The following is a 144,179-nucleotide window of genomic DNA, read 5'->3' on the forward strand; positions in this document are numbered from 1 at the left end:
GATATGGAGGCTGAATCTTCGTGAGAAGCAGAAGATGAAAGGAGTGGGAAAGAAAAAAGATGTAAAATGAAAACAAGTTTGTTGCCTGAGCTTGCTCAGGCATGTAGTCCATCCCTTAGTACACAGTAAGTGCTTAATTAGTGCTTGCTGTATGACTAAATAAATGCTTGTGGTTAAGGTTTCTTGGAGGATCCTTTCTATCTCGGGGATAATGAACCACGGGAAGGAGGGAGAGGTAGCTTGGCGTGGCCGTAGTCAGGGAAACACTTCCCGGCTCAGGTCTTCCCTCCTCCTCGAGGGTGCCAGGGAGGCTGCGCGGGAGTCGGGGGGGGGGCGGGCCTCCGGCAATACGGCGTACGAATCCCTCCCCTATCCCCGCCCATCAGATTATCTAAACTCCCATTGGCCGCGGTGGGGGGCGGGGCTTCCTGCGCTTCTCCTAGGCTTGCGGCTGGCGCCTGGCCCCTCCCAGATCGGCCCCCTGCCCAACCATGGAGCTCACCCTGAACCGCTCCGACTATTTACAGGTGAGAGAAGCGGCCCGGACAGCCTCACCTCCCCGGGGCGCCGCGTCGGGGCACCCTCTCCCCGCCCCTAGCGCCCGCGGGTCTGCACGGACAGTGACGCTGGTTACGGCCGCCCTCGAGGCTCCCCCTGCCCTCGCCCGCTCGTCCTGGCCCGGGAGGCGGGTCCTGTGGGGCTGCGACCGACGGGGGGGATCCGCAGGCCTTTCCTCTCTCCTCCTCCCCCATCCAACCCCGATCTTCCTCCATCCTTCCCCTCCCTCGGTCGCCGCTCCATCCCGCTTCTTCTACGTACCCCTTTCCCCTCCCTCCATTTCCCTCCTCTCGCTCCGCAGCCTCTTCATCCCTCTATCTCCATCTCTTCTATTTTCCCTTTCTCTCTATCCTCCGTCTCTTTAGATACCCCCATCTGTCTGCCTTCCCCATCTCTTTACTCCTCCCATCTCTCTCCTTCCCTCCAATATTTATCTCCCCAGTCTCTTCATTTCTTACCTTCCCAAGATCCCATAGCTAGGCCTGGAAGGAGCTCACTCATTTCATAACGGGGAAACTGAGGCACAAAGGAAGGAAGGGATTTAGACTCCTACAGATTTAGAGCTGGAAGAGACCTCAGAGGCCTTTTAGTCCAACTCTCATCTTACAGATAAGGAAACTGAGACACTGCCTGTATGAGTGTCTTTCCCAAAGTCCCCCAGGTAGTAAGTGGGGTTTGAATCTAGATCTCCTAACTCCAGAGCAGTTCCAAGCTGCTTCCATACCAGAGGTAGTTTGCCTCTGTGTCTTCAGCAGCAGCACCTATGAGCAAGAGCTTAACAAATACTTGTTGAATTGAAGACAGAAATGATTTATTTATTTATTTATTGGTTGAAACCTATGGTTTCTTCAATGGAAGGAAGTCCCCACAAGGACACTTCTTTTATTAGTGCAAATCAACATATGCTCTGAATCTTAGAGTTTTTGCCTAGAGCAGAGGTATTAGACAGTAACCTCCCACCTCCCCTAATAAATATACAGCAGGACATGGATAATGTAAATATGTGGTTTTCTAGGTCCATATGTAGCCTTTGAGGATCTTTATATATGGCTTAGTAGCTCCTATTTTTATTTTTATTTTGCTACCAGCTTAGTGACAGAGGGGATAAAATCTTGGACTTGGGATCAGGAAGGTCACCTTCTCAGATCAACCCTGGTGTCAGATACTTAATAATTGTGCACAAATCATTTTACCCTGTTTGCCTTAGTTTTCTCATCTGTAAAATGAGCTAGAGAAGGAAATGGGAAACTACTCCCAGGATCTTTGTCAAGAGTACTCCAAATGGGGTCATGAAGAGTGAAACATGACTGAAACAATTCAACAATAACAATAACACAAGTGGTCTAGAGAACTGAAAGGTTCAGTCACCTGCCCTGAATCACATAGAGCTTATGTGAATGAATGAATGAATGAATGAATGAAGCATTTATTAAGCTGTATATGGAAAGCACTTAGCTAAGAATTGGGGATAGGTATAGAAAAGTAAGACAGTCTCTGCTGTGATGAAGGTAGAAATGAATCTGACTTGAACTTGCCACTACATACTTTGTGGCCCTAAGTATCTTATTTTAACCTTCTATTCCTCCAATTAACTAGAAAATTGGAAAGTGTGTGCTAATCTGAATTAATGGTGGGGATGTCCTCATAGAGATCTTCCTATACCAACTACCCTCAAATTGTGCCAGTCACTAAATGAAACAGTTTCTGCCTTCAGAAAAAAAAAAAAGTCAGGCTACTAATATAATCTACAGATTCTTCCTTAATAAAGTAATTTTTCTCAAATCTTTGCAAATATGTAAATATAATGCAATAGTTAATAGGGGGTCATATTGATAATATTTGCTAAAGATCACAAGGAAAGATGATGATGATAACTACCAATTCAACTTATTGAATCCTATTAGTTGGGGAAAATGAGTACATAGAAAATTGTGCCATATATATCCAGTGCATGCATTTGTGGGTAGCATTCTAGTAACTGGGGAATTAGTTAGCAAGCATTATTAAGTGTCTTGGAGCCCATGGTCCAACATTTTGATTATGTACAGTCAGTTGGGGACAATCAACAGAGGGAAGGCACTAAAGGGGTCTTGGAAAAGGATTTCTGTAAAAAGTGAGATTTTTGCTGGGAATTAAAGGGAAACAAGAGGGAGAAATGAGGAAGGAGGGCATTCTAGGCATAGGCACCAACTTTGAAGAAAACTTGGGATTTTAAGGGTGGATGAGAGCATGCTTTGTAGGCATGAAAGTTTGTGAAGGCATGGAAATAGGGGATACATGTTGTAAATGGGGAACATTAAAGCTAGTGTGGTGTAATATAAAGTCGCGAAGGAAAGTTAATGTGTACTGAATTTGGAAACATAGCCTGGAGACTGTGAAGGGATTGCATTTCATTCCAGAGTCCAGTGGGAGCCACTGGAGTTTCTTGAACAGGGTGCAAATCTAGAAGATTAAAAAGCCATTGTGGTAGCAAATGAGAGATAACTAGGACCTGAATTAGGGTGGTGTCTATGTTAGAGAACAGGAACAGTGATGTATGAGATAGTGTAGTAATTGATAAAATCTGAGAACTGATTGGATACAAAGGGTAACAGAGAAGAGCTGTTGATGAGTCTGAGGTTACAAATCTGGATGACTGGAGGGAAGGAGGTATTTTCAATAGAAATAGAGAAGTTAGGGAGAAGGCAAAGTTTGGGAGCAAAGATAATGAGTTCAAACGTGTTCAATTGAGATGCCTACAAGAGGTGTCCAAACGTGTCCAATAGGCAATGGGTGATGAGTACCTGGAGCTGGGAGAGAGACAAGAGCTGGGTATATAGTTCTGGAGTCATCTGCATAGAGCTGATCAAGATTACACAGAGAAAAAGTGAAAGAGAAAAAAGAGGACAAAGTAATACTTGTGCTTCCCTACTATACAGAGTTAAAGTGAGGCTCCAATAGGAGAATGACTTTGAATACTGAAGAACATCATATGTTGTTTGAACCAAGAGCTTTATAAGTTGAATTGGTAGTTATCATCATCATCTTTCCTTGTGATCTTTAGCAAATATTACCAATATGACCCCCTATTAACTATTGCATTATATTTACATATTTGCAAAGATTTGAGAAAAATTACTTTATTAAGGAAGACTCTGTAGATTATATTAGTAGCCTGACTTTTTTTTTTTTTTAAACAGAAACCTTTTAGAAGTATTCTTGCTTGGTACCTCTTACTACAAAATCATGAGCAAGTGATTAATGTCATTTACTTTGTAATTTAAAATATAATGTTTCTTATTTTTGGTTGAAGTTAACTTTAGAAAATTTTAGCATGCCTCAATGAGTACTCAGATTATAATTTTTTCCTTAATTATATTTATAAGAATTGCATTGTTTTTTTTAAATAATAGTCTTTTATTTTTTCAAATACATGCAAAGATAGTTTTCAACATTCACCTTTACAAATTCTTGTGTTCCAAGTTTTCTCCCTTCCTCTCTCACCTCCCTCTCCTAAACAGCAAGCAATATAAATATGTGTGATTCTTCTAATTTATTTCCGTATTTGTCATGCTGTGCAAGAAAAATCAGATCAAAAGATTAAAAAAAAAAGCAAATAAGGAACAACAGCAACAAGAGGTGAAAGTACTATGCTTTGATCCACATTCAGTCTCCATAGTTCTAGCTCTAGATTCAGATGGCTCTTTCCATCACAAGTCTATTGGAATTGCCTTGAATCACCTCATTGTTGAAAAGAGTCATGTCTGTCACAGTTGATCATCACATAATCTTCTTGTTGCTGTATACAATGTTTTCTTGGTTCTAATAAGGATTTCATTGTAAACTATAATCATAGCTGAAATTTGCTTACTGTGATCATAACTTGCTAATTAAAAATACTTTGCTTATGTTTTCCTAGGTAGGGGTAACCTCTCAGAAGACCATGAAACTGCTCCCAGCATCAGGACGCAGAGCAACACAGAAGGTGCTAATTCTTTTCCATACATGACTAAGCAGCCTTTGCTCATGTGCTCTCTCTTGAATTTGACTTAAGTGTGAGGAATTGAATGGGGAAGGAAATTCAATTTTTGGAAAATTGTGTTTTTAAAATGTTTTCTTTCCCTTATTAATAGGTTAGTATTTTTAAAAGTGTTTTAAAATTGAGCATTATTTTTTGAATTCATTTTCCTCTTGCTCAGAATGCCAAGGGATATATGTAAGGAAAGAAATGCTTTCTTATATACAACATTTAAATAAATATTCTTGTTTGGGATAATACAAAGACTTTAATACTTAAGTATATTTGTGATCTCATTAATGTAGACATTTCATCCATAATTAGAGATCTTAACCTCTTTCATGCTTCTAATCTCTGGTGATTCTTATCCATGTTCTTCTGCACATTCTGCCACAAGGATCTACCCACTTTTCTAGATTCTGTTCTCTAGATACTGCCATACTTAATATATGTACCAGAATAGCTCATAAAAATTCCTTCTTCTTCACAACAAAATTATTTTCAGCAATTGTCATGAAATAACAAAAAGAAATGCAGACAGTGAGCATTGTCTTTTGTTGAACTTTATATATAATCATGCAGTAAAAGTGTTTTTAATTAAAAATGAATATTACACTATTAAAAAGGAAAAAAGGGTGAAAACTTTTTAATTGCATTATTTTTTAAAAAGAAAACACATATACATATTGGTTTGTCACAGTAATGAATATTAACATTACAGTTTGCTTTTGAGCCTTGATTTCTGTGGATTTGTCAATGAGTTTCTCAAATTTATCTTTGCATGTTCATTTTCGATAAATAGAAGATCTAGAACTTGATTTGATCTTCTGCTTATTCATGGTTGATCAAAGAATAAATTTTACTAACTTAAATTTCAAAATGTTTCTTTCATATCAAGCAACAGATGTACAAATAGTTTTAAAACGTCTTAAACAGAAGGATGTTTGTAAAGCGATTTGTAAAAGTCCTATTTGATAAGTAAATTTAATAAAGCTTAAATGTCTATAAAAGATAAAAATTTAGGTGACTACTAAATTGTACAACCAATATAATTTTATTTTCTTGATTTGTTCTCTGTTTTAAAATACCAACAAATAAAAATAAGGACAAATTTCAGTTTTAGAGGTATCATGCAAATTTAGTGAAGCATTTCATATATAGAATTTACATGTACTAAACAAAAATATTATGCCTTGTAGTTCATACATTGTGGCACTGTTTCAAATACAATGACAAAAAGAAGTAACTCAGGTTCTTGCTCTGTGTCTTTATAATCACTGTGCTATCATTGCTTATTTCAAATCTACTATTTAGATGCAAGAATATAGAACCATAGAATTTGGTGATTGTACCATTCTGAACTGTTACAAACTGAAGTCCTTATGTATTGGGGGCTGATTGTATACCTAGTAGTTTTCCAAATTAACTTCCTTGTTAATTATATTCTTCCTTATGGAATATAATATTTATTATTTAAAATTCTCTACAGGTAGTGCAGCCCCTTATTGCTTGCATCCCAGGATGACTACTAACACTTCTTCACCTTTGTTACTTCAGAGACTATAGGTCTTCTTACATTTTGTGCATCCAAGCGGGACACTCTGGTTGATCGTGACTCATTTCTTGTTTTGTTTTTGCCCCATGATGGGCCCACCTCCTAATCTGAGTGTACATTCTTATTGATATCCTTGCCACCACTTTTTGGGTGTTGGCTGTAATTAGATAGAGCTGGTTCTCTTTTATTGAGCTTTGACTCACTTGTAATGTCTTCAGAGATTATGTGTCACAATATTCACAACCATACAGCATCACCAGGAGTCTATTCATCTTAGAAAGATGATTTTTACATAAAGAAGTAGAGAAACTAATAATTTCCAAAATCCCATGTAGCTTACTTTCTTCTGCCAGTTAAATTCTGGAGCCAGTTCGTTGTCTATTTACCCTACTTGAAATCAGTCAAGCAACAAGCATACATGGTATCAGGTACTATCCTTAGCAGTTGAAAATACAAGTACTGAGAATGAAGCAGTCCTACTCTCAAGGAACTTGCATTCTAACAGAAAACATGTACATATAGAAAAGGAGACCACTGGCAACTGGAGAAATGAGGAAAGGCTTCATATAACTACCGAGAGACTAACTCAGTCGACTGGACGTTTAATTGTATGTCATAGTGTGGGAATATAAATATACATTTGAAATTCAACAATTCAAATTCAAACAGTGTACAGGTTCAGAGCCTTGTATTTTATATTTCATTTAGCCTTGTCTTTGGGAGTACACAAAGAAAACAAAAATACATAATATGGTATAAAGAGAATGCCTCCTTTAATTATTGATCGTGTTTTCAATAACAGTATACCAAGATCGTTTTGATGTGATCTTTGTATTTGATGAACAAGATGGATTGTTTTTATGTAAACATGAATTCAGTGATTTTTATGGGGTGACTTCATTTGTATAGGAGCAGGATTTCTAAGCAAATGCAAAATGATGATAATATACTGTGCCAACAGAATTTACATAGAAAGAAATCAACAGGCATTTTAGTGTAGAGGTATTCTTTTTAGCCCCCGTAGGAAAGAATGTTGAGTTTAATGAGACAATCTGAGCTCAAATCTTGTCTCTGTGCTTTGTACAAATTGGTTTACCTGAGAGGTTTTCTCATCTGTAAAATGAAGGGATTAGACCAAAATAATTAAGAGGTCAGTTTTCTCTATAAATCTGTGATGCTATAATATCACTTGGTGAATCAAATTTAACAACAGCCAAAATGTCGTACTTCATCAGGGACAAAATCTCTTAGCATTACATATTGTAATTTTTTTGGATAAATTTATTGTTTATTGTTTAAACTGTTACAGATATATAGGTGCCTCATAGGTAATTAAAGAATCTCAGGAGAATATGTACCACAGCCATCTGGGGTAATCCTTTCTGAGGGATAATCTCTGGAAATTCTTATGGGTGTTTGGATGTTTAATCTGCCCTGCTGCAATTTAAGACTCTTGTTTTGTTCTCACTTGGAAACTACATAGTCACAATTTCCTTATAATACATGTCCATAAGGACATGTGTCCTTATTTTTCCTCCAATGTCCAATTTTATAATCCTTTGGATTTTTGTGTTTGACTTTTTCTGAATTCTTCAATCTATACAAATTCAAAATAATAATTTATGTACTGAGTGTAGTACCTTGCACAGAATAGATACCAAGTAAATAATTTTTGAATAATAAAATACAGTAATGTTTTTAATGCATGAGTAATGAAATGTAAAAATAGTGACTTTATACTGTTCAATTTGTCAAAGGTGGTTGTTGGAGATCAAGATGGGGTGGCTACATGTTTTGGCATAAAAAAAGGAGAAGCTGTGGTAAGTAGAACATTTTGGAATGTGCTTTAGAGAGAGATATGTTCTTCTTACATTTTCTTACACTTAAGTTTTAAAAATTCTAAAATGCATATCTTATCAATAGAGACAATGTTTAAAAAAATTAAAAAGAAAATTTATTTCAGACACAAATATACCATATAAGGTAGCAGCAGATAGCTTGGGATTCATTTGCTTGATAAATACCTGAGGAAAAGTCATTGCCACTCATAGTTGGGAATAAAATGTATATTTTCTTTGTTCTGTAGACCTAAATTTAGATATACCTTTAAGTAGCATTAGAGATATTTTGAATTGGAGAAAAATAACAATGGGAGCTTAGTTGTAGGACAACATGAAAAATTAAATTAATGGATATTTTTAAATGCCCCCTATCTACCTACTACTGTATTAAATATTGTGGTGGATTCAAAAGAAAGAATAGAAGACATAATTCCAGGAAATTATATTCTGGTTCTATATATGTGGGGGAAAAAATCTGAAAACAACATAAGACAATATACATTTGAATGTTATATATAAAGTTCTAGAGATTCATCAAACAGTTCATTTGTTTCTTGGTCTTATGTGCCTAATCTATTCTATTTACTAACTTTTCTCTCTCTCTCTTCTTTTTATAAACAAATATCAAATAGTTTTTATAGTTACTACTTTGTAGTATGATTTACTACTGCCAGGCTCCCTTTCTTTCTATTTTTTTCTCCATTATTTCCTATGAGGTACTTTACTTTTCATTCCTCCAGTTGAATTTTGTGGTTATTTTTTTGTAGAGCTACAAAATAATTTTGATAATTTAATTAATGTGGCACTGGATCAATAAACTAATTTAAGAAGTTGTGTCATTTTTATTATCCTGGCATTACACAACCTGTCTTTTTATTTTTATCTTTTCTGATATCAAGATGTCCATTTCTGCTTTTTTTGAATTCATTAGAAGCAAAATAAATTTTGTTCTGATCCCTTCTTTTAAATCTGTAGGGTTTTTGTTTTTAAAGTGTGCTTTGTATAAATAACATATTGTTGGTCTTTACTTTCTAATTTCTAATTATTTTTCTATCTTATATATATGGATAAGTTTATATTCACTGTTATGATTGCCAATTATATTTGTCCCTCCATTATATCCTCTTATACTCCCCATTCCTATTTTCATTTATATGAAAAGATGGTAAAATAAGAGAAATATGCTCAACATTAGTTATTAGTAATCAAAATGGCCTGATTCCTTTCCTCTTTACCAGTTATCTTCATCAAGTCCAGAATTCTGTTTACTTATTTTTATATTTTCCTTCCCTTCTTTTGATCCTTACCTTTGATCTATTGTCCAAGTTTAAATATATTTTGCTCATGAATATTTCTTCCTTGACTCTGCCTCCTCTCTTTTCTTCTTGTTCCCATCTGTCTTCTTGTTGAATTTACTATGTTTCTTTACCAAATTGTGTGTGTGTGTGTGTGTGTGTGTGTGTGTGTGTGTGTGTGTGTGTTCAACCTACCTTTGTCGGGCTCAGATATGAGTAAAAATTCCTGGGATACCTTTCCCATATACCCCTTTTCCTGTGTTTGTGTATTCTTCTTATATGGAACATTTAGGAGGAATCATAAGTTCTTCTTCCTCCTTTCTTATTTTTTCTAATATATATTCCATCTTCCCCCTCCCTTTTCTTTACTGTTTTCCTTTATAATGTATAATAATAACAGTTCCTCAGATCTTTGACTTTGCCTTTCTTTTCTGTCTTATCTTTTTCTTTTCTATTTTATCTTATCTTTCTATTTTAAAGAGGCAATTGTCTCTCATTCCCTTATTAGAGTAAACTTTTATGCATCATTTAGCTTTTTCCTGTTCAGATATATTTATCTTTCTGGAGTTCTCACTTCTGTTTCTTTGCCTGTCAAGATTCTATATTCTATGTAATTTCTGTCTTTTCATCAGGAATGCTTGAAATTCCTCTATTCTATTAAAGTCTATTTTCCACTGTAGGATTAAACCTGTTTTTCGGGAAGAGAAAGGCAAAGGAATAAGCATTTCTATAGTTCTTGTTATGTGCCAGGCACTATGCTAAGTGCTTTTTAAAAACATCTCACTTGACCTTTGCATTAACTCTGTAAATTAGGTGCTAATAATGAACTGATTTGCCCAAGAATGATACTAGTAATTCTGACATTTCCTCAGGCTCTCATCCTATTTCTCCTCCCTTTCTCAGACATACTCCTAGAAGAAGCTGTGTTCATATTCAGTTTCTACTTTTCATTATCCTTACTTCTCAACTCTTTGCTGTCTGGCCTCATCATTCAACTAAATTGGCTTTCTCCAAAAGTGGGTGAGCTTTTCCTCTCCAAATCTAATGGCCTTTTCTCACTCTTCATTCTTTGTAACTTCTTTGCTGAATTTGATGCAATCTCTCTCTAGGTTTCTGAACCTTTTATCTCTAGTTTTGTGTAGATATCTGACTGCTTCTTCTTGTCTTCCTTTGCTGGTTCATTGTTCCTATTATGCCCCTAACTGTGAGTGTAACCTCCCCAGCTCCTCTGCTGCTCTTTCAGTTGATTACCGCATTAGCTCCCATGAATTGAACATACAGAAGACAACTCAATCTATTTATCAGACCCTAATCATTCTCTTGAGTTCTGATCATGCCTTTCATTGGAAAGCCTTTGTAGGCTTAGATGCTTTGGGGACATTTGCGGGGAAATCCAATCAAAGGCTATTGGATATCCCAAAGGCATCTCAAATTAAGCATGTTTCAAACTAAATTCATCATCTTTCCTTCCAAAAGGGAGGAAGAAGCCTCCATTCTGTACTTTTTCTATTACTATCCAAAGTGTTTTTATAGTGACCAAGATAGCTTGCTATCATTCTTGACACCACCTCACTCTCTCACTCCATATATCCATTCAGTTGCCAAATCTTGTCAGGTCTACTTTGGTAGTGTCTTACCCCTACTCTTTATTCACTGAGCTACTGCCCTTATTTAGGCCGTCATCACCTCATATCTAGACAGGAACTTCCTTATTGATCTCTCTGTCTTCAGCCTGTCTCCTCTACAGTTCATTCTTTGAAGAACTGCCAAAGTGATCTTTCTGAAGTGTAGATGTGACTATTACTCTCTACTCACTAAAGTCCAATAGCTAGCTCCCTCTTATCTGTAGCATCAAATATGCGCTGCTCTGTTTAGCTTTTCAGGCTTTTCACTTCCCTTTCTAACCCTACCATACCTACTATACTTTACTTCTGAAACACATCTTTGCTTTTCCCAAGAACTGATACTCCATCGCCCGTCTCTTCTTTGTACTGGTGTCTCCCATGTCCGAAATTTTAGCTTTATCTCTTAGAATCCCTTGTCCCTTTCATAATTCTGTAATGTGATTCCTTCTTTAAGAGCCCTTTCTTTGTACACACGTCTCCCTGCAACTCTTATTCCCTCTTCCTCAATTTATTTTGTATTTACTTTTTATATATTGTAGACATATTTATACACATACATATTGTGTCTTCCATAAAATAATATAAACTCTCTGAGGACAAGAAGTGTATCTGTCTTTGCATCCTCTTGATGCCAGAGGTCTACCTTATGTCCTGTTGTTTTGTTTGCTCAAGTCTAATTTTCAAGGAATCTGTTATTTGAGTAAAATTTTGTACCTCCTGTTTGAAGCTTTTTTATTCTTTTTCCAAGTTTTTTTTCCCCCCTAGAGTTCTTACTTTTATTTTCTTTCCTTTAGAGCTCTCATTTGATAATTTTTAATTTTTTCTCTTAATTCATTTTCCCCCTGAACTCCAGGATCTGAGGCACATCTATAATTTTATTTGTGGCTTTGTTTATAAATGATTTGGAGTTATTCTCTTTTTTTTCTGGGTCTGTATCTTAAGCATGGCTAGTTCTGTGCCTCTTTACTATCAGTGTTTTCTTGTATTTATTCATTTTCCTTGTGATACTTTATGAATTGAGACTGTTTGGGGTCTAGGCTTTATACAATTCTGGAAGGAATGGTGGAATCTTTTTTTGTTATTGATCTCTGGTTTATGAGGTCTGGATAATAAGTGATGTCTTCTTCAAGGATCTTAGGAATGAACAGACAACTTGGGGCAGTATATGCAGTATATTCTGTGCCAGGGCTGTTGTACTCACTGTCTGAGCCTCTCAGGTTTTTGAGTCTACCTTGTAGTCAGAGTTCATGCAGCTCTAGTGTCCTTGGCTAAGACCTGGGCCACACTGTCTTCCTACCATGCTTATCTGGAGGGACTGTTTCCTTAGTGTCCATAGACTCCCAGTTGTCTCTCTTTGTGGAGATGCATTGGCAAAATGCATTTAGTAGTTTCTCCTCTATCATGTCTTGGTGTTTTAAGACGTATCTTTGTTGGAATAGTTTGTAAAGATCTGAAACTCTGAAAAGGTGCACTGGAATCAGACAACCGAGCATTTAAGGCTACTTACCTATTGGACAATAATCTATTAGCATATGTTTGGAAAAATGGCCCTTCTCACTATTCCGTGCTGGTTCAATCTTTTGGTGTATACAGATAATCGAAGGAGGGATTAGAGGGTGGAATGAGACAGCCAGATTCACTTTGCAGAAGGACGAGGAGAAGGAAGGTTGGTGGAGAGCTTGTGGCAGTTTCGTCCATCTCCTTTACTTTTCCCTCTAAAGACCAAGGATTTTTTGCTTATCCTGACTCTGGCTGACCCTAGAGGGCCAGAGAGGCCCTCCAGAGAGCTAGCTCAACATTACATTTAGTTGTGGGAGAACTGGGATGCTTTCACTCATTGACAGCTAGAGGAGAAAAATTTTTTTTAACGTAAAACTATACAATTACTTTTTCATTATTTTCTATGAAAAAAAAATATATATAGATATATAGATATATAGATATATGCAGTGAGGCATGATTCATAGAGCCTTGGCCTTGGAGTCAGGAACACTTGGATTCAAGTCTTGCCCCTGACATATGTCATACCAATTGTATGACCAGGGCAGATTGCTTAAAACTCTTATTGCCCTTGACAACTCTGTAAGATTCAAGGCTGCAGAATGAGCATTGGCTGAGAGGGAGGTTCTTCCTGGGAATTTCTTACACTGATAAAATCATAGCTCTGCCCCTGTCATTTCTCCCTCTCTTTTACACACACACACACACACACACACACACACACACACAATTCAATATACATATACCACACATATACAAAATACACATAGGCATATATATATGTATATATACATAAAATGAGGCAGATATGCATATCTATGCCATATATTTGTATATTACACGTGGCTATAATAATGTCCATGTATGTGTATATGTGTGTATATATACATATATACACACATACATAGATATACGCACACATATGTGTGGGGGGGGATACTTGAGCTCTTTCTGGTGCTTGTAAAGTGTGTGTGTGTGTGTGTGTGTGTGTGTGTGTGTGTTTGTGTTCCCATATATATTTTACCTAGAAACTTACTGGAAGCATGTTTTTGCTTATGATGTGCATGCACACATGTAGAAAGAACTATGAATTGGTAACTCATCACAAAAAAGCAGCTTTACTATGCCCAGAGAAAGAACTCTGGGAGATGACTAAAAACCATTACATTGAATTCCCAGTCCCCATATTTATGCCCACCTGCATTTTTGATTTCCTTCACAAGCTAATTGTACAATATTTCAGACTCTGATTCTTTTTATACAGCAAAATAATGTTTTGGTCATGTATACTTATTGTGTATCTAATTTATATTTTAATGTATTTAACATCTACTGGTCATCCTGCCATCTAGGGGAGGGGGTGGGGGGTAAGAGGTGAAAAATTGGAACAAGAGGTTTGGCAATTGTTAACGCTGTAAAGTTACCCATGCATATAACCTGTAAATAAAAGGCTATTAAATAATAAAAAAAAAAAAGCAGCTTTAGATCAGGCCTAAAAATTCACTAAATTGTTTATATGCCTTTTGACCCTATTTATATGTCCTTTGGGATAAACCTGTACCCCAAAGAGAACAAAAAAAGGAAAAGGACTTACATATAGAAAACTGTTTGTAACTTCTCTTTTTTTATGGCAAAAAATTGGGAACTAAGGGTATGGGATGCCTTCTAATTAGAAAATGACTGAATAAATTATGGAATAATGAAAAGGATTGTTTCAGAGAACTCTGGGAAGACTTCTCTGCCCTGATGCAAAGTGAAGGGGGTAAAACCAGGAGAACAACACTGGAGAGACAAACAACTTTGAAAGATGGAGAATTCTGGTCACTGTAGTGTCCAAAAATATGCTGCCTACCTGGAGAGGTGATAGATTCAAGATACAAAATGTGATACACATTTTTGGAATATGGCCAGTGTGGGAATTTGGTTTGCTTGACTGTACATGGGTGTTAAAAAAGTTTTTTTTTCTTTTTTAAAAGCCAGAGAAGGGGAAATTGGTAGTGAAAGAAATATTTGTGAATTAAAAAAAATTTTTTTAAAAAAAAGATAAACCGATGAGAATATTATTAGCAGAGAAGTATGAGTAAAACCATGGGTTTTGTTTATAATTCTGCTCTGAAGAATAATTCTGTGTTAGCAAAAGTAAAGTAAAATTTTATGCTATTAGTATAGGTATCGGGGGATTTAAATTCATATGCTTCAGCTGAAATGTCAGGCAGCAATGATTGTGAAGGATTAAGGAAGTATTAGTTCAAATAAACAGCTTATTCAAATGGATATTTTTGAGGTATAGACAAGACCCTTGTGAATTTATTAGTTGACATTTCCTGCTCTATATTAACAGTTCTTGGTGTTTAGCTTTGTGAAAATATACATGTATAAATAAGCATACTTATTTATATAATTAAATATTTAAGGAACATTTAACAGAAAAGAATGCTAAAAATAGAAATTTTATCTCATTGTACTTATTAATATTGTGGCACTTTATATGTGAAACTAATATTCTTTAATGACAAAAAGGAAGCTTTTTTAAAAAAGGCTTATTAATTATTTCATTTTACAGCCGGTGTTCAAGACTTTGCCAGGGCTGAAAATTGCACGGCTGGAATTAGGAGGAGCACTTAACACACCACAGGAGAAGATTTTTGTGGCTACGGGCTCTGAAATCAGAGGTTTCACGAAGAGGGGAAAGCAGTTTCTTTCATTTGAAACTAATCTCACTGAAAGCATCAAAGCTATGTATGTTGATAATTTCATTTCCCCCCTATATATTAGATCTTGAAGGCTGAGGAGTTTTTGACAGAGACCTGTATTTTAATATATTATGGTATGTGGGAACAATTTCAAGGCCTGCCTTCATTGACCCTGGAGGCACAGATGTAGCCCATATATGCTACTTGAAAGATCTGATTCTCAATTTTATGTTTTTGATAATTTTGCCTTTCTCATATGTTTTTCTGTCTTTGTAAAAGCTGTGTAGACTTTTTTTTAAAAAACAAAGAAATAGAGTTAGATTCAAAGAAAACTCCTGATTCTGAGCATTTACACTGATTTACTGTCACTTTGTTCTATATTAACCTTTTGTTACCAATAGGAGTTGGTGACCTTATGACTTGGTGACCATCCAGTTGATACCATTTCATGGAAGTCAGAGAGGATCTCTTTCATGTTGCATCTTACCAAGGCCTGGGGCCTCAGATTTATTCTCTTTAAAGTATTCATATTGAGCTAGCTGGGGTGGCACACTGAACTTTTAAAAGTGAAAATTAGTCAAATTCTTTCAAAAATTAGGATTAGTGTTAGGGTGTAGATGCATGGAAAAGGAAAAGGCATTGGGTCCCTGAGGGAGATGGTAGGGTGTATCACAGAGATAATGAAGCTGGAAACCCTTCAGCCACATTCTTATTGCTTAAACATTAGATGATGCTGAGTACCATGGTTATACCTCACAATTCTGCTTTAGTGGATTAAAAGCTTTAGTTTCCTTGCCAGATTAAGCTTTGGAGGTGGTTCTTCTGCTTCTTAGAGAAAGACTGAACCAAAAAAAAAAAAAAAAAAAGCTTGCTTAATCCATAGGACAGTAACCTGAGTAGATATTACTTTCACCACAGTGAACAATTATATTTTTAAAATAATTTTTAAAACTCAGAGTTTATTACTTGAACTGTTAGGAGTTTTTTCCTAGTGTGCTGTAAAATTTTAGGAGAAACAAATTATTCTTAAGATAATGATCTTTAATCAGTCTCTTGTTTCCAGTAATACACAATTACATTTATAGTGTCTCTGCTTTCATTTTCTCCAATTTCAATATTTCCAGGAGAATGCTGAAATGTCTCTTCTTCAAGATTATCATAAAAATTATAGTAACATAAAACTGAAATTGTAAAAATTGGAGGGAAGTGAAGAAAGGAAATTTACCTTCAAGGTAAATAGAGGAATTTTAGCATTTGGTAGAAGGGAACTTGACTTTCACATTAGTCTCACAAGAAAATTGATTCATCAGTTTGCTGTTTCAAGAAGTGACTTTTTTTAAAGAAGCGGTCAGGGTTAAGTGACTTGTAAGTTTCATGAGCCTGAGGCTGAATTTGAACTTAGATCATCCTGAATCTAAGGACAGGGCTCAATGAGAAATGACTTTTTAATTGCCATGTTGTCTCTCATTCCCAGGCACATCTCTGGCTCAGATCTCTTCCTCTGTGCCAGTTACATCTATAACCATTACTGTGACTGCAAAGACCAACATTACTACTTGTCGGGGGACAAAATCAATGATGTGATCTGTCTCCCAGTTGAAAAATTGCCTTGTATTATACCTATCCTGGCCTGTCAGGACAGAGTGCTTCGAGTTTTACAGGTAGGTGACTATTGTTAGCTTCCTTCTTTTGCATATATAAGCCATATTCAGTTCAAAAGGAATTTATTATAAAGCTAGGAATACAAAGGCAAGTTCCTGTTCTTTGGATTAGGGGAATTAAACAAATAAGTAACAAATTCTGTACTAACTTATACAAAACAATTTCATAGAGAAAAGGCAATGAGGAAAGGCCTTAAATAAGATAATGCTATCTGAGCTGCCCTTCAAAAGATCCTCAGAATTCTAAAAGGGGAAACTGAGGACATGGGGGACACCAGGGAATGGGAGCAAGCTAGCAGTCCATTTTGACTCTATACATATATCCACATGCATACATGTACACATGCGTGTGCACACACATACATACACATGCCCCTATCTCTTAATTTAAAATAATAATAATAATTACTAAAGAAATTTATCCAAGGATACATCTATAGAGAATCACATTCTCTTGGTCACTATTTTTGGTAATTTAAGTGTTACATTGGATTTCTATTTTGAACTGTCTTGTTAGTTTGAGCAAAATGTACACAGTTTTTTGGCAATTGTCAGGGAGACAGAGTTTAAGGTTCTGCACCCAATTTTGTTGTTTGGAGACTATTCTGACCCAAATTTCTGGCTATATCAAGGTATGTTTACTATCCAAGAACTTCTGTGCTCCTCTTCTTTTTTAAAAAAAAATTTGTCATATTTATTTTTCCTACCATTTGTATTTTATTTTTTCCAATTACATGTAAAGATAGTTTTCAAAATTCATTTTTTACAAGATTTTGAGTTTCAGATTTTTCCCTCCCTCCTTCTTCTCCCTCCTCAAGATAGCAAGCAATGTGATATAGATTATGTATATATAATCATGTTAATCATTTCCACCTAAGTAATGTGAAAGAAGAATTAGAATAAAAAGGTTTAAAAAAAAGAGAAAGAAAAGACAAAACAACATAAAAAAGTGCTTTAATTTGTGTTCAGATTCCATACTTCTTTCTATGGATGTAGACGGCATCATGAGTCTTTTGGAATTGTCTTGGACAATTGTTGAGAAGAGCTAAGTCTCTCATGGTTGATCATTGAACAATGTTGTTGTTATTGTATACAATGTTTTCCTGGTTCTGCTCACTTTACTTTGCATCAGTTCATATAAGTCTTCTCAAGTTTTTCTGAAATCAGCCTGTTCATCATTTCTTATAGTACAATAGTATTTCATTACATTCTTATACCACAACTTGTTTAACCATGTCCCAATTGATGAATATCCCCTTAATTTCAAGTTTTTTGCCACCACAAAAAGCTGTGCTATACATTTCTATTTCTTCCTGAAGACCAAGGAAGAAGACACATGAGAAGAATCAATATATGTGATTTGGGTGGATACAGGGAAAATCGTGATTGTTATGTGGTATAGTGGATAGAATATTGGGCTTGGAATCAGAAAGACTTATCCAAAAGACAAATCCAAATCTTGCCTTCAACACTTTCTTGCTCCAAATTCAACAACAACAAATGAAGAGTTGGCCTTTGATATAAGATCAGAGATTTAGAGTTTGGGATGATCCTTAGATGTCTTCTCATCCCACTATGCATTTAAGTGTAGCTAGGAAGTACAGTGGATAGAGTATTAGGCCTAGAGTCAGGAAATCTCGTTTTCCTAAATTGAAATCTAGGTTCAGACACTTATTAGCTGTATGAGTCTGGGAAAATCACTTAATCTAGTTTGCCTCAATTTCCTCATCAGCAAAATGAGCTAGAGAAGGAAATGGCAGAAGTCTCGTTTTCCTAAATTGAAATCCAGGTTCAGACACTTATTAGCTGTATGACTCTGGGCAAATCACTTAATCTAGTTTGCCTCAGTTTCCTCATCAGCAAAATGAGCTAGAGAAGGAAATGGCAAACCACTCCAGTGTCTTTGTTAAGAAAATTCCATATGGGGTCACAAAGAGTCAGGCATGATTGAAATGACTGAATAACAACAATAAAGGGAGAATCATGTCCTTAGCTTAGCCCACCATTAAGTCCAAACCAGTGATTTATGTCAGTGATAACTTTATAATTAAACAAATTTAAAAAAAAATAAAGCCAAAAAAAATCAGTCAACATTATTTTAAACATTAATTTGGCCATTTTCTAAATAAGCCCCTTGAAGACAAGACCATGTTTGACTTGAGTTTTGTTGCTCCCCCTTCCCCAACTGAGCCCAGGCTCTGCTCACAAGTGAGGATTTGCAGGTTTCTCCTTTCCCTGACCTCTTTTCCTCTCTCCTTTCCATCCCCCCCCTTTTTTTCATTTTTTGCAGAACTAGGGGTGTTTTGGAGCCAGCTTGTCAATGAAAGCCAATTGTTAAATTTTCATTGTGAGCAATTAAACCTTGAAAACTGATAAGTACTACAAATCAGTACTTGATTTATTGTTTTGTTTATTGTCTAGACTTAAGAAAGTTATGAAGAAAATTTTAATAATGCAGATTAAGTTTATAAATGTGTCTGTCATAGGTACATTTCCTAATACCTTTTCAAAGCCAGTCATTTACTAGCATACCTCCTCCCCACCTCAGTAAAACTCATGCAGAATATTATATTTGAATATTCATAATCATAGGAATGCTTGTTGTTACTTAAAGGATATGATTTTGAATTCCATTATTTTAATGTTTTCATGTCATGTTTTTCCTCAGGGGTCTGATATGATGTATGAAGTGGAAGTTCCTGGTCCCCCCACAGTCCTTGCCTTACACAATGGGAATGGTGGTAAATAGATGGCATTTTCATACTGAAGTAGAACAACACATTAAGTTATTTATATCTGAAGCTAAAGGTTCTTATCAATACTATATAACCTTTAGTTATATGTTTATAATATTCTTTTATAGTGTTTTATTTTTAAAGTTAAATAATGAATTTATAATATATTTTGAACGAGAAGCAGTCTGTACATTATAGAAATTTGTAGTTTCATTTATTATCCTTTTCTGTTGTTCCATGTATGTGCAAATGACCATTTTTATTTGATATTTGTAAATTTAAAAAGAAAAAACTCTTAACAATGTAAGGAATCAGGAAAACCATTAGCACCTCTAATAAACACCACACAGAAACAGCTCAAACATCCGTCACAGTATGTTTTAAAGAAATAAATGAACATTGTGGTACAAAAGAAGGTCCTTACTACTCTCAGAATCCTGGGTTCTAGTATTCTGCCCACTGACCACTATTCTGCCACAAAATAATTGCATTATCTCTCATCTCTTGAAATGAAGGAATTGAAATACTCTCTTCTAAAGAGAAAAGTCTCTTTATCACTCTAAAATCCAATTATTTTTGAACACCTTTATAAAACATGTTCATGTTAACTTTTTTCTTTAATATATATTTTGTAGTTTCAGTGAATGGTGTGTATATATAGTTGCTGGAAGCCTAACCTTTGGATTTACAAAGGACAGTTCTATAAGTTTTTTTTTTTTTAAATTGAAAGAACTGATAAAATCAAATCCTAGGTGGCACAGTGGATAGAGCATCAGTTCTGAAGTCAGGAGGACTTGAGTTCAAATGTAACCTCAGCCACTTAATACTTCCTAGCCGTGTGACCCTGGGCAAGTCACTTAACCCCAATTGCCTCAGCAAAAAAAAAAAAAAAAATTCAAATCCTATTATAATATCATTTATATTACATAGGTCAAATTATGTACCTTAAACTATTCCTATTCATTCAGTCAACATTAATTATCTACCATATGCAGAGAAGTATACATACAAGTGTGGGCAGAGAGACAAAGCTTAGAAAAGATGTCACTGCTTTCATGAGCATATGAGGGGAAGGTAAAATGCAAGCACAAATAAGTGTAATATCCTATTTCCCACAGACGTTTTAGAGAGTGATACAACAGCCTATACAAAGACATGAGATGGAATGTCAAGTGCAGGAAACAGCAAGTAGCCCTGTTTGACTGGATCATAAAGATCATTCATGAAATATTAAGTCTGGAAAGGAAGGCTTCAGCCAGATTGTGGAAGACTTTAAAATCCAGGCAAAATAGTTTATCTATCCTGTAAGCCATGTGGAACCTTTTTGGAATTGTGAAGAGGCAGCGAAATGGCCAGACTATGCTTTAGGTATGAACTGTGGGTTGGAAAAGGAAGAGACTGGAGACAAGGAGGTCAATTAGAAGGCAATTGCCATAGTTGAGGTAAAAAGCAATGTGGATCTGAATTAGGGAAGTAACCAGTACAAGAGGTTGTAAACATCTTGGAAATAGGAGTCATATTTTCTGTATCCATAGGACTCTACATAGTGCCTAGGTTAGATAGTAAGTCATAGTTTAAGTCATGCTACTTGCCAGGGTTAGCCAGAATAGTGAGTGTTTGACCATTTCTCCCAAAACTAGTCCAGTGTAGTCAAATTTTATTTTGTTCTTTTCTGTCCTCTTAGAGAAAATGTCATTTATAGTTTAGATAGTTTTAAATGCTTAATAATTTCTATGATATTTGGAGGATTTAGGGATTTATGTAGTTTTTTCTGTTTATCAGGATAAGCATTTTAAGGAAAATCAGAGCCCATTATAATATAACTGTAGCAAGACAATGATCTGCTGATAAAGAAATTGGTGGGCTTATTTGTTATTTTATCATTTTTATCTTCTCTTGTTTATTGACCCAAATTTCATAATTTCTAACATAATGGTGTTTAAAAACCAAAAAGTCTTACTTCCTGGTTGGGTATCTTACAATGCAGACTAATTAAGATTTAAGAAGATATTCTGTACAACCACTGTAAACATGAGGAGATTTATGGGAACAAAAGGCCATAGTTATCATAAAGTACCATATAGCTTTAAATATGATGTCCTTTTAAAATTTATGTTCTCTTTTTATAATCAAATTTTTTGCTCAGATAAATATGATAGTTGGTGTGTTCTGTCTTTAACTGGTCAAAAATGAATCTACAAAGTTATCAACCAGATTATATATCTCTTATGGTTAGAGATGTAGAGTGAGCTTTTGTCAGTGGAGGGAGTTCTCATACTGATACAGTTATCATTCTTTGAAGTATTGGCATAAATATAGGGTGCCCTAAAAGTCCATTGTCTGTCTTAACCAATTAGAGCTTCAATATTAAACTAATATCAATTCATTATTAATGACATTAATGCTGCATTATTTAATCAATCAAAATTTAAATAAATTATCAAAGCTTTGCTGTTAATAAGTAAATAAATTTCATATTAAAGCTTTAATAGTTTAAATCTGCATTAAGGTTTTGGGGGCATCCCATCTAGTAGTTAAAAGAATCAAGGAAGAGCTGGAGTTTGGGGATGAGGAGATTTGGATTTTAGTGCCAGCAGTGCTACTAATTAGCCATTTGCAAGTTCATATTATCCCTTAAGACAATGGGACTAGACCTGATTAGAAGTCTTTTCTAACTCTTGGATTCTATGAACATGTACACAAAAACTAATTCAAATTATTTTCCATTGCATGGAATTAAAAATTTTCCCCATAAAACTGTTAGGAAAATAAGTTTTTCTTAAAGGTTCAATTGTAAATGGGAGAAACATTCATTTCTCAATTTTCTAGGTGAATCTGGAGAGGATCTTCTGTTTGGAACCTCAGATGGAAAACTTGGGATTATTCAGATCACTTCCTCCAATCCAGTACATAAATGGGAAATGAGAAATGAGAAAAAGAGAGGAGGTATGTCATTTGTTAACATTTGGGGAATCTAAACTTCACTAGTCTTTATTTTAACTCTGTGGCTCAGAATTTAATGGGTATAATAATTCTTGCCTTACTACCCACAGGGTGGTTGTAAAGGTCAAAAGCAAATGAATACAAAATGCTCTGTATCTGAATGTAATGTGTTATAGGTGAGTTGTTCGTATTACTTAATTCATTCACTTTTCAAGGATTAAAAGTATCCTCATTTCCTTTTCTCTGATGCCTCATTGAATTGAGACTAAGAATTTTAAATATTGTGTATAAGAGTATTTTTCAGAAGCAAATCATTCCATCTTAAAGTCGACTTTCTTTTTTGTTTCAGTCCTCTGATATCTTTCTTTATACTTCTTTAGTTTTAAGATCTCATATTTACCATTTATTACAAGCTGTCAAAAAGAAATATTTGTTTTACCTTTCTAGATAAAATAAATTAATTTTTGTTTAAAATATGATACCTCTTTAATCAGTTTGAGTCCTAGATTTAGTTCTGTGTTCTATGTGAATAAATTGGTCATAAACATTTTTACAACCAATGCCCTTTTAATTGGTCCCCTCCTTAGAGTCTTCACCCCACTCTACTCTTTCACCCCACTTCCAAAATGATTTTCCTTAGGCACAGCTCTGAAGCATGTCACTCCCTTCCTTAGTCAACACTGTCTTTCTGTTGCTTTGAGAATCAAATATAAGCTCTTCATTAGTTTTTAAAGCCCATTATATTCCAGTTCTATCTTTCCAATCTCTTTGGGCAGCCTTCTTTCCTCTAACCTACCTCATACTTTGCAGTTCAGCCAAACTAGCCTTTTTTCTTTTCCCACACAAAACATTTAATTTCTCATTTCTCTCCTTTTACACTGGTTCTTCTGGCTGTGTCTCATGACTGGAACATACTCCCTCCTTAACCTCTGCTGCACAGAGTAGTTCAAGAAGTAGTTCAGGCCCCGTTTTCTACATGAAGCCTTCATGATCCTTCCAACTGCTAGTGCCCTTATCAGACAGGAAGAACTTTGTATTTTGTATTTATTTTCCTTATAGCAAGCATTTATATCATACTTTGAGATTTGCAAAGTGATTTGCAAATATTATCTAATCTTTATATTAACCCTGAGAGATGCGTATGATCATTATCCCCATCTTTATATTTATTCTGTCTAGACTTATATAGATTCTTTTTCTCTTCCTTATTAGAATGTACATTTCTTTCAAATAGAGGTTGTTTTATTTGTATCCCCAATTCCTAGCAATTCCTGTCATGTAAATGTTTATTGATTAATTGGTCAACAATTTAAAAGACCAGAAGTTGACTGGTCTTAACTTATCTTTGGAGTATAAAAAAATAAATCTCAACTTGTGAGAAGATGGAAGAATGAAAGGATCCAAGAAAGCTTCTCTCCATAATCCCTCCAAACAACAATAGAAACATAAGAAAAGGAGCACAATGACTAAAAATTCCCAAAAAGAAAAATTAAAAGCCATAATAATGAGAAAACCAACAAACAGTTACAACATGATGAAATAATACAAGAATCTTTCTAAGACTAGAGGCAAAAATCCCACAAGAAATAATTTAAGAAAGAATTAAGAAAAAAGTTTAAGAAAAATGCCCTGCTACCACACCTAGGATGGCATTAGAAACCTGGCTAGAATTTGGAATTATACAAATAAAATAACTGAAATGTCCATAGTCAGATATACACTTCTAGGTATATATGCAAGTTAATAACCTTTCCTCCCTCAAAGTTCTCACAGACATGTAAATATTTATAGCAGCTTTTTTTTTTTTTGGAAGACCTGGAAACAAGGTAGATATCCATTGATTAGGGTGTAGCTTAACAAATTGTCATGCATAAATGTAATGGAATATTACTGTACTACAGGAAACAATAAATATAATGATTCAGAAAAGGATAGAAAGGCTGACAGTAATGACAGAGTGAAGTCAGCAAAGTTAAGAATAAGGTGTTGGCATGGGCAGCACCAAAATGGCAAAGCAAAACCTACACTCTCCCAAATTCCTCTCCAAACAACTTTAAAATAAAACCTCAAATCATATTCTGTATCAGCAGAACCAACAAAAAATCTGGGTGAAATAATTTTCCAGCCTAAGACAACCTAGGAGATTGGTGGGAAAGGTCTGTCTTACTGAGGTGGTGGTTGGGCCCGGAGCAGACTGTACCCCAAAAATTCAGTAGCAGGTCTTGGAGGCAGGTGCATGATTGGTGGCAGCAGCTTCAGGAGCTCTTAGCCCACAGACACTAAGGAGGTCATACAACTTGTCAGAAGGAGATAATAGGGAATCCTTTGCTAGCACTGGGTGTAGGATTGCAAATATGTGATTGTGGGTTGCAGTCTCAGGGCATGGAGGATTATTTGTATACTTATACTTGTGGCTGCAGGAGAGCAGAGACTCTAGTCACAGTTTCAGGATGGGGAAGAATGCTTGTGGCTGCTCACAGGAGAGCTTCAGATCAAAGGCACAAAGAATTACTGATACTTATAACCTTAGGAGAGCAGGAGCCTGAGTCACAATTCCAGAATCATAAGGAATGAAAGCATTTATGGCTATAGGGGAGCAGAGACTCTGCATTACAGTTCCAGGATAGAGAAGAATGCTTGTGGTAGTTCACAGAGAAGAACACAGACTTGAAGAACACACTTCTTCTTAGGTCATTCCACCTTGGAAAAATAAAAGTTTATAGACCACCAACCTACACTCTGCCCAGTACTACCTCTGTGAAACAGCAGCATGAAAAACCTGAAGCTTGAGACAGTGCCCTGTCCACTCTGGGAGCAGAGCTCAACGTTAACATAAAATTAAAAATCAAGAAACAGACTGTAAAAATGAATAAATAACAAAAAGAAAACTGACCATAAAACCACAGTGACAAGGGTATTAAGACACAAACTCAGAAAACAACAGTCAAAATTATGCTGTTTGAGTGGTCTAGATTCCTAGTGGTCTAGAGGTTAGTGAGTTATTAAGAATCTCCATTGCCAGCCACAGGAGTGAAAGAATTCACTCATTCCTGAATATTAGTTGCAAAATAAAAGTTTGTTGTTAGAAATCAGTTTAATCAAAGACTGATTCTGTGTGGCAGATCTATGGAAAATGGAGTTTTGCACTGAGAATGCAGTTCTCAATGGATAGAAGGTCCTAGCAGAAAAGGGAGATGCCAAGGTCCATCTGCAAAGACTTTAGTTGATGGAAGCTTATTATATTGGGTGTCTTGGTGAGGGTTGGGAAGCCTGAGCAGATCAGAACCAGTCGAGGCTGGGAGAGCCCAAGTTGGCTCAGATCTAGTAGGAACAGAGACTAGCCCTTTGGAATTCAAAGGGATGCTTTTTGACCAGGATTTGTAATTGAATCAAAGACTCGCATCCAGAGAGACAACTTGTCTGGGGAGGATATGCCTCAACCAGGAGGGGCTGGGAATCTGAAAGGAATCAGATCAGTAGGAAATATAATTTCTTAAAGGGACCCCAACCTGCTTCAAAAAAAGCTATATGTAAAACTTAAAAAAAAAAAAAACTGAATTGGTTCTAGGCCCAAAAAAGAATTCCTTGAAGAATTCTTTTTTTTTTTTTAATAATAGCCTTTTATTTACAGGTTATGTGCATGGGTAACTTTACAGCATTAACTATTGCCAAACCTCTTGTTCCAATTTTTCACCTCTTACCCCCCCCCACCCCCTCCCCTAGATGGCAGGATGACCAGTAGATGTTAAATATATTAAAATATAAATTAGATACACAATAAGTATACATGACCAAACCGTTATTTTGCTGTACAAAAAGAATCAGACTGAAATATTGTACAATTAGCTTGTGAAGGAAATCAAAAATGCAGGTTGGCATAGATATAGGGATTGGGAATTCCATGTAATGGTTTTTAGTCATCTCCCAGAGTTCTTTCTCTGGGCGTAGCTGGTTCAGTTCATTACTGCTCCATTGGAAATGATTTGGTTGATCTCGTTGCTGAGGATGGCCAGGTCCATCAGAACTGGTCATCATATAGTATTGTTGTTGAAGTATATAATGATCTCCTGGTCCTGCTCATTTCACTCAGCATCAGTTCGTGTAAGTCTCTCCAGGCCTTTCTGAAATCATCCTGTTGGTCATTTCTTACAGAACAGTAATATTCCATAATTTTCATATACCACAATTTATTCAGCCATTCTCCAACTGATGGACATCCATTCAGTTTCCAGTTTCTAGCCACTACAAAAAGGGCTGCCACAAACATTCGTGCACATACAGGTCCCTTTCCCTTCTTTATAATCTCTTTGGGATATAATCCCAGTAGTAACACTGCTGGATCAAAGGGTATGCACAGTTTGATAACTTTTTGAGCATAGTTCCAAACTACTCTCCAAAATGGTTGGATTCGTTCACAACTCCACCAACAATGCATCAATGTCCCAGTTTTCCCACATCCCCTCCAACAATCATCATTATTTTTTCCTGTCATCTTAGCCAATCTGACAGGTGTGTAGTGGTATCTTAGAGTTGTCTTAATTTGCATTTCTTTGATTAATAATGACTTGGAGCATCTTTTCATATGACTAGAAATAGTTTCAATTTCTTCATCTGAGAATTGTCTGTTCATATCCTTTGACCATTTTTCAATTGGAGAATGGCTTGATTTTTTATTCTCTATATATTTTGGAAATGAGGCCTTTATCAGAACCTTTGATTGTAAAAATATTTTCCCAGTTTATTGCTTCCCTTCTAATCTTGTCTGCATTAGTTTTGTTTGTACAAAAACTTTTCAGTTTGGTATAATCGAAATTTTCTATTTTGTGATCAGTAATGATCTCTAGTTCTGCTTTGGTCATAAAGTCCTTCCCCTTCCACAGGTCTGAGAGGTAAACTATCCTGTGTTCCTCTAATTTATTAATAATTTCATTCTTTATGCCTAGGTCATGAACCCATTTTGACCTTATCTTGGTGTACGGTGTTAAGTGTGGATCAATGCCTAGTTTCTGCCATATTAGTTTCCTTGAAGAATTCTAAAAAGGATTTTAAAAATCGAATAAGAGGTAGAGAAAATTTGGTAAAAGAAATGAAAGAAAATTATGAAAAAGTCAGCAGCTCAGTAGATGAAACATCAAAATACTGAAAAAAAGCAAACACCTTAAAAAACAGAATTAGCCAAATGAAAAAAGAATTGCAAAAAATTACAGAAGAAAACTGCTTAAAAAGCAGAATTGCCTTATGTAAAAAGAGGCACAAAAGCTCACAGAAGAAGTCTTTAAAATTTAGAAGTGGAAAATTAATAATCGTCTTGAGACATGAGAAAAGCATAAAACAGAATCAAAAGAATTAAAAAATAGGAAAGAAGGTGAAATATCTCATTGGAAAAAAACCATCTAACTTAAGAAAAGAGATTGAAGATAAATTAAGAATTGTTGAGGTGAAGTTAGGTGGTGGAGTGGATAGAGTATCAGCCTTGGCATCAGAAGTCAAATGCAGCCTCAGGCACTTGACACCACTTGTATGACCCTGGGCAAGTCACTTAATCTCAGTTGCCTTCCTTCCTCCTTGAGGAGGGATTGCCTAAAAAGCCATGATCAAAACAAAACAAAACAAAACTAAAACTAAAACCTAGGCATCATGTTTCAAGAAATTATCAAGGAAAATTGTCCTGATATCCTAGAACCAGAGGGTAAAGTAAAAATGGAGAATCTACTGCTCAACTCTTGAAAGAAATCCTAAAATAAAAACCAGAAATATTATAGCCAAATTGCAGAGTTAAGAAGAAAATATTGCAAGCAGTCAGAAAGAGACAATTCAAATATTGTGGAGCTACATTCAGGATCGCACAAGATTTAAAAACTTCTGTATGAAAGGATTAGATTGTTTGGAATGTAATATTCTGTAGGGCAAAGGAGCAAAACTGAATATAATCCTGCTGGAGGGAAATGGGTATTTAATAAAATAGAGGATGTGCAGGCATTCCTGATGAAAAGAACAAAGCTGAACAGAAAATGTGATTTTTCAAAGACAGGTCTCAAGAGAAACATAAAAAGATATCATAAAGGATTTAATAAGGTTAAACTATTTATGTTTTTACAAGAGAGGATATCCTGATAGATACTTGTAACTCCAAAGAGTTTTGTCTTTATTAGGGCAGTCAGGAGTGTACATAGAGAGCACAGGTGTGAGTTGATTATGATAGAATGATTTTTAGAAAATAAAATTAAAGAGTGAGAAAGAGGGATGCACTGTAAAAGGAGGAAGGAGAAGGCAAAGTGAGGTAAATTATCTCCTAAAAATGTTATGAATGGAGAAGCGCTTTTACTGTGGGGTTGGAGGGAGTGGACAATATTTGAATCTTATTCTCATTGGAATTGGCTCAAAGAGGAAATAACATATTCAGTTAGTTCGGGACAGAAAGCTATCTTGTCCTACAGAGAAGAGGGGAGGGGAAGTAAGAGAAAGGTGTGTGTGTGTGTGAGTGTGTGTGTGTGTGTGTGTGTGTGTGTGTGTCCATCTCCATCCTATAAAAAGGAGGGCAGATGAGAGGAGGTAGTGGTGAGACACAAAACAGACTTGAAGAGGAAGAGAGAAACACACACACACACACACACACACACACACACACAGAGAAAGAGAATACAAGTGAGCGCAGAGGATAAATGGGAAAAGTAGAATGGAGGGAAATATATAGTAATCATACATATGTATGTGAGTGGGCTGAATTTACCTATAAAATGAAAGTAGTTAGCAGAGTACATTAAAAACTAGAATGACGGTATGTTGTTTGCAAAAAACACACATAAGCAAAGACACATAGAGTAAAAGTAAGGGGCTGGAGCAGAATCTCTTATTTAGTTGATATTTAAAAGAAAAAAGCAGGAATAGCAATCATGATCTCAGACCCAAAATAAAAGCAAAAATCTAATTAAAAAGGGATAAGCAGAGAAACTACATCTTACTAAAAGGTACCATAGACAATCAGCACTAAACATATATGCACCAAATGGTATAGCATTCAGCTTCTTAAAGGAAAAGTTAAATAAGTTACAGGAGAAATAGACAATAAAACTATGCTAGTAGGAGTCCTCAGCTTCTCTCTTTCAGAACTATTTTTTTTCAATTTTAATAAATTTTATCTTAATACACATTTCTTTATGAATCATGTTGTGAGAGAAAAATCAAAACAAAAGATAAAATCTGTGGGAGAAAAAAATAAAACAAAAAAGAAGTGAACATAGCCTTATTGATTTATAGTCAATCTCTATAAGTTCTTTTTTTCTGGATGCAGATGGCATTTTTCTATCCAAAGTTTATTGGGATTGCCTTGGATCTCTGAACCACTAAGAAGAATCAAGTATTTCATAGATGATCATCACACATTCTTGCTGTTATTGTGTACAATGCATTCCTGGTTCTGCTTGGTTTGCCCAGCATCAGTTCATGTAAATTTTTCAAAGCCTTTCTAAAATCAGCTTGTTTGTCATTTTTTATAGAACAATAATATTTCATTACCTTTATATACCACAACTTGTTTAGCCATTCCCCAGTTGGTGGGCATCTGCTTATTTTCCTGTTCTTTGCTACTACAAAAAGAGCTGCTACAAAAATTTTTGCATGCGTGGGTCCTTTTCCTTCCTTTATGATTTCCTTGGAATACAGACCCAGTGATGGCACTGCTGGGTCAAAAGATATGCACAATTTGATAGCCCTTTGGGCATAGTTCCAGATTGCTCTCTAAAATGGTTGGATCGTTTCATAACTCCACCAACAATGCATTAGTGTCCCAGTTTTCCCACATTCCCTCCAACATTTATTGTTATCTTTTCCTGTTGTTTTAGTCAATCTGGAAGGTGTGAGGTGGTACCTCAGAATTGTTTTAATTTGTATTTAATCAGTAGTGATTTAGAGAATTTTTTCATATGACTAAAGATGGCTTTAATTTTGTTATCTGAAAATTGTTTATATCCTTTGACTATTTATCAATCAGGGAATGACTTTGTATTCTTATAAATTTGAGTTCTTTATATATTTTAAAAATGAGACCTTTATCAGAAACACTGGCTGTAAATTTTTTCCCCTAGTTTTGTACTTCCCGTTTAATCTTGTTTGTGTTGGTTTTGTTTGTGCAAAAACTTTTTTTTTTATTTTATGTAATCAAAGTTGTCCATTTTGCATTTCATAATGTTCTCTAATTCTTTGGTCATAAATTCCTCCCTTCTCCAAAAATCTGATAGGTAAATTTGCCTATAGTATCACCCTTTATGCCCAAATCATGTACTTATTTTGACTTTATTTTGTTATAGGGTGTGAGAGAGTTAGGTCTATGCTGAGTTTCTGACATTATTTTCCAATTTTTCCAGCAATTTTTGTCAAATAGTGAGTTCTTATCCCAGAAACTGGAGTTTGGATATTTATCAAAATAGATTACTATAGTCATTGATTATTGTGTTGTGTGTATCTAACCCATTCCACTGATACATCATTCTGTTTCTTAGCCAGTACCAAAATCATCAAATGGTTTTGACGACTGCTGTTTTATAATATAGTTTTACTAAGCCAGTATCCTTGATATTTTTCCCCATTGATTCCTTTAATATTCTTGATTTTTTGTTCTTCCAGATGAATTTTGTTCTTATTTTTACTAGCTCTATAAAATAATTTTTTGACAGTTTGATTGGTATGGCACTGAACAAATAGACCAATTTAGGCAGAATTGTCATTTTTCATTATATTTGCTTGACTTACTCATCAGAACTAAATCTAAGCAAAAAATAAAAGAGGCATTAAGGATATGAAGAGAATTTTAGAAAAGCTATATATAATAGATTTCCAGAGAAAAATTGAATGGGAACAGAAAGGAATAAACCTTTTTTTCGGAGGTACATGGCATCTATCTAAAAATTGACCATGTATTAAGGCATTAAAAAACCTCATAACCAAATGCTGAAAAACAGAAATATTAAATGCATATTTTTTCAGATCCTTATGCAATAAAAATTGTATTCAATACAGGGTTGTAGAAATAGATTAAAATTCGTTAGAAACTGAATAATCCTTAAAAATGAATAGATCAAAGAATAAACCATAGAAGCAATTAATAATTTCATTAAAGAGAATGATAAGATAAAGCAGCATATAAAGATTTATGGAATACAGCCAAAGCAGCGCACTTAGGGGAAAATGTGTATCTTTAAATGCTTATACTAATAAAATAGAGAAAAAAACAGATCAGTGAATTGGATATGCAACTAAAAAAAATTGAGAAACAAATTAAAAATCTCCAGTTAAATACCAAATTGGAAATCCTAAAAATCAAAAGAAATTAATAAAATTATAAGTAAGAAAACCAACAAAATCATAAATAAAACTTGGAGTTAGTTTTATTTAAAACCCCCCAATAAAACAGATAAACCATTGGTTAATTTGTTTAAAAAAAAAAAGAAAATCAAATGACCAATATCAAAAATGAAAAGGGTGAATTTACCACCAATGAAAATAAAACAATTATTATTAGGAGCTATTTTGTCCAATTAAATATACCAATAAATCTGACTAAGTGAAATGGGTTAATATTTATAAAATATAAATTGCCCAGAGTTAGAGAAAACAATAAGTAACCCTATCTTAGAAAAAGAAACTGAACAAGTCATCAGTGAACTCCTCAAGAAAAAAGTCCCTGGGACTAGATACATTCATCAGTGAATCTATCAAACATGTAGAGAACAATTAATTCCAATATTACATAAACTATGTAGAAAAAAGAGTCCTATGAAATTCCTTTTACAAAACCAGTATGATGTTGATGCTCAAATAAGGAAGAGCACAAACAGAAAGAAAACTATAAACCAATTTCCCTAAGGAATATTGATACAAAAATTTTTATTAGCAATATTACAGCAATATATCACGAAGATCATACACTATGAATAGATGGGATTTATATCCCAAATGTAAGGACAGTTCAGCATTAAGAAAAATGTCAGCATAATTGATCATGTCGGTAACAAAACCAAGAGATATCATATGATTATCGCAATATAGGTAAAAATTTTTTTTTGCAAAAATAGAATATTCGTTCCTTTAAAAAAATAATAGAAAGCATAGGAATATATGGAGCTTATTTTAAAATAACAATATCTAAAATCATCATCAAACCTTATCTATAAGATGGATAAGCTAGAAGCATTCCCTGAACATCAGAAGTGAAATAAAGATGCCCATTGTTACTAGTATTATTTAATATTGTACTAGAAATGCTAGTGATAGCAAAACAAGAAGAAAAAGAAATTGAAGGAAATTGAAGGGAAGTCAGGAACTATTATTCTTTGCAGAGAATCTAGAGACTCAACTAAAAAACTAATTTTAATACTTAACATCTTCAGCAAAGTTTCAGGATATAAAATAAACCCATATAAATCATCAGTGTTTCCTTATATATATTTAAAAAAAAGGCCAGCAGCAAGAAATAGAAATTCCACTTAAAATAACTGTGTACAATATAAAATACTTGGGAATCTACTGGCCAAAAATAAACCCAGGAATTATATGAACAGAGTTACAAAACAATTTTCACACAGTCAGATTTAAATTGTTGGGGAAAATATTGCTTATAGGTAGGTTGAGCCAATATAAAAATGACAATTCTACTTTTTTCAAGGGTGAGTGTTAAAATTATCTTTCCATGTATTTTGAAAATAAAAAGCTAGTATTTTAAAAAAGAGAAAATGTCATAAGTTGAAATATAAAAATAATTGAATGTAACTAATCTCAAAATTATGAGGAAACTCAGTGACTCAGAAATATACTTGGAGAATATAAGCAAAATCATAGATGCAGTGAAAAATATATTTTATGGGAAGTCAGGATGTTGGAAGTAAAAGTAAAAAAAAAATTCTTAGAAAATTGTTCAGCTGGCAAAATATTTAGAATCTATGCCATCAAAAGTGGTAGATTTGAAGGAGAGATCCATGGGGAGACATTTCAGCATTATTGAATTTCCTAGAAACTGAAGAAGAAAGAAATCTGACCACTATATCTTCCAAAAAGTGTTAAGAAAAAATCTCAGAAATAGTGAGAATGATATCAGATTCCTGGTTGAATTCATAGCACACCTACAGGGGCATACCCATACTTTAATTCATTCAGAATATATTACCATCAAGTTTCAAGATTTCTTTGCAAGGAACTGTTCCTCTAACAGTAGTCAAGAAGAAAGATACCACATATCCAAAAGTACCCATTTGGATTTTATAAAGGCTATAACAATTAAGAAATTACATTGTTATATTATGATATAATGAAAATTAGAAAATATGGAATTTGGTTCCCCCAATCCTAACAAAGTGAAACATCATTTTAGAAAGCAAACAAACAAACAAACAAACAAATAAATAAAGCAATTAATGGGAGAAAAGAAATCTTGGAAAATATAATAAAGTGAAGATAATAATAGTACTTAATAATAATTTACTTAAGTTAAAAATAATAATAGTAAAAGTAGGTACTATTACCTATTTTCCAAAGTAATTATAAGGATCAAATGAGATATTTGTAAGTGCTTAGGACAGTGCCTGGGATATAAATAGTTCTTAATAAATGCCTATTTCCTTCCTTCTTCCCATCTTGCTACTCTTCTTTGTCCATCAGATGCATTAATATTGCTCTGTATTTTAGCACTTTACTTATTCTTACTTCACTTGAAATTACTTAAATCCAATTCACATGCAAGTGAAGAATCACCCATGATGTCATTTGTTCTCTTTGTAGATGAAGCTTGAATAACAAATCACTTTATATACTCATGATATATTTTCATTTCTTCCTCTAATCATTTCAGTGTGCTGATTATCCATTTTCCTCTTCAAATAATTTTAGTTGTTTAATAGATTTTATTAATATATTTTGTATTTATATTGCTTAGATTTCCTCATAAATTCCTTTTCCTTCCTCCTTCTTTTTGAACCCAGATCTTTATCATTTTTATGACATAATATTCCAGTGTAGTTTTTTTTCCCAATTGATGGGTGCTCACTTTATTTCTAATTTTTTGCTACAACACAAAAATGCTGCTATAAATATTTTATATAGGTCCTTCCTCTATCTTAAACTTTTAGGGGCTTGTGCCTAGTAATGGTATTATTGATTAAAAGATTATAGCTTAGTCATTCACAGCTCTGCCAATAATGCATCAGTGTTCTTGTGCTCCCACAAACTCTCCAATAATTACCATTTTCATTTTTTATCTTCTCCATAGTCTGCTGAGCTTAAAGTGGAATCTCAGAGGTTTTTCATGTACATCCAATAATATCTCCTAAGATTCCTTCTATCTTTTATATAGATAATAATGTTTCTCCTATCTAATTATAAAATTTATCTTTTCTGATCTTTTTATCATGTGATCTATATGTGTGAGATACTTCCTATGATTATCCTGTGAGATCTCCTTTGTGTCTAATGTCCAACAGACTCCTTTTTAGCTTTCTCAGCAAGCTCTCACCTCTGATTTTCTGGGGGAGAATGCTTAAAGATGAGATCTGTCTCCCAGCATTTGTCACTGCAGTCCATTTCCCAGAGCTGACTCTTTTTTTATGCTGTTTTGGTCTGTTCTTCCTTGACCATGGCTCTTTTGGAGGCCCTTTTCACGTTTGCAGGGGTTTATTTAGGAGAGTTGTGCTCCTTTGGGACCATTTACCCCATTGCCTATCAATGGAATATCTGGGCCAGAGGACATGGACCTCTTAGCCACTGAAAGTGCACATATTACCTTGTATTGTTTTGTCTTTATTTTTCTGGGTGTCATTTCTTTCATTTAATATGGGTTTCTTGAGGGCAGGACTTGTTTCATTTTTATCTTTAGACCTTTATCACTTTGCTACATAAATTATAAATGAATGAATAAATAAAGTAAATGCTTTAATAAATGTTTGGTGGATTTAAGAGAACACTGGTGATGATAGCAGCAACTAGTGGTTCCATCATGCTTTGAAATTTATGTGTTTTATTTTTCTCATTTGATTTTCACAATAATCTTGTGAAGTAGTTACTTGAGATAATATTAGTACCATTGGAGAGATGAAGAAACTGAGATAGTTTAGAGATGTTAAATTATCTGGATGGGAAGTGTCATTGCTGGGATTTAAACCAAGATCTTTCCTGGCTTCAAGTCCATTTTTTTTTTCTTTATTTTCCCCCATTATTCCATATTGCTTCCTAATAAAATCATGAATAGATTAGTTCAAAATTGCCAGCAATGAAGTTATTATTTAATCTCAAGTTGAAAAAAAGTAAGGTTTAAATGTTAAACATTTGTGATATAAATCACAGTTTTATTTCCTTTGTTATATTTTGGGAATCATTAACTTACATTTTGTCTATTTCCTTATTCTAAGGCTGTGGGTTGTATTGAAATCCAAACAGTTCTTGTTATTGAAAAGGTCCCAATTTACACATTGAAATAAAAGTTAATTAATAAGTCAAATGTCAACATTTTTTTCATGGAAACAAAATAAATAATAGTTTCTGAAGTTAGTCTTATTTGGTTTCAAGAATAATTGAAGTCACAGAGAGTCCTTGAGATGAGGGATATATTTAATGAGATTAGAGTACTACCATTTTAGTTACTTTATGGTTTAAATGATATTTACAGGCTAATCCTTCTTCATAACATTGTTTCAAGGAGGGAAAAATGTGTTCTGCAAAGCATGGAAGATTTGAAGTGAGATATATGCATGAAGAACTCTTGTGTTGGCCAACTATTTAAGTGCATGAAGACCTCTCAATACTTTGGTTTCCTTCAGGGAACTAATCCTTGAAATATACACTGTTGAACTCAGAAATCTTTATCTCTTTTAATTCTTATTTAGAGTACTAAGTGCTGCCTTGAATTCAAACTTCATTTAAAACTTTCATCTGCAGTTCATGTTGTATATACTTTTCTTTTTTTAAAATAAAGGCATTCTGTGTGTTGACTATTTTGACATTGTGGGAGATGGTGTTAAAGATCTACTTGTTGGTCGAGATGATGGAATGGTGGAAGTATATAGTTTTGATGCTGCTGATGAGCCTGTTCTTCGATTTGACCAGGTAAATTATACAGTTGATAGCACTTTATTTCTGCCTCAAAGAAGTGAAATAATAATATTAGCTAACATTTGTATAGCAGTTTAAGATTTGCTTGCAAAGTGTTTAACATGTTATTTCATTTGATTCTCACAGCCTAGATGACATTATTATACCATTTTTATTTTACAGATGGGGAAACTTACACAGACATCAATTAAGTAACTAACCCAGGATTGCCCATATAGCAAATTATCTGAGGCAAGACTTGTGGTCTTGGTACCTAGAGGAGTCAGAAAGACTCATCTTTATGAAATTGGATCTGGTCTCAGACACTTAATTAGCTGTGTGACCTGGAGCAGACTTAACTCTGACTCAGTTTCCTCATCTGTAAAATAAACTGGGGAAAGAAATAGCAAACCACTCCAGAATCTTTGCCAAGAAACCCTATAAAGAGTTGCACATGATTGAAACTGCTGAACAATAACAGTTTCAACAACTTCCTCCCTTTGAGTTTGGCTCTTGAGCCAGTTCATCAACTAAAAGTCTAGGAATATAATTCACAGGCTTCATTTGATTCAAAAACTTTTGTCTGAGTGCATTGTTTTACATAATTTATATAATTCATATATATATATATATATATATATATATACATTTACTGTGTAGCCCTAAGTAAGTCACTTAACTCTTTTTGTATCAGTTTCCTTATTTGTAAAAATAAGCTGGAGAAGTAATGGGTAAATGAGATGTTCATGAATCAGTCAACATTGAATAATAAGGGATTTACTTAGCCATAAAATAAAAGAATTACATTTGGTAAGGAAAAACATGAGTTTTTTCAGCTGAGCAAAGCTTCCTTGCCTGAGCTATCTTTTACTCACTGTGATCCACCAGCACTCATAGAAGATATGCCGTTTTGTATTCAGATAATGAGGAAGGCATATCAGGAGGCAGAGCCTTTAGACCCCCTGAGCCAACAACAAAGTCTTGAGAATGGTCTGATTATATATTAAAGAAAAAAGTAGCCTAACTTGCATGGAAAGAAGAGTTAGGATATTATTCCCATCACTTGGTCCTTCTCATAAAAATTTTGTAAACTACCACAAGTCCAGAGCCAACATTATATGTAATATGAAGCTATTAGAATCAGTCTCATGAAAAGCAGATATAAAATAAGGGTACAGTTTCTTTTGACATGGTATTAAAATGCTACTAAAACTAGAGTAATTAATATAAAAATGAAAAAAGTCAAAACATGATTTGCAAATAACATGATGGGTAGATTAGAAACTCAGTCTCAATAAATGAGTACATGATACAAGAAAAACCCACAAGACTCAATTTGCATTCTTTTATCAGTTGACAAAGAAGAAGCAGATATGGAAAAAAGATCTTACTTTAATTACAATTACAATATTTATCTGGGATTAAATTAGCCAGACATTGGTCATCTAACTATGGAGAATTATCAGCTATAACAACAAATGAAGGAAGAGCAAAAAACCTCAAAGTGCTATATAAATGCTATTATCATCGACTAGACCAGAAACATAAAGAAAATATATACAGAAAGATTCATATTTGACAAATCTATAGACAAAAATTGGAAAAAAGATTCATAAATTAATATTGGGGAAAATGGCTAACATTTGATAAAATATATTTATGATCCCATTTTATACTATATATATGAAATAAATTCCAGCTGGGTCATAGAACTAAATATAAAATGAATTATAAAAACCATTAGGAGAAAATAGAATATTATGTTCATCCCTACTATGGAAGGCTGAGGCATTTAAAATTATTATATAACAGAACAAATAACAGGTGATAAGTTAAGTGGTATTTTGATCACATAAAAATGAAAAAAATTATATTCAAGAAAAAATAATTAAGATATAAAAAAATTTCTTATAGCAAATTTAATGGACAAAATCATAAAATTTATGAGAAATTGATATAAATATGCAAGGGCCACACCAGATCATCTTTATATAAATGCTGAAAGGATATAGTTGATTAATAAAAATGTATATACAAAATCCACATATGCACTTGAAAATATGTTGATCAGTAAGGAAATGAACTATTCTGTTTCTAGAATAGTCTATAAAATGGACTATTGTAGATTGAAATCCATTTTAAAGTATGAATAATTATATATGTTTATTTTGTTTTAGTATTTAAAATTAAATGTGTAATAGTTTTTACTTTATTAATACTAGTATCTGTCTTATCATCTGAATCTGAAAATTTACTGTTTTCAAAGGAAAACAATTTTTTTTTCTAATTGAGATTTTTTAAAGCTTTTATATTTATCTAAGGTCAGCTAGGTGGCAGAGTGGATGGAGTGCAGGACCTGGAGTTGAGTAGATTCATCATCCTGGGCTCAGACAAATTTACTAGCTGTGCAATCCTGGATTCAGTTAACCCTATTTGCCTCTTTTTCTTATGTGTAATATGAATTAGAGAAGCAAATAGCAAACCATTCAGTTCTTTGTAAAGAAAACCCCAGTGGGGTTATGAAGAGTTGGACAAAACTGAAACATTGTATTTATATGTGTGTGTATGTATATATATAATAAATATTATCACGTGTATATATGCATGAATACTATATGTTTATATGTAAATAGCAAACCTTTTTCTGAACTCTTATTAGCCTAGGGTTTTTTTTTTAATCACTATGCAAATAGGCTAAGCGGTCCTATTGCTTATTGTTAACCAGAAATATATATATATATTTTAAATGAATGACGTCTTGCTTCATATATTTCTCATAGGCATTGTCTGAAAGTGTCACATCCATCCAGGGTGGCTGTGTGGGGAAAGATGGTTATGATGAAATTGTGCTAACGACATATTCAGGTAGAGTAGATGTTTCCAGGAATTTTAGAGAACTGAGTGATTTTTTTAAACTTTTGCCTGTGTTTTTATTAGTACTACCTTATTTCCAATCATTTTGTCCCTTAGCTTTGAAAACCACTGGGTGGAGCCACTCTGGGCCATAGCAGCTCTTCAAGGCCATGCACTGAGTTATAAAGGGATTGGTTTGGGAGCATCCATACCATTATACTCATAGACTGAAGTACATTGCTCTCATTCCCTATCCAGTAATCTGGGCTTCTCATATTAAGAAAGAAAGGCAAATTGGTCTAAAAAAATTTCCTCTTGTCTTGTTAATTTGGCATGTGTTTAAAGATTTGCCAAACCCAAGGTTGAGTTTTATACTTGGGGGTGGGCAGTGGGGGAAGTGGAATGGTATGTGGTGGAAGAGTCTGGACACCTCTTCATTCATCCCTCTTGATGTCCTTGAAGCAGCAGGTTTGTTTTTTGTTTTTGGTGTGTAATCAGGGTTCTTTCCTGTAGGCTGGATCACAGGTCTGACCACAGAGCCTGTCCACAAGGAGAGCGGACCTGGTGAAGAATTGAAAATAAACCAGGAGATGCAGAACAAGATTGCATCTTTGCGGTAAAATCTTTGTTGGATTTCTTCTAGAGTGGTTCACTTGGTTTGTTCACTTTAAAATGCAGAACTGTTTGAAAGGAACTGTCTGATTTATATCTTAAAAATATATTGATTCATTTAGGGGAATGAAAAATTAACATATCATAATTGTCTTTGGTCTTTAAAGTTTAGTGTGAAGAAAAAATCTTATCCTATACTGTTTCCCCTCCCCCCCAAGTTAAAAATGCCATTTTCCCAAGTGTTTAATTATGAAGAATCTCTTCCTAGTCATTGGAAAGGACCAAGAGAGACATTTAAACAGGGAACATTTTATACAAGTTTTCTGGCATCTGTGGGCCATGAGTCCTTTGCTTTTGTAGGTCATTCAGTCAGACAACAAAATTGTCTGGTATTGTGCCAGGTATTGTGTTAAGTGCTGATTCTATACAAAAATGCAAAGATTGGATTCCTATCTAAGCTCCAGAGCTTTCATTGTAATGGGGAAGACCACATAGAAGTTTCTTATTGTGTGGTGTAGTAGAAAAGATCATTAGGCTTAGAGTCTGAAGACTTAAGATTGAGTCCCTGCTTTTGAGGTCTGTGAAGTTAGACAGGTTTTTGTTGTTGTTGTTGTTGTTTTTATTTATTTATTTATTTTAAGGGAAGGAAGTTGGATTGTGCAGTGGTTAGAGCACTGGGCCCAGAATCAGCAAGATCTGAGTTCAAATCCAGTCTCAGACACTTACTAATTGTTTGACTGGGCAAGTCACTTAGCTTCTGTCTGTATCAATTTTGTATCTGTAAAATGAGGAGGAAAGAGATAATAATAGAACCTGCCTTTTAAGGTTATCATTAGAATCAAATGAAAAAATATTTGTAAGATGCCCCACAAACTTTAGAGTACTCATAAATGCTAGGTATTTTTAACTATACAGAAAGTCAGTTTCCCCATCTGTAAAATTTGGATAACATTTGTACTGCCTGCCCCAGAGACTTGTTATGACTAAGCATTTTGTAAGCCTTGATACACAAATTATAGCTGAAATTATTTTTGCTCAAGTTCTGATTTTATCTGGGTAAGGAACTCCATGTGTTTCAATGTAGCTCAATTACATATTTTACCATAAACCCATAAACCTACCTGCAGCACTAAGTAGTGAATTCAAATCAAGAAGCATTTATAAAGCGTGTGCTATGTTCTGTTCTGAGTGATTTGCCTGTAGTCGCATAACCAGCTAGTAGTATCAACTCCCCTAGCAATCTCTAAAGCCTCTTTATTTAGTACTCCTGGCTCTCTTTTATTATTACCATGACTACAGAGACTAGAAAATAGGATCTCCTTTTGTCTCTGGTTCTCCTTGAATAGCTTGTCTGATGATCACAGGGATTGCAGCTACTTTGGGGAAAACTATCCCTTCCTTTTAGAGAGGTATCAACTATGATAAGGAAGCAGGAACTAGGAGAGCTGACAAAAGTTTACTTAGAGCCTATTCTTTCTATCACAAGTGGATAGCAAAAGATCTTCAAGCTGACTTGCTCCAATTGTCTGTAGCTACATCGTCCAGATTCTCCAGTAGCCTTCAAGCCCCTCTCTGGTAGTGACTTCTTGGTTACTATTGCTATTTAAATGGGGGAGGAAAAATTGATTTCTTGTGTGCATCCACACCAAAATCAAATCACATTGTAGAAAATAAGGCTTTCTCATTTGGTCAGTAGCTAATATTTGAGGCTTCTGAGTGTGTGTGCTTGTCCATCTTTCTATAGGAACGACTTGGAACATTTGCAATTTAAGGTGATTCAGGAAAGAGAGAAATACCAGCAGTCTTCCCAATCTAACACAGCAATATCTTCAGTGCCGACCTTTAGTGTGAATGACAAATTTACATTAAATAAAGATGATGCCAGCTATAGCCTCATCTTGGAGGTGCAAACAGCTATTGATAATGTCATGGTACAGGTCAGTGAACCATCCCATTTTCTTGACCTTGACTGTACTAACATTATAGAAGTGTAGGTTCTTATTCCTTTCTTCTTGTGTTTGGGTGTTAGGAACATCTATCAGTGAAAAGCACAAGGTTGGAGGAAGTGATATCAGGAGAAGAGTTAAATTAGAATATTAAGTGCAATGCATTTTATTTGATTCTTTGCTTTTACATCATATCTATTTTCCATTGCTTGCATCCTTCTCTCTCCTTCCCAGAGAGCCATTCTTTCTAAGAGTTATAGCAAAGAATAAGAACTAGAAGAAGAAAAACAAAAACCAATCCAGCAAAACTCATACAACAAAAAAGTCTGCCATTATAGGCAGTATGCCATACTGCTTTTCCCCACCTCTGCAAAGAAAGGAAGGAAGAGCCTTTTTCTTTCTCTTCTTTGGATCCAGGCTTAGTCATTTTAATTTCACATATTCAAGTTCAATCCCTTTTTGTTGTTTATTTACATTGCTGTAGTCTTTTTATATATTATTTTCTGGGTTCTGTTTGCTTTACTTTGTATCAGTTCATTTAGGTCTTTCCTGTAATTCTTTGGGGTCACATTATTCATAGTCATATTCCATTACATTTATGCACCACCACCACTTGTTTAGCCCTCCCCCAATTGGATGGACATTTATTTGTTTCAGGTTCTTTGCTATCACAAAAAGTGCTACTATAATTAGTTTGGTCAAGATAAAGATAAATAAAATATTAGTAAATGTTCTTAATATTTGAATTGAATAAGTCATTTTAAAATAAATTGTTAAAACTTTAAAAAATATATTAAACCAATGAATGTCCCAGAGAGCTGATAATAAATAAAACATAGTTCTTCCATTATGGCAGAGAGATGGGAGGCTAGTAGGATGGAAAACTATATATATTATATATCTTGTGAGATAAGCTTATTGTATTTGTCTAATTGTTTTTCTTTATCATTAAGGTGAAGACAGATTTAGTTGGTTGGGGGGAAAACTCTGAAGTGATTGGTCTAACAATAAAAGGCATCATCAATAAAATATTTATTTATAAATTATGTAAATATATATAAATTTATAATAAAAAACATTAAAATATTTTTTGAAATGAGATCATTTAATGGTGCAATTTATTAATTATTCCATCAGTTCCCTAGTTTAGTAAGAAATAAATTAAATCATGGGTAGTAGTATTAGACCTCTTATCTGTCTGTCTATCTATCTATCTATCTATATGTCTGTCTATCTGATCTTAGCTCAGGCTCCAAATTTAAAATGAAATAGGAAAGGATTGGAGTGAGGAGAGGAGTAGAATGAAAACATGGCAATGTAGTGGAAAGACTATTGAATTTAGAGTCACAAGATCTGGGTTCCAATCCTAGAGTTTCTTAATGTTCTGAGATGAACTCCAAAGTCTTTAAGTCAGCTCTCCATCTCAAGATCCTAAAGACAATTAGAGGAAAGAAAAAAAAAAGGCAAAAAAAAAAAGAAAGAAAGAAAGAGTAAGATACAACTAAGGAAGAAAGATGGAAGAACATTAGGAAATCGCCTATTGCCATCTCTTTGAAAGTCATTTAAAAGCCCAGATTCTTTTGTTTAGTGGTGCCAACATTTTAACTGCTTACTTTAGATCAGAAAATTAGTTTTTTCTTTGTTAGTGAGGGGGTAAGAGCTAATTGCAGCAATTGGGTGTCATGAGCCAGGTTGTTTCCTACTGTTTAATGATCGTTGCAGATCATAGGTTTAGAGATGAAAAGGACTTTAGACATCATCATTTTACTCCTTGTATTGGGCCACCCAATTTTTTGTTATTTTGACTGGTTCCTGAAGAGCCAGGAAAAATTCCACAATTCAATCTGGTGTGAATGATGGTGTGTGTGTGTGTGTTGACATGTATTAATGTCTCAAAATCTTCTGAGAGATTGGCTTATTGATTTTAATAAATGTTGAGGTAGCAAAGTAATTGATTACATAGTAAGCATATTGATTATATAGTAAGTATATTAATTATAAAGTAAGTAAAAGATTATTCAGTAAGATGTGATCATTGTTTTCTCAAATTTTGATTTTACAGTAATATATATTTTCAAATGTAATTTAAGAGAGAAAGTAGAATTGAAAGTGCTTGAGAATATATATTCATAAATTAAGGAATATTTCTTCTCTTCCTCTTCTTCACCCTCAATTGTTATATCTAGAGTGATGTTCCAATAGATCTGCTTGATGTAGATAAGAATTCAGCTGTGGTTAGTTTTAGCAGCTCTGATGTAGAGGTGAGTAAATCCAGACTATAAAACATTCTGTCATCATTTTTTTTTTCTTTCTGCTTGAGACTTTCTGAAGATTAAGGCTTTTCAATGCTGCTATTTGGTGAGCTTTATGACTGACTTTTTGAAATGCAAGGTTTGCTGTGAAATCAGACTTGCTTTGAGTTTGGGCAAAAATAATTCCCACTACTGGCCCTGCTACTCCTTGGATAACTGTTGAGTCTAAGTCTAAAACCAATGGGAGCCAGTAGCTTTTGGATTTTGCACGAGTGAATTTTAGTGGACTAGTTTCCTGTAATTAATGTTACTCATTCCATTTATATTCAGCTGTAAATACTGAGAGGAAAAAAAATACTAAAATGTCCCTGTTTTCATTTTTTAGGGAATTTTGTTTTAGGAAAAATTATAGATAAATAATTTTCATCTTAAAGAGTTTAAATTTTGATTACTTATAAATCATGAAATATTATCTGTTTGTGCAAGTTCAAGTATTAGACTTGGAAGCAGCAACAGCTGATGTCCAATCTGGCCTCAGATACTTTTGCTGTATGATCCTAACTAGGCACGTCACTTAAGCTCTCTTAGCCTCAGTTTCCTCATCTGTAAAATGATGAGAATTAGAGCACCTACCTCATAGAATTTATTGTAAGAATCAAATGTAAAGAACTTTGCAAATCTTAAAGAGAATATAAATGTTTAATTGTCATATTTAATTTCAGAAAAATAAAAATAAATTCTATGTTGTTCATATGATTTATTTAAAGTTGTTCAATATAAATCAACCACATTTATGGTAACTTAGGTCATAAATCATATCTATCTTCCTTAATTGCTAATTACAATAAAAATAAATGAACATTATTTTTTGTAATTAAATTCTAACCAAAATGGTTTTAGGATAAATATCTTATTTATAAATTATTTTACATAAAATTGATTCATCCTTCTTATCAACTATGAATTCCTCACAGGTAAATGAGAACTTCCTCCTGGCCACTTATCGGTGCCAAGCAAATACTACTAGGCTGGAGCTCAAGGTAAAGTATTCGAAATGGCTGCCCTGAATCCTGCCCCATGTGTTTATTCACTAAGAATAGCATCAGCTGAAAAATTTTTTTTTAATCTGAGTCTTTTATCTCTATTCTGACTTTTACTTTGGATCATTGTCTTTTGGACCCATTAGTGAACTCATTTAAAACCAAATGATTTTATTTTCTTCATTTCCTTACACTTAGCCCTCCTCCCTAAAAGGATAGTGGTTCTTGCTAATCTTATGTAAAGTGTTGACTTTTTATGATTGCAAGAAATCTTTCGAAACTTTCTTTTTGCAATTACCAAGAGTCATGTTGAATATCATTTTATGACACATTAGCTCAAAACTTATTTCACTGGTTTTATTTTTAAGCTCATCCTAAATTAGTAAATGATGGTCATTCTTTTTTTCCCCTACTTAATATTTTTTTTTCAATTATGTGTAAAGATAGTTTTCAGTGTTCACTTTTGTAAGATTTTGAGTTCCATTATTTTTTTCTCCTCTCTTCCTTCCCTTTCCTCTCCCTAAAACAGCAAGCAATCTGTTACAGGTTATATGTGTGCAATCATGCTAAACATATTTCTGCATTAAGTCATAGTCATATTGTGAAAGAAAAATCAAAACAAAAGGGGAAAACCATGAGAAAGAAAAAACACACCCAAAAAAGGTGAAAATAATATGCTTCTATGTGCATTCAGTTTCATAGTTCTTACTCTGGACATGGATAGCATCTTCCATCCCAGGTCTGTTGGGATTGCCTTAGATCACTGATCATCACACAATCTTGCTATTACTATTGTGTACAATATTTTTCTGATTCTGCTCACTTCATTTAACATCAGTTCATGTAAGTCTTTCCAGATTTCTGAAAATAATTTCATTATTTCATTTCTTTGAGAACAATAGAATTCCATTACATTCAAATATAATTTACTTGGTCATTTCCCAACTGATGGGCATCTCAATTTGCAATTCCTTCCCACCACAAAAAGAGCTGCTACAAACATTTTTGCACATGTGTATATCCCTTTATGATCTTTTTGGCATACAGACCTAGTAATGGGTCTGAATCAAAGGTTATATGCACAGTTTGGTAGCGCTTTGGGCATAGTTCCAAATTGCTTTCCAGAATGATTAGTTCAGTAATGATGATCATTCTTAATAAGGAGTTAGCATACTTAGGTCAAACCTAACAACAAAAGAATTATAATCCATTATTTTTAAATTTGTAATCTTGGAGTTTAAAAGTCTTGACATAGAATTTATTTATCTAAGTTTTTTTTTCTTTCATGAAGTGTTAACTGATGTAGTTTATAATTCAATAATAAGTTACTTTTGACCTCTTTGTTCAGAAAGAAATAAATTCTTGTTGGTCAGTATCTCTCATTTTTTACTGTAATATTTGGAGTATAATTAACATTGGCTAAAAGTGCTGAACTAATTTTGGATGGCATGAAGCATTTTGACACTATTGTCTTCAAAGATTCTTTAGTCAGAAATCATTATATGTCAGTTAAGTCAGGGTCTCTTATTGATGAGGAGAAAGCACCTGGCTGCAAGTTAAATAATCTGGGCCTCAGGCCTGATCCTGCCTTTTTCCAGAATCGTGGCCATGGGAAAAGCATTGCTCTTTTGGCTTGTTTTTCCAAGTCTATAAAATGAGGGAAGTGGACTTTCATGCAAATTATTTTTTCAGTTATTTTCAGTTAGGGAAATGTTCTGTTTATGTTATTTCCCCCTCCTGTAAAAATGTTTTTTCTCCCCATCTTTTTTCTTGAATTAGTTTTTTTGGGGGGGTTAGGAAAAAGAGGCTCTACGGTATATAGCAATACAAGTATATAGTTATAATTTAGTGGACATTACTGGGCAATTAGGTGTCTCAAGTAAGTAAATAATTTTTCAAATAACTGAAGCTTATATCTATTGCCAAAGCTTTAAAAATGTTCAGTTTTAAAGAGGTAGCATAGAGTAGTATAGTAAAAAGAAAACTAGTTTTGAAGCCTTAAGATCTGGGTTTGAATTCTGCTTCAGAAATATGTTAGTTTTATGAACATAAATTTTAGTTTCTTTATTTCTAAAATGGAGTTAATATCTGTTGTGCCCATTTCCTAGGACTGTTTTGAGCATCAGATAGGGCAAAAAATGTATAAAATATTTTGGAAAATTAAAGTGCTATTTAAGTTCTCCTTTCCCAGTTTTGTTTAGACCTGTGAATTTATCAGTCTAGGAGTATTCATCTTTTTTTTTTATTACAGCTTTTTATTTTCAAAACATATTCATGGATAATTTTTCAACATTGATTCTTGGCAAAACCTTGTGTTCCAAATTTTTCCCTTCTCCTCCCCATGGCAAGTAATACAATGTATGTTAAACATGTTAAAAAATATATGTTAAATCTAATACATATATACATATTTATACAATTATCATGGTGAACAAGAAAATTCAGATCAAAAAAGGGGGAAAATGAAAAAGAAAACAAAATGCAAGCAAACAACAAAAAGGATGAAAATACAATGTTATCCACATTCAGTTCCTTGGGTACAGACAGCTCTCTTCATCACAAAATCATTAGAACTAGCCTCAATCATCTAGCCATATCCATCAGAATGGATCTTCATATAATCTTGTTGCTGTGTACAATGATTTAGGAGTAGTCATCTTTAAGGAAACTTCTTTCACCACTACAGATTGGCACCTCCAGTACCTCTTTAACAAAACTGAGACTTTGGGATCGGTGCTCAGTGCAGGATAGTGCCCAAGTTCTTTCTTAAGATTGGCTCTGTTCAATATGCCTCATAGGCTTTCATGTCACCTATTTTATAACTAGAAATCATCCAAATTTTGTGGAACACTTTTCTTATCAATGAGTAAGCAACGATCACTGTACCAAACACTGGGCTAAGACTTGGGACAAAGTAGTTTGAAAGACTTTAGATTTATTTGGCATATGAGGAATGTATTGAAGAGACCTGTACCAAGCTGGTAAAATCAGGGGATGTGGAAAATACTTCATGTTTCAAAGGTTATTTTTCAAACTATCTGCAAGATAGTATTTATTCATTCTGCTATTGATCCTTGTAGCTGTGGCTTCCTTCAGGACTTGGCTCAGATTCCTTCTGCAAGAGGTTTTTCTATGTTGCCCAATGTCCAAAGCCTTCCCTTTGAACATCTATCTATCCCATGAATATCTTGTTTGTACGAATTGTTGGCCAGTTGTCTCCCCCATTATTCTCTGAGTGCCTAGAGATCATGGGCTGTTTTTTGCCTTTCTTTGTATCCCCAGGGCCTGGCAAGCAGTAAGTGCTTAATAAATGCTTGTTTGACTAGTGACAAGTGAGAATAAAATCTTTTGATTTGGTTTCAATTTCTTTATTATAGCTTAGTCATTTTATTTTTAAAAGTTACCTTTTTAATGGAATACTTATTTTTCCTTCTGGTTATTTGGTATTGCACATTTAAAAAAAAACTGAGATCTGACATCCTAGATTATTTGCAGTAAGGATTTTCTTCAGATATTTTTGGTCTCTAAGATCATTGAGATTTTTTAAAACTCTTTTTTCCTTTGTACTGAATCAGATTCGATCAATTGAAGGCCAATATGGTATGCTACAAGCATATGTAACTCCAAGAATTCAGCCTAAAACCTGCCAGGTTCGTCAGTATCAGATCAAGCCGCTTTCACTTCATCAGAGAACTCATTTTATTGATCATGACAGGTAAGACAAAGGATTGAACACTTTGATTTTATTGTTTACTGGATTTAAAGATATTTATTTTTGTAATTTATCAATTTTTGAAGCTACATACAAGTTTTTCCTTAGTGGTGTTAGTAAATTTTAACTTCTTAGGTTCAGTTCAAGATGGTTCTGCTCAATAGTAAGAGCTTTTGCTTTCACTTAGAGGACTTCTGAAATGGATTTCCAACTCCTCTATCTTTCCATCTAGAGTTCTCTGTTGTATTCAATTGTAATCCTGAAAAACCTGCTACCCTCAAAATAGACCATATGGAGTCCATTAACATTGTCCCCACAAGTGTAGGGCATTGCATACTATATGAAGGCAGGTCATATGACTGCTGTACCCAGTTCTGAATTAGGCTCAGCTAACCCAAAACAGTTCAGAAAGGAGATTTGCAGTCTGGGAGGACTGAGGAATGCAGAGCATACACTTGAGAGACTCCTGGAGAGACGGCTAGGTGGCGCCAGAGTGCTCAGCATATGAGCTTCCTAGTTCTGGCTGTAGCAGTGGGGCAAGTAGCTTAGCCTCTGTCTGCCTCAGTTGTCTCAACTGTGACATGAGGATAATCGTAACACAGAGTTATTTAGAGGACCAAATGAGACAATACTTAGAAGTTGCTTAGCACCGTGCCTAGCACATGGAAGGTACTTAAGAAATTCTGGGTTCCTTATTCAGACTGTGTGAGATCGGGAAAAGTCATAGAGTATCTTAGCTGGGAAGGGACCGTAAAGGCTGCCAAGTGCGGCTCTCTTATTGCAGTTGAGGAAAGAAACCAAAGCTGAACACATTAAGTGATTTGCTCAGGATCTCACAGCTTGGAAGTGTTTAAGCTGAGATTGGAACTTGGGTTCATCCATCCACTGTGTACTACTACACTCAGGGCCATCTTCCTGGAGGAGGCTCCACTTGAATTGGCAATAAATAATATTGATGAACAATGAAAATGAGTTGTCCTTTATAGTATAGATGGCATTTACAAGATGGGCAGAGGAGTGAGGCGCCCATTTTAGGCATAGCATGTGATGTTTGAAGTGTAGAGCATGGCACCAGAGGGCAAGATTCCGCCTCCTCGTCATTCTTTTTATTTCTTTCTCTTGCTCCTCTTCTTCCTAGACAGTCTTTATGTAATGCTTTAAGGTTTTCAGAGCACTTAGCATTTGTTATTAAGTAGATACTATGATTATTCCTCATTTTATAGATGAGGAAAATAAGGCTGCGAGACGGGAGGCCCTGGACCTGCACCATCTAGTCCAGGGGTCCTCACACTTTTTAAATAGGGGGCCAGTTCACTGTCCCTCAGACTGTTGGAGGGCAAAAACTATGAACTAATTCCTATGCACGCTGCATATATCTTATTTTGAAGTGAAGAAACAAAACAGGAACAAATACAATATTCAGTTAAATCAACAAACTTACCAGTATTTCAATGGAAACTATGGGCCTGCTTTTGGCTAATGAGATGGTCAATATCTGGTTCCATATTTGTCACTGCTAGTCATAACAAGTGATACAAGTGTGCATCTGTTAGTTTTGATCTGGTTGGAGATTTCAAATGTTTCATTCTAGAAAAAGCCTTTTCACAAACATAAGTGCTGCCAAAGATGGTTGCCATTTTGAATGCATGGTTCCTGAGATGAGAATATGTCTCAGATGAGAGAGATGCATAGAAGTTATGAAGACTGCATGACTTGAATGCATCTTTCAGAGAGTCACAATTCTGCAGTTCAGCCAGTTCCATTTGGTAAATTGTATCCACATTTTCAATGTCAATAGAAAATGGATTACAGAAAAGCTGTATGTCCTGTTCATGGAGATGAAGCTCTTTAAATCTAAATTGGAACTCCTTTTGCAGTTTTTCCAGTGAATCCACTCATGTTTTGTTTGGGAATGGAATCAGCGGTTTTTCCGCTAACAGATTTTGAGTTGTAGGGAGATGGCAGAAGTTTTCCTCCTTCACTTGTTTGATGAGGAGGCCAATTTTACTTCAAATGCTTTGACATGTGATATCACAAATGAACTTCCCTTTTCCTTGAAGTTGCATATTGATATTGTTGAGTAGCTCTGTTACATCTGTCAGAAAGGCAAGGTGCCATTTCCATCCTGTATCATTGAGCTCTGGTACTTCTTTGTTTTTTGAAAGCAGAAAAGTTGTAATCTGTGGAAATAAGTCATAGAAACGTTTCAAAACTCTCCCTCGACTCAGCCAATAGACTTCTATGTGATATAGAACATCTTCATACTCAACATTTAGCTCAGACAGAAATTCCTAAAATTGTCTGTGATTTAGTGCATTAGCTCTAATGAAGTTAACACAAGATACCATAATTTTCATAAGAGTCCCACTTCAGTGATTTACTGCACAACGCTTGTTGGTGGATAAGGCAGTGTATGGCTATTGGATGAGAATGGTTATGTTTGTCCATTTCTTGGTTAATGTGAGCAATTACTCCTTTCTTAGACCCCACCATGGCAGGAGCACCATCAGTTGTCACGCTGGCTAGTTTAGCCCAGTCCAGCTCCAAACCATTCATAGTTTGGCAAACCTTTTCATAGATATCCTCTCTTGTAGTTGTTCCTTTGATGCTTTGCAGTGCAGCAAGTTCTTCTATGACTTCAAAATAATCATTCATCTCACGAATAAAAATTAGAAGTTGTGCAGAATTATGAACATCACTGATTTCGTTGAGTGCCAAGGAAAAATGTGAAATTTTTTTAGAGAGTTTTGCAAATGCTGATGCAGATTGTCTCCCATTTCTTCAATCCTTCATATAATTGTAGGTCCTAAAAGACTCACTGTACAAAATAAATCGGCCTTCTCTGAACACATCTCTTTGGCAACAGAAAAAAGGCATTCTTTAACAAATTCTCCCTCCATGAATGGTCTGCCATGCGTGCTATTAGCTTGGCAACTTGAAAACTTGCTCGCAGTGATGAAATATTTAGCTGCTTCTGCTTCACAAAAGTATTTTGCCGAGTTGTCAATGTATTTTTCGGTTTTAATATTTTATCTTTTCTCACTTCTCCAACAAAACAATCATATTTATCTTTATGTTGAGTTTCATAGTGTCCACACAAATTATATTCTTTGAACAGAGACACTATATTCTGGCATATCAGACATACAGCTCTTTCCTTGTACTGCATGAAAAAGTAATCATAAGTCCACTGTTCTTTGAATATCCTACACTCCAAATCAATTTTTCTTTTTCTTAACATCATTATTTCCTAGGGATTCTAAATTGCTATTAGTAAAATACATACATATATATATATATATATATATATATATATATATATATACAGTGCTACAAAAACAATATACCAGCAATAACTTTGCCCACACAGAGACATACAGACTGCAATGCCCAACTTCCTCCAAGATGCCTCTGCGCTGTGATACCTCCGTTTCCCACATTCTCTCTCCCTCTCTTCACACTCCCGCTTTCGATCTTCACTGCTATAGTGAATTCCCCCTACAGCGGCTGTGACATGTGCAGCATGCATTGTACATCCCCCGCTCCTGTCTGTTGTGGAAGCTGCCGTTACTGTACAAGGGCAGGGCATGGGCTGTCAGTTCTCCGTCTTCTGCATCTCTCTCCCTTCCCCACACCACACCCCCGGCCTGGGAACGCGCCTCACCTCAGTATCGCCTCACTCCCTGTCTCCACCACCTCAGCCCAGTGCCAGAAGTGTGTGTTGCTAATGCGAGTTTAGGTCGAATGGCACTTCCAGTCTGATTTTGCCATAACCCAGCAGGCCACATCTGGCCTGCGGGCCGTAGTTTGAGGACCCCTGATCTAGTCGATCAATGGTCTGACTTCAGGCTCAGACCTCTTTCCACTTTGCCCCTTAGAAGTCCCTCAAGGCCTTTTTAGTAATTGATGCTATTGAAACATCAGAGTGCTTCATACAGAATATTTTTCTGGTAGGAACAGGAAGAATGGCTGAGAAGGGGAAGAGAATCATGAAATGGAGGTTGGATAGCAGATTCTGCTGTGATCCAGCTGGGGTGGGGGTGGGGGAGAGGAATGTGGTGAAGAGAGTGAGAGCAAGAACGAGAGACAGATAGACAGAGACAGAGAAAGAGACAGACAGACACAGGGACTGAGTGTGAGAGTTTGGAAAAACACTATGGGGAGATAACAAGTAGGATTGAATAGCTGATTGGGGATGAGAAACATGGGAGAAATCTTAGGCCTTAGAGATCATCTGGTCCCTACTTCAGTGGCAGAAGAATGTGACTTGTACTGAGTACATAGGTAATAATTAGAAAACCTCTCAGAGCCCATGCTGGGGTTCTGAATGTGGAGAATTGGGTGGGGCCATTGGCAGAAGTGCTTAAGTCAGACATTGGCGCAAGTCTAGGGAGGATGGCAACAAATCTGGTTTTTGACATTGCTTGGTGGGATCCCCATGTAGAGATGGTCCTACAGGCAGCTGGAGATTGTGTTCAGAGTTCTAAGGCATTAAGCAAGAGAATAGTATGCTTATCAAACTGAACTGAGATGTTAAGTAAACCACAGGGAAGAAATGAAAAATGGATCATTGGTGGTGCTGTACACAAGAGGAATTCTATGAATCGTATATTTATTGTTAATTTCTATGACCAGAGGCTAAATTACTCATAATGACTCTTGTAATGTTTTATGTTTCTTTTTTTAAATTCCAGGCCCATGAACACATTGACTTTGACTGGCCAGTTCAGTTTTGCTGAAGTTCACTCCTGGGTTGTCTTTTGCCTGCCTGAGGTTCCAGAAAAAACTCCAGCAGGAGAGTGTGTGACATTCTATTTTCAAAATACCTTCCTAGATACACAGCTAGAAAGTACTTACAGGTAAAGGTAATGTTCTTGGAGTTGTTTGAAAGCACATTGTTTACCTTGAGTGAATGGATGTAAAGACATTTTTTTAAGGATTTATTACATTTCAGACTGGGCTGAGGAGTGAAATACAAAAGCATAGTCCTTCCTCTTAAGCAACTTATATCGCCATGGGGACCTCTGCTGGGGAGTGGCTAGGGTGGGGTTACTGAAAATTACTTAGGGAAGAGATTGGCACATTTTATGCTGGAACAATGTCAGAGTTGATTTGATCTTAGTTCTTTAACTGTTGGGAGGGAAGAGGAAAGGAGGAAGAAAATGGTTAAGCAAGTTATTTGGACTATGGAGGAGATGGCCTAAGGGAACTAGGGAAAGCCTCTTAGAAGAAGTAACTGAAATGGGCCTCTGGCCAAAATTGAAAGAGGGGTGTGCATTCCAGGCCTGGGAATGGCTTGGGCAATGAAAGGGAATCCCAGAGACAGAAAAGATCTCAGAGATCACCTTAGTCCAACTCACATCCGAACAAGAGTGTCTTCTACAACATACCCAACTAGTGGTCTTAAATATAACCTTTGCTTGTAGAGGGGGAATCTACTCCTCTTAAAGCAGTCTCTTCTGCTTATGAATGAATGAATGTTTAGTTTTGATTAAGGACCCCATTCTAGGCCAGACTCTGGGGATATTAAAAACCAAAGTCAAGGCGGTGCTGCCTTCAAGAAGTTTATATTTATTCTAATGAGAGACTTGGAAAGAAATCTAGAATGTGGAATGTTTCTGAGTGAATTCTGGATCAGACTGGGAAGAACTCATTGTTAGTTTAGGTGAGAAACGTGAACTGAAGGTGGAAAAATAGTTTTTGGAAGATCTTAAAAGTCAAAGTTTGATATTTTTACTTAATAGTCAAGCAGGGAGCTATCAAAGGTTTTTGAGTAGGAACATGATGTTCCCAGACTTTTAAGAAGCTTATTTGTAGTTAGAACAGAAGTGAGTACAAGGGATAATGTTGTAAAAAAATTACCGGGGCATATGTTCTGTCAATAAAAAGTTACAATTTACATGATATACAAATGAGCTTCTTCTTTTTTTTTTTTAAATCATGTAGAAGGGATTGGAAAAGGGAGAGACCATAGGCATTGGTTGAGGCCACAGAGAACAAAATGAAGACTGTTTGACTGGTTTCTGTGAAACATAATGAAGGCCTCAAGAAGTGTTAGTATTTATCTTAAGTACTTATCCCCATTTTATAGATGGGGAAGTTGAGATACAGAAGTACAAATAGGGTCCTGATGTTATTCGGCCAAGAAGTTTTATCAGACATTTGGGGAATATGTAGCACTATGCTCAGAAATACAAGGGAGAGTAGTAAAATCTGTATACCAGATCCCAGGAGGCAACCTCGTGCTCTTTAGTGTTCCTAAAATCTGTCCTGCAGCTCTGAATTTCTTTCTTCTGATAAATAATTAGATTAGTCTTCATGACAGAACCATTATTGCTGCAAATAAAGGAATGCTTGACACTGAAAACAAATGTGAAGTGTACATTTTAGTCATCAATCCCAAAAAAGTCTGTCTGTTAATTCCCTCATTCTCTCAGCATTGTTTTTTTTTTTTTTTTTTTTTTTTTTTTAAGGATGGCAGGAGCTTGTGGTAGTGATGTTCCCAAAAGAAGATAGAGAACACCAATAGGGAGAGTAGGGAGAGTAGGTGGAAGCTCAGGAGGAGATACATTAGCAGCTTTGAGAATGAAGTGAATCTATTTTGTACCAAATTGAGTTGAATGTCACAGAGATTCATGGTCTCATATATAGTCTTCTTGTTCTGACCTTTGTGTCTGTAAAAGTTTATGTTTATCAAGTTTATGATGGGAAGAAATAAAATTCTTGATAAAAGGGCCACAAATTGCCACAATTTGGCAGATGAATGGCCTGTTTAAACAGTAATCCTTAAAGATTATTCTGTTTGTGCTGTGTAGAATGGATTTGAAGAGAGAGAGTCTAGAGTTTGGTGGGTCAGCTGGGAGGCTGGTGATTTGTCTTAATCCAATGTGAAGGGATAATGTGATAAAGGCTGAGACTATCTGTGGGGAGGTGAAGGTAAGAATGGATTGGAAGGAATGGATGAACATAATACCATTTCAGAAGGCAAATCAGTAGAATTTTTGACAGGAAAAAAGTTGAATCTGGTGAAAGTAACTGATGAATTCAGTTTCAGAAAATTTGAGTTATGAGATGACAACAAAATTCTTGAGCAAAAATGTCTTGGTAGCAGCTGGAGGTGTGAGACTGGAATTCAGATGAAAGAAGAGGACAGGAGATATCAATTAAGGTGTTATCACAAGAGCTGTGACAGTTGTGGCCTTAAGCATGAATGAGTTTTCACTAGGCAGTGCCATGATCAGTATTGGGCTTTAAGAAATTATAGGTTTGAGTGTACTAAAGAGGGATTGGAATTGGGGGGCAAAAAAATTTAATAGGCTCCTGCATTAGCCCAAGTAAAAACAAAAAGGATTTAAATGTGGATAGTGACAGGGGGATGAAATGATATATTTTAGGGATAGCATCTATAGAACTTGTCAGCTGCCTTGGAAGAGAAGTTAATGATGATCCTGGTATTCCAAGCCTGGATGATGGAGAAGTTGGTAATACCATGGAGAGGCTAGAAAAAAAGGAGTTAGAAGAAGTAGTTTTCTTCTAAAATAGGAAAAAGGAAAGATTTTGTTTGGCATATGGTGAATTTGATGTTTGATGGATAGTCAGTCAGTGAATTAGAAATGTAAGCCTGGATTTGGGAGCTATGTTCATAGTGGGAACTATGTCCATGGAAGAGATGGTAAAGTGTATGAAGAATATAGAAGGTTAAGAACAGAGACTTGCGGGATCCCTACATTTAGGGAGTAGGGTAAAGGAAGAAGGGCCAACAAAGGCCACAGAGAAGAGTTATTAAAGGGCCACAATAACAGAGAACTTTGAGGTCTGAAATACTGTGTTTTGGGTAGTGCTGAGGTTATTATCCCCTTTGTATACATGGAATTTTTTAGCCTCAGAAAAAACTGAGGCTCAAAGAGATTGTGATTCACCAGAGAGACATAGTTGTTAGGTGGCAGAACCAGATTCACCAAGATTTCTTGAATGTTAAAAATAGTAGAAAGAAGAAAAGGATCTTATGTCTAAATATTTATAGAAACTCTTTTCTCTGTAGCAGAGAAGTGAAAATAGAGAGTGTCCATCATAGCTAAAGAAATTATGGCAGATGAAAATAATGTAATATTATTACAGAATATTATAATATTCTTAACAATGTATTATTATACAGAAATGATAAGAAGGAAATCTTGTGTGAACTGATTCACAGTGAAGAGAACCAAACTAGGAGAATAGAACATTATTTTTTAAAAAATATCGTTGAAAAAAGTTAAGAACCCTTAATTATGCAGTACCTCATTATGATACCAGTAGACTGATGATGTAATATGCTCCTCACTCCTGACAGAGAAATGATGGATTCAATGCAGAATGGCTCATATGGTTTTAGATATGGCTTCTCTGTAGATTAGTTTTGCTTTACTATGCTTGTTACAAGCATTTTTTCCCCCTTTTCATTTGGGATGAAAGTAATGCTGGTTATAGTATTGCTAAAGTAGAAGGAAAAAAAGGTCATTGCAGCATTTTTAAAAATGCATTGATGAGAAATGAAGGAATCCAGAAGGAAATAGAACAGTTTTGAAAATAACCTGTTAAATTCATTATGTAATTAAAAAAAAAAGAAGAACCATGCAGATGTCCATGATTTCATATATATATAATCCTTTTTTCTGTTCTATTTTAAATATGGAAATGATGATTTGGGAGATGTTTAGGTTTGAAACTTTAAAAGTACTTTAAAGAGAATTCACTGTCACATCTGTATATCCACACTACCTTTTGGCATATGAATTATTCTGTACTAGAATCTGTATATTTAAGACCTTGCACACATACACAGATACATGTGCATACACACAACCATATATAGAGTATTCTCTTCAGAATCATTGAGAGCAAGCAGAGTAAAAGAGAAGAAGGGGCCATTAGCAGCATCTAGTACACCATACATACATGAGGATTGAGAAAAAAGGCGTTAGATTTGTTGTTGTAGAAAGCTCTGACAGGGCACTTTCAGTAAAGTGATGGAAAAAAGTACATTTTCCCCAAACCTGAGAACTGAAAATAACTTCTGAGGGTGTCTAGTTTATCTGGTACCTCACCAAGAATTTTGCCTACAGCCTCATTGGCAAAAGGTCTTGCCTCCTAATTCAGTGAAGTTGGACAATGAAGGGGAGAGATGAAGAGGTAGCTTGGAGAAAGTGGTAGTGGTGATGGGGCTCAGGGAATTTGATTGTATTTGTGGAAGCAGAGGGTAGAAGAGAGAAGAGTCGTTAACTTCGAAGAGACTGAAGATGGAAGAAAGGAGGATAATTGAGGAAAAACCTTAAGTAGAACATGAGATCAGAGGGCATATTTGGAGATTGAAGAGAGGAGGGGAAGATTCAAAGGAGAAAACCCAAGGGAAAATGAAAACCTAACACCAGCCAAGGTATCTACCCCCTCTTCTCTCCCAGTCTCCAGGCCTCTCTCTTCCCTCTCCTTTCCCTGCCCCCTCAATCTTTATGTAGATGAGTTCTATCTTGGCCTCCACAACCTTCTGGCCGGGGAAACACTCATGCTTCCTCTTCCTCCTTTAGAGGGAGCATAAACATTTCAGGATTTACCAGCATATTGATGATCCCGCTAATCTAGTAGGGCCATTGTTTATAATTTTGCAAAGAATTCATGGTATATTATTAGTTCATATGATTCATGTTAATAAATTCTAAAATCAAATCAGATTTTAATTCTAAGCTTCCAGCAAAAAGAATTTGTGAACGTTCTCCTAATGTTTTTTCAAAAATATTATTTTTTAGAAAAGGAGAAGGAATCTTTAAATCGGACAACATTTCTACAATATCCATCCTAAAAGACGTACTTTCTAAAGAAGCCACAAAAAGAAAAATAAATCTCAACATAGCTTATGGTAAAAATAAATTAATTAATTAATAAAAATTCCAGTTTAAAAAAGTTATGTAATAGTGCATTAGTAAACTCACCATACTCAATGTCTTCTCTTTCTTAGAGATCAATGAAATATCTGTGAATCACACTTTAAAGCTGATCCACCCAAAACTGGAATACCAGCTACTGTTGGCCAAAAAAGTACAATTAATTGATGCTTTAAAAGTAAGCAGTTTTTAAGATTCATTTAATCCCATTATGCCATTTTCCTTTATATTTCATGTAAGTGCCATATTTCTGATTTTACTCAAAGAATAAAGTTATCCATTTTAAAATTTGGGACATTTTGGGAAGGGAGAGAGGAAGGAAAGAAAGAAGGGAGGAAGTGAGAGAGAGAGAAGTAGAAAAGGAGAGACAGAGGGAGAGGAGAAGGAGGGAGGAAGAAAGGAAGGAAAGAAGGGAAGAAGGAAGGAGGAAAGAAGGCAGGAAAGAAAGGGGATAGAAGAATGAAGGAAGGGTAAAAGGGAGAGAAGAAAGAAAGGAAAGATAGAAGGGAATAAAGGAAGAGGGAAGGGAAAGAGGGAAAGAAGGAAGGATGGAAAGAAAGAAGGGATCAAGGGAGGGAGAAAGAAGGAAGGAAAAAGTGAAGGAAGGAAGGGGAAGGAAGGAAAGAAAGAAAGAAAGAAAGAAGAAAAGGAAGTTTGGCAGCTTGTGAACCTTTCCAAACTCTTCTCTGAAACTTGGGTGGCAGAAAGTAGTCGGAGAGAGTAAATTAACTTGATTACAGGTCTGTAGCCCTTCTGAGTCATATCTTTGGGTCCTGGTTTTTTTTAGCTTTAAAATGAAAATGTTGGGGCAGCCAGATAGCACAGTGGATAGAGTACCTGTCCTGAAATCAGGAGGACCTGAGTTCAAATCCAGCTCCAGACACTTTACTTCCTAGCTGTGTGACCTTGGGCAAGTCACTTACCCCAATTGCCTTAGAAAAAAAGAAAGAAAGAAAGAAAGAAAGAAAGAAAGCAAAGGTGTTGAACTCAGTGGTTTTGAAGGTTCATTTAATTCTGATGAGCAATAAAGCTGTGACATTGTGGCCTTCTGTAATGAAAAGGGTGGAAAGTAGAAGCAAGGAAGGAAGCAGAAGAATGGCTTGGGTTCAGGGTGAGGGAAGAGGAGGCTGGGAGGGGAAGGAGAGCTTGTTATTTGGTAAGTTTATAGGTCTTATAAAATGAAGGCTGTTTTTGTTTTTTGTAGACTAATTTACCATGGACTGGTGTTAGGTAGTCATGGACCAGTTCTTGGGAAACACTGGACAAAAGGATGTAAAGTTTTTTGAAGAAATGCCAGATATTTAGAAAATTTGCTCTACTTTAGAATCTGGAAATAATCTTCCCAATATTCATCTGTCTACTGCTATTGCTATATAACAGGGGACTTTACTAGGAAGGCAAAAAGGCCACTTCTGAAAATTCCCTCATGCAGTTGAATTTGTGGACTAACTGGTGACTTTGTTTTTATCCCAATAAGGAATTACAGGTACATGAAGGAAACACTGACTTTCTGATACCAGAATATCGCTGTATTCTAGAAGAGGCTGACCGCCTACAGGAAGAGTACAAGAAACAGCCTGCACACCTGGAAAGACTCTATGGTCAGTTAGCCCACATTTCAACTGATGCTCAGATGTGTTCATAGCACCTGGAAAGCTAGGCATTATGGGTAAAGCTGGCCCTCAGCATGACAAAAATCAAAGCTTCCAGGACTTTTTAGGACCCTCAGGAATGATCCAGCTGAAGTCCCAGTCTTTAGGGATATCATGTGTTGTGTGTGTGTGTTTTGTCCAGACCTGTGATTTTTCAGGAGATGAAGAAACTTAACTTCTGCCCAAAATCACTGAGAGTTTAGATGATTTGACTAAGATCACACAGTTAGGCTGGGCTCCAGGTATGATTTGAGCTACTCTGTGAGGGACTGTATCCTGTTCTTAGACTACTTATTCACTCTGATACAAAAACCTGTCAGAAGAGAAGTATTTTAGCAGCCTTCTCTGGCATCATTGTTTCTAAAAGCTTAATAAGCCCCAAGAAGAAATTAGGGGACTTTTAGATGTTTTATTTATTCTCTTAAAATATGTGGAACACAATTTAAATCCTGAAGCTGTAGACATATTCATTTAAGTATCCAAATGTATAAATATTTGTACTCAGGTTTTACTCTTATAGTTAAATTAAAATGATAAATGTCTTCTCCCAATAAAAGGCACTGAAAAAGTGAGGGTCTTGTCTATGACACAGAGTAAGGGTCAGAGGAGGCTTGTGACCCCCCCTTGTCTTCCTGCCATGTTGATCCCTATAAAACCTAGCACCCAATACACTACAGCATAAGACTGGCACTTTTTAAATTTAAAATTTTTAAAATTGCTTCCTACTTGTTCAAGATAACTAAATTAAAATTTTCATATTTGGATTTTACCTGTATTCCACATAATTGGCTCACTCTGCAGGGTGGCCTTTATGAGTGATTAGTTCCTATTTCACTTTGCCTTTTGGGAGAGTTTTTGGAACTTGTGCAGAAACTTTTCCTCCAAAGAAGTGTGTGTCTTTGTTTTTTCCAAAGTGATCTCTATGCAAAGAGAGACAATGTATGCCGTCTTAGATTGAGAACTAGCCTTAGAATCAGAAAGACTGGGGTGCCAGTCCTGCTGTAGGACTTAGATCACTTAACTGTTCAGTGCTTGAGTTTACTCTCTGACCAGGCCTTGCAGAGGTGCTACCTGCATTGCTAGAGAGAGTTTCCTCATATGGGAATTGCCTATGCCAATGAAATCGCACTGAGTCCATCCCCCAGCCCTATATCAAACATACCATGTGACTTCAGAGCCTATCCGAGGAGGGCATGATGGTGCTTTGCCATTGTATTCCCTGGTCCTGACAACGATTGGAACCTAGTGAGCACTTAATAAGTGTTTCTTTGTGCCTTCTTCATGGTCAACAGCAATTATTGCATTCATCCCTTGTGAAGACAGGTTGCTTTGATGCTGAAGACAGCTGGGAGGCATAGCTAACCCATTTCTTTCTGATGTTTAATTATAGCCACAAAATAAAACTACAACCTGATCAAATCAAACTGGAAACCAGAGTTTTAAATGGTATATTTACAGATCTTGTAAAAGTCAGGTGTTGTCTACATTGTGGCAAAAAACTAGTCAATTTACTTTTTAAAAAATTAGCCAGACTAGTTATTAGTGTTGTATAAACAAAATATAAACAAAATAACTATTTAATTGTTTGCCTCTGCCCTTTATTAAAGTAGTTTTAATGGTGAATTATATCCTGAAACTTTGATACCAAACAAACAGTGAGGCTCCTCTGCATTGGAGAGAATTATGGATTCCTCTTTTTGTCCCCATCTCTCTCCAAAGGCTGACAGGCTGAGTCGAGGAGTCTGAGGAGACTGGGCAATGGGGTGTGAGAATGGTTCCTAGCAGCCTGACCAGGCTCAAGTGTGGCTGTGGCTCAGGAGTGAACTGGGAATGGTACATTTGCTGGATTTCCTCCCAGGTTATATGTGCTGACCATAGAAATCCCACAGGCCTCTATCCTGGGCCCTCTTCTCTTTTTTGTCAATGCCATTGCACATAGTCATCTCATCAGATCAGTTTTTCTATGCAGATGATTCTCAGATCTTATCTAACCCCACCCTCTCTACTTCTCTTCAGTATCTCACCACCACTCTTTGTTGGATATCTTAAACTCAACAGGTCCCAAACTGAGCTCATTCTCTTTTCCCAGGATTCCCTTCTTCCTATTGTTTCTACTCTTTCCTTCTCTTACTATTGAGGGCACCACCACACTCCTACTAGTCACCACAACCTCCATGTCATCCTCAATTCCTTACTCTCTCATCCCCTCTATCCAATCTTTGGCATGCTGATTTTACCTCTGAACTTCTCTCCTTTGTGCCCTTCTCTTCTCTGGTACTGCTATCAGTAAGCCCCCCTCAGCTTATCTCTGGACTATTGTAGGGGTCTGCTTATGGGTCTGTCTTCTTCAAGGTTTTCTTCCATTTACCAGTAAGCTTCATAAAGTGTAGCTCTAACTATGTCAGTCTCCCTGCTTGGAAAATTCTAGTGGCTTTCCCTATCAATTACCTACTGTTATTGCATATAAAATGTTTAGAGACCACTGTCCTAGAAGTTGAGTTTCTTACATTTAATATTTTAAAGAAGAGTGATTGACCCTTTTGTGATTTTAAATCACAAGTCTGGACCAAAAAAAGAGGGAGAGATCCTTTAAAAAAAAGACTTGTTTAAATGGCTCTCTGTATTCAAAGGGTACATTTGCCTTAAGGAAAATTTATTCTTTTAGGTTATGAAAGCTAATGGCTGAAAATGTGCATTTCTCTTTCAGGCATGATCACGGACCTCTTCATTGATAAGTTCAAGTTTAAAGGCACCAATGTGAAGACCAAAGTTCCTCTTCTGCTGGAGATTCTGGACAGTTATGACCAAAATACCCTGATTTCTTTCTTTGATGCTGCTTAAAATATAAAATGCAGATTAAGCATTAAGACAGTACAGTCTATTGAAGAATATTTTTCCAAGTATATCATAGATTAGATTTATAACATTTTTATACAATTTGGACTCCATCTCAAATGTATCATTTGGATGTTGTCCTGACATTTTCCAAGAAATCATATTTTTTTGTTAGATGGTTCTTTTAAAAAATGAATATTCTTTATTTTCAGGCTAAAAGAAAAGTTAATTTTAAGAGTTGTGGAGATGATTTACTGACATCAGCTTCCTTGAGTATTAGTATTGGGGAAATAACATTCCAGTACGGCAGAAGAATTGGTTTTATGTTTTAAAACATACTTTCATATGTATTTTCATTTGATCCTTATGATATCCCCAAGAAGTACAATGGTTAATTATAATTTTCACTATACAACGAGGGAACTGACTCAGGCATCATAAGAGAAAGAGATTTACTATCATGGGAACATCTGTTTAGAGTTGGCAAGGGTCTTCAGATAATTGGCCCATGCCTCATTTTTACAGATAATGCAACTGGGACTACATGATTTGCCCCAGATCACATAGCTAGTAAGTGTCTGAGTTGGACCTGACCTCTGATTTTCTGATTCCTAATCTATGTATTTCTCCATTAGACCCACCATGCTTTCTTTGTATAAGTAATGCCCTTGGTCTTCCTATTGTGGTTTTAGTAATGGGCTAGTTATGCTAAATAAGAAAGCCAATGGGGTCTTCTGGCTCATTGTCTGTGAGTCTGATGATCCACATGTAAGAAATGGCACCCTACCTGTGCCCAGAAATATAGGTTGTAGCCATGGAGAATTATTGACCATGTAACTCCTGGCTCACAAGTACATGGTTGTTGCTGCAAAGGTTGGGGAAGGAGAGAGGGAATCTCTTTGCTAGTTACTTAGCTTCAGTTATCATTATAAACCATTTCATAGTTTTCCTCAAAAAGTATCCTTTTTAAAAGACAAATGCTCTAGGATTAAGTTATATTCCTTTTTGATGAACATCATTGTATTTAAGTTTACAAAAAATCAATAAAAATGACTGATTAAATGGTTATTTTCAGGAATTGGGCTTTTCATTTGTGTGAATGTAAGAAAATGATTTAAACTATGAATACTTAAAAGCTGGCTGCCGTTTTTTGTTATATGTTTACTTATTTTAAATTTTAAATTGCGATTTAAGACTTTCAAATGTGCTATGAATTGAGGCCTACTCATTCCTGGCAGATGAGGAGGATGCTGAGGTCACCTGCAGAGTATTTTTATATAAATACAAGCACATGCTTTGTCCTAGGCCAGAGTTTGGGGAGCAGCAGTGCCAGCCACATTGAATCTCCAAAAGGCATGCTCTGTAACCTAAGAGGTATCTACTTGTTCCACAGACATGCCTTCTTTGGGAGAAGTAAGTAGAGTGATTACAACTCAAGGGATGAAGAGCAGGATCTAATTCTGTACCTGGACAGGCGTCTTTGGCCAGGATGGGAACATTGGTGGTAACTGTTCTTGAGGACTTGAACCCTTCTCCCCCTGCCCCCCAATATGGTTGTCAATAGTCTGGATTTCTTCCTTTGTAAAGGGATGTTCTCTTAAGTGCCATTTCTGATTTTCACTTTAAGGTCTTTACCCTCCTGCTATGGTATACCCTGTCTTCTCCCAATAAAGAGGTGCCCCTACCCACCTGACTGCTCCTCAGTCCTGGGCTGTCTCCCCTTCTCTGATCCCACTCCCCTTGGTGATCCCATTCCCTCCCCTCCCCCTTTTAATCTCCCTCTCTACACTGCTCACTTCCTGATCAGTCTGGAAGCCTCGGTCCCAGCCCCTCTCCCGAGCGCCAGGCTCACGTGGGGAGGAGACCCAGCAGTTAGTCGCGATCTGCTGTGGGCCACACACTGTGCCACGCCGCTAAGCGCCTGGCAAATAGGATTTCATTTGCTAACCGGCGGCCCGTGGGGGATTTCACTTCCCTCCACAGGCAGAGAGCGCTTTGCCCTTTTTCAGCTTCCCTCCCACCGCCAAGCCCGTGGCCCCTGCAGGACCTTCTGGCCACGGCGGGACCTGCTGAGCCTGCTGCCTCCGTCCACGCTGTCCCGTGGAAGATCTTAAATCACCCCCGAGAGGTGGGCTGGGGCTGCCCTTTGTTGGGTGGGATCCCAGCTGAGGGTACCCACGTGGGCGCCTAAGGCTCCCCCGGGTCTCGCGGCTCTCCAGCCCTAGCTTCGGCTAGGCAAAGACTCCGTCAGGCCACGTCGCTACGGAAAAGGCCGTCCCTCCACGCCAGCCCCCCGATTCCCCGCACCCCAGAGCGTCCCTCCGGGGCGGGGCGGGGCGGGCTGAGGACTCCTCCTCTTCCTCCTCCCATTCTCCCCAGGCCGCCCCGCCCCGCGTGCGATGTCTCGGGCCCGCGTGCGCGCGGTGACGTGCCGACGCCTGCGGCTTCCATTGGCCCATTTCAATAGTCGCGGGACGCTTGAACTGCTGCGAGGAGAGCCCGGTGCCGCGGCCTGGGCAGCGGCGGTAGAGGTAGAACGCCGCGGCTGCTGCTGCCCCTGCCTGCCGTCCTGCCCGAGCCCGCCAGGTCTCGGGCGTGCGCGCAGCCCCAGCCCGGCTCGGCCCGGCCCGGCTCGGCCCGGCCCGGAGCCTCCGGGGCCCGCGGAGCGGATCAGAACAGAGAGGGGTGCACGGGGCGCGGGGCCGGGCGCAGAGCCGAGCCCCGGCAGGCTGGCCCCCCGCCATGCTGGGGCACACGGCGGCCGGCGCGGCGGGGCCGCAGCCGCCCAGGCTGCCCCGGGCCGCCGGCCCCGACGAGAACCAGGAGAACGTCCATCCGGACAAACGCGGCGGCGCCGAGCCCGCCAGAACGCGCACGGTGCTGGGCGTGCTGCGGGCTAACGTGCGGGCGCCGGGCCCGGGCCCCGGTCTCGGCCCCGCGGCTGCCCTGGCGCCGCAGAAGTCCAAGAACCGCAGGGTGAGAGGCCGGCGCGGGGGGGCGCGGGGGGGCGGGCTCCGCGCCGCTGGAACGCTGTCCCGGCAGAGAACGCCCGGCGCTCTAACACTAGCGGAGCCCGGGCGGCGCGCGGCGGGATCTCGGGCGCCGAGCTCGGCCCGCCCTGGGCCCGGGGTCCGGGAGAGTGCGGGGTGCGGTGGGGGAGGGGTGGGAGACCCCAGAGGAACAGGTGCCGGGGCTTCTCCCCAGGGATCCCTTTGGCCACGGGGCCCAGAACGGTCCGCCCGTTTGCGCGGGATCGCCCCGGGAGCTAGCGCGCGCTCAGCCCCTCCCGGCTGCCTGACAACCTTTGAGAAAGGTCTCCTCCCCCTCCCCCCCACCCCACCCCAGGAAGTGGCAGCTGTCAAGTTGCCCAGGCCCCTTCTTCATTAATCACCACTTACTAAGGGCTTCTTAAGCCCGAGCCCGGGGCGTACAAAAGGAGGCCCCCCCCCCCCCCCCCCGGACCCTTCCTGCCCTCTGGCCGCAGAAGACAACTTGCAAATGAAAGTGTTCGGAACTGGCTCCCGAGCTAACCCCAGTCTGGCCTCTCTTCCTTAAGGGTCCTTCCCCCACCCCGTGGTGCCGGGTCACTGGCATGTTCCCGGTCCGTTTCTGGGAAGGTCGGAAATGCGAGGATCTTCCTGGTCTGCAATGCCCCCACGCCTTTCCCAGGCAGTGCAGAGACAGATAGCATGGTCTGTGGTGTCCTGTCTCTTCTCCCCCTCTCTACCCCCCAGGCATGAAGTTTCTGAAGCAAGGGACCAGCCTGGTCCCGGGATCTGGAACTGGAATGTACCAGAGAGATTATGTGGACACATCGACCTCCCTCATTTTACAGATGAGGAACTAGAGATGGAGAGGTAATTGCGCTTTTTGAGTCCCCCACCAATTAGGAAGTAATATTGCCTATTCATTTTTTGCAGGTTGTTGCGCCTCTCAGGGATGTTTCCATTAATGATGACCAGGGTATTGTCCCACCCTGGAATGCCACCAGTAAGCAGCCCACTTTCACAATCCATGTGGATGAACCCGAGGGGGACAATGGGAAGAAACTTTCTGTCCCTAAAAAAGTGGAGTCTGAGGATGATATGCTGGGTTTTCATTCAGCTGTTTCTCTGCCTGAGACGAGAAAACCTTTGGTGCCCCTTGATTATCCAATGGATGGTAGTTTTGGTAAGACTTGAAAGTTAAAACTGAATGCCTTTCATCTTGAACTGAGACAGGCATAAGTGATGATTATCTAACAGTGGTTGGGGCCCTGAATATACAGTCTAGCCTAGCTTTTTGAAAAGAACTATTCCCCTAGGAAGGCAAAACCAAAACTTTTATTCATCCAATTCTTAGATTGCAGAAGGAAGCAAATTGATTATCTTTTGTGCAAAGTTGATCTGCTCTCTTGTTAAATTAGGAATGAAAGTCAGTTTAAGATTGATTTTCTGGCCTTGGGACATCATTAACATTGGAAAGTAATGACATAGTTATTAGTCATGGTAAAGAAAAATTTATAAAACGGCTGCCTAGAGCATAGTGCTCACCAAAACATTCGGTTCCTATGAAAACTCAAGCAGTGATAGGATTGTCTCTTGATCTTGGGTAGGTGTAGGTGATTTCTAGAAGTCACCTTGCCTACAGCTCTAGTCATACCTAGGTTAATTTAGATTAGATACCTCCATAACAGAACAGCTCCTACAAAAGTTAAGATGAGCCTATCTATTTAGTTTATGCTCCCTGTGGATTACATGTAGAATATAAAATATTTGTGCAGTGGATAGAGGAAAGGGCCTGTAAATAGGAAGACTCAAGTTCAAATCGGCCTCACTTATCCAATCCCTCACAAATCCAGTCACTCTGTGACAGGGCAAGTAATTTAACTTCTTAGCCTGTTTACTCAGCTGTGAAATGGGGATCATAATAACACCTTCCAGGGTTATTGTGAAGATCGGATGAGATAATATTTATTTTGTTATCAATATATTGAATCTGAAAGAGTAGCTCAGTAAAATGACCAGATATGATATCTATTGGGATCCCCTGCCATATAAGCTAGGCTAACTGTTGCTCTAAAATTCCAGCAAGATTTGATGCTAGCAGTGTGACCATGGGTGCATGCCTTCACTTCTGAACCTCATTTTCCTTGTTCAAAGAAAGAATAGTCATGTTGATACTCCTCACTGACTTGCTGAGGAACGCCTTTGGTAAAGCTAACGTGTGCTCTAAAAATTAAAACTGTTGGTGTTGTTACTAGAGATGGCTAGAAAGAGGATTGATATCATTTATATGAATTCCATTTACCAGAGTTAGAGATTTGACTGTGGTCAGCCACCTTCTAACTTTCTGCCATTTAAACATTTAAAACAAGAAAGTGATTAACCTTGTCCTGAAATTTTCTCAGAATCTCCCCTTACTATGGACATGTCTGTGGTCCTGGAGCCAGAAGAAAAGCCACCAAATGTCAATGAAGTCCCTGACTACCATGAAGACATCTATCTATACCTAAGGGAAATGGAGGTAAATCAGAGTTTGTGTTTGCTGGCTATTTTTCTGTGAAGGGACAGCTTGCTAGACAGGATAGCGGATGGGGTCCACTTGTTTGACTCTCAGCTGTTTACTTTTAACCAGGTTAAGTGTAAGCCCAAGGTGGGCTACATGAAGAAGCAGCCAGACATAACCAACAGTATGCGAGCCATCTTGGTGGACTGGCTGGTGGAGGTCGGGGAAGAGTACAAGCTCCAGAATGAGACTCTCCACTTGGCTGTGAACTACATTGATAGGTTCCTGTCCTCAATGTCAGTGCTCCGAGGGAAGCTTCAGCTGGTTGGGACTGCTGCCATGCTCCTTGCCTCGTAAGTCACTCCCCCAGTCGTGGGAGGCTCCTTACAAAGCAGGATGAGCTCAGTGATCTAAAGCAAAGCTTCTTAAATACGGAGGATTGTGACCTCGTATTGAACACAAGGGTCATGAAGTTATGATTATCAGTAAATGTTTGATTTGTATACCTGTCATATATCTATGTACCCAGGGTTGTATAAAAATTTCTCAGTATAAAAAAGTTCAGAAGCCTTGATCTAAAGAGCCAGGTCTGTTTTCAGGGGGAATACAGAACAGAGAGATAAGAGTAAGCTGTTCTCCTTTTATTACTATTACTATTCTCCTTTTATTACAGGGACTGGATTGACAAGAACTTTTTTTCAAAAAGATAATGGGTTGTTCTAAAGTTTTCTTCCAAATCTGGCTTATAGAAGAACTGAGCTCAGAAAGCAGCCTGAGTTTTCAATGTGTGCTTATACAATGATTTTTTTCTTTCTTTTTGGGAGCGCAACCAGTGTTTAGGAGTAGGAATGGTGGCTCAGCCAGGCAGAGGAGGCAGTGTCACCTCAGAAGCTAAAGCCTCACTTGGGTTAATGTTTGGCTCCTCTACAAAAGGCCACCATCTTCAGCAGTAGACATTGCCTATCCTGATGGGCACTTGCTTTTGGGATGTAAGCACCACCACTGTTTGTAGTTCTGGTCCTTCCTTCCTACCACAGGCCAGTTGCCTTCCCTGTCCCCTCTATAATGCTGTCTCTGACCTCACTTTACTCCATTCCTGGTCTTGGTGCTCTATACATGTATTTTACTTGTCCCTTTCAAATGTAATAGTCCATGAACTTCATAAACAACAAGACGCCTCAATTCCTGCTTTAGTACTTTGGTTTTAGCATCAGTGATTTTGGAGCATTTGGCAGAAGTCTTCCAGGGGCCTAGCCAAATAAATACTCTTCCTTGATCTGATTGTACAAAACAGTTTAGAGCCATGCCATTTAGGGACTTCACATGAAGCATCAAGGTCCTAGAGCAGGGAAGGACTTGCCTAGAATCCAGCAATAGAGAACTGCATTTCAGAACCAGATCTGTGCACGCTAGCATGCTTTAGCAAGCATGAAGTCCCACAATATATCAGAGTCTCTACTATCAAGGAGCTGAAATTTAGAGAACAGTCTGTGCTTCTACAGAGCCTAAAAGGGGCTCATGTGAAAATATATGGTAGGGAAAAAAGCAGGAGATAGAATAGGATTTTATCTGCTGCAGGAATCAGAAGAGGCCTCCTGGTTGAGGGGGTATGAAGGCTGAGGGCCACCAGGGATTTTAAGTGTTGGAGATAAGGAGTTAATGTATTCTAACACTGGGGAAAAGCTCGCATAAAGGAAGGACAAGAAGGCATTTGAATGTTGCTAGAATATAACCAAGGTATCTCTAATCCCACAGGGGCCCAAGGTTATTTAGGAGCATTAGTTTGGCAACTTGCAGAGACCCTGTAAGAGGCTCTTGGAATAGTCCAGGCCAGTGATGACAGCCTGAAGTGGAGGGTTTGAGTGAAAGATGTTAAAGCCTGGACAAGACTTGGTAGCTCATTTTCTTTGGTGCAGTCAGATGACTGAGGTTGTGAGCCTGGTTGGCTGGATGTACAATGGTACCCTTGGCAAAAATGAGAAAATTAGGAACCAAAAGTTCTGGTTTTGGCTGTGGTGCATTCAGTGTACTGTCTGTAGGCTGTTTGTTGGAGGTCTGGAGTTAGAGAGCCACTAATAAGGCCCTTGGACAAAAGCTGTGCAAGGCAGTTTATGATAGAACAACATACTAACACCTTTTGTAATGATGGCATTTCCAATGAGGAAAGCAGTATTTGTTTAATGGGACTGATCATCTTGAATCCTGCCTTTCCTTGCAGAAAGTTTGAAGAGATCTACCCTCCAGAAGTGGCAGAGTTTGTGTATATCACTGATGACACGTACACTAAAAAGCAGGTCTTAAGAATGGAGCACCTGGTGTTAAAAGTGCTTGCTTTTGACCTTGCTGCACCAACAATCAACCAGTTTCTCACTCAGTATTTCCTACATCAGCAGCAGGCCAATTCTAAAGTGGAAAGCTTAGCAATGGTAAGTGACTCATGTCATCATGAGATGCCTCGTTACTGCAGAGGTGACTCTTACATTAATATTAATTAATATTTACGTTAATTAATTAGTTACATTTACATTACATTATAATTTACATTAATTAATTAATATTACGTTAATATCCTTCGTAATGTTCACGAACTGTGCCTGGTTCTGTCCACTGGGACTAAATGATTCCAACCTCTTTTATACAAAGCAGCCCTTCAAATGGTACTAGGCAAACATCCCATCCCTCCACAAGAAGCATTTCCTCCTGTTTTGGGGTCCTGAATCCTTAGAATGTATAACATACCATTCAGGAAATCAATTATGGTGAAATACAATTACTGAAATATTAAGCAGGTTCATGGAATGTTAGCAGCACTTGGCCTAAGCCTTCTCTTTTCCAGGGTAAACTTCTCCAGCTCCTTCTAGGGCCTAATTCTGAATCCCTTCACTTCTCTCCTTGTCCTTGTCCTGCTAAAATTTTCCATTTTAAATCTGAGGCCCACAGCTAACAAGAAAACCACTTAATAAGAATTTATTGTGAAGAGAAGATTGTAATTGGTAGCTCATTAAATCTCCCTAGCAGGTTAGCATTATATTATTAAGATTAACACATAACACCTTTGCAAACATCTTAGGTGGAAATAAATGTATGTAATCACTAAATATTAAAACTTTTACATTTCTAGTTTCTGGGAGAGTTAAGTTTAATTGATGCTGACCCATACCTGAAATACTTACCATCAGTTACTGCAGGAGCTGCCTTTCATATAGCACTCTATACAATCACTGGGAAAAGCTGGGTATGTATTTATGACTTTGCAAATAAATAGTGCTGGAAGAATTGTTTTTATAAAATATAAAATTGCTTATAGTTGTCTGACTGCAGTTTATGAAAAGGAAAAACCACTATTACAATAGATCATTTATAGAGCAATGTTTGGCTTACAAATCATTTTGGGGAAATAATCTCTGTGACCTAGATAGAATGAACATTCTTTCCATCTTATCTAACTTGCTTGTTTTTCTATAAAATGGAAAGAATGTTCTGAACTGAATGACATTAAGATACATTGAGCCAAAGGCTAGAGAAACTGCAGCTATGTGGGCTAGTGCTTCTGCTTTTTGGTTCAATCTTTTAAGTTAATCTATTTCAAGGATCTGTTGAGTCTATAAAAATGGGGAATGATGAGATGATTGACTCATTTTTCACATTTTTGGGGGAAAAGATATCTATACTCATTTACATGCCTACAAACTAGTTTCATACTTCCATGTCCCTTTCCTGTAGCCCGAGTCATTAATCCAACAAACAGGATACACCTTGGAAAGTCTTAAACCATGTCTATTGGACCTCCACCAGACCTACCTCAGAGCGCCACAGCATGCACAGCAGTCTATACGAGAAAAATACAAGACGGCAAAGTAAGAAAAGTATCAGCTGTAGTAGTAGGACTCTTTTCATGTAACTCCTGCTAAGCACCTTTCTGTCAAAGTGTAGCTGTAGGCCCTTTATTTATAAGTGATCAATTTCTGAGGTCAGATTATGACATTTAAAAACCAGCAAGCCTTTATTAAGTAGTGTGCCTTGCAGATACTGTGCTTAGTGCTGGGGATATAGAAAGGGCAAAACCTTTCCGGGTCCACTCAAGTAGGGGGTGAATCAGGTGGTATTCCCCATCTTATGTGGAAGCACAGGGATGAGGGCCTGTGAGTTGTCCAAGTGAGCGAGAGGATTTGGAGAGTAAAAATATGATACCCTAACTGTCCACGGGGTTTTGTACATGTACTCAAAACGGTTACCAAATCATACATTTTTTAAGTTTTTATCCCTGAGTCTATTTATCATACCATATGTTATGCTCATCTTGAGATATTGCTCCCACTAAACCTAGATTCATGGACTTCATGAAGAGAAGAGTTTTTTTTTTTTGTTTTTGTTTTTTTATCAACATTGCAGTCTATATCCCATTGTGAGCTCACCAGTTATCTAAACGAAAGTCTACAGTTAGGAAAGTTGGGGATAAGCACAGGCCACTTCTCCAAGATGAAGGATGTTGAATTTCTCTTTTGCTTTCTCTCTTTCTCTCTCTCCCCTTCACAGGTACCATGGTGTATCTCTCATCAACCCTCCAGAGACACTAAACTTATAGTGAGCAAGAGACTTAGCTATAATTCCAACAGAAGTTGTGCTGGACAGTTTTATTGTGGGCCCAGGTTTCTTCACAAAGAATCACTTCACAAGGCACAAGTTATGGTCAATTACAAATTATGAAGTAACTTTTTTGATTTTTATGATTTTAAATGTAAATCTTTTATGTGCAATTGTCCTGTGTATTTAGCTGCAGATATGTCATGTTGTTCATGCATAGTGAGTATTCAAGCCCATACACTTAGGATAAGAATTTTGAGCCTGATAGTTTGCCTCTAACAAGTGAAAACTGGTCAGAACGTGGCTCACTCATGGGAGTGTTTGAACTTGAACAGCATGATAAAAGGCAGCACCACAGAAGGATTTTCCAGGAGGAAAAGTTTAAAATGTTGGTGGCCCTCCCTGTCTTGGCTTATATCTGTTTCCTTAAGATTGCCGTGGCTCAGGAGAGCATCAGCACGTCTAAGATGCGGTCTTCCAGGGCAGGGTGATGTGCAGTATTCAGGTAGGGAATGGTGTTTCTGCAACAAATCCTTGGCCTTTTCTGGTAGTCCCTGCTGGCGGGCTGTGTGTGTACCATTGATCAAGGCTGTGCCTCTGCTGCTAAAGCAGTTCTTGCAGTGTAAAATAGAATGAGATTGTTTTAAAATCTATAAAACTATATATAGCCCTTCTTGATGATACAAGCCAATTGTGGATCCCAACGACGCAGAGGGAGCTGCTGATGGGTAGAAGGGCATTTCCCAGGCTGGTCCACACAGATTAAAATACCACCACATTCTTCTGTCAGACCATGCTGCCTGCCTCTTTCGGCCTTCCCCTCAACTGTCTGCAATCACAAGTAGGGTAGGTTCAACCTCTCAAATTAATCCAATTACACAAGATGTTTTCTAGATACTTTATTTTAAATCAAGAAAAATACATGTAAAAATACGCAACAGTCCTAAATGTACTTTCCAGTAATGTATTTTTGGAAGCTTTAGTTAGCAGCCTTCTTCTTCTTTTTCTTTCTAATAGCTTTTTTACTTGAGGCTTTTTCCTGTTTGGAGTTGTTGGCCTGTATCCTGTAAACAAATGAAATCAAAGCCTAAAAACATGTATCTCAGATTTTAGACATGTATTTGTAGATGTTTTCTTTAGTGGGTATTCACTCAGGTAAAAATTTAGTAAGAAGGCTTAGCCTCTGTTTTCAAGGAGGTAAGGCTTCCAGGCCTGAGAAGAGCATCTTCGTGTTAAAATAACAATAACAAATCATTGCCTGGGGTGATTGCTAGCATTTGCCATCCCCATCTAACTTTCACACTCAACCAAGTAAAATTAAATGCTAGGACATATTCAGCTTTAAATAATAATGATGGAAAAATCTTTTATCAGGGCTATGGGCCAACATGTTGGGCAGGGCTGTCTAACCCATTCCTAGCACCCTGCCCTGAACCTATCAGGTACAAATTACTTTGTCCAGCAGAAGTTGGGCCAAATGTTTTCACCTTAACCAAACTTAAAATGGGTTTATGTGAAGATGTAGGCTCTCTTCTTTCCTCTGGCCATAATATGCTTTTGTCATATAGTGCAGATTTTTTTAAAAGCCCAGAGTCTTTCCTGGACGATTCACTATAATCCACATAAAAAGGAATTTTCAATGGTCATCTGCTGGGATTAAAAGTGAGCTTTATATTTACATATGCATTTTAAAATTCTACATTTGGAGACATTGAAACCTAGCATCAAGAGTTGAATTAATATTTGCATTAACATTAATAACTGTTGAAATAAATCAGAAGTACTTAAGTTACCTTGTTTTCTTTGGATTTTCTCCTGGTTCTAAAATGATAATTTCATCTTCTTCACTATCTGACAGAACGATAGGTGTATCTTTAAGAAATATGCAAAACCATAGTAAGGCAAAATTGTATAGCCAACAAGACAATACTGTACTTTCTTATCATTGGATAAACTTAATCAAGAACTGCAAACAGCTGATGAGTCAATGTCAGTAGATGGCTATCATTCGAGGACCTTTGGTGAAGACCAGCTCTACCATGTTGTACTGTACTTTAATTTCTAGAAGAGGCTCTGTACATAGGAGGTCTGCAATAAATGTTTTCTGTATGGATTATTCAAAAGCTGTAATATATAGACTTCATTAAATGAATTATTGAATTTTGTTTCCAGAAAAAACTAATTGCCTTTGGGGGAAAAGTCTAGGCTCTAGGTACAGCCTAGCCAGAGCATTGGGCTTGAAGCCCAATTTCTTCATGTGACACTGGATGTGTTTGAGAGGGAAAGCACTTCCTTCACAAAGCGGTGCTACTGTTACTTAAAGGGTTTGGGGGCAAACATTCACATGCCTACTGAGTGCCAGGTGAAACAAATGAAAAGGCTGTTCTGCCCTTGTGGCTTTATAGAGTCACAAATAGGAGTGTCTCTTTTAAGGACAAAAGAATCTGGGAAATTACATTTTTCAAGTAAGTGATCAGAATCATGAAGACGGGTTTAAATCCTGACATTAGCTAGACCCTTAAGGGAACTGCATTGGTGATACTTAAGGAGTAATGGGGTTCCTCATCTTGTAAGGTTGCCTATTTTTTAAACCAAGTTACATACAGTGAAGTGAGCTGATCACTTCTCCATCCTCCTAATCAAGGTTTAGAACTTGAGGCAATATAATCCCAGACTATTTTACAAATAATAAAGAACTCGATAGCAGTGTTGTTTGGGCATTAATGAATTATACTGAGTCATGTCAGAGATCCAAAATTGTGACATCTGGAGGTAAAATTTTTTGCGGTCTTCTTTTTTGGGCTCACAGTCCCAGGGGGTCTGCTAAGATCCATGCTGTGGGTCTAGGTGCACTACCCCACTGTGATCTGGCTATCCTGGGGAGCACCTGCCTTTTTAGAACATATTGTCTCATCAGGAAAACAAATACTAAGAAAGGCAGCAGGGCCAGAGGAAGTGAAGCCAAGCAAAGACTGATGAAAATCAATAGTTCAGCTGTTATTTTTAATGGAGCAGAACTTACCATCAGTGATGTGGTCACCAACATTCTGGTCTTCTGTTTCCATTTTGACACTGTCAAGAATGGTGACATCATCGCTGCCACCTTCATCCTCATCCTCTTCTTCTTCTAAATCGCCCCAGGAACTCTCTATCCCTTCTCCAATCTGGGCAGTGCCAGGAGTCCATAACACTGGTTTAGAAACACTTAACTTGTTAAGGAAACTTAAACAAATCTGATTTGATACCTTCTAAAGAGCAGGCACAATGAGAAGTTTTTTGTTGTTTTTTTTAAACTATGTGAGCCCACTTAAGAACAAGTGGCCCAATTTTTCCTTAAAAAGAAGATAATCCAGTAGCCTATTACAAGACATGGGACTAACAACCGGGAAGATGATTTGAGGAGGACTGAGAAAAAAGCCCTTTTTTTGGCATTTATATGCCAAATATAAATATGACCTATTCATTTACATGATACAAAGTTAAAGATCACATAGGGTGTCCTGAAAATCTTGGTGCTGTGTTAAACTATCAGTGCTAGCAGCAGTGGCCTTTCTCCCCCAAAATTTAAAAGCTTCCATTAAGGAAGAAATCCTGGATTTCTGCATTTCTTCATTTTACAAGCTAGATTTTTACTCTTCATGTACCTAACTGCTCAAAGTTCCAATAATAAAGACTCCCTTAAAAAGAAATCACAATAACATTGATTATAGGTTTTGAGGGAGAATAACATATATAAGGAACCCACCCAAGTTTTTTATAACCACTTATTAAAAATAACTTCCAGAACAGATACGCCTCTGAAGGAGGGTCAGCTTCAGCTATAATTTCTTCAGCCTTCTCTTCCACATCTGATGTATCAACAGGGGCCTTTTCCATTTTGAAAGCTGTGATCCTTTGGTTTGCTATCGATTCTGCAAAGCCAAATTTTCCACCTTCTTTCCTAATAAAATAAAAATAAAAGGACAAAAAAAGGAAAAATAAAAGGACAAAAATAATTATCCAATGATAGGCAGAAAACTAAAAATCAGGGTGATTTACATTTTGTGGGTCATCATGAAGAAGCATAAAATTAGGAACTTTTCAACAAGAGATCATGTACAAGTTAAGAAAAGCCAGGAGTTGATCAAATTTCCTCTCCATCAAACTCACCTCACTCTCTTGTCATTTTCCAAGGCTTTCTGTATGAGTTCTGTGATCTCTGCCACCTTCACACCAGCAATTTTGCTGCATCTTAGAACCTGTTTATGAAAGCCAATGTTACTCAAATGATACAACATATCAAATGCCTTGTCCTAGTGCAATAAAAACAGACACATTTTGGTTCTGAGACTATTTCTATGTTTTAAAAACATTAAATTTAAGCAACTTTGCCCAAAGAGGTACTTTAAAAGAAACCAATTAAATATATTTGTTATTTGTTATTAAATATATTTGTTATTTAAAGATTTGAAATAGATTAATTCCAAAGTAGTCTACTATCCATGTCACTGGTTTAAATAAACAATATGATTTAAGTCAACAGCAACAAAACAAATGCTGTAAGATTGGATAGCATATATAGAATGAATATTAATTTCGTGCTAGGGATTTTCCCCAGCACCCCATGAAGTATCTTTGAAAGTTCTTCTGAGATTCCCACATGTGTGTTTAATTTGGGTCTGCTTCTTTACTAATAAGGATCATAGGAGCAGGTCTGTTCCAAATTCTAAAACTATTTTTGAAAAGAAGTTTTGGGTCTGAACTCTGAGGTACTACTTTTCACACCTCTCATATTAACTAAGATGACAAGAAAAAATAATAAATGCTCATCAGTTCAGGAATGACCGAATTAAGTTTTGGTACATGAGTGTAATAGAATACTACTGTTTTAATGACAAATGATAAGCAGGCTGATTTCATAAATGTCTGGAAAGACTTACATGAACTGATGCTAAGTGAAATGAGCAGAACTAAGAGAAGATCATATATACAACAACAACAAGATCATGTGATGATCAACCTTGATGGACTTGCCTCTTTTCAACAATGAGATGATATAAGGTAATTTCAATAGACTTGTGATGAAAAGTACCATTTGCATCCAGAGAGAGAGAACTATGGAGACTAAATGTGGATCAAAGAATATTTTCACCATAGTAGTTTCAACATAACATGGTTAGATAAAGACGGAAAATTTGGAGGGTAGTTTTGGGAAAGTCACAAGTGATTTGCTTTATTGCTTTGTTTGCTTGGTTTTTTTTCCTTTCTAGTTTTTTTCTCTCCTTTTGATCTGATTTTTTTTTTTTTTTTTTTTTTTTTTTTTGGGTGCAGCATGACAAATGTGAAAATGTTTAGAAGAATTATACATGTTTAACCTATACTGGATTACTTGCTGTCTGGGTGGGAGGGAGGGGAAATTGGAAAGGGAGGAAGAAAACTTTGGAACACAAGATTTGCAGGGGTGACTGTTGAAAACTATCTTTGCATATATTTTGAAAAATAAAAAGCTATTATTAAAGAAAGAAAAAAAAAAGTCTTGGGTCTAAAATGAACAATCCTGTATATACAGAGTTGTTAGCATGTTTGTCTCTACCACTGGAATATGAGCACCTTATGGAAAGGGCCAGTCATCTTGCCTCTGCACCCCCAGAACACAGCTGAATGCCTAGCATATAGTAAGCACTTAATAAATATTTGTTGATAGATTAAAATAGTACAACTTCCCCTCCCCCCAAACAATATAAATTTATCCCTTCCATACCACAAGGTTTGGGAGGTGCAATGTCCCCAAGATCTAGAAATCTATATAACATTTTTTGGCTCTCCTTTCATGCTAGAAAAGAAGTCTGAATTTTTTTCTTTTATAAAATGTTTACAGTACTTTACTGTAATATCTGGGTCATACATTTTTGAGTTCCTAAACTTTTTCTGTGTTTGCTGTTCTTCACCTATCACTTGCAAAACTACCCTCCAAATTTTCTGTCTTTATCTAACCACGATATGTTGAAACTACTATGGATAAAGACACAATGTGGAATTCCAATGCTGATGTTTTTCAGGTGATGAATAAGCATGGCATTTGGAGTCAGAGAAGTTAAATCTATCTCTGTAACCCTGACAAATTGGCTGTCCTCTCTAGATCTTAGCTTATTCACCTGTAAAATGAGGAGGAAGGTTAGATCAGAGACATCAAACGTAGTAGTCTACATGGAGCCCACAACACTCCTGAGTGTGGCATGAGCCAGATTAGAATGCAATTGGGAAATATTTAGCAAAATGAACAAAAATGCAATAAAACGTAGCTAGTGTTAATGCTAAGTCAAAACATGGCCTGCAGGGATCTTAATATACCATTTAATGGCCCCCCATTTCTATTTGAATCTGACACCATCAGCCCTAAGACACTTTTGGTGACAGCTAGATGGCACAATACTTAAGAGCCCCAGCCCTGGAGTCAGGAGGACTTGACTTCAAATATGCCTTCAGACACTCGACATTTACTTGCCTCACAAAAAAACAAAACAGACCAACAGACACTATGACCACTAATCTCAGAATTTTTCAACAAGAAAAACTTCAATTGTCGGAGACAAAGTAATTTAGATTTCATTTTCCCCCCAGTACTTTGTATTTTGAGTTGATTAATTTTAAGGCAATGTGTCACTAGTCCTGTTTTTTTTTTTTTTTTTCAGAGAAGCAAGGGTGATGACTTCTTACATTGTTTTTTCAAAAGGTCAATTCTGCCGAGACTGAGGCATTATAGGATGGTGGCAAAGAGGCTGATTTCAGTTATTCAGCAGGCACCAATTAAATACCCACATTGTTCAATCCTGGCTCTACAACAGGACCTTCAACAAGTTACTTCTTTTTGGGTTCCAGATTCCTTAGCTGCACAATAAAGACATTACAGAAGATAATCTTTAAAATCTCTCCAGTTTATTAATCTGGTGACTTCAATAATACTTTCAAGACTTATATTTCCGGAGGACTGAATTACTTCACTGTTTGGCTGTAGGAAATGGACTCCTCTAGGACATCAATCAATCAATAATCTTGTTAACAGAAGTACTTTTTGTACTTGGAGTACTGCTGGAGACATGGCCCCCCTCTTACTGCACAGCAATATATGCCAATGGGATACACAGGCCTCAAGGCTCCTTCACTTTTACTCCATGACAACCAATTTTTTTTTCCCCTAGTTTTTATTTCTCCTTCTACCACCACTTCTGGGTAAAACCTGGGAAATGTAATATGTTGCCACTTGCTTAGATCTCCTTCTTTCAATTCTGGGCTCAGCTCATTGTCCATTTGCCTTGGTCCATAAGCTCTGTTCATCTTATTAAGATAGGTTAAATTCTTGAATGCTCGTTAAGAGGCTCTAAAATGTGTCTAGATTTGATGCAATCTGCACTAAGTCATTAAAAAACAGAATCCAAAGGGCCTCACCTCTACGCTACACATGTAGTAATAGCAACAAACACTTTGGATAAGCATACATCATCTTGTCCTAGGCCTTGCTTAATTTTAGTAATCAGTTGCTTGACCACAGTTATTTTGTTGTTAACATAATTTAAGGATGTTGTATGACTCTGATACAACACAGGGAAGTGCCTACTGAAGAAGAGCCCTTTGGGTAATATTGTGCTTTATTTCATAACTGACAAACAATAATCCTGGAGAGGTGGAGGGTCTTAAGTTTTCTGCCCCTCTCAGTAGAGTGTATGATTGTGTTTTGCTTTGGAATCTCATCTGAGAAAGCCTCATTCTTTTTTCCATACCTTCATCAAGGATGCTCTCAAAGCATATACAGATGAAAACTTTTGAGAAAATGGAACAATGGCCTATAGGTGGGAAGATACTGGTATCTTCTTGGTCACTTTTTCTGATAAAAACAATATCTGCCAGACTTTGCTATTTCTCCCCCTTTCAGATCCCTTGAGAAAGAATACTTTTAAATCACCAAAACATTTAAAGCATCAATTCAAATAAAGGCTTATAAAATTTATAAAATTTTATAATTATATATATATATATATATATATATAATTATAAAATTTATAAAAAAACAACACAAAAAAAATCAGATTTTTTTTCTCTATCATCCTTAAATGATAGGGGCAAGGAAGGAGAAAGAGGAAACTCTCTACCAATGAAGTTCAGCATCTTCTCTGAAATGTACACTCTTAAGAGAGTGGCAGAGACTATCACTGAGAAGTTAAGTGTCTTGTACAACACCATGCAGGGTATGTATCAACTCCAACACACTGCCTGAATGATTTTTTTTAAGTACTTTTAACACCATCCTTTTATTTATCTCAATCCTCAATATAGCTTACATCCAGAATTGAATTTAGTGTCCATATCAGTTAGGTAACCAGAATATTCAGGTTCTAAGTCCTGAAGAATACACAATTTCCCAACATTGTTCACTCACTTCTCTTACTTGAGTTCTTCATGCCTCTTTATGGTGAGGAAGTAAGGGTGGCAGAGGGATCACCCTAATGCTGCTGCTGCTGCTGGAACTCAAGCTTGAGTAGGCAGCCCATCCACTGGTTTGGCTAGACTGTTGGCACCTGGTGAGGTGGCCACAGCTACATTCCATTTACTTAGATACGAAGGAATGATTTACATTGTGAAAGAGGCTCCCATACTTGGCTGCTTTCAAATATTATTAAGTGAGCAGTATTAAAGAGAAGCAACTAGTACTGGGATTAGGAGGGTGACCCTCGTTGACACACAAATCTACTTATCTAGTTATTCAAGATAATGTTAGCAGTAAGATGAGCTTGGAGCCTCAACCCCCAAAATGCCTCACACTATCATATTTAACAAGACACGAATCATACAGCTCACCTGGTCTTGGAGCAACATGATCCCACCGCTGGACTGGATGGTACAAATCTCACGGTGTTTGTTCATGGCAATCACAAGAAGGCCATCCATGACACGTTCCTCTCGTTCATTGGGATCCACCAATAAGTAAGTTCTGAAATAAACAGCAGTTTAATATTTTAATTAATATTAATAGTCCAGAATAAGAAACACTGAGTGATTAAAGGATTAAGATATAAATTCTAAACAACAGGTTTTGAAAAATTAAAATGACAACATCTTTCGTTATTAAGAAGCACTGAAAGCCAAGGAAAATGATAATATTTATTAACACAAAGTGAATACTAAATGTACTTCTTTTTGAAAACCCAACAAGGCAATTATTGTAAAAATCTCTTTGTCAATATTGGTTGCTTCAAATAAACATAATTTGTCTTCGGCTGATTAGATGACTTGAGTGTTCTAACAAAAAATTAGATCCGAGTGTGGATCCGAGTGAATGCTTTATGTTAATTCCAAGTCCATTTTTTCTCTAATTCCTTCCATCTTAGATTTCATTTCAAATTTCAAAGTACAATAAATGCCATTACATGGCAAAACTGACGACTCTAAAAGTATTTCTAAACTCTGATCATATGCCATTCAAAACAGTTCATCTTAGAGTGAAATTCTCAACTATCATTTCAATGTAATGAGTTTGAGTGCTTCTCAGTGCTTTTCTCCATCCTTGTTCATAGCCAAAAGAAAAAAAAAATTAAACATTTAATTACCTGATCAAAGCCCATCATTTCCAAGTCCTTACTCCCTGAGTTCCAATTCTACTTCTGATATGTACTGGCTAAGTGACTCTGGGTCAACTCTCTGAGGCTTAGTCCCAGACTTGGTACATTGCTAAAGGAGATTTCCCATCTGGGACTTTCCTATACTAATGCAATCACAAATTTAAGTTTTTACCATGCATTTATTAAATGTAAAGAGATAACACATATGACACAATCAGGAGTGACGATTTCAGCATCTCATACTTAAATTTTGCCTTGCTATTCTTTTGGCAATATGGAATAATGATGATGATGATGACACTCATATTTTCCATGTTTTCACTGTGTGTGTACATGCATGCACATGAATATATGTATGTGTTAGAAAGACCCCTCTTACTGTGGGGTATACATACATTTTGACATTATCCTTAGATCATCTGTTTTTGCTCCTGATACCAAGCTCCCCGAGACTCACCCTTGCTGGAAGAAGGCAAAACTGATGCAGATGGGCATGTGGTGGATACTCAAAGGTACAGGATCTCGTTCTTCCAATGCGTACTATACAAAAACACAATGGCCAGTAACTATAAAACATTAAAGTAATGGTCATATTTAAAAAAATGAACTGGTCCAGAAGTTCAAGGGGAAAAAATAAAATATTCCTTTGTCACCAATGTTGCAAAAATTATCCCCTTCTCTAATGCTTCTATGATCCTAGAATCTTTCTTCCTCAAGCTCTCTTACCAATGTCACTGCAGCTTAGGAGCTGTAAATTACTAGACATATAAGTTCCAGGGAGTCATGAGAGAACATGGGCTACCTGCCAGGGATGTAGGTGCCCAAGCCAAATACTTGTTTCCTTTATTGGGAATCCTCCAAATGTGCCACCCTGGGATGAAGCTTTAGAGCTGGTGCCAAGCAAGCATTCAGCCTCCTTCCCAAGCCAGTATGATGCCAACAGAGCCTTGGCCTCAAGAGAAATTAGAAGCTCCAGAGAGTCCTTGGTACTAGATTCAGATCTCTCAGACATGACAAACCTCAGAGAGTCAGAAACTCTTAGAAATTAGAAGCTAAAGACATACTGATCCCGGATTTCAGGTGGTTTCACACATTTCAAAACAAAAAGGATCATGGTAAGCATAAATTCAATTTGGCCCTTGGCCCCTTATTATCAAAAGTTATTGTACCTTATTTATATGCTCTTTTGGGGTTACAAAACAATTTATTCATAACCACCCTGGGATCTAGATGGTATAAGTATTAATATACCTATTTTACAGAGAGGAAATTGAGGCTTTAACAGGTTAAATGACTTGCTTGTGGTCACACAGCTAGCATCTAAATAGTATTCAAATTCAGGTCTTTTAATTATCTATACCCAATACCATTATTGAACCAAATGACTGGCCAGCCTCACTTATTTGCCTTTATGGCCCAGCTCATCTCTCTAGTGTCTAGCTGACAGGATACAGAAACAGACACTATAGCAATAGTCAGACATCATAGGATGCTTAAAACTTGACAGTCAATTGTTTCTTTTTCCATCTCCTGTAACCTCTGTACTTCAGACTTCCTGTCTGCTGAGAGAAAACAACAATGTTCCCCTACTACTTGTCTCAGTCTCCTCCTCTGTGAAGCCTGCACCCCTACCTGTTATCTGGATTCCTGGCTCTATGTCAACCAGTTTTCCCTCCATTTTAGATCTTTTAATCTCCTCCTTCCTATGTCTCTGACCATCCATGAGTTCCTGCTTACCTCTTCTAGCACTCTTTATCTTTAGCCACTCTTGAGTTCTCTAAACTTTATATTCTATCTTCCACAACTGTATAAGTAGGCAATCCTGCCCCATATGTCCTCCTCATCTTTAACTTGCAAGGTTCAAAGCTCATTTCAGGTGCCGCCAACTCTGTGAAACCTCTCCTGAGTTCCCTAAATCTCCACCCTCCTCAAATCCCCTTGTCTTTACTTACTTCTGTGCTTGTTGTATACCCATTACCCCTCCTTCCCCCCTCAATCCCAGCAGAATACTTTTCAAAAGGCAGGGGCTATTTTAGTTTTTGTCTTTTAATCTACAGCCTCTGGCAAAATGCCTTCTGGTTTTTTCTCTTGACATTAGTGTAAATATAGATATCTTGATGTGCTTCTTGTACTGACCTCTTCTTCCTTTCTCACTGAATAATGATTTTCCATTATGTACAGAACCTCATTTGGTCATTCCTCAATCAATGGGCATTTACACTGGCAGGTTCTTAATCAAGGTGGGTTAAAGTAAATTGAATTTGGGCATGATCATAACCTATAGTGAGAATCTGGGCAAGTCCCTCTGCCTCTCTGGTTTTTGGCTTCCTCATTTGAAAAATGGGATTATAAGCAACAATCTAACAAGGAAATGAGTGCAGATTATTTCACAAACGGAATGGAGCTTCTATCTTTTTCTAGTAGATTTTTTAAAAACACGTCTTTTTTTTACCACCCTTTCCCACCCTCAACAATTTCTCCTAAATTCTTTTCTTGCTGAGTCTTTGAGAATTTTATTCCATCCAAATCCCCAGAATCACAATCATTTATTTAATGACATTTTTTGGTCTAGACCTGTGATTTCACCAGTTGCAAGGAATTCCTAGTGTAGAAACTCCATCTGCCAGAATATGTTGGAATCACAGATTGTTTAAATGACTTTCCACAGTCAAAAAGCTACAACACATTACAACCAAGACTTGCACAGAAGATTTATTGACCCAAGGCTGGCTCTCCATTCACAACACCCTACTGCCTCCTCCCTTCATTGATACTTTATCTACCTTTGGTGCTGTGCCAGGAATGGTGACTTAGATAGTTGCTCTTTGCCACTTTTGGGATTTATGCCAAATGCCAGCACCACTAAAACAAGGAGTACACAAAGGAACCTCCCACCCCCCACCCTCCCCAACATTGTTACAAAGACTTACCAGGGTAATCTCATCACCTTGGACAGACACATCAGGTCTCCTGAAGTGACACAATGCCACAATTGCTGCAATGCTGGCAGCATCAATAATATTTCCATCATGATTTAACAAATGAAGATCCACACGGATTTGCCAGACCTGGAAGAGAATTGGAATAATAAAAAATAAATCTTTGTATAGTACATGCGAAATGTAATTACTTTTTAATATATTTAATATACTTTAAAATATATTTAATAAAAATAAAAATATTTAATATATATTTATTATTTCAAAGAAAGCAAATCTATAAAGTCAAGGTACATGTTACTAGGGCAGCCTGGTAGGATGGAAAGAACACATGATATTGCATATCAAGGGTCTCTTACTAGTGAGGGTGATAGCTCTGTCAGGTCATGGTCCATTTTAAATCTGTTACTTATCTCTAAAAGTTAATTTCTAAGTGAGTTAATACATAATAATGAAATTTTCTATTAGTCTATTATCATTAGCTAAACTGAATCTAATTTTAGATAGGTAGTTGGCATAAATGTCACAGTTTTATCTAAAATAAAATGTTCATAGACTCCCAGATTCACTACAATTTCTACTTAACCAGTGCTCCTTTGAAAATTGTGATGATAATCTGTAACTCAGGCAAATAGAAGAGGCACTGAGTATGAAATGCAGAAACAAAGTGATTTGCCTTAATTCAAGTCAGTCCATTAGAGTCAAGGTTACGTCCAAAGTGAAGATCAATTTGTAAAAGAGTAAGAGTGCTTATCTTTCTCCATGATACACTTTAAGAAGAATGAATGAGATAAATTTGTATAAGAACCTCAAATCTCATTGGGAAGGGGATTCTATAAATTTAAAGTATTATTTCTGTGGAACACAACAGTTGTTTATTTTTTTAAAGAAACAAATTTATCTTCATAAGGACCAAATTCTACCAGAATAAAGTGCCTTCCTAAAAAATAAACAGGACAATAAGTATGCCCTTAATCAAGTTTAGTAGACTATCCAATAAAAAAGTCAGATCAACTAAAGTTTTGTGAATGAAGGATGGATGTCAAGCCCCACAAATCTCTATCATTTTTTCTAGTATTAACCATTGAAGGCATATTTTTATGCTTTATGCTCATTTTTATTTATTTATAATATTTATGCATATTTTTATGCTTTATGTACCTTTTCTCCAGCAACAACACAGAGAGATTCAGTGTCTATACACTTTGAATTTCTTAGACATCTTTCCAAAAGTCGATTCAACTTCACCAAGAGATCTGACTGCCTAGGAAAATAAGAATGGGCAGATGACAGATCACCATTAAAACACAAATTCACTGCTGTAATACATTTTCTCTTGTCAAAAGGCAGAGTAAATCCTTCTTAAGAAACAGAATCCAATACCTGCCCGGTTCAAAAGCTGGAGCAGCCATCTGAGAGAGTTCAAGGTTAAAGAAAAGAATACCCTCTGTTGCCCGATTGAGCTTTGGAGAAACAAGTTCACAGGAAACTTGCCCAAGAACTCTGCAAAACAAAAAAAATAAATATTTATCAGTGAACCTACATTCATTTCTTAAAGCTCTTCTCTACTGAATGATTTTACAAAAGTTTTTTTTTTGAATTGGATCTTCCTCTCTTGCCCAAGTTGGATATGTAGGACACAATCCTACCCTTGACTAGCCCAAGAGTTCTGATCTACACATTGTCTCCTCTCTGGGCTGGTCTGTTTCTCCTGGAACCCCAAGGTCATCACATTAATGCCAGAGTTGGTGCAAATGCCCAATTGGCACAGTCCAATGCAGTTCAGAAAAACCACCAGCCTCAGCTAAACTTGAACCTCTGCTTATTACTATCCTTTCATAACATCCTTTGTCCAATTCTCTCTTTAAAAAATGAGGGGTAGGGAGTTTTCAGAGAATCTTTAAATGACAAAAATGCTGAGTCCATGAGATACTTCTCGGCATGCATTTTTATTTTACTTAAACAAAAGGGTTATCCTTTTTTACCTTGTTTTCCCAAGTTCCACAATACAGCAGCCATAGTCTGTTCCAAATGAAATTTTGATGTTTCTGTAGTCATAGGTCTGTCTACCATCAAGGCGCTTAAACAGAAAAACAACAATTTTATAGGTAGGGATAAATTTCAGAAGGTTCAAACAGTTAAACTATTTTAACATTATTAACTTTACTAAACTTGTGAGCTCTAATTCAATTCAAAAGTACACAGAATTCACATGACCTTTTATTTTATATTATTTTGTATTACAGCCTTATCTGTTGATGTCTTATCCTTTACTAAATCATCAGCTCCATGACAGCAGAGATTATATTTTACCAAAACCTTACCTTTCCATAACTTCTAGTACTAGACTCAGTACACAATAGGAATTCTAAAATTAACCTGTTATTGTGTACAATGTGTTGCTTTGCTCAGCATCAGTTCATATAAATCTTTCTAAGCCTTTCTAAAAGCAGCTTGTTCATTATTTTTATGTAATAATAATATTCCATTATTTTCATATACCATAATTTATTCAGCCATTCCCCAAGTGATGGGCATGTACTCATTTTTCAATTCTTTGACATAAACAGTACTGGTCATGATGTATCATTCTACTATCACAAAGCTCCTCTCTTGACCAATGGTTCTCAAACTTTTTATGTGAGGAGGGGGCCTACAGCACAGTATATATTCTTTATTTTGGGGCACCACTAAGGAAGCACCTGGAAACTTGAGTATACCCATTTTCCCTTCAATAATAATAGCTACCTTTGAATTCTTCATAAGTGCAGGGTCTAAAGTATTTTGAGGTTAGTTTATATTAATAACAAGATTTATCCATATTTAAAGTGCAGATTAACAAAATAATTATAAATTTTCTTTTAGTTGAAATAATATATATATCTAATACTTATGGTACATTCTTTGAGAACCATTGGCTTAGACTGAACCCTATCAGCCCCATCCTTCCAGTATCATTCTATTTTTAAACAGATTGTCTTACATATAAGATAGCTTCAATTTACACTCCTCTTAGCTCCTTAAAAGTCACAGACCCTTGCAACAGAAAACACTGAATCCTTGGTCACTCTCTCAATACTGGAAGTATCCTCTCTCATAACCCCATTGAATCCACAAACATTAGGCACCTAGTTTGTGCCTGGTGCTAGGAATACAAAGACAGATAAAACAGTACCCATTGCATAAAAGCTTATATTTTATCAGGGAAAAAGATGTACAGATGGTTTCTTAGCCTTTTGGCTAAGATCAGCTTAACTAAAGACAAGCTTAACTAAAGGGAAATGGAATGTACTAGAAGTGGTAGAGGTCTGGAAGGGGATAAACTCTTATAAATATGGCCCTTGAGCTAAATTTTGAAGCAAGTCAGGGTTTCTAAGGTGGTAAGTGTATGCCGGGAATAAGCTAATAGCCTATGCCAAGGCATGGAGGAGACAGTGGATGGAATGTGGTGTGAGGGCAGCCAGAAAGTCTTTAGGCTGTAATGGATGGCTAGAAGATAGATATGCATTTCATCTAAGACAACCAGAGTTACACAGCTGGGAAGTATGGCCAAATTTGAACTCAGGTCCTCCTGACTTCATCTAGCTGCCTCTTCCCTTCCCTTTTAGATCCTTCTGGAACTTTTACTGAGAATTTTTGAGGTTCACTCCATCTAGATCTATGGATTTTACACTGTGCTACTGATTAGCCCTGGGTCATTCTTTATTCTTTTTCAACTAGTTCAGCATATGGCATAGTCTTTTTCTTTATCCCAGCTCTTACATTTGAGACTGACAAGCTGATGTCCCACAAGTATCTTTATTTCCCAGATAAATCCCCTCAACTTCTGGGATTTATATCCACATGCCATTATCAGCCACAATTCACACCTCTGAAATACTTAAGAGGCAAAATATCCAATCCTTCCCCAGTGCTTCCCCCACCCTACCTCTTACCTTTCACCTAGAGGAACTTCTAGAAAAAGCTCTGCACACTCATTGCCTTTCCTTACCTTCTATTCCTCAATTCTTAGCAATCTAGCTTCTTCAGTCACCTGAAACCACTCTCTCCCAAATAACTGCTTTCTTTCTAAATTCAATGGCCTTTTCTCAGTCCTCAGCCTTCTAAATCTCTCTGCAGGGTTTGGTACAGTTTACCTCATAGATCCTTTCTTCTCACTGTTTTTTCATGACAATGTGATCTCATTAACTTCCCTGTCATTTTTATACACATCATTTCCAAATTTACATAACTAGACATATTCACTAGGATACTATGCCTCACTATCACCTAAAACTCAACAAGTCCAAAATCTAACTATTTTTCTCTATATCCCTTTCCCCCTTAATTCCAATATTTCTATTGATAATAGCATCATTCTTCCAATAACCCAGATTCACAATCTACTCTAATTCAACTACTATATCTAACTAGTTGCCAAATTTAGTGAATATAATCTCATCAACATCTTTCTCATCCATTTCTTTTTTTTTTTTTCTATTGAGCTCAACTACCCTAAGTCTAAGTCCTCAAGGTCTCTTGCCTGGACTCCTGAACCTCCTAATTGATTTAACCTACTGCTTCTCCTGTACTCAATGATAGCTCCGGAAAAATCGTCAAAGTAAATATATCTAATAATATGGCCACTTATCACTGCTCAAAAAGCTTAAGTGGCTCCCAAATTGCTCTGGTATAAAATGCAACCTCTATGTGTTTGGCACATAAAGCCCTTCACAATCTGGTTCCAGCTTCTTTTGGCAGCTTTATTAGGCTGAGTTCCTTGAGAGCATCACAGAGCCCAGGACGCGAAGGCCCGGATGCTTGGGCTAACTTCCCGTGACCTCTCACATCTGCCCAAACTTGCTGCTCCCATGAAAGATGTTCCACCTTCGGTCTGGGACTTACGCGGGTGTGAATGCCCTCCCTCCTCCCTTCTGCCCCTGCCTTCAGGGATCAGCGCATTGCCAGCGCCTGCAGGCAGCCGTTTCTGACTCATCGCTGTCGGTGCGCTCCCCCACCTTCCCCGGTTTATAAAATATATGACACTTTAGACAGCGGCAGTCCGGCCACCGGCCAGAGAGCTAGGACACCCTGGGCAAGTCCCTGACCCTTTCAGACAAAGACCCCGTATCAAAGCAGCCGGGGCAGACGCTATCTCTGACTAAAGGAACCTATGGCACCTTCTGGGCCCGCCCCCGGAGAGAAGGGAAGTGCGCGAGAATCTTCCCACTTTCCCGAAGGACGTGCGCAAGCGCGAGCGCAAACGCCAATAGGAGGTCAGGATCTGTGACAGATGGGAAGCCCCAATCGGTCCGAAATTGAAGTTCAGAGGCCCCTTCCCATAAGGCAATAAACCCGGAAGAGGGGGAGGCTGGGGAACGGGCACGCTAGAGACGCTGAGATCAAACCCCTTTTCTTCAGTAACATCGATAGCGGGATAGTAACCAACAGGTTCGCAAGTCCTCGCTCACGTCCGAAAACACTAGGTTCCACTGTAGGCGCGACAGGGAAGGGGCGGGGCGAGAGGTGACAGTTGCTCCGCCCCGCCCCGCCCCCAACTGGCCTCTAAACTGCGAGCCCGCGCGTGCGCGAGGATAGGGGCAAGGGAAGAGGGAGTGCGCGGGCTTCTTTACCTACCTTCTTTTCCTCTATGGCTCTGAGCAGGAAACGCCTCTCGCAGTTAGATAACGGCGTCTCCTTCATGGCACCACCGTTCCGGAGGAGCGCTGTGGTCTCCGAATCGGGAGGGAGAGAGAGTAATAGAAGAGAAGCGAAGTGCGCGTCGCTTCACGTGAATCCTTGGCGTGTTCGGTCGCGCCTAAGACTGACGGCATCACTAAGCGTCCTTGGGAGATGGTTGGGGGCGGGGGAGGGGGGGGGTCTGGGCTCGCGGCTGTCGCTCTGCTACGCGGTAGGGCGCGAGGCGGGGCGGCTCTAGGTGGAAAGTGCGCAGGCGTCACTGGTGAGGCTGCGGTTTACCCTCATCTAGTCTATGTAACGGATGGGGAACGGCGCTTTTCGCAAAACTCGAGTGAAAAATTGCAGGCGTAATTATTGGACACGCAACCTAGATCCCGCCCAGCCCCCCATTTTGTAGATGAGGAAAATGGGCCAGAAAAGTTATTTAAAGGAACAACAGTGCCACATCCTCTAGGGAGGCGCTCAGAAGCTAGAATACACTTCCTTGTGTTTGTTTTTTGTTTCCCAAAGACTACACCCCTGGATTCACTGAGTACGAAAGTGTTGTGTCCGAGGCCACAGCTGAACTCGGATCCTCCTGACTTCAGGGCTGGTGCTCTATCCCCTGGCCACTTAGCTGCCCCGTTATCCCACCTAGCTGCCCCGTTATCGATTATTGATGATGCACGCATAGTTGTAGGTACCTACCATGCTGGTTAATTGATTTTTACTCCTGCTTTTGACCATGTCCTTCGCTCAGAATAGGTCCCTACCTAGAAAATCAAGTTAACATCCTGCCTCCGACACTTCATAGCGATGTGACCCTGAGCAAATCACTGAAGCATGTTTGCCTCAGTTTCCTCATCTGTAAGATGAACTGGAGAAGGAAATGGCAAACCATTCCAGTAACTGCTGTGGTCGGGAAGAATGGGACAAGACTGAAAGGACTCCTAAATAAAAAGGGAATAAAAGTGACTTACCCAAAGCTTCACTTAGGATCAGATTTGGGCAGAAAAACAGGTCCTTTGAATGTAAATTCAGCCTCTTTATACAAAAAAGAAAAAAAAAAAGGCGTCGGGGGTTGAGCCCTTAGAATAGGGGGAAACCTCTCCCCCCAAACCAAAACTTCTATTTCTATAGGTTTTAAAGTTTAGAAATTGCTTTTTTCTCCGATGAACATGACGTAGATTGGGCAGGTATTTTCTAATTTTATGTTACTAATAAATGACTTGCCAGGATTTATTAGCAATTAGATCAGCTCCGGGGCACTTCATCTTCTCCTTTTCCCCAATAGTTCTGTGCAGTGTTTCTTAACAGGAAATGTAAATGAATGTAAGATGGAAGAGGCATGCCTTATCCACTTAAGGTTCTTTTAAGAAGTTTGAGATGAAATGTGAAGAAAGACTGGAGAAGTAGATGATAATGGAAGGAGAGGAGGAAGTGAAGGGAACAACTGGAATTTACTTGAGTAAAGCCGTGAAAAGGTCATATCTTGGCTATGGAGGAAGGATTGGAAAGAGGAAAAACTTAAGGAATTAGGGGGTCATTGAAAGAGTGCAGAAGAGAGGTGAAGAGGACTTGATCTAGTTTGTCACCATGTGAGTTGTGAGAAAGGGACAGATTTAAGCAATATCTATTGACCAAGTCATCAGCTCCTCAAGGTTTAATTATTATCTTTGTTCAGATGACTCACAGATCTATAAATCCATTCTTTGTCCCTTGAGCTTCAGTTCCAAATTACCAACTGCAATTGAACATTTCAAACTGGCAATCCTGAAATACATCTTATACTCCACACTGTCAAAAATGAACTCATTATCAATCCTCCTCCCCCCAAAAAATTAAATAAAAAAAAAACAGAAAACAAACTTTAATTCCATTTCTTTGTCATGCTAGAATGAACTTGCCACTGAAGTCCCATAGGAAAGAGTACTGCCCTTCAAGAAATAGGGAGTAGTTAAGGTCACCTCCATTGTACTTTTTTAGAGATGAACAGTAAGGAAATTGCAACAAAAATCATTCACAATTTATGTCAAGGTACATCCAAATGCCAAACAAACAATAAAAAAAATTTTTTTTTTCATTTTTAGGCAGCAGAACCCCAAAAGGATTGCATATGAATCTTTCTTTGACTGCTTAATGACCTTGTTTGTTTTTTTTTTTTTTTTCAAATTGTTCATGTTACCTGCAAAATTATTTAGTTGCTCTGTATCCTTCTATTTACTTCTATGCATTTTAGGAAATGTTTCAACAAACCTTTTTTTTTCATCAATATTGCTAACTCCCCTTTCTCTCATACTCCCATTAGAAGACAAACAACAACAACAACAAAAATCCCTACAGAAAGACTTGTAACAAATAAATTTAGTCAAGAAAAACAATTCCATACAGGGATCATGTTTTTAAAAAAAAAGTCTGTTTCATTATGTCTCTGGAAACATGGTTTCATTGCACTGATCAGGGTTTTCATGTCTTTTAAAGTTGTCTAAAGTGTTGTCCCAGCATCAGTTGCTCCCCTTTCCCCCTTTCTTTCCTCTTTTAGCCTTATGTCTCTGTGTTAGTGTTAACTTAGATGTATTTCTACATTAGATTCTTTGGGTATGTCTAAATATCCAAAATTCTTTTGCTCATTTCAGATAAGAGTGGAGTAAGTTCCTCTGATTGATGCTTCCCTCGTCCTTTCTTCCATGTGTATATATACTGTTCTTTTGCATCCCAGTTAAGAAAAAAATCTATTCTTCTTTCCCCTTTCTTTTAAACCAGTACATTTCTTTTACCCTCCCTTCTCTTTCTCTTCTTAGAACTTAAATAATCTACTTAGAATCATATGCTTTTCTTATTTAACTTAGTAAGTACCCTTTGAAGACACTGAGGTTATAGGATAAATATATTTCTTTTCCCCCATCAGAATGTTATCTCCAAAACATTATATAGGCCCTTTCAGTTACTCAAATTAATTTATCTTTCTCATTTTCTTTTTCTTTTTAAAATTTTAAAATTTAATTTATTTTTTGTTACATTTTAATATCCAACTGTTGGTCTCTCTTCCTCACCACTCCACACTAGAGAAGGGCACTATTTGACATAGACATATATGTGTTTGTAAAACCATATTATGTTTTCTTCTGTTTACCATTTCTTTCTCTGTAAGTGGACACCATTATCCTTCATAGGTCCTGTCAAGATATTAGGAGACAGGTTATTTTTATTAGGATTCACCCAGTTTTCTGGATCTAAGGCCCAGCAAGTTCGCTGTGTCTTGAGCTTTGTATGACAACAATTCTTTGCTCTCACCCTCTGGATGATCTCACTCTCTTGACAAAATCCCATAATTATTGCATTGCTTTGACCAACATTAGGTGTTCTTTGAGTTAAGCAAGTTCCAGTCATGAAGCCCTGCTATGAATCAAATTTGTCACATAGTTGCTGTTACCCGAGTGTTACAGCTCATAGTAAGCTAATAGTATAAGCATTAAGGTTTAGCCACATTAAAGTGGGTTCCCCACTTGGCAAGAAGGAGAGACACATGTGTCTAGTTTGCTTCCTTGCTTGCAAGTCATTTCCCTCACTTTGAAATTAAATTTCTTCTTGATTCCTGACTCTTGTCTCTAGCCAACTTTTTAGCTCTGGCCATTCACAACTAGTTCAGTCTAGTTGATAATCCTTTGTAGTTAATTTAAGTATAATTTTCTGAATAAGTATCATTCACAGTTATTCTTTGAATAATGTTACTGTAACTATATAACATTCTTTTGTTTCTGCTCATTTCAATTTTTTTATTTCAGAGGAAAATGTAACTTAATTTTTAAAAGGAAGATATTAGAGCTAAGTAGGAACTTTAGAATAAAAATGTTAGTGAAGAGAAAATTAGTGCTAGAAAAAGTAATTCATTTGGAAGAACAAAAGGTCAAGAATATCAAAGTAATCAATGAAACAATGTAAGGATGTAATTAGCACTAAGATCTTAAACCATATTTATAACTGTAATTATCAAAACTATGATACTAAGGAGTAGGAATGCCAGATAGAACACAGTTATTGTAATGTTCTGACTAGCTTTCTGGAGGGCCTTCGGACTAGCTTTGGTCTTAGCAGAATAATCACCACAAGAATAGTCAGGAATAAAGTCCAAAGTATTTGTTACCTCTTTCACAGTCTGTCTCCTTTGTCTGGAGCAGGACTACTTTCTGGGAGACCTTGATCTCGAAGTGAAGGAGGATAGACCAGCCACCATGGGGTTCTTCATCTTCCAGTCTCTTCTAGTCCTGGTTGGTCCTTATATACTCTATTACAGTTACATCATTGCAGCACACTATGTATGTGTGAATTTAGAGAACTATTACATCATCATGCTAAGTACTAAATATATGTAAACTAGATAATCATTGTATCATCAATTCCTCTGAGTTGGCACCTTATTTCAAGTATACTTCTTTCAAGTATACTTCTCCAAAGTTCTGGCTCTCTACAAGTTATAATAGAGCACAATAGTAAATTATTATAGTAAATTTATATTAGAAAAGTGTGATGATTTAAAGTTTGGGGATAAGAATTCATTATTTGGTAAAAATTGCTGGAAAAACTGGAAAGCAGTAGACATTGAATATAGATCAATATCTTATACTATTTTTCCAAGATAAGGTCAAAATGGATACATGACCTAGATATATGAAGGGAAATATTACATATTAAAGAACACAGAACAGAATTTATTAATAAGAGATAAAGTATTATAAGATATAAAATAGATAGTTTTGATTATATTAAAAAGGTTTTGTACAACCTATCAGATTGGTTAAGATGACAAGAAAAAATAATGATAAATATTGAGGATAATGTGGAAAAACTGGGACATTAATCCACTGATGGTGGAGTTGTGAATTAATCTAACCATTCTGGAGAGCAATTTGGAACTATGCCAAAGGGCTATAAAAGTGTGCATATCTTTTGACCCAGCAGTGCTACTACTGTGTCTCTATCCCAAGGAAATCATAAAGAAGGGAAAAGGACTCTCATGTGTAAAAATGTTTGTAAGCAGATCTTTTTGTGGTGGCAAAAAAATCCGAAAATGAGTGGGCGCCCATCAATTAGATCTAATATACATTTGTTAACCTTGGAATATGGCTACTGAAATGGGGGAGGGTCTGGTAGGAGCCACATCCTAACTCCTGATGTTTTATAAGTTAGGCTAGTTTTGCTTTTAAAGTTATTGAGATCTGTTGGGAAGAAGAGGTTAGAAGCAATTATGATCTACTTCAAAGAAAATCATTAACTCAATATATAGCCAAAAGTTATAGTATATTAATTGCACGTGTTTCTTTAGATTAGAAAAAGTAGTTTCCTCAAATAGGGGTTGCACTAACAATTTCACCATGTAATCCATAATAAATAGATTCAGTGCAGTAGTTACTCTAGTCATTGGCCAAGAAAAAGACTTTTTGTAACACAAGCTTCATAAGAATGGAAGCCTGTTGAAATAATGGAAAAGGAAACTGTTTTTTCCTATCTTTATATCTTACACAGGATTTAATGGTCTAGTGAGAGATGAGATGACTTCTCTGGGTAAGACTTGTCTTTTACCAAAAAATAATACCCTATTACATCAAGTAGGTGCCATAGCTGAATATAGATGGGAACATATTATTTTCACTTTTTTGTTCGTGGATTTTTTTCCCTTTTGTTATGTTTCTTCTTTTTCAACATGAATAATATGGAAATATTTTATCTAATTGCACAAATATAACCCATGTCAAACTGTTTGCCATTTTGGGCAGGGGAAGAAGGAAGGAGAAAATTTGGAATTTAAATTTTTTTTAAAATGTTAAAAATTGTCTTCATGTAATTGGAAAAAATACTATTTTTTTTAAAGTAAGCACCATGGGAAATAAGTTAATGACAGAACTAAGTCATATGGTCAATTCAATATGTTCATTTTGTGTCCATTTTTACCATTATTATCTGACATAATGGTAGAAATGCTAGCTATATCTGTATGCAAGGTAAAAGAAAGCATTGATAAAGAAGATGCTAAATTTTCTCCATTTGTAGACATTATGATCATTTATTTTCAAATCCCAAGAGAATCGATGAGAAATTAAAAAAGCAAATCGCAGATATTCAGCATATTAAGAAGAGCAAGATATTCAGCAAAACAAATATATGAAAAATAAATTACCTGAATTTCTATTTAACAATAAGTGCTTAATTATGTATTAGACCAAAAAAAAATTTAAAAAAGAAAAACCAAACCCCAAACAAACCACACCTTGTTACAGATTCATTTTAAATAAAAGGAAAATTATTAAATGTGGAAATTAACATAGTAACATTTTCCTTGAATTTCTAAAAATACAAAACAATTTTACAGAAAAAAACAAAAAACTAAGGAATTACATATTTATTCAGTCTGCATGGCTTTATAGTCACAATAGAGTAAAAATCACAATACTGCATTACCAATTACTGTATTAGCATGTTTTACCAATCAAAATTCTGAAGGAATACTTCATAAAATTAGATTATATCAAAATTTATATGAAAGAACAAAAAATCAAAATAAAAAAATGAAGAATGAAAGGAAAAAATAAGGTGGGGGAATTTGTATAGCCAAATCATAACACAAAGCAATTACTATTCAAGTTATCTGTAGTTACATAAAAAGTATATAATCAGTTTAATGCATTAGATCAGAGGGAACCAAATACATGAAGTAATATGTGAATTTGGTCAAGTCATTCTCCTCAGTTTACCTCAGTTTTCTTACAATGAAATGAGTATAATAGCACTTACCTCCCAGGGTTCTTGTAAAGGTGTAATATATCTATAGAGCACTTAACTAGTGCTTGACACATAATAGAAATTATAAATAGTAACATTTTTATGATGATGATGTTTGATAAATCCAAGAATAAGAAATTAATTTTTCAACAAACACGGGTGAGGAAAGTGGATATGAGATATAACTCCCTTACCTGCCTCCTCTCCCCCCTTCTTCCCCCCCAGCACATCTATTCTACATTGGCATTAGAGACAACCAAGAAGGCAGGAGCATGGCAAACTTCATCGTGCCCTCAGATATGGAGGCTGGAATAGGAAACAAGTTCTGTGTTAGCCACCAGGTGGCACTCCATGCTCAAACTGCTCCTCCTACTTTTGAGGAATTTCCTTTGATCTTTCCATCAGATCCTTTAAAGTTCCTCTGCATATGTGGATGTGGGGCTAGACCTCTTCCTCTCAGGATACCAGGTTTGGGTCAGTATAAGGTATAGATATGGACATTATAATTTATTCAACTTGTTTGGTCCTGTTTCAGTTGAGATTCAGAGCTGCTTCTCTGATATATATGACCTGATAAGCTTCACATAGATTAAATTTACAGAATAAATTTTAAAGTAAAAAAATAATAAAAAAACCTCCTACAACATTAAAATTCTTTATTCATTGTGCCTAGCCCTTTTAGAAAGTTTTGTCTTTCCCACTCCATCTTCTGATTGCTTTTGTCAGAAAAGCCATCAGTTAATCTCAAGGGCAAAAGGAAGTAACTGCTTATGTTTCACTTCCTGCTAGAAGTTGAGTATTCACTTAGACTCCTTTATGGATCACATGCACTTCCTTTCCAATTGTAGGGTGGAGGTGGAGGTGTTTGGCATTGACTGGGGAATTTGGACCTTGAGGAATCAAACAAGCTGGTTCTGAGGTCAAGAAGGCCCTCCTTCCAAGGACTACACCCACATTTCCTTCTAGACCACTGCAGGTTCACAGCCCATGCTGCATCTTTCATTGGTATTATTTTTGTAAAGTACAAAGACTTTTCACATAACCTGTGTGAATGACAGAATCAGTTAAAACACCCTAGACAATTCAGGTTCATATAGCTTGTCTCTTTGGTACATTCAGGATGTCAAACCAGGAGGATGCCAAAGAAGAGCTGGCGTTTTGTATATCTCCCCATTATTTCTATCATTATTCTATTTAATTACAGGTTGTCTAGAAGAGGGGGATTGTGTATGTTTTGTTTTTGTTTTTTCAGTACCATAACTCCTCTGATGTGTGTATTCATTGTCAATAAAACTCCATATTGTTTTATCTCCCCCCTACCCCCATTTTTTTTTTAAACAGAGGAGACATGCACATGATTATAGGCTACAATGGAGAGACAGTAGATAGGAAGAGATTGAAGATTAAAGAGATGATGATTATGGGGGTAATATGTTGGTACAAACAGGAGGAGATTGGTTCTATGATGAAGGAGAAGGAATCAGATGCTGAAGTAAAGGAATAATGGAAGATGGTGTCAATATGTATATGTATCAAAATGAAGGTCAATATATGGAATAGGGGAGAATAAGGAACTCATAATGATGAAGTTTAGATTTGGGGAGCCCAAATGAAATTAGGGTTTCTGGTGGTCAGGGAGTTAAACAAGGTCTAGTGACAGGTTCAGGGTTCAGGGAATCAATTGGAGGAGTTTGTCTCCCCTGCAACCCTTGGTGATTCGGCACAAGCATAGGTTCTCTGTAAAGGAATTTACAGACCAGAAAACCTAGATTGATAAAAGAGGGGATTGGAAGTAAGATTAAAGTCTAATTAAGGAAATAGGTAAGGGTAAAGAGAAGTTAGCACTGGAAACAGTATTTTAGTGGGTAGAGGCCGTTGGCATGCCAAGCATAGTATAGCATGATATGTTTGGAACCTCTGCAAAGAGAGGATTTTAGTTTGGCTCTTTTTATGAGAGATTTAGCTAAAGGGGGCCTATGGGTGGAGTCCCAAGTTGGCTCCTCCCTGGGTTTCAGCTCGGGCTAGAATTTGAATTGAATTCAATCGGTTTCAGGACTGACCTGACCCCACCCAGGAAACAAAAATGAAACTGTTTGTCTTTGGGGCAGGGTCCTCATGAGGAGATTTTCTCCTTTAAGCATTTTCAGAGTTTTGGGGTCCCCTCTTCAGTAATTGCTAGTTTCCCAGCAATATATAAGATGAAGTCCTCTGTTGAAAGCTTTGGGGGAAGAAGTAGTGTGGAATACTTAAGTGAACTAAAAACAGTCACTGTGTGGTCAAAAGAAGAGGAGAAATCCATAAGGAAAAAGAAAGACAGAAATTAATAATTTAAGTAAACTCAGAAAACTGAGGGTAAAACAGGTAAATAGGTGGTAGTTTGTTTGTTTTTCTGGGGGGGGGTGGGGAAGCTATAGGGATTGATTTGCATCAAAATAATACTTCTGTTGTTCAATTGACTCAATTATATCTGATTCTTCTTAACCACATTTATCTTGGCAAAGATATCGCAGGGGTCCTCAAACTTTTTAAATAGGGGGCCAGTTCACTGTCCCTCAGACTGTTGGAGGGCCGGACTATAGTAAAAACAAAAAAATGTTTTGTGGGCCTTTAAATAAAGAAACTTCATAGCCCTGGGTGAGAGGGATAATCGTCCTCAGCTGCCACATCTGGCCCCGCCGGCCTTAGTTTGAGGACCCCTGATATAGGGAGTAGTTGACCATTGCCTTCTCCAGCTCATTTTATAGATGAGGAAATAGAGGGCAACAAGATTAAGTGACTTGCCCAGGGTCACAGTTATTAAGTATCTGAGGATAGATTTGAACTCAAGTCTTCCTTACTCCAGGCCTAGCACTCCATCCACTATGCCACATCCATCTTTCTCTTTCTTTCTTCCTCTCCCTTTCCCTTTCCCTTTCCTTCTCCCTCTCCCTCTCCTTCTCTCTCTCTTCCTCTTCTTCCCTTCCTCTTTCTCTTATTCTAAAGCATCCAATGGTTAAGACAATTATGAAACAAAGAAAAATAAAAATGGTCCTTAATCTTTTGTGGCCCTTTTCATCTTCAGCAATGTTGGTGGTAGAAGGGTGGGAAAGGGACAAAGGAGTTGCTAGACCAGATTTGATCATGTAATGCTGGAGAAATTGAGGCAAGATAGAGATTAGAGAGTATTTAATAATTTATTTAAAAGGGAGCGACTTACTGGGACCCAATGGATCCATGGTTTGGTCCCAGGGCTGAATGAGACTATTGTCTCCAAGAATCCAGCAAACAATGTGAATTCTAAATGACATATATACACATGGCTCAGACATGGGGGTGGGGTGGGAGAGTGGGAGATGTGTAGACTGAGGCAGGGTCAGAGTCAGGGTGCTGAGATCAGGAATGGGACTCTGACAGGGTGGGGTGAACCACTGGAGATGGGGATGACATAATGGGGGGAGGCACCCTAGAGATGGGGAGAGGCATCTTGATAAGACAGTATCTGATATTCTGATACTTGGGTTGGGGAGAGGCATTCTGATATTCTAAAATATAAGATCTTTTATCCTTATCAAATATTCTGATTAAGAAGGAGGAGTAGTTTCAAAGGACTGAGCAGAACAATTATAAACTGAGGTAGAACAATTGGGGAAACTGAGTCTGAATAATTGGGGAAACTGAGTCAGGACAATAAAAGAGAACCGTAGCATAATATTCCACTTTCTCTCTCTTCTGAATATTCAAATCTTTGAATTACTTTCCCTTGGAAGGTCTTAGCATCATAATTTTGACCAACCCTATGTAATGCAAATAAACCAAAATAAAACTTGAAAAATGCAAGGATTTATGACAAGGACAAATCTCTCCCTGATAACCCCAGAGTTAATAGCATAAAAACAGCATTCCTTATTTAGGGAGGTATACAGGCCTCCCTGTTGCAGAAATAGCAGGTCCTTTGCAAATGGGGAGCATCTCAACCAGAGAATCCAGTCTGAGATGGACAGTTCACTGTGAGTTAAGTCTGTGGTCATTTGTGCATTTAACTCAGCCTCTGCTGAGTAGCAGTGCTTAAGACAGTCCTGCTGCCCATCCTAAGAGGGGCACCCCAAATCTGTCAAGGACTCCAAAAGAGGGAAAAAGCCACTCCAGGCTCCACCTGTCCCCTCTCAATAGAACAGGAGCTGAGCAAATTATGTAGTTAGACCAAGGCAGGCAACCCTGAACTATGAGAGGCCTGATACTAAAATGTTGAAATACTAATTAAGGAACTGGGGTAACAGGAGTGGAGAAACAGATCAGAGAGACTTCTGCCAGTCACCAGATAGGTATCTGATTACTGGTTCTTTCTAAAGAATAATTCCAAAAATTGAAGGGCAATTCCAGCAGAATAAGGGATTTCAAAGTTAAAACATAACCAGCAAATCTCATAGTCCAGTAAATTTTAAGCAAGGAGTAAAAACAAAAAGGACTGTTAAATAATTTCCAACTCAATCTGAAATAATGAAATAAGGGACAGGGCAGAAGTGCCTAAGAAAAATACATCACTTTCCCCAATTTCCTAACCAGTTTCTTCCTCCCTTTTTTTTTTTTTTTCTCACTGAAAGTAATTATCAAATAACCATTCTACATATAAATCCCAAGAGTGAATCAAAATTCCCATACATAACAGACTAGTACAATAGGTTTCCTAAAAATCCCTCAAATATATAGCAATAGTTACAGAGTTTTAACAAATCCATCCCAAATTTTAAACACACAGTGATAGATGACCCAATCAGGGTTCTTAAATTCCCCATATCAGTCCATCAAGGGTAAGGGACGAAGCTTCATTCAAAACTGCTTCAGGTTGGGCACTGGTTGGAGACTCTCAGTCCATGCAGAGGATATATGTGGTGTGGCCTGGCATGCTGACAATCAAAGCTGATCTAGTTCCCAGAAGCTAGTCAATACCTGTAATTTGACCAAAATCTAGAACAAAAAACACAAATTAACAAATAAAGGTTAGAACATACTAATACAAAATGTGAAGAGACCAGGATGAACTGGCCAGTAGCTTAATAGGTTTTTTCACAGGACAGGCAAATGGCTGTCAGCTATAGTCCCCATAGATAAATAGCAGTAGGTTTCACTGTGCTAACTGTCCTCTCATTATTTAGAAACCTTTAAAAAAACCTAAATATCCACAGACTCAACTATTCAGTAATAGACAGATGACCAGTGTAAATACTCATTTGCCAAGTATTTAGGATATAACGATTACATATAAACAGGTTGGAAACAGCAAGGTATGACATATAATCAGATGGAAATAGTAAGGTATGGCATAATTGAATTGCATTAACAGTTTCTTATTGACCATTGCTCTGGTTATAGAAATCAGTCACAGGAGGAAAAAAATGCAAGGACATACTATAACATAAAATAAGCTGTTTAAACTTAACTTTCAGCAAAACAGGATAAAATAGCTTTAATTCATTTTTATTCCAGTTAATTGTCCTACTAACTATCAGAAGGTGGAGCTTTAAAACTCCTCAATAGCATTAACTATAAGCCCAGGAAATTTTTACTTCCAATAACAAATCTCATTAACCAAAGTTTTAGATAAATCCTAAACAGATATTTACCATAACCTTATATTTATAACGGTAAGAATTTGTCTCAGTAAGTTCACTTCTTTTGTATCTAAGTAGATATTTCTATAAATGAACATTATATATACAAATCAGTTTGCTTTTTAAAAATACTCAATACTTAGATAAATATCCCAAATTACATATTGTCTATAACAGAAAGGGACAAAAGGACAAAAGGACAAAAAATATTATTTTCAGAGGTTCTTTAAATGACCTCAGGATGACCCAATACAATCAATAAAAACTTAGAATATCCTATACAGAATATCCTAATACTACATAAAAGAATCCAAGAGGTTCTTAAAACTATTAAACTTTTAGAAATACCATAACCTCAAATTGATAACAGTAATAAATTTGTTTCAGTAAGTTCACAAGTTTTCTTTCAAATTTACAGAAACATTTTCAAAAGGACAAAGGAAAACTATTATTTTCAAAAGTTGTTTAAATGATGGCCATAACCTCAGGATACAATCAATTAAATTTATACAGAATACCCATTTCTATGTAAAAAATCTGAAAGATTCTTTAAAATATCCTTTAAACAGTAGAAGCACTCAATCAAATTATAGATCAATCAATCAACTTAAAAGCGGGCCTATCTCTTGAAATCATTTGCCAAAGTCAAGCCTCTGCAGAAAGATTCTGGAAAATATTTAGTGGGGTGTATTTCATGTGGCCACCCATTCCACCTCCAAAGAGTCAGGGGGGAGGGAAGTTGAGCTGAACTGTACCACAGGCTAACTAGGTGCTCCATAACTGAAGTAACAGAGAGCAGTGGGGGGTGAATTTAATCTTGACCTTTGAAGACAAAAGATCCCTACCCAACCCAACCTTTAAAGTAGCATAAAACAGTGGGTAGTGGTGGTGGTGGTGGTGGAGGAGGATTCCATGTGGCCATTATTCCCAATAGATTTTTCTTAAGCTCTAATTTTGGCCAGAGTTGGAGCCTTTAAAAAAGTCAGACCTTTCTTTACCTAATTAGAGGCACGTGACCCCTTTCAGGTAAGTTAAGAGAACTTCAACAAGTTCTTAAGATCTTACATTCAAAGATAATTAAATCTAGCCAGTATAGGCAACAGTAAAATTATTTCCCACAATTTTTAAACTGCCCAAAAGAATACTCAGAACAAATCTGGCATGCAAAGGCAATAGTAAAATTATTTCCCACAATTTCAGAATTATCCTAAAATTCCTAATCAAATGTTTTTTCCAGCCAGAGTTCAAAGCAATTAGCATAAACTTCTTTGTTCTCCAGAGTCCTTCTCTGGGTTAGCCCAACCCAAGCCATGCCTGAATTTAAACTACTTCTAGGAAAAATCCAATTGCCAGTTTTAAAATACTTACAAATTATCCCAAGCAAATATTATACTAAGTACAGTTGCAACATTGAAATAACCAATTCCAAAATTTCTTAATGTAGCAGAGCTCCCAACCAACAGGACAGACAAACAAGTCACACAGAACACACAGCCATAGACTGCTCAGTCAAAACATTTAACACACAGACTAGGGGCTATCTGGAAACCTTAGAATAGCCCTGAGGGAAATTGTCAGCTCCAGAGTGTTCCCTCCCAGAATCCAAATGAAGCTTTTTTAGGCTTTCAAGCATTTGGTGCATTTCTCTGCCTTCAAAACCATAGCCAGATGGTGTCTTTAAAAGACACCCAGATTTATACTCTGGAATGCCCAGAATTGTGCCAACTGGCACATAGAACCAGATGTGTCTTAGGAGACATCCGGGTAGTGCCCCCTGCATCCAATGGACACTACTCCCAGAATTTATGCCCGTCAGCATTTCATTATTCTGAGAATCCAGATGCTAGCACATACAGAACAGAACAGGTCTTAAGACATCCAGACTTACTCTCCCATGGCCGAAATGGAGTGTACACCATCAGGCTTTAGCTACAGTTGTGGCTGGAAACTGCTCTTTCCTGGAGGCTCTGGAAAAAAATCCAGAGGGCCAGCTTCTCTAAGCAAAGAACCCAGATCCCCAGCCACCCTGAGACCCAAGGCAGAGACCTGAATGTCTCTATTCTCTAATCCTGCCCTCATTTTCTAACGTCTTGGTGTGATCTCCAAAATGTAATGCAGGAGAAGCTGAGGCAAGATAGAGATTAGAGAGTATTTAATAATTTATTTAAAAGGGAGAGATTTACTGGGACCAAATGGATCCAAATGGGGCTGAATGAGACTATCATCTCTAAGAATCCAGCAAACAATGTAGCTCAAACACGGGGGGGGGGGGGGGGGACTGAGGCAGGGGCAGAGTCAGGGTGCTGAGAGCAGGAACGGATTCTGACAGGGTGGGGTGAGGCACCGGAGATGGGATGACATAATGGGGGAAGGCACCCTGGAGATGGGGAGAGGCATCTTGATAAGACAGTATCTGATATTCTGATAGCTTGGGATGGGGAGAGGCATTCTGATATTCTAAAATATAAGATCTTTTGTCCTTATCAAATATTTTGATTAAAAAGGAAGAGTGATTTCACAGGCCTGAGCAGAACAATTATAAACTGAGGTAGAACAATTGGGGAAACTGAGTCAGGATGATTAGGGAAACTGAGTCAAGATAATTAGGGAAACTGAGTCAGGACAATAAAAGAAAACTCTAGCACAACAATCATAAGCCCAAAGGCTACAAGAAATGTTATTTAATGGGCCATTTGGTATATATTCAAGTACAAATGATTAATATTTGGAAAAATGCCATCCTTGAAATAATTGCAGTTTTCAAATCAATATTGGTTACTGAGTATGAAGCAATAGATAAATTCTTTGAAGCATTTAATAAAGTCTGTATGAACTAATACATAATGAAATGAGGAAAACTCAGAGTAATAGTTTATACAATGACAGCAACATTGTCAAAGCAAACAACTTTGAAAGCTATAACAAGTCTGATCAATGCAAGGACACTCACAATTCCAGAGAATCAATAATGAAGTTTAGTACCTACCTCCTGACAGATAAAAAAAATCAAGATGCAGAATCAAATCATTTTAAAAACATGGACAGTGGGGCAGCTAAGTGGCGCAGTGGATTGAGCACCTACACTGAAGTAAGGAGGACCTGAGTTCAAATGTGATCTCAGACATTTAATACTGCTTAGCTGTGTGACCCTGCACAAGTCACTTAACCCCAATAGCCTCAGGGAAAAAAAACAAACAAAAACAAAACCATGGACAGTGTATGAATTTATTTTGCTTGACTGGGAATATGTTTTACAAAGATTTTCTTTTTCTTTTTCACTTGGGGAAAATGGAATATCTATATCTGTATATTTGTATCATAAACACTTTCTTAAAACAAAAAGTAAAAGAATTGGTAGGTGGAATACCAAATAACATCACAAATAATGACTCTGACTACATTTTAACAGATAGGAGGGAAATGACTTATTGTTGATATGCGAATAATTCCTGACTCAAAAGTCAAACTATTAAGACTTTAGAGCTAGGAGCAAACTTTGTAATATCAGGAAAAATAATGAAAAAAAAAATAGGAATAGTATTTTCATAGCTCAAATAATATAATGAATTAGTAATCATAATATGATTTCATATTGATTAAAAAAATAGAGAAGTTGGAAAAATGGAAATATTAGAGCAGAAAGAATCAGAAAGAACATAGTAGCCCAGTGTTCCATTAAACATAACTTGGGAAAGAATTCCCTATCTGACAAGAATGGTTGGGAACATCTTTTTTTGAGTAATATTTTCCCAATTACATGTAAAAACCATTTTTAACATTCACTTTTTAAATTTTTTTTTATTTTTTTATTATAGCTTTTTATTTACAAGATATATGCACAGGTAATTTTTCAGCATTGACAGTTGCAAATCCTTTTGTTCTCTCCTTCCCTCTACCCCTTCCCCCAGATGGCAGGTTGACTAATACATTAACATTCACTTTTTAAAAGTTTGAGTTTTTATGCTCAAAAAGTTATCAAACTGTGCATACCCTTTGATTCAGCAGTGTTACTCCTGGACTTATATCCCAAAGAGATCTTAAAGAAGGGAAAGGGACCTGTATGTGCAAGAATGTTTGTGGCAGCCCTCTTTGTAGTGGTCAGAAACTGGAAACAGAGTAGATGCCCATCAATTGGAGAATGGCTAAATAAATTGTGGTATATGAATATTATGGAATATTATTGTTTGGTAAGAAATGACCAGCAGGATGAATACAGAGAGGCCTGGAGAGACTTACATTAACTGATACTGAGTGAAATGAGCAGGACCAGAAGATCATTATATACTTCAATAACAATACTATATGATGATCAATTCTGATGGACGTGGCCCTCTTCAACAATGAGATGAACCAAATCAGTTCCAATAGAGCATTAATGAATTGAACCAGCTTCACCCAGCAAAAAAACTCTGGGAGATGACTAAGAACCATTACATAGAATTCCCAATCCCTATATTTTTGTCCGCCTGCATTTTTTATTTCCTTCATAGGCTAATTGTACACTATTTCAGAGTCTAATCCTTTTTGTACAGCAAAATAACTGTTTGGTATACTTATATTGTATTTAATTTATATTTTAACATATTTAACATGTATTGGTCATCCTGACATCTAGGGGAGGGAGTGGGGGAAAGGAGGGGAAAAATTGGAACAAAAGGTTTGATAATTGTCAATGCTGTAAAATTACCCATGTATATAACTTGTAAATAAAAAGCTATTAATAAAAAAAAAAAAGTTTGAGTTTTATATTCTCTCTCTCCCTTCCTCCCCTATTTCTTTCCTAAGATAGTAAACAATTTGATAAATAAAGTGAAAAATAGTATACTTCAATCTGCATTTAGACTCCATCAATTTTTTGGAGGTGGACAACATTTTTCATCAAAAGTCCTTCAGAGTTGTCTTAGATCATTGTATTGCTGAAAATAGCTAAGTCGTTTACTGTAAAGGGCTGAAACTATGAAAAGGTCTATTTGAATCAGACAACTGAGTACTTAAGGCTAATTACCTATTTGATATAAGACAATGACTCTATTAGCATATGCTTAGATAAATGGCTCTTTTCACAGCTGATGCTGGCTCAATGTTTGGTGTTAAGATAATGTAGGCAAGGATTAGAGAGTGGGGTGAGACAGGTCAGAGTCACTTGGCAGGATGAGGAGGAGAGAAGTTGGTGACTTTGGACTCAAGAATTGAGGATACATCTTTGGTGAGCCTGTGACAGTTTGTATTCCACAATTTACAATTGATCATCGCACAATAGTGCTATTACTGTTTACAATATTTTCCTGGTTCTGTTCATTTCACTTTGTATCAATTCATGTAAGTCCAGGTTTTTTCTGAAAATCATCCTTTTTATCATTTCTTATAGCACAGTTGTACTCCATTAAAATCATATACCACACCTTGTTCAGCCATTCCTCAGTTGTTGAACATTCCCTCAATTTCCAACACAAACAGAGCTGTTATAAATATTTTGTAATTGGTCCTTTTCCCCTTTTAATAAAATTCTTTGGGATACAGATTTAGTAGTGGTATTGTTGCCTCCAAAGATATGTAGTTTTATAGCCTTTTGGACATAGATCCAAATTGTTCTCCAAAATGTTTGGATCAGTTCACAATTCCACCAATAATGTTCTAATTTTCCCACATCCCTTCCAACATTTATCATTTTTCTTTTCTGTCATATTTATAAATCTGATAGTTGTGAAGTGGTACCTCAGGATTGTTTTAATTTTCATTTCTTTAATCAATAATGATTTTTAAATATAGCATTTTATATGAGTATAGATAATTTTGATTTTTATATTTGAAAACTGCCAATTCATATTATTTGATTGTCAATTGAGGAATGACTTGTATTCTTATAAATTTGGCTTGGTTTCATATATATTTGAGAAATGAATATCAGAGACACCTGAATTGGGAACACTTTGGCAGAAATTAGGTACTATTTAACACTATGTGCTCAAATTGTATATTTAATCTTGTATAAAAGGTAACACTAGAAAAAATTAAAAACAATCAGACCCATTATCGTCCATGGCTATGGCAAAGGAGATACTTCTTAATTAAATAAAGAATAGAGATGTAAGGGTCAATCAAGTACAGTGAAAACAGGAAGTAAACAGACAATAGAGCCTGAGACCCTTGAAAGTGGTTTCTGTGTTAACAGGGATCACCTCATGGGTGGGAACTCTGGTTACATTAAGATCGCATTGTTAACGGGAAGCGTTTCTTTCTCTGACTGGCTGTGTGTATGACCTCATAGACCCTATTTAAGCTGTGGGGAGTAGGAAGCAGATCCTCCTATTAACTGGGAGTCAGCAGGAAGTCAGCTAGGGATAGGATGTGAGCACGTGAATAAAAGATCTTGAGCTTGTACATGGCTGTTCTTGAACGCTCTATTGTGTATTTAATCCATTGTTCCTATGAAATGATGGCCAGAGATCTCTGAAGACCTCAGACAGAGGTAAGCTTAGTAAAATTGTTTTAAGCACTGCAAAAGACAGTGACCAGAGATTTCTTTGAGGGCCTGGGAATTAGGAGAGACTGGTAGTAGAGAATGCTGAGTGGGCATTAACAAAGGTATTCACAAAAGTAGTGAATACCTTGTGAGCATTCCCATAAGAGACAATAAAAATAAGATTTTGATTACATAAAAATTTAAAAGATTTTTAACTAAATTAAACCAAAAAATTAAAAGATAAGAAAGAAAGCTGACATTTGGAGGGGAAAAATCCAATATCTCTGATGAGGATGTGCTATCTAAATCATGGGAATTATTTTTTTTGGGGGGGAGAATTATTAATGGACAATGAATGTTCCATAGACATTCGAAGGTCAAAGAATATGAACAAGCAATTCTTAGAAGCAATTGTATACTGCTAACAATTATATGAAAAATTACTTTAAATTACCATAAGAAATCAAGACAAAATAACTCAGATTTTAGGTCATGTTCAGCAAAGTAGCATAAATAATAAAAGATGGAAATAGTGTAGATAGCATGAGGTCCTGGGTTCAAATTCTAGTTCTGCCAGTTATCATTTGTGTACAGTTGGACAAAGTACTTGACCTCTTAGGACTTCAGTTTCCTCAATTGCAAAATAAAGGTATTGGACTAGATGACCTTAAAGTTTCCTTCCATCTCTAAATTTCTGATCTTCAATGTTGAAGAGACTACTGATAGACACAATAATACACTGATCATGGAATTATGAATCATAACATATTGAAAAGCAATTTGAAATGATTTGTGGTTTAAAATGGCTATTCCTTTTCATCAGAGATCCAACTATTAAGATGTCAAAGATGGAAAAAATATTCATAGCAGCACTTTTTGTGGTAGAATGGCTAAACAAATTGTATTACATGAATATTCCTCCCCCCAAAAGAAGAACCCACTAGTATACAAATCTGACAAAATCCTGGTGCAGTGAGAAGTGTATTGGATTTGAAATAGGAGCACTAAAGTTCCTTTCCTGACTGCAATTTAATACCTGAACCACCTTAGAGAAATCACTTTACTTTTCTAAATCTGAATTGTAAAATGATGGGGTTGTTCACTGATTGAAAAATAAAATTTAATTAAAAATGAAATGATGAATTTGCACTGAATAATCTCAAAAGTTTCCTTCCATCTTTAAATCTAAGAGTCTATGATCTCTGCTCTCATGTGAGTCTTGAAGCTACTTCATGAGATATATGCTCTATTACCTTATTATTATCTTATTTAGCAGAAGCTAAACCACAAAAAGGTAAAGTGACTTTCCAAGCATCACAGCTTCATAAAGGATAGTAAGTGCCCAAGGTGAATTTTAAATCCAGTTCTTCTTAACTCCAGTTTATCATGGCATCTATCATGCCATGTTGCTTTTCGTATATATCATTGCCAATATATATACTTGGGAAGTTTCTTGGTCAGGTTATGAAGGAAAGTGCTTATGGCACCAAAACCAGTTTTAGTGATTTTTATGCTTATTGAGTTGAATTTCTCCTTTTCTTTTTTTTTAATTTTAAAGTTTTTTTATTTCCAAAACATATGTACTGATAATTTTCAACATTCATCCTTGCAAAACCTTGTGTTCCAAATTTGTTTCTCCCTTTCTTCCTAATTCTCCCTACTCCCTAGACAGCAAGTAATCCAATATATGTTAAATACGTATAATTCTTTTATATATATATTTCCACAATTATCACACTGCACAAGAAAAATCAGATAAAAATGGAAAAAGATGAGAAAGAAAACAAAATGCAACAACAAAAAAATACCATGTTGTGATTTACACTCAGTCCCCACAGTTCTTTCTCTGGGCACAAATGACTATCTCCATTATAAGACAATCCATGCTCTCAAAAATTTCAGTCTAATGGGAGAAGATAATACATTAAAAAGAAATTGAAAAGGGTGAAAATGTAAAATAAGAATGTTGAGCTCCTGCAGTCAGGTGGGAAATGACAAGATAGTTTTCCACCCCACTCCAACTCCATCTTCAAATGGGAAGAGTTGTCTGATGTCTATCCATCACTTACTCCGAGAAGAGGAAAGTAGGGGCTAGGGATCAGGGGGTACTGAGGAAACGTGAGGTTTAAGTTTCAGAGTTGATGTGATCTTGCAAGAAAGGTGAGTTTCTAAGACAATGATGAAAAGCAGGAAAACAGTCAAGTGGGACAGGACATGTGGCTCAAAAATGTTTGTAGCAGCCCTTTTTGTAATGGAAAGGAACTAGAAACTGGGTGGATGCCCATCAGTTAAAGAATGTCTGAATAAGTTATGGTATATGAATGCTATAGAATATTATTGTTCTATAAGAAACAATCAGCAGAATGAGTTCAGAAAGGCCTGGAAAGACTTGAAATAAACTGATGCTAAGTGAAATGAGTAAAATCAAGAGAACGTTATACACAGTAACAAGATTATATGATGATCAGTTCTGACGGACACGGCTCTTTTCAACAGCAAGGTGATTCAGGCTAGTTCCAATGATCTTATAGATCTTCTTGTTTAGGTGTTTAGCAAAATGCCAGACAAACAGTAGATGAACAAGTTAAATATAATACAAGGAGCCCCTGGATTGTAATTGTTTAACCTTCCAAGTTCCCTTGCAAGATCTGCAAGGTCAAGCAAAATGGATTGTTCTTCCAAACCTTTGATTCTCCCATCAAATCTAGAAATTTGAACTAATAGCATGAACTAATAACATACATCAATCTCAACTCACAGGGTTCTGTCATTAAGGAAACATCTGGATGATTGTTCTAGAGATTGTTTAATGTTACTCTGATGCTTATATAAATATAATACTAGTACCAATAGTATCTTGTAGTCTCTTACAGGCTACCCATATGCATATATTCTTTAAATCTGTCTCTTCTTGCACAGTAATAAACTTTTAAAAATTATTTCAGGCCTGATGAGCTCATTGCCACCTTTGTGAGAAGTGGAGTTTGTTTTCCCCAGATAAAGAAGCTTAATAAATGCTTATTGACTCACATTTTGGTTCTGCTGTGCTACAACAGAAGCAAGGGATCAAGCAAGCCTACATAGGTCACTGTATAAGGAGATAAGGTCTTACAATATATATTCTGTTGTCTCACCTGTGGCTCCAAGAAGCTGTAGCATGTGCAGTAGCCATACCCTTGAGTAAACTGTCTTGGCCCACAGGCTAAAGCAGGTTGAGGATAACTGATAGGCTTTAAACCTGTTGGTGAGTTAGGGGGATATCTTATCACAAGCATGTGAAGCCTTACCCCAAGTAGAATGCACAGATGAGAACAATTTATTCCAACAGTACCGAAGGTGGCTGAAAAAGGCACTGTGAATGCTTAGAGCAGGGGTCCTCAAACTATAGCCGCGGCCAGATGCAGCAGCTGAGGACGTTTATCCCCCTCATCCAGGGCTATGAAGTTTCTTTATTTAAAGGCCCACAAAACAAAGTTTTTTTTTATTATAGTCCAGCCCTCCAACAGTCTGAGGGACAGTGAACTGGCTCCCTATTTAAAAAGTTTGAGGAGCTCTGGTAGAGTTTAGTCAGACATTGAAGACACCAAGGTATCCATTGCATCTGAGGCCTTTGCTAGTGGATTTCTTGATGGCTCTAGAAGAGAGGGAGGCTAATGACTTTGTATGACTCTGTCTCACTTAAATCTAATTCACTAGTAACTCAAGGCAGTACCCTGTGATGTCATTGTTTCTTTTCACAAATGAAGGATGGACAATATGAGGATTTGATTATGCATTCCTCAAAGCATTTGGCACTAAAACTGGAGATGGGACCAACTTGGTACCTCCAAATGAGTATGTGGAGGCTGTGAAGGAGATCTGAGACAAGTATGATCTCCAGCAATAAATTAGGGCTTGTTAGGGTTGCAGCAGGGGAGAAAACCAACTACAAATTAGAAGAAAAGACAGAAACTTACTAAGGCCAGAACTTACTATAGACTGTGAAGAGATTGAAACAGAATCCAGGGATTGAGGCTGAGGGTTATGTCTAAGAGCAGTCACTTCATCCAGATCAATGGTGGTAATGGCATTTAGTCAGCAGAAGATGTTGGACCAATCAGGGATTACCTAACTCCATCTAAGAGTGTATAAAAAGAATTGTCCTGAACAGAAAATCCCAATCCAAGAAATGGAGCTAAAAATATGAGTAAACAAAGGAAAAAACTGAAGACAGTGAAAAAGTATTATGGGTTAAGAGAAAGCATTGTACAGAGTGAGAGGTAATGTCTAGTGTTTCTGGAGATATAGATTGGACCAGGTTGTGTATGATTTTACAAACTAAACTGAGGAGTTTATATTTGGTCTTAGAGGCAATAGAAAGGCACTGGAGTTTATAGAGTAGTGAAGTGATATGACTGGATTTGCATTTAAGGAAAATTCCTTTCTAGCAGTATGTAGGATAGACTAGTAGTAGTAAGAGGTTTGAGGCAGGGAGACAAAATAAGAGAATAATGCAATAATATAGGGGAGAGATCATTTAGAGATGTTTGAAAAGTAGAAATGTCAGTGTTTGGTAACTGATTAGAGATTGGAGTGAGAAAGAGTGAGGATCCAGAATGATGTCAGAGTTACTAATCTAGGAGACTGGAAGAATGATAATTACTTCACAGAAGCAGGAAGTTTTTTTTTAAAAGAAGAGGGTTTAGAGGAAAAGATAAGGAATTATTTTTTGGACATGTTGAGTTTGAGATATTTCCTAGATATTCAGTTTGAAATATCCAATTGTTAGTTTGTGATGTAGGCTTGGAGTTTAGGGGAGAGACTGTGGTTAGATATGTAGATTTGGGAGTAATTTGCTTAAACACATGGAAACTATTGAGGTTATTGAGTGTGTGTGTGTGTGTGTGTGTGTGTGTGAGAGAGAGAGAGAGAGAGAGAGAGAGAGAGAGAGAGAAAGAGAAACAGAGAGACAGAGAAACAGAGAGAGAAAGAGACAGAGACAGAGAGACAGAAACAGAGACAGAGACACAGAGTCAGAGAGAGAGCAGGCTTAGGAGAAAATCTCAGGAAACTCTCATAGTTAAGGGGCATGACAGGAATGATAAACCAACAAAACATACTGAAAAGTCTCAGACTGATAGGAGAAAGCAAAGAAATCATGAAAACTCAAGGAGGAGACAGTATCCAAGAAGAGAGGGTTTACAACATTGTTAAATGCAGTAGTTAGGTTGAGAAGAATTAGGACCATGAAAATACCATGAGAATTGGCAAGTAAGAGATCATTGAAAACTTTGAAGAGAGCAATTTCAGTTGTGTGAGGAGATTGGAAGCTAAATCGCAAAGGTTGAAGAGAAAGTGAGAAGAGAGGAAGTAGAAATAGCCTTTTCAAGAAGTTTGACTGAGAAATGGCAGACAAATTTAGTATGGTAACTTGAAAGGATAATGAGATCTAGTGAAGATTTATTTCCCCTTAGTCACTGAGGAGAGTTATACATGCTTGAAAGCAGTGGAAAGAAGACAGATTATAGGACATTGAAGATTCAAGGGGAAGAAAATTGAGGATGAAATCTGCTGGAGATAATGGGAAAGGATAGATTAAGTATATGTGTAGAATGATTGATCTTGGTAAAGAGAAGGGTCATCTTCCTTCAGACACTAAGGAAAAGGAACAGAGAGTGGGGAGTGACATCAAGGAGTTTTGATATGAGGAAAGTGGAAGAAGTGGGAGTTCATGTCAGACGTCTCCCTCCCTCCCTCCCTCTCTCCCTTCCTTGCTTCCCTCCCTCCCTCTCTCTCTCTCTTTCAAATAAGAAAATTATCAGCTGAGAATAGGGAAGGCAGAAAGGTTTGAGGGTGGATCAGAAAGTTTAGAATAACTTCTATGGAGAATGAAATAGGGAAACAATTAGAGAAAAATTAAATGATTCATGTATTGCAGTGAGGGCTCAGTTGAGATAGGATAACATGAATTTATAATATATCTAGTCAGCATAGTTGTGCGATTTCCTTCAGCTTTATTCAGTGACTCTTAAGGAAGAATGGAAGAGGAAGAGGAAAGGAATAATACAGGGCTGTACTTTGGCAAAAGAAGAATGATAATAGTCAAAGGAGGAAGGGATTAAAGAGTTGAACAGAGTTTCAACTGTTCAAATCTACTTTCTTAGAGACTGAGGTAGTGTAGGAGAAAGTACACTCTATATGTGTTGGGGAAAATGTATGTTTGTTGTGCCTGTCATTGAAGTAAAAAACTTTTTGTAAAAGTCAAATTGACGTTAAATGGTTAATGAAATCATGGACCTAGTCACTGGGCCCTTTATAAGTCACTGGGGTACATAGATAGTGAGGGTCTAGCCAATGGCAATAGAGAAAATGTCCCCTCAACATAGCAATAGAAAATTAAAATAATGAAACAGGGTAGTTGCACTTCTGGATTACACCCAAAATTTCTTAGAGTCCTGAAGGAAGCAGTGTAGCAACCCTGACTGGGAAACAGACCACAGTGCATGCCCTATGCAAGATGAGGAGAGAAACAAACAAACAAACAAAAAAACATAGGGGTAGTATTGAGTGGGAAATAAATTCCTAGAAGCTTATCAATAGAGGCTGGGGTGAGCTTCGGTCTACCTCTTTGCCTGTGTGATGAGCAGGGGGAGAGGAGGAGGAATTGGGTCTAGTGGGTTGTCAGAAAAGGGTACTAGATAGCAGCTTGACCTGGATCAGGGTTTGCCCAGGATCTGACAGGAATGAATGATTCTATTCCTTTATATCTGAAAATGGTGGTCTTTCACTTGGAGCATAAAAGATTCACACAGAGTTAAATGGAGGAGTATTTTTAAAATGGATTTTAAAAAATCAGTGGGTAGCAATAATGATCTCAGACTAAAAATAAAAATAAATATGGTTCAAGAAGATAAGCATGAGAATTTGAATGTTTAAATGAAATGAAATTATATAAATATATACACATGTGTATATATGGCATAGCATCTAAGTAGTTGAAAGAAAAGTTAGTTGAATTACAGAGAGAAATAAAAAGCAAAATCATAATAGTTGGAGACCTCATTGTGTCCTTTTAAAACTTAGACACATTTACAAAAAGACATAAAAATAATTAAGAACCTGATTAGAATTTTAGGAAGTTAAATTTGACAAAGTTCTGATAATTGCTGAATGATAATTGAAATGGATATACATATTTCCCAATTGATAAGGTATCTTTACAAAAGCTGATCAAGTGATTTGGCATAAAATACTATAGACAAAAGAAAAGCAGAAATATTAAACACATCTTTTTCTTGTCACAGCTAAGTAAAAATTAAAATCAATGAAGGATCTTTGAACAAATCATTCACGTAAATGGGCATTAAAGAATTTAATTCTAAAGAGTTAATGGTTCAAAAAATTCTTAGACACAATAGTTTATTTCACTGAAGAAAATTATAATAATGTGACAACGTAGTAAAATGGGAATATAGCCAAAGCAGTCCTTAAGGAAAGTTTTAGATTTCTAAATACTTTAATCAACAAAAGAGAAAAAGAACAAGCTAATTAATTGGATTTATGACAAAAAGACAAAATTTAAAAAAATTCTACTTAAATTTTTTTTTAAAAATCTGGAAATTGAGGAAGAAAAAAGGCAAAGTTGAAAAGAAATTTTAAAATCCATCATTAAATTGATAAAACCAAGAGCTGTTATTTTTTAAACTAGTAAATTATTACCTAATCTGGTCAAAAACAGAGAAGAAAACTTAACTGCCAGTATAAAAAGTTAAAAAGAATTTACATCAAATAAAGAGGAAATTATCAAATTATTTTGCTCAATTATATGCTAATAAAACTGGTAAGTGAAATGAATGGATATTTACAAAAAAGATAACAGATTAACAGAAACAGAAATTGAAAATTGAAATAAGCCCATCTTAGGAGAAATTTAACAAGGCATAATAAAGAAACTCCCAGAATGAGTAACAATCAGATCAGATAGGGTGACAAGTTTCTATAGTCATGTGAAAAAAATGCTCTAAATCACTATTATTAGAGAAATGCAAATTGAAACAACTCTGAAGTACCACCTCACATCTAACAGATTGGTTAAGATGTCAAGAAAAGAGGGCAACTGGTTGGTGTAGTGGATAGAGCATCAGCCCTTAAGTCAGAAGGACCTGAGTTCAAAAATGACCTCAGACACTTAATACTACTTAGCTGTGTGACCCTGGGTAAATCACTTAATCCCAATTGCCTCAGCATAAAATAAAATAAAAATGACAAGAAGAGATAATGACAAATGTTGGAGGCGATTGTTGGTAGAATTGTGAAATGATTCCAATTATTCTAGAATGCAATTTGGAACTTTCAAAGGGCTATCAAATTGTTCATACCTTTTGACCCAGCAGTGCCACTACTGGGTCTATATCCCAAAGAAATTAAAAAAGAGGGAAAAGGACCTACATCTGTAAAAATGTTTGTAGCAGCTCTTTTTATAGTGGCAAAGAATTGGAAAATGACACATGCCCATCAGTTGGAGAATGGTTGAATTATTCAGTTACGGTATATGAAAACAATGCAATGTTATTATTCTATAAGAAATGATGAATAGGCTGATTTAAATTTTTTATAATAAGTTTTTTATTTTTCAAAATATATGCAAAGATAGTTCTCAAAAGTTTCCCTCCCTTCCCACCTCTACCCTTCCCTAGACAGCAAGCAATCCAAGATAGGTTAAACATATGCAATTCTTCTGAACATATTTCTACATTTATCATGCTGCACAAGAAAACCAGATAAAAAAGGGGAAAAAGAGAAAGAAAAAGCAAGCAAACAGCAACAACAACAAAAAAATGAAAATACTATGTTGTGATCCATGGTCAGTTCCCATAGTGCTCTTTCTGGATGTAGATGGCTCTCAGATCATCAGAAGTCTATTTGAATAGGCTTGAATCACCTCATTGTTGAAAAGAGTTAAGTGTATCACAGTTGATCATTACAATATCTTGTTGCAACTATGTGCAATGTTCTTGGTTCTGCTCACTTCACTTAGCTTCAGTTCATGTAAGTCTCTTCAGGTTTTTCTAAAATCATCCTGCTGATCATTTCTTATAATAATATTCCGTTACATTAATATACCATAACTTATTCAGCCATTCCCCAATTGATGAGCATCCACTCAGTTTCCAGTTCCTTGTCTCTACAAAAAGGGCTGCTACAAACATTTTTGCATGTGTGGCCTTTTTTCTCTTTTATGATGTCTCTGGGATACAGACCCAGTAGAGACACTGCTAGATGAGATATGCATGGTTTGATAGCTCTTTGATCATAGTTTCAAATTGCTCTCCAGAATGATTGGATCAAATCACAACTCCACCAATAATAGATTAGTGTCCCAGTTTTTCCATATCCCCTCGAATGTTTATCATTATCTTTTCCTGTCATCTTAGCAAATCTGAGAAGTCTGAAGTGGTACTTGAGAGTTGTTCTAATTTGCATTTCTCTAAACAATAGTGATTTAGAGCATTTTTTCCATGTCACTAGAAATGGCTTTAATTTCTTCATCTGAAAATTGTCTTTACATATTCTTTGACCATTTATCAATTAGAGAATTCTTGTATTATTATAAATTTGAGTCAATTTTCTCTATATTTTAGAAATGAGGCCTTTATCAGAACCCTTGAATATAAGACACCCCCCTTCCAGTTTTCTGCTTCTCTTCTAATCTTGAGTGCATTGGTTTTGTTTGTACAAACCTTTTTAATATAATAAAAATTATCCATTTTGCATTTTATAATGTTCTGTAGTTCTCTTTTGACTATATCCTTCCTTTTCACAGATCTGAGAGACAAACTATCCCCGTTCTCCTCATTTGCATCACCCTTTATGTTAAATCATGAACCCATTTCGACCTTATCTTGGTATAGGGTGTTAGGTCAATGGATAGCTTTGAACAGGCTGATTTTAATAAAACAATGTGAAGATCGCGTATTTTAAAATCAGCTGGAGTCAGGAATTCAGGTTAGGGGAAAATCGTCAGTCTTTATTCTCAGTGAAGAAAGATCGGAGGTGGAAGAGAATGGGCAATAGCAATGTGTATAGCTGAGTCAAGAAGCTAGCTAGACCAGCAGCCACACGACAAGCTGCTAGGAGTATGGAACCCAGGTCAATCTCTCCCAGTTTCTCTTCCTGTCTCTCTCTCTGCCTCCACCCACCAAAATCGTCATTTCCTATACAACACATCAGGACTTGCACAGAGAGTGGGCAGGGACCATTCTTTATCCAATCATGTATATTAATAGAGTATAGCCCAATTACTATTTAGCCTTACGTGCTAGCCTCAGTGCATCAACTCAAGCCTCAGCCCATTACATCTCCCGCTTTCTTTTGTTTTAGAACACAGGTGGTCATGCCATCCCTGACTCCTCAGGGAGGTCAGAGCCCCCAAGGGGAGGTGATCACACCCTCCCTAACTCTCAGGGAAGGAGGTGAAAGCACTCGAAAGGAGGTGATCACAGCCTCCCTGACTTCTCAGGAAAGGCGGTGAAAGCACTAAAAAGGAGATGATCATGCCCTCCCTGACATTTCAGGAAGGGAGATGAAAAGCACCAAAGGGAAGTGGGGGTTGCTAGCAGGTTTCTGGGCTGAAGGGTCTTATTATGCACAAACCCATCAGCATGGGAGATATTACACAAACACATAGCAATAACGCAGAGGCTATTAGGGATGACTCTCCCCACAGTCAGTGCAGGCTCGATGTGGTGTAACAAAAATGAATTGTACACACAAGTAGTGGAATAACAAATAATATAAATCAACATGGTGTTATAAAAGATTTACATGAATTGATGCTGAGTGAAGCAAGCAGTTCCAAGAAAACTTTGTATCCAGCAACAGCAAGATTATATGATGATCCATTGTGGTAGACTTGGTTCTTCTCAGCAATTCAATGATCCAAGGCAATTCCAATAAAGTTTGGATGGAAAATACCATCTTCATCCAGAGAGAAAACCATAGAGACTGACTGAATGTAGATAGAAGCATAGTATTTTCACCTTTTTTATTTTTATTTTTTTGCTTCTTTTTTTTTTCCTTTTGGTTCTCTTTCAACATGACTTATATGGAAATATGTAAAAAATGAATGTACATATTGTATTATTTGCTGTCTAGGGAAGGAGGTGAAGGGAAATGAAGAAAAAAATTTGGAACACAAGGTTTTGCAAAGGTGAATGTTGCAAATTATGTTTGAAAATAAAGTTTTAATTATAATAAAAATGAATGTACATGTATAACTTGAAAAATAAAATAATAGAAAAACAAAGCAGAGATGTAGAATTATCTATAATAGAGATATACTTTCTAGTAATACTAGGTGTAACAAAAGGATGCCCATTATCATTGCTCTTATTTGATACAGTTTTAGGAATGCAAATTATTACAATAAAGTAAAAAAAAAGTTGAAAAGCACATACAAAAACAAAACAAAATTATTGCTTTTTCCAGATAATTTGGTAATTTATTTAGATAATTCCAGAGAGTTAATGAAAAAAATCAATTGAAGTAATAATTTCAATTACTTAGTAGTATATAAAATAGCCCACAAAATCACTGACCCTTTTGTTATATTATCATCAAAACCCAGCTATATGAGATAGGAAAATGACTACATGGGGCAGCTAGGTGCTGTAGCGGTTAGAGCACCAGCCCTGAAATCAGGAGGATCTGAGTTCAAATGTGACTTCAGACACTTAACACCTCCTAGCTGTGTGACCCTGGACAAGTCACTTAGCCCCAATTGACTCTGCCAAAAAAAAAAATGACTACAGAATATATAAAATATATGGGAATGCATTTACTAAGACAAAGCAGTTTTATGAATGAACAATAAAACACATTTTTGCTAAAATAATGACACACCTAAATAATTGAAGGAACATCATTTGAAGATGGTTAGACCATGCCAATATCACAAGAATGATAATATCACCTAAATTAATTTTTTGATTTAGTGCCATACGAACAAAACCAACTACCAGAGAATTACTTTATAGAAGTTTTTAGCCATCCCCTAGTTATTGTAAGCCAATCTAGCAAGGCATACAGAGGAAGTGAAAAGAAGTATCATGTGTCAGGGAGTCAGAACATCATTGCCATTATAACTGTCATTCTTCCTCAGATCTTACTGGAGATATTCCAGGACCCTAGACCAAAGAGCCTTGGATATAGTGGATTTCTAAACTATTGGTCATACTTCCAGCCTGATTCTTATAAAAAAAAATAACACAATACCTGGCTCCTCAGATGCCCCAACTACTAAAGATTCAGAAAATATTGTCTTCACCAAAGTCCTTGAAATTGTCAAAGGGTTCAATGTCAGAAATGGATATAGTTTATCAGTGCAAATAATATTCAAGAAGATTCATTACTATCTGCTTTGCTATTTTTGTAGTGGTGAAGAATCAGAAATTAAGGGAATGCCCACCATTTGTGTAAGATTGGGTAAAAAAAATTGGTTAAATGAATTATGGTATGTTAAGATAATAGAATACTATTGTACTCAAAGAGATCATAAAACAGATTCTTTCAGATAAACCTGGGAAGATTTGTATGAACTGATGCAGTGTGAAATGGATAGAGTCAAGGAAAACAAATTATAGTATAATATCAACATTGTAAAAATGAATAATTTGAAGGAAGTGTATTAACCAATCATGATTCCACAGGACCAATGATAAAGAATGTTGTTCCTGATTGATTTGATAGACTAATGCAGAATGAAATATACATTTTTAAAAAATGTGACCAGTGCAGAAATTTGGTTTGCTTGACAATACTTATTTGTAAGGATTTTCTTTTTCTTTTCAGTGGGAATGGAAGAGTTGGGACTGAGAAAAAAATAATTTAAAAATGAATAAATGTTCACATATAGGAACAAAGCCTTGCTCATCATCAGTTTTTTTTTTTTAATAAACTATGCCATCATTTTCCCTCAATGATCTTATCTGTATATATATATTATTCAGGGATACACCACAAGAAAGAAGGGAGAAGGAAACTTCCTATTAGGAGGAACAACCTAGACTGCATCCTTTAGTACCATTTGAATAATGCTGGAATGATAAATGTGCCCAGATCTTCAAGGATGTACTAAACTACCACATACATGCCCAATGTTGAATTTTACAAGTTCAAAAACGCTGTATTCACAGCCTGGATGGTTCAGGAGCAGTTTTGTGTCAGGAGAGGGATGGCTTCTAGCAGGTGGATTTCTAGCATTTGTCAATTGGACCATCCCTAACAAGTTAGTGCTGTTGGCCTTGAAGGAAGCTGTCATTACAAAATGGCAAGATTATCTGGATGAAACTCTGTTTCAGGCATGAATGAACCAAACCTACTGACCTCAATTCTGACAAGTGCTAAGGTGAATGAATGCCAACAGCCAAAGATAGGCAGCTGCCCAGCTGGCCAACTATGCATTTAATGAACCCAAGTTCTCAGACCTAAGGTCTGAAAAAGACTTCAGAGTAGAAATAGTGCAAGTAGGAGCTGTCAGTTGGCAGAAAAGGATGGTCAGCCTAAAACTCAATTAGAAAGAAGGCTAAGCTGATTTTCTTTTTCTCCTAATAAGGGAAGAAGTTGTCACAACTTAAGTGATTTGCAGAAATTCAGAACAAGATTACTATAGGGATACTGTGAGAGAGCTAAATACAATGGCTAGAGAGGTTGATCCTATTGACTAGCTTTTTGATGAGGCATTTAATCTCTCTTGGCTTCAGGTTCCTCTTTTGTGACCTTTAAGATACCTTGTAACTCTGAATTCTAAGATCTGAAGTATTTCTGGATTTGATGGTAGCCTATTTTCAGTCAATCGATTAACAAGTATTTTATTAAGTGCCAGGCATTGTGTTAAGTATTGAGGATACAAGTACAAAGAATGAAATAATTGGTATTCACAAGGAGCTTATATTCTGACAGGCGAGTCTATAAGGAGAGAGAGAGAGAGAGAGACAGACAGATGGACAGACAGACACATATATAGAGAGAGATGCATAGACAGAAAGACTGACTGATAGATACCTTTATCTATAGAGTTATACATGTCTGTGCATATATGTGTGTGTTCCTGTTGATATAGGTCTCATATTACATATGAACAAACAATATACATCTATGTAGAATTAATATAATAATTAAAAATGAAATAATTTGAGGAGAGAATGTACTCAATAGTTGGGAATATCAGAAAATGGTTCATGTAGAAGGTGAAGTCAAATTATCTATAGGAGAATTTGACTCAGGATAGAAACTTAAGAAAAAAAATGCTGAACACATGAATTAAAATGATCCCATTGAGGAGAAAAAAAGGGAGATGTCTAAAACAACTAATATGGTTTCCTAGAGAACATCATCAGCTGAGATTTCAAACAAACAAATAACCATAACATTGATAGAAGATTAAAAACAAGAGCAAATAATTGCAGATGCATTGAAGAGTCCTAAAAGAATACTGTGGCCATGCAAGATACCAATCATCTATTGGACATCTCGGGCTGAATGTCTCAAAGTTGTCTCATATTAAACATGTCCAAAATAGAACTCATTATCTCTTCTCCAAAGCTCACTTCTCTTCTGGTCAAGGTATCATTATCTTCAAAGTCATCTCTTTGGTGTTCTTGACTCTCATTCACCTACCACATCTAATCCTAATCAGCTGACAAGCCCTTTTTATTTTTATGACATCTTCCATATGCAGTCCCTTCTCTCCACTCTTCACTTTTCATCTGGTCTCCTTCCCTCAACTGTTAACTCTTCTTCAATCCATCCTCCATTTATCTGCTCTTGCAGATCTAGTTTGACTAAGGTCTGTTTTGAGATTTAGATTTTGGATTAAACACCTATAGACATTTATAGAGTTTATAATTTTTCTAACTCATTAACAAAACGAAATTTCCTTTAGTCATACCATGTAAAGGATATTTAGCAAGGATCCAGCATTGATTAAATAGGCCAGCTCCCTGCCTCTGCCTTTTCCGTGGTAGTTTTTGATGTTAAGGGTAGAGGTCCTGAATCCTTATTGACTTCTCAATGCACTGGCTTTTGTACTTGGGATATCAGGAAGCTATCACAAAGATTCAAGCTTTGTCCAATAAGCCAATTATGTCTCAATAATTGTATTCATATCTTTTAAGAAAAAACTACTTTAACCTTTATGGTGTAATGCTGGCAGAAAGCCTAACCTACCCTATGTGTCAGGGATATTAGTAAACACTATTTTTTGCCATATTTACCAAAGTGATTTTCTTAAATTGAAGTCTAGAGATCTAACTCTTCTATTGGACTTGGCTCTTCTTAACAATGAAGTGATTCAGGACAATTCCAATAGACTGGTGATGGAGAAAGTCATCTGCATCCATAGAGAGGACTATAGGGACTGAATGTGGATCACAATATAGTATTTTCACCTTTTTTTTTGTTGTTTGCTTGCTTTTTTCCATTCTCATTTTTATATGATTTTTTTTGTATAGCATGATAAATGTTGAAATATGTTCAGAATTGCTCATGTTTAACCTATATTGAATTACTTGCTGTGTGGGTGAGGAAGGGAGAAGGAACAAAAGGTTTTGCAAGGCTCAATGTTGAAAACTATCTTTGCATATATTTTGAAAATAAAAAAGCTATTATTAAAAAAAACAAAGGGAAGAGAATGAAAAAAAATTCAATTCAAACTCCACTTCATGTATGAGGAGCATCATCTCCTGTTCAAGATTATTTTGCATCTCTTGCTCCATTTTGTTTATATCTCTATTTGTACCTTTTGTCTACCCCATTAACATGAAAGATCCTTGAGATCAGGATCATTTTATTTTGGTTTTGGTTCCCTAGCACTTAGTGCAGGATCCAGCATGCAGAAAGCACTTAGTGAATAACTTGTTGATAATTGGATGTTTGGGTTGAAGGATACATTGGATAGAGTTGTAATTCTTTAGCACACTCCTTTCATGCATGTCTTATAGAGATTCTCATGTTTATTCCTCATTACCACTTTGTGTTCCTCCATGATTCGTCTGGTATAGATCATCATCCTAGCTGTAGTTCTTAGATGTCATGTAACTTGAGGGCGTAGGACCATATGGGTCAAACTAATTTTTGCCAGTTTCATAGCATCTTTATATGTTGATTTAGAAAGTATGCAATTTAAAAAGAATTTTCTGCAGAAGTATCAAACTATTAAGCTAAATCATGACTTACTTAGAAAATTCAATTTGTTTCCTTCATCATTGTGACATCCTCTTTTTGGACCTCAGTTTCTCATCTATAACATGAAGGAGTTAGATTAAATGTCATTTAATGCAGACAATGCTATCTCTGAGCCAATGATTTTTTCCCGTTATCACCACTTTCTACACCTGCTCTATCATATTTGTTTTAATATCTGGTTTTACTATATGACATTATTGATTCATATAGAGTCATCTCCTGTCATGTTGCAGGCTATTTTCTAATATTGATCTTTCCCAACATAACTGCTAATTTACTGAATATGGTCTAGAGCCATAAAGATTACAGACTTTCAGGTTTTAAAGGAGCCTTTCTCAGAAACTGTTTCGTCAAAATTCTACCTAATCAAATGTTTTTTCTATGATATCCTCAACAAGTGGCCATTCAACCTTCACTTGAAGACACTGGCCAAGGAGGAACTGATTACTTTCACTAATTCCATTTTTGAATAGTTCTATTTATTAACTAGAATTTATTAAGTGTTAGTTTCTATGTGTTAGGTACGGGGCTACGTGTTTAGGGAATCAAAGAAAGACAAAACAAGTCCTTGTTCTTAAGGAGCCTACATTCTAATGAGAATTGTTCAGAAACCTTTCTCTCTTTTGGTCAAGTTTATGTTTGTCTTTGTGTAAGGTCCACTTGTTATTCTACATTTTCTTCTGTGGGTTACAGTAGAACACATCTACACCCTCTTCCACATGTCAAGAGCCAAGACCAAACCTAGTATTCTCACTTTAATTCTAGTATGCTTTGCCCTAAATCATGTAACAGTGGTTGCTCTCATTGTTTTCTAAATTTAGATTTAGGGAATAAGGCTAAATTAAGGAAAGGAATCTTTTAAGAAGTCATCTTTGATCTCTTAGAACTACTTGAACGAGGGAAGTACTTGAATGTCTATAGCCTGAGATCAATGAAGCTGTTCAAGAGCTAGATTTTAATAAAACTAATGAAGAAGAAGAGGAAGAAAAAGAAGGAGGAGGAGAAGGAGAAGGATTCCTCCTCCTCCTATTCCTCTTCTTCCTCCTCTTTCTTCTCTTCCTCTTTCTGCAAGGACAAAAGCAAACAAACAAAAACCATTTCTATTTTAATATATGAAAGAACAAAAGGAAAAAGTACACATACACACACAAACACAAAGGTGAAAATAGTATGCTTCGATCTGCATTTAGACTCTCAGTTCTTTCTCTGAATGTAAATCACATTTTCCATCATGAGTCTTTTGGAATTATCTTGGATTATTGTATTGATGATGAGCTAAGTCTAATCATAGTTGCTCATGAGGAGGACATGGAGGAAAAGGAAGAGGAGGAAGAGGAAGAAGAGAAGAAGAAAAAGCATTTATATGGTGCTTTAAAGTTTGCAAAGCACTTTACAAATATTATTTTATCTTCATAACAATCCTTGGAGGTAGGTGTTATTATTATCATCATTTTACAGATGAGGAAAATGAAATAGAATGAAGGAAAAGTGATTTGCCCAAGTTTATATAACTAGTTAGTGTCTGAGGCCCCAGTTTTTGAGTCTAGATGCAGAGCTCTATCTACTGCGACACTAATCTATCTGTAGTATTTAGTACTATTATAGTAGGAATAAATTTGTCAACTTACATACCCAATTCCATTTTAATTTAAGCATTCATTTTGTGATTGATTTATTTGGAGGAAATGGTTTTTTTCTTCAAATAGTTTTCAATAAGTGCCTATGTAGTATGATGTAGTAAATAATGCATGTGTATTCTTAAGCAACTGATAAACACATGTGGACTCTGTGATAATATAGACCACTAATAAAAATATAAACACCTTTATCAGCATATTTCAAATTTCCAATAAAATTTTATGGTAAATAAATGAGAAACATCCATAGTTAGAATTATAAAAAGACTACAGAACACTTCAGTCATCAAATGTTTGATGTAGGAACATCAAAAAAAATGTTACTAGTGGATGAAGAGGACTGACTCCTCCACTTCCCACATCTGAAATTCAAATAGCATGTGCACTGTTGAGGGTCAGGTTGATTGATGTAAACTTTCCAGCTGTCCTCTTCAAGGGAAAAGTCTTGGTCTTCAGGAATAGAGCAAACCATTTGTCATGAGTCAGATATGAAAGAAGCTATTTGGATCCTCTAAGACAAGTTGATGGCATATTCTTGGGGGGATATTGTTTACATGCTTTGATTAATAAAGCTTGATTACATATGAATCTTATTAGTGTTTTGATCCCATTGATTAGTTTCCTTGGAATGGTTTGTTTCTAAGTGGAAAGACCATGTAATAAGGGTTAAGACTTGAGTCAAGTCCTGGTGGTAAGGGTTATCCTTACCAACCATAAGACATTGGAAATATCATGTATCTTCTTTGTTTTTCTGACTGCATAATCTTCCCAATCTCACTGTACTTTATTCCCTCTCATGCAAAACTGATATCACTTTTCCTACTACCTGACATTTTCAATCTCTTCCTCTATGCCTGTGCACAGATTATTCTCTTCTCTCCTCATCCTTGTCTTGCCAGAGATCCTTAACCTCTTTCAAAGGCTTATCACTAACCCCTCAAAAAAACCTTTGAATTATTTTGTATATGTGAATCTGTGCAATAGATTGCATTATTATTCCCCATTTTTTTTTTAAAAAAAGCAGCTCTTGAAGACAGGAATTGTTTGGATTTGTCTATGTATTCTCTCATATTGCACACTGTGGTTGCTTCATGTTTTGTGGAATGAACTAATCTCTAAAATAAAATGATTGATGTGGGAGGGCAGTTGGGAACTGTGCCCACAGGGCAATTAAATTCTGTATACTCTTAGATTCAGTAATACCACAATTGAGTTTGTATCCCAAAGATCATTAAAAAGAGTAAACTATCCACATATACAAAAATATTGGTCTTTTTTTTTTTGGATGGCAAAAAATTGAAAATTAAGAGGATGTCCATCAATTGGGGAATGGCTAAATAAGTTATGGTGTATGAACATAATGGGATTCTGTTGTTTAATAAGAAATGATGAGTAGGCAGATTTGAGAAAAACTGAGAAAGTTTTTGGGAAAACTACATGAACTGATATTGAGTGAAGTGAGCAGAACTAGGAGAACTACACAGCAACAGCAAAATTTCAGCAACACAATGATCAGGGACATGCAGTGAAAGAACTAACAGAGTTTGAATGTAAATCAAAGCATACTATTTTTACCTTTGTGTAAGTATGTCTCTGTGTGGTTTTTTCCTTTTGTTCTTTCACATGATTAACACAGAATTTTTTTTAATTTTTTTGTTTGTTTGCTTTTATCCTTATAGAGCCAGAACCCACACCTTATAAACTGTTCCTTACCCTTGAAGAGTTTACATTCTGAAGAAACAACATGTGTTGCATGCACACATATCTACACATAGACATATGCACATATAGGTATGTACACATACAACTAAATATAGGGTAATTGGGAAGGGAAAAAAATCAGAGAAGTCTCTTATATGAAGTAGTGCTTAGGATCCTATAAGGTGGAGAGATTAAAAAAAAAAGATTGCATTCCAAGCATAGAAGATAGCCTGGGCAAATGCCTGGAGATGGGAGATGAAATGGCTTATGGGAAGGACAGCAAGTAAGCCATATAGCTTTACAGAACCATGCAATTTTAGTGCTAGAAGGTACCTTAGAAAGCAGCTAATTCAAGGTCATTTTATCGATGAGGAAATTTGGATCCAGAAAGAAATTACATGTGTCTCATTATGCATCTCACAAATAGCAGAGCTATTTGCCTCCTAGCACTTTGTTCTTTTAAACTCCCTACTATTAGTCACATGAAATTCCTTTTCCCCCCTTTAGAATGTTTAGGTCCTGCATCTATGTCTTTATTTTAATGAGCATATTTAGATAGAGAAAAATGCTTCATTTATGGGCAACCTTTATAAACTCTAAGCTAGAATTCAGGGCCTGTTCTATAGAGGATGCTTGCCTCTAATAATGGTTATATGAAGGATGCTATGCCAGAAATGCTCATTTAAATATGAGCACTGGAGAGAGAGGCAGTGGGGATTGATTAGTTAATATCTGCAAATCCTTTTAAGATGCTCAGATAAAAGGATGACATGAAAGGCTATTGTTCAACTCAAGAGTCCTAAGTGGCTTTGATCACAGCTGCGGCAAGCAATCACCTCTCTCAGTCTTTTACCATCTTGAAGGGAAACATCCATTATTAAGAAGCTGTTGTTTTTAGTTATCAGTTTCTATTGGCAGGGACAGGAACTGCATGAGGATGAGGATGATATGGATGAAGATGAAGAGGATAAGGATGATGATAGCCGATAGTGATATAGCATTTTAAGGTTTGCAAAACCTTTATATGTTTCCTGACAACAACTCTGTGACATAAATAAAACAGATCATGTTATCTTACTGTTACTGAGAAGGAACTGAGACTCAGAAAGGTTACATGATTTACTCAAAATCACAGAGCTAGTAAGTGGCAGAGGGAGGATTTGAACCCAGGTCTGCTAAACTCTGAGTCCTGTTATGTAAAAGTATGGTTTGAACTCTGGAAAAAAAAGCTGGAATCAGTGACTTGAACAAAGGGATCAATAAATCAATAAAATGCTTAACACAGTGCCTACCACATAGCAGACTCAATAAATGTCTGCTCCTTTTCCTTTCTTCCCTTACAAATTAAAAAGCATTTAGTAATCACTAGCTATGTGGGCACAGTAATAACTGCCCAGAATACAAATATAAAAGTGAAAACAGCTTTTGTCCTCAAGGAACTTCTGAAATATATGGGGGGGAGAGAAGTAGCTTAGAAGGATTACTATGTATGATCTGAAAAGTTGTTGGGATGTTAGGTTGATTGGAATGATGGTAATCATGATGCCTTGCATATTGCTTTTTAGTTTTGACTGAATTAATTTCTCTGTTGCCTTTTTTTCACCAAGTGATGAATGTTTCACCCCTTGTTTTTCTACTTCAGATACCTCTACTTCCCTGTCATGGGTTCATGGGCCAACTAGATGAAGGCAGAAATTGTTTGCCAGGACTATAAGACTTTTGCTGTTCCCTCAGCTCTTCATTCTATCTCCCATCTATGGAGCTCTGCACAAGTTATATGATTGGAATATTACCTATCCTCATTTCTATGTTTGCACCATCTGAGCAGTTCATAAGATCTGGCTAGTCCCTTTATTTATGTTGTCACAGATGATCTTCTGTGGTATGGTCATCTTTTTCAGAATGATGTGGAAATGAATAGATTTTTTTCTTGAGTTAACTCATAGATAACTCAAATTCATAAGGTAGCCCCCAAGACTGGAAATGTTAATTTCTTAAGATCTTAACTGCTGATGTGCTCATGGAAGGAACCAAAAAGCCAGCAAATATTCCTGCTGCCTTCACCATGAGGCCCTCTTACTCTCTCCCTCACCCCAGAACAATATTGTAGAGAGAGGATTGGATGACAGAGCTAAAAGAAAAGGGTCCCAAAGAGAAAAAAGTGTTTCTATTGTGCTTCTAGAGCAACAAGGGAGGAGGTTCATCTTCAAGTGTCCATCCCCCTTTAGATTTAGTTATCTCAATGCAATGGGCCCAGTTCTAGGGACTGAGAAACAAAACTGATGGCTCTCAACCATGAGAGGTGGCCCTTTCTGACAGAGCTCCCCCAAATTTGTAATTTCATCAAAAGTACTGGGGAGACTTACTTGATCATGGGTCTTCTTTCCAAACTTGTAAATGGAACTAGAAGGTAGTGAGCAATGGGAGGTGTTAATATTGCCACAACATGTTCGTTGATGCTTTTATTAAAAGATATGAAACATAGGAACCAAGTCTTTTTATTTTAGCTAAATCAATTGATATAACTTAGTGTTTCTTTTATGAATGCATCAAGATATGTCACCTCGGCAGTCTTCATAAACCTCAAAGGGATCAAAAGGTAGGGTAAAAATTAAAATAACAAAAGCAAGTTGAAAAACCTAAATGCAAATACACAAGAGTTCAAAGCCCATTCTCTAGTAATCCCTGGATCTGCACCAGGCTCTAATTAGTGTTTGGCCTCTATAAACTGGGTCATGGAAGAATCCAAAAGCTGCTGATTGAGAATGCAGATGATGCACTTGACACTGAAAAAATACACTTGAGGAGTTATTGACAATAATTCACAATCAAGATGATTTTATTTTTTAAAGTAAATCCCATCTCAGGATTTTCAGGTACCTCACCAGATGTGCCTACAAAGCATTTTGTGCCTGAACCTGTGATGCTAGTAATTTATGATATCTGTGCAGCAGCTGGCAAGACCAGGAGAAGGTTATGTTTAAGCTGAGTTTTGATGGAAATCAGGGATTTCAAGAGGCTGAGGTAAGAAGTGCATTCAAGGCAGGAGGGACAGCCTATGCAAAGGCATGGAAAAGAGCAAGGATGCCAATTTGTCTGGACAGAAAGAAGCATGAAGGAGAGTCATGTATAATAAGCCTAGAAAGGTATGTGGAAGCAAGTATAAAGGGCTTTCAATGTCAAAAATTGGAGTTTGTTTTTTATCCTAGAAATAAAAGAGACCCGCCGAGGTTTCTTTAGCAGTGGAATAATGTGGTAAAGTTGGTTCTTTAGAAAATATTACTTGAGAAACCAAAGGGAGTACAGTTTAGAGAGACTTAAGTTATGAAGGCCAGCAAGAAAACTATTGCAATAGTTGAACACAAAGGTGCTGAAGATCTGAATTGGAGTGGTGGCCATGTGAGTGAAAAGAAAGGGGTACATGAGAAAGACAACATGAACTCACAGCGACTTGGTAATTGAGTAGATATGTGGGCTAAGGTAGAGTTAGGAGTCAAGGAAGACCCTAACATTGCCAAGCTGGAAGGATGGTAGTGTCCGCAAGGAAACAAAGAATTTTGAAAAAAGGATGTGTTAAGGGGGAAAGAGAATAAATTGTGTTTTGGATTGCCTACAGGATATCTGGTTCCAAATGTCCATTAGGCAATTAGTGATTTGGAACTGGAGACTAGAGGTTGATGTTTAGATCTGGGAGTCATCTGTGAAAAGTCAGTAATTGAATCCATAATTGAACTGATGAGCTCAACATGAGAAAGTGTAGAGAAAGGATAAAGCCTTTCCTTGCATCCATAGGCAGGAGACATTCTGAGGCTAGTAATCTAACAAAAGAGACTGACCAGTATTCAGATAGGCAAGAGAATCAAGAGGAGTCAGTGTCACAAATTACAGAGAAAAGAGACTGTCCAGAAGAATATTCTCCAGTACCAAATGCTGAAGAAATGGGTTGACAAAAGGCCATTAGAATTAGCAATAAAGATATCATTATCCATTAAATCTGGAGATAGTAATGTTGGTTGTATGATGTGTGGATTCAGATTTCAAGGGATTAAGAAATGAGAGAAAGGAGAGGAAATGGAGACAGCACAGAATAATGGAAGTTGATTATCAGGCTTGTATACTTAAGTTCCAGAAGAGAAAAGTAAAAAGACTTAGAGGGTAGAGGAAGGAAGCTACCCAGGAGACAGTTGATTAGTATAACACCTAGATCTATTGACATAGAGCAATACAATGAACCTCTAGAGAGGACCATATGTAATAGGGGACAAGAAACATGCTGATCCCCTTCTTCTCTGTGAGAAGTGGGGAGAATGAGAAAAGGGACACCTTATCTAAAGACAGAGCACAGATATATAGTGTCTCTTCCATAGAAGGAAAAAGTGTGAGACGAAGAGAATCAGGCTGAAATTTGTGAGCTATAGGGTAGAATGGAGGAGGAAGTCAGTGTGTGTGTGTGTGTGTGTGTGTGTGTGTGTAAATAGAAATAAGTTAGATAAGGATCCTTTGCATGGTTGTAGGATTAAAGGAAAGGAAGAAGGAAGGAATTAAAGAGAGGAAGGGAAGAAGGGAGGGGTAAAAGAGCAAGAAGAGACTAGAAGGGAAGAAGGACTGAGGGAGGGAGGAGGAGGAAAGAAAGTGGGAAAGAAGGGGAAGAGATGAAGACATGGGAAGGGGGGAAGGGAAGAAAGGAAAAAGGAAATTGGAAGAGAGAGAAAAGGAGAAAGATGAAGGGTGAAAAGACATGAGAAGAGAAGGGAGGGAGGGAGTAGGGTCCTTGTCGATGTCCGGAATGGTCATTTGCAGAGCAGCAGCGCCAAGCTCTCAGGAAAAGCTAATTGGGGACTTGCTTGGCAATCCTTCCTCCCTCCAACCCCGTCTCCCCTCCCTCCCTCTGAAGTTCTCTGGGCAGCATCTGCTTTTATCACCCAGTGAGCCCACAAGAGAAAAAACCGAGACTGAGCCGAGAGAGACCAGAGGAGGTTCTTGCCGAGGCTGGCTCCTGACATCGGCGCTGGCCCCGGCAGGGCGCGGAAGCGCAGTTTTTTCCTCAGGATTGGATTGGAGGGGCAGCTAGGAGCGCACGTTGTCTCTTGGGGGCTGGGTCGGGGTGAGAGCTGGGGCTCCCGAGAGGAGAGTGGCCCGAGGTGGGAGGTGAGGGGTGACTCGGCCGCAGGGCCCTCGCGGCCAGGGGGCAACGCGGCTTTCCCGGCTTGGCCAGGTGCGCTCAGGTTGGTCATTTCGATCCGACCTGCGGGGCGACGGCATGGAGTGGGAACTCAACTTGCTGCTTTACCTGGCCCTCTTCTTCCTACTGCTCTTCTTACTCTTCCTCCTGCTCTTCGCCGTCATCAAGCAGCTGAAGAACTCCATCGCGCACACGGCCGGGGTGCTGCAGCCGAGCCGCCTCTCGCTGCCCCGGGAGCCGTGGGGCTTCTGCCGCGAGCAAGCGGTGTGAGCCGGCGAGGCTGGGCGCACGGCTCCGGCCCATTCGAGCGCCTAGTCCGCTTTCCCTCCGGCCCAGCCCACCCCAACCTCCCCATCTGTTCCAGCTCCAGGTCAGGCAAGCTCCGACTACAGAAAGCCCTCGGGCTGTCTCCTAGGGCTGTAGCCATTTCCACTCTAGCTCCTTAACTGAGTAGAGCCCCAGCGCTTTGCTGGGTCTGCTAAGGCTCCCGCTCCCCCTCTGGCTCTAACTCTGATTCGTGTGGGTTTGGCCCAAGCCAGCTCCTGACCTGTGGCTCGGCGCCCCTCGGGAGTGGGGAGGTGCGTCTACTCCTATCTCCTCCTTGGCAATGGCCCGAGATCAGCTGGTCCAGGGGTTCCAGAATGCAGGTCGGTGGCGGGCATATGGAGCGCGGGTTGGTGGTGGGAAGGAGCAGTCATGACATCTCAGAAGATGGGTACAGTTGTGGGGTTGTGGGGTGGAGAGAGAGACCCCTGATTTGGATGGATAGATGGAGCAGTAATGTGCAAAGCTACTCCAGCTACTTTCATTAAATGAAGAATTCACTGGTTTAGATTATTCAGGCAATCTTCCCCACTACCGAACAAAATAACTTTGTGCTGAAACAATCCTCTAACTAAGTGGGTAGGGGAAAGCAAGGTCGGCGCTGGGGAATCATTAGCCATAATTGTCTTAATTCTTTCCATGGAGTTGCTTAAAACTAGCATTAGGCCTCGTAGGAGATGAAGAAAAAAATTTTGTTGAATGCACGGATTGAATGAACGAACGAATGCCACGTTCGAAGGGTAAAGAAAGGATTAAAATGACCATTTTAAGTGTTGGTGGGCAGATCCATTGGGGATCCTCCCCTTGGCATCTGATCACTGAAATGTCTGTGGTGTCCTGACCTTCTCCTGCTTCTCCTATCAAATTGTTCTGGGGAGGGAGAAATCCACTATATTTTTGAAGCCAGGATAAAATCAGGAAGGGGAGCTTTGGGTGTTTGTTCTATAGTACTCCTTTGGGAATGGGAAACGAGTGTGGAAAAGGAAAACAAGAGGACTTTGGGATAGAAAACCTAGAAGAAGAAAAGAAACAGGAGCAGGCAGGCCTTCTCTAGCTGTGGAAACATCAGTGTTTTGGAAAGAATTCTAATGGCTCTGGAGAATTTGCAAAAGCCAATTTGCATCTTGCAAATAATAATGATATCTTGGCCTTCTAGAAATCACATCTGTTTTTCTTTCTGTGGAATTGAACTTTCTTCCTCAAATGTGAAATGAGGACAATACCAAAAAGGTTAACCTTTAATTTTCCTTAGTGAAATTTAACTTGCTTGAGCAACTGAGTCCTTGATCCTCCCAAAACTTTCTTTTACTCTGTCATCCCTCATACTGGCCAGAATCATTAACAGGATGGCCATTTAAGCGTACCTCTTAAAGGACCAAACTGTTATCAATTTCTTCAGTGAATGAACATATACTGAGAAAAAAATTTCATTTCAAGATAAAATTATAGTATCCCCTTGTAGTTATTTGTATTTGGAGTGCATTTGCACAGATAGGAGAAATTGTAGTAAATCATAGTAAAATAAAAAAAATTCTTACATCTATTAATGTGCCTGATCCTTCTATTAATTTCCTTGGGAATGGAGATAGGGAGGCAAATGTAGTTCTTTCTTAGTTGGTGAATGGGTGTACCAGAGAACTGCTTGGGTTATCAAATCTAGTGGTATCAAACCCAGATAGAAATGGGGCCACAAAATCATACAAAAGGTTCCCTGAAGGCAGCATGTTGACTTAGAGAACCACATATTAACATTAGCTATAGTCTATTATATTTTTATTTATTTTGTTAAATATTTCCCAATTACATTTTAATCTGGTGTGATTGATACTTCTGTCAACTATACTTTTTTTTTAAACAGATGAGTAATAGAAACCCCAGAAAAGAGGATAAAGAATTAATGTGACTAAAACGACACAAATAGTAGCAGAGCTGACATTTGAACTTAAGTCCTCTTGCATCAAAACTCACACTATCTCTATTCAGACATGATACCATTACAGTATGGTGAGTAATCAAGTTTTTTTTCCTGGGACTACAGAGCAAAAATGATTGCTAAATAACCTTGTGCAAGCTTCAGGATCTAATTAGTTAGTAATTGAAAGAAATATGGAATGCAATTTTAGTATATTTCTCTTTTCTTGTAAACTGAGAAAGATAAATACTTGTAAATGCACCATTCCGCTGAGGCAGGAGAATTGGAAAATATTTTTAAAAAAGAGTTGGGATAGAATATTATCATCTTCTTCCCTTGGTACTTTGTCACTATTAAATTATCCTGAATGTTAAAAAAAATTTATTTCTTCACACTGTGAATGTAACATTCTCTCCCTCTCTCTCTCTCTCTCTCTCTCTCTCTCTCTCTCTCTCTCTCTCTCTCTCTCTCTGTGTGTGTGTGTGTGTGTGTGTTTGTACAGCTTCAGAAATAAGGGTGGAGTTTGGGTCCATTTGTCTGAGCAAAAATTTAGAAACAGTTCCATTGTAAAAGTAGAAAACTTAAAAAATTCTCATTTCAGGAGCAAAGAAAGGATCTAGTCAGAAGCATGAACAATAATCACATTTTCAGTTCAATCCAGTTTTATGAGATGCAGCAGGGTGTTGTGGGAATGCCATTAGCTAGCTGTGTGACCTTGGGAATTCATTTAACCTCTAGGTCTGTCTCTCCATCCTGTAAAATGAGAGGGTTGGACTTGGTGATGTCCAAAGATCTGTCTGCCTCTAAATAGCTATTGTATTCTGGTTCAGATACAAATGTGAAATGGAAAATTGAAGTAATTATTCATACAATTTAAGAGGAAAGTGAGTAAGACATATTTGTCTTGATTACATGGATACTTAAGGGGAATTTTAGACTACATTAATAATAATAACTGAGCTTTATGTAGGATTTTAAAATTTACAAATCACTTTGCTTACATTATTTCATTAAAGGAGGCTTTTCCAGGCATAGGTAGTTAATAGTCCCACTGGCCTAGTTAGACCACATTCAGTCTCTTCTTCAGTTGTGGGTGCCATATTTTAGGAATTATTTTATAACTTAGAGAGTGTTCAGAGGAAGACAAAAAGGATGATGAGATCTCACCCCTCATTTGGGTAAAGCTGGTGGTGTTTAGCCTGGACAAGAGGAGATTTATGGGGACATCATAGCGACCTTCAAGCATTTGAAAGGCTTTCAACTAAAGGAAAGTCTAGACATGTTCCAGAAGAAAGAACTGGAAGCAGTAGGGTGGACCAGGTAAAGAAGATCTTAGCCCAGTAAGGGGGAAATACTTTCCAGAAAGGACAGCTCCTCCAGAATGAAGTACTACCTTGGCAAGTAGTGAGCTTCTCTAGAGGCTTCTAGCAAAGGTTGGGAAAAGACTAGTCAGGGATATTAGGGGATTTTTCTGTCCAGGTATGAATTAGTCTAAAACCTAGTTCCTTTGAACAGTATGGTGAAGCCTATGGACCTCTTATTGATAGAGTATTTATGATTTAAATAAAATACATAAGATTCCAAAGAAAATCAGTTTATATTGAAACAGTTTAAAATATATGTGTTTATAGATATTTAACTATATGGACATATATATATATATATATATATATATATATATATATAAACATATACATACATACATATATTCATGGACCCCAGGTTAAGAATAATTGTTTTAGATAATCTCTTCTGACCTTTTGTAGCTCTGAGCTTCTGTGATTCAGTGATATCTCTTGGGGGTGGGGGTAGAGAAGAAGGATTGTTTGTTTCAGAGAAATACTTCCACTCTCCACTTTGAATTCAATTCAGCAGACATCTATGAAGAACCTACTACGTGAAAAGGCACTGTGCTAGGACCTGATAGCACAAAGAAAAAACCAAGAATCCCTGTCCTCAGGGAGCTTCTGGAAGGATAGAGCAGGTCTACAGATAGGCCAATGCAAAAAATTTGAGGAGGGAGACACTAACAACTGCATCAGGATTAAGGATGAGGAAATATTTGGGAAGATAGACTTGGCCCTGATTGAATGGCTTATTGCAAACAAAGAACAAAGCCATCTGAGGGGAAAGTAGCAAAGATCCAGTTTTCATTCTCTATTTCCCTGGCATTGTATGATTAATAGGGACACTTAACAATTAATTATTAGTGTGGAAGGAATTATTTAATCACTTGTTTATTCATGATGAAGAGAAACATGAATTTTCCTCTTTTTAAATGACCAGAATATAGATCCTAATAACCATTTGGCTCATTGCCCTTGGACACCTCTGGCTTTTACACCTGGGACCCTTTTGTCTGAACTTTAGATAGTGGAGGGATCAATTTCCTTTTTATAGGGAAGCCTGAGGTTGGCAGCTCAATGACTAATCGTGGAGGTAACCACAGCTGGTCTTACTATAACTCTTAGTTCAAGAATTCATTGAACAAGTGTTTGCTAAGCGCCTACCATGTGCCAAGCACTGGGTATTAAGGACCCTGCTGTCAAGCAATGTATGGTCTACTGGAGAGAAACATTATACATAGATAAACAATAATAGCTGGCATTTATATAATGCCTACTATGTTCCAGGCATTGTTCTAAGCACTTAAAAATTATCTCATTTGATTATCGTAATAACCCTGCAAGTTAGGTGCTATTTTTATCTCCATTTTACAGTTGAAGAAATTGAAGCAAAAGAAAAAAATTCAAGTGACTTGTGCAGTCACACAGCTAGCAAGACTCTGGGTCTGGATTTGGTCTTCCTGACTCAGTGCCTAAGAGTTCTATCCACTGGGCCACTTAGCTATCTCACCAAATACTAAATATATGCAAATGCAAATATAGAGATAAATATAAAATATATCTCTAGTATTTGAGGGTGAGGAAGAGAAAAAGGGATTTGGACTTAGTCCAAATCAGTTTGTCCAAGGAAAATTTTTTTTGTCACTAAGCTCATGACTATATATGTAACTCTGGCACCTAATATAGGATCTATCCATGATGTTGGGATTTAGACAAGAGTCCTTAGAAACCACCTAGACCAACTCCTTCATTTTTATAATTGAGGAAATAGAGGTCCAGAGATAGAAAGTGGTTTCTCTGAAGTCATACTAGATAGTAAATGATAAAGCTGGGATTGGGGCAGGGATTGCTATTTAGTCATGTTGTCATGAATGGATCTCTGCCAACTAATGACGTGTGGTTTGACCTTCTGTTAGGCTGATCTGTCCTGCCCTTGCTTGAGTAACAACACTAGCTCTAGGTCTTATTTTGGGTCCTTTCCTTTGCTGCCTTTCTTTCCTATTGTAGATTGACTCCTGGATTGGGAACCTTCTTTCAGCCTCTTTTCCCTTCACCTTGGTTGTCCATACTATTCCATTGGTTGGTCTTCACTTTACTCTATGGATCTGCTTGAATTCCTGGTCACCAATTTTCTGGGTCCTATCTAACTGCCATGGAACTTCATTTGGAACCATGATTCATGAAAGCACAGTATCATTTTGAAGATGGAGACTACCTTAAAATAGGTATTTATTGTAAACTTATAACAATTGTATGTGTGTGCATGTGTACTTTATGAAATAAAAGGTTTTCTCTATAGTCTGGGAGCCAAGTTAAATCATCTAAACAATAAGGGATGGCCTGTAATTCCCCAGCTATTGTTCTATATTACTGAGCTTTCTAAATTTCAGCTTAATTTCAGCTTAACCAAGTCTCATGAGGATAGCCTGAGTGCTGCTTTACTGTCATTTCCTGAGTTGTCTATGCAGTTAATCTATAGTTGTTACTCTTAGGAAGGCCAGCATTTCAAGATGGATAATGTCACACTCACACCTGCAACATCCAATATGTCACATAAAGTCAATGCTGATGTCTGACTTAATTTTAGGGCACAGCTGTAGGGGTGGAACTGCTTTTCCCCTGATGTTTTTCCCATAAAAAAGAATGGAGTTTTCAATGCATTTGGTTAGGATTCAAAAGCATATTGGCAGGTGAGAACATTGGACTGGATGGGACAAGGTGAAATTCAATAGGAATAAGTACACAATCTTACACTGATTCCAGAAATCAGCTTGACAAGCCTATCATTGGGGAGCAGTTTCTCTGGAAAACATCTGGATTTTGGATAGTTTTCTGTAGAAATCTACCGATTAACATGGAATCTAAAAGAGCTGACAGGATCTTGGGCTTCATTGGGAGGCATAGTTCCATGAAGAAGATGAGATTCCCTCTGTTTTTTGCTCTGCTCATTCCATATCTAGAGTCCAGTTATTCCTTCCACAAAACCTTTGAGGTTTTGATATATCACGGATCAGCATAAGAAATTAAGTGGGAATTTTTTGGGAGTTTTGTGGAAGCCGCAGATGACATAAAATTTATGATCAAATACTTAGCCCAAATTTTACCATAAGGTACTGTTTATCATTAAGGTACCATAAAGTAAAAAAGGAAAAAAATCAGACTTCTCCTCTGGTACAAAGGGAGGGCCAAAAAATTTTACACAGATGTTCTAGATCTCAGGGGCACCATGCTCTTAACCCCTTGGATGTGGAAGGAATAACTGCATTACCTTCGGTTTGGGGCACATACCACTTTTAGAAAGGATGCTGATGAGTTGGGGAGAGACCAAAAGAGAGCCAGAATAGTGAAGGGTCTTAAAGAACTGGGAAGGTTAAGCCTACAAAAAGAGAAGACTAATGAATGAGAGATGAACTGGGGAGGAAGATAATGGCTATATTCAAGAATTTGAAAGACTATGGTATATCATTTGTATGCTTGGCCCCTGTAGGACAAAACTAGCAAGGATGGGAAGAAGATGTAGAGATTTCATATGGTGAGATCCTCAATGAGAGCTATACCCCAAAGTAAAAATGTATGAACTACTTGTGCCTCTTCCTTGAGAATTTCAAAGGAAAGTTAGATGACCAAAATAGTTTAAATTGATACAGAGAAGAATCTTGATCAGATATGGGTTGCACCATATGGCCTTCACAATTCCTTCCTCCTTGAAAATTCTGTGTCTAGGACAAAGATCAGATTTATCCAGTGTAACAGGTCTTTGGAAGTTGCCCAGATTGCCTAACATGAAAATATTCTACTTCCTGCATTTTCTATCATTCTGGTAGAAGTATTCTCCTTTCATTGCTTGTGCATCCATAAAAGGCTCATCTTTAAAAACTACCTGATTGGGCCAGTCTCTCTCTTTCCTCCAGAATCCAAAGGCTGAGATCACCCACACATTTCACCCACAGTGAGGCACCATGCACTGAACTAGGAAGGGGAAAATTTCCTTTCTCCCCCTTTGTTTGCCCCAGCTCTGAGAAATCTGTCTGGGATCTCTGTTCTGTTCCATTTGTCTTTCTCAGTTTTAGGTGCTGCAAGTGATGCCTACCTAGGAGTTCATGAGCCGTGGATACCTTGGGATGAGGATTCCCTGTGGGATGTTGCAGTCTGCAAACCAAGCCTTGAGAAGCCAGTGTCCTAGGCATTGGGCTTAAAATTTAGGACTATGCTATATAAATCTAATTCTCTTCCCCTCTCCAGAAACTGAGATGATACAAGGAGGGGAGAAAAACTAAGCTCCATATGTTGAGGGGGGAATAAGTTTATATATTTGTGATTATATATACCTTTGATGTAAATATTTCTTTCTAAAAACTTAATCTTTATGTTAGTTGTTAAATGAAAGTAGGGTTCAGGGAACTGCTCTTACATTTAAAAACACATCATTGGTGGGAACTGGAAACATTTGCAAAGGACTTACACAGGCAACTCTCCCATCTTGCATTCCTTTCCTAAGGATCCTTGACAACCCTAGGGAAGGGATAAAATGTAACATATCTCTTTCTCAGGCACTGTAGGCCAGGTGTACCAGAAAGAGCCTTGTTGTGGCTTTTCTGGAAATTATAACATGCCATCCTTTGCACTTGGTTCACTTGCTTGAGGAGGGAAACAGAACTAGGCAGTATGAAGAATCCTGAGTTATTTGAAAGAATATAGCATAGGCTACTATAAATAATCCAAGTGTTATTCTAAAAATAATAGAGATGAAATACACACATACATATATAATGGGTACTTATATAATATGTGCATATATATGTACATATTTATGTTGAAACTTAGAGGTGGCTAGAAAGGCCATTTTGTGCCATAACTTCTTGGGGATCACAAGGAAATGGAAGAGCAATTTAGAGCTCTAGGAATATGGAAGGGACAATCCTGGATTTTTAATCCTTGTGGTCACCATGAATTCTTTTTTTTTTTTTTTTTTTTTTTTTTTTTTTTTTTTTTTTTTTTTTTTGCTGAGGCAATTGGAGTCAAGTGACTTCCCCAGGATCACACAGCTAGGAAGTGTTAAGTGTTTGAAGTCAAATTTGAACTCAAGTCCTCCTGACTTCAGGACTGGTGATTTATCCATTGAGCTACCTAGCTGTCCCCACTACCATGAATTCTTTAAGGAACATCTCACAATTTAAAACTAGGGATATTAGGAAATAATTATGTGGTGTCTGCGTCTATACTGGCAAACTAAAGGTGACACTTGTAAGGGGAATCCTGATGATTCAGTCATCACAACAAAGCTCCTGTCTTTCTTTGAGATCTCCAAATAATGGCCATCGGGTTCTTCTTAAACTGAATTATGAGATAGACTTTCCCTTGGACAGATAATCTAGATTTTCAGGTTGGTATAGACTCAGAGGCAGAGGAAAGGCACTGGAATTGCTGTTCAATCAGTTCACCACCATGGCCAAAGCAAAGGACTTCACTTTTCTA

At 37.0% G+C, this 144,179-nt stretch overlaps 3 protein-coding genes across 3 annotated transcripts; 2 read left to right on the plus strand and 1 right to left on the minus strand.

Annotated features, from left to right (window-relative positions):
- Positions 1-433: 433 nt before the first annotated feature.
- Positions 434-64,380, plus strand: BBS7 (Bardet-Biedl syndrome 7). The gene is made up of 19 exons (XM_031944217.1): positions 434-527; positions 4,457-4,522; positions 7,868-7,930; positions 14,935-15,110; positions 16,539-16,725; positions 19,394-19,466; positions 22,290-22,406; positions 36,358-36,488; positions 39,254-39,338; positions 39,840-39,942; positions 41,683-41,875; positions 44,071-44,145; positions 45,111-45,176; positions 48,752-48,891; positions 53,583-53,747; positions 58,671-58,780; positions 58,880-58,983; positions 60,283-60,406; positions 63,165-64,380. Exons 1-19 carry the CDS (start codon positions 492-494, stop codon positions 63,296-63,298), a joined length of 2,148 nt encoding a protein of 715 aa, XP_031800077.1. The 5' UTR covers positions 434-491; the 3' UTR covers positions 63,299-64,380.
- Positions 64,381-65,770: 1,390 nt separating this feature from the next.
- CCNA2 (cyclin A2) lies at positions 65,771-75,495 on the plus strand. The gene is made up of 8 exons (XM_031944011.1): positions 65,771-66,268; positions 67,213-67,462; positions 68,682-68,797; positions 68,909-69,132; positions 70,998-71,205; positions 71,901-72,014; positions 72,503-72,636; positions 73,316-75,495. The coding sequence occupies exons 1-8, from the start codon at positions 66,035-66,037 to the stop codon at positions 73,362-73,364; spliced, it is 1,329 nt and encodes a 442-aa protein (XP_031799871.1). The 5' UTR covers positions 65,771-66,034; the 3' UTR covers positions 73,365-75,495.
- Positions 74,248-91,777, minus strand: EXOSC9 (exosome component 9). The gene is made up of 12 exons (XM_003774436.4): positions 91,512-91,777; positions 87,881-87,975; positions 87,279-87,398; positions 87,057-87,159; positions 85,887-86,024; positions 83,414-83,496; positions 82,196-82,328; positions 77,513-77,601; positions 77,157-77,303; positions 76,386-76,567; positions 75,157-75,235; positions 74,248-74,427 (listed from the first exon to the last, which is right to left on the minus strand). Exons 1-12 carry the CDS (start codon positions 91,575-91,577, stop codon positions 74,343-74,345), a joined length of 1,320 nt encoding a protein of 439 aa, XP_003774484.1. The 5' UTR covers positions 91,578-91,777; the 3' UTR covers positions 74,248-74,342.
- Between the last annotated feature and the right edge of the window lie 52,402 nt (positions 91,778-144,179).

Source organism: Sarcophilus harrisii, chromosome 6 (assembly GCF_902635505.1).
Source record: "Sarcophilus harrisii chromosome 6, mSarHar1.11, whole genome shotgun sequence".
Taxonomy (NCBI): Eukaryota; Metazoa; Chordata; class Mammalia; order Dasyuromorphia; family Dasyuridae; genus Sarcophilus; species Sarcophilus harrisii.

Excerpts from the sequence above, each read along its gene's own strand:
- CCNA2 (XM_031944011.1), top strand. The coding sequence starts at position 66,035 with ATGCTGGGGCACACGGCGGCCGGCGCGGCGGGGCCGCAGCCGCCCAGG. Across the intron at positions 67,463-68,681 it reads TCCAATGGATGGTAGTTTTG|AATCTCCCCTTACTATGGAC; the intron begins GTAAGACTTGAA and ends AAATTTTCTCAG. Across the intron at positions 71,206-71,900 it reads AAGTGGAAAGCTTAGCAATG|TTTCTGGGAGAGTTAAGTTT; the intron begins GTAAGTGACTCA and ends TTACATTTCTAG.
- EXOSC9 (XM_003774436.4), bottom strand. The coding sequence starts at position 91,577 with ATGAAGGAGACGCCGTTATCTAACTGCGAGAGGCGTTTCCTGCTCAGA. Across the intron at positions 83,497-85,886 it reads AAGGTGATGAGATTACCCTG|TACGCATTGGAAGAACGAGA; the intron begins GTAAGTCTTTGT and ends GTTTTTGTATAG. Across the intron at positions 82,329-83,413 it reads TTTGCCTTCTTCCAGCAAGG|AACTTACTTATTGGTGGATC; the intron begins GTGAGTCTCGGG and ends TGTTTATTTCAG.
- BBS7 (XM_031944217.1), top strand. The coding sequence starts at position 492 with ATGGAGCTCACCCTGAACCGCTCCGACTATTTACAG. Across the intron at positions 58,984-60,282 it reads AATTAATTGATGCTTTAAAA|GAATTACAGGTACATGAAGG; the intron begins GTAAGCAGTTTT and ends TATCCCAATAAG. Across the intron at positions 60,407-63,164 it reads ACACCTGGAAAGACTCTATG|GCATGATCACGGACCTCTTC; the intron begins GTCAGTTAGCCC and ends TTTCTCTTTCAG.